At 46.8% G+C, this 144,179-nt stretch overlaps 2 protein-coding genes and 3 pseudogenes across 2 annotated transcripts; 3 read left to right on the top strand and 2 right to left on the bottom strand.

Annotated features, from left to right (window-relative positions):
• Positions 1 to 56,516: 56,516 nt before the first annotated feature.
• On the top strand, positions 56,517 to 58,582 carry LOC117839863 (tyrosine decarboxylase 1). Its single transcript, XM_034720293.2, has one exon. The coding sequence runs from the start codon at positions 56,969 to 56,971 to the stop codon at positions 58,460 to 58,462; it is 1,494 nt and encodes a 497-aa protein (XP_034576184.1). The 5' UTR covers positions 56,517 to 56,968; the 3' UTR covers positions 58,463 to 58,582.
• A 2,997-nt stretch (positions 58,583 to 61,579) lies between these two features.
• LOC140221137 (uncharacterized) lies at positions 61,580 to 77,640 on the top strand (annotated as a pseudogene).
• A 21,431-nt stretch (positions 77,641 to 99,071) lies between these two features.
• Positions 99,072 to 101,284, bottom strand: LOC117835433 (phenolic glucoside malonyltransferase 1-like; annotated as a pseudogene).
• Positions 101,285 to 103,035: 1,751 nt separating this feature from the next.
• On the top strand, positions 103,036 to 107,553 carry LOC117837189 (aldehyde dehydrogenase family 2 member C4-like; annotated as a pseudogene).
• Positions 107,554 to 120,656: 13,103 nt separating this feature from the next.
• Positions 120,657 to 123,097, bottom strand: LOC117836268 (cytochrome P450 78A11). Its single transcript, XM_034715656.2, has 2 exons — positions 121,803 to 123,097; positions 120,657 to 121,671 (listed from the first exon to the last, which is right to left on the bottom strand). Exons 1-2 carry the CDS (start codon positions 122,823 to 122,825, stop codon positions 121,048 to 121,050), a joined length of 1,647 nt encoding a protein of 548 aa, XP_034571547.1. The 5' UTR covers positions 122,826 to 123,097; the 3' UTR covers positions 120,657 to 121,047.
• Positions 123,098 to 144,179: the final 21,082 nt, after the last annotated feature.

Genomic DNA, 144,179 nt, shown 5'->3' with positions numbered 1-144,179 from the left:
GCAGTTTCATAGTACACTCTATGTATAAGCAAATGCTTCTTCAACCCGTTTCAGTCCATGCAAAATGATCATGGAAACTAAAGCTACATCTCAAGATGTAGGGTTTTTTTTTTATGGTACTTAGGCAAAGGTTTTATTTTGACCAAGGACAACTTGGCCAAAAGGAATTGGTAGGACAACCTAAAGTGTGTTTTTTTAACCATAAAGAGACTATCAAATACCTCTTTTTTTAGTGCATTTTTGCTAATACTATATGGCATATAATTACCATTGCTTTGGGAGTTAAAACATGATTTTTTATCTTAACCCTTTTGGAAGGCGCTCTGCCCTATTGGAAGGCACTCCCACATCCACAACTGAAGAAGGTAGGCACAACCCCAAGATTAGCATTATTTCCGATCCTCCTGCAGGAATCACACATCCTACGATACAACCATGCAAGAGTTGCAATCCCTCCATCCACCCAGCTTTATGCTCCCGGTTACCGCTCGCCCATCTATACGTCTTCAAGCATCCTCCCATGGTGGTGCTCATCATAGAACATATCAAGGAGGGGGTACCATGGATTGTGCGCCATTTTACTAAATTAAATATTAAAAAACCATTTCAGCAATGTAATGCAAATCTTTAACCATATGGCATGTGCTATAACATAATCAAGGATCAATATTGCACATTTAATATTACACTACTTCCACTACCAAATGTAATAAGCATAACTTTAATATGAAAACATATGTAATAACCAATTCTAATATTCTATATCTTTATCGACAAATAAACACTTCCATTCATAACTTCTACATTTCTGTGAACAGCAATAAACCATTTCTTCTATTTAATACATTCCCAATGCTACATTTCATTTTTTCATGCTATAATTTAACAACAACATCTACACCATGAAATGCCGTGGAAATCCAAGCATGCAATACAAACTACATGATAGACATGCATTACAATCAATCAATTCATCGATACAAGGCACCTAACGGTGCCGTACTCAATCACACATTCTAACCCAAAACCTATCCAAACCCTAACCACCTCAAATCCCAACAAAACCACAAATCAATAAAAACTAGTTGGTTCAAGTGGAGGAGGTACCTTCAAGGATCGATTTCCACTCATTTCCCCCTCGAATCCGGTAGGGGATGGAGTAGATCTAGAGGGGGAGTGGGATGGGCAGCGCTATGGGAGAGTGGAGGAAGCTCGGTAGGTGGAACGGGAGGAAGGATATGAGGAGGAAGAAAGGGAGGGCCCGACGACACCTGGTTGTAATGGGTTGAGTCGTGCCATGCGCCCTGGCGCAACTGAGTCACGCCAAAGGATGTGGCGCGATTCAGCCTGGCTAGCTCAGCATCCACGTTGCCCTCCCATCACGTGCCGCACCAGCGTGGAGGGCTAGTCGCGCCACGTGATGTAGCGCGACCGCCCTATTAGTCGAGCCGCAGCCTTTGGCGTGATCAAATGGGCTACTTCTTGGAAATTTAGTTTGGCACGGACTTTTTTGAATATTTTAGATTAAAATGGGTTAAAATAATTCTTTAAAAAACCTAGTAATATGCACCATGTAATTGGTGGTTGGATGCAGCAGTGCAATAATACTACCAAGGCTCAACACTTAGGAGGGGTAGGGGCAGTTTTTTGGTCCATATGGTTGTCTCGTAATGATATTGTCTTCATTAAACGTTCTAATGTCACTCTAATCCTCGCAATTTTCAGGTGGATTTATTGGCTACGCTTTTGGAGATTGGTGCAAAGAGAGGACCAACAGGAGGATGTACTAAAGACATGCCAAGAAATATTCTATTATTTCTTATTAAGGCATATTAAGTATTTGAAAAAGTCTGACTTCATAAGTTTTGATCAACGATTAGTTAAATAGTATCTATGCTTAGTGGAAATGAGTTATACAGCTATTTCACATATTTTCAATATGATATTAATTTTATAATAATTGATAATGTATTCCAAGATAAATCAATGGTCAATTTTTTTTCCAAATACGTGGAATCTATTTTTTTGAAACACACAAACGATCACAAATACACGCACACTCACCCCTATAAAATACGCACGCAACCCTACCTCTATGAGCACATCCGTGATACTGAGCCTGCAGATCTCGAGATTGACGTAGTGGTGCCTCGCTATTTATAGGCACATTGTTTATCACTAAAAGAACAATGCTGGTTAAATCTTGAAATAAATTCAGAAAAATACGAGTAACCATACCGAGTCGAGAACTTATGCTCGGGTGGACAGGTTCAGAAAAATACGAGTAACCATGCCGAGTCCAGAACGTAAACTCGGATGGACAGGTAAAAATAAAAGACACTAAGACACTTATCGGTTGATGAGCTATGCTCAGTTCGCAAATACTTGACAAATGACAAATGATGTTGACCTCTCTGGTGTCGTCTCGACGAAGCATGCAGCATCGATATACACAAAAAAGTCGACATCCGACATTGAATGCCATCGGTATCGTTGCTCGTAGGTACAGTCGAGAACTTAAACTCCGAATGGACAGGTAAAAAAAAAAGACTAAAGGGGTGTTTAGATAGGTGCTAAACTTTAGCAGTGTCACATCGGATGTTCAAATGCTAATTAGGAGGACTAAACATGAGCTAATTATAAAACTAATTGCAGAACCTCTGAGCTAATTCACGAGATGAATCTATTAAGCCTAATTAATCCATCATTAGCAAATAGTTAATGTAGCATCAAATTGTCAAATCATGGACTAATTAGGCTTAATAGATTCATCTCGCGAATTAGACTCCATCTGTGCAATTAGTTTTGTAATTAGCCTATATTTAATACTCCTAATTAGTATCCAAACATCCGATGTGACAGGTGCTAAATTTTAGCGGGTGGTATCCAAACACCTTATCGGTTGATGAGCTATGCTCAGTTCTCTGGTGTCGTTTGGACGAAGCTTGCAGCATCGATATACACAAAAAAGTCGACATCCGACATTGAATGCCATCGGTATCGTTGCTCGTAGGTACATACTATATACTATTATGAGAGATCGAGTACGTAGCGACCCAAATCGCCAGACAGCTATACATTGTTGGCCTGTAGAACTGGAAGCTCCTCACCGTGATGGGCTGCGGAAACGTGAAGACAGAGCCGGTTCTGCGTACCAACACAAACCGCCGGAAACTGTTACTGTTTCTGCTCTTAGACACACGCACGATGCAATGCAGCGGAAACTTCTCTAGATCTCAGGCCTCAAATAAGCCCATGGGATGCATGTGCCCTCGTCCCCTCCATCTGCGTTGTCCGCCCACGGCTGCATGCGATTGGCAGCATGTCCTCTTCGGTAGCCAGTGGCTGCTCTTCCTCCACCGGGATCATCTCCTTGTGGTTGAAGCTACAATGTCCTTGAGGCCAAGCGTCGTCGTCGTTGATGAGGGAGATTTGAGGGCCACATCATCTAGCTATGGCGCCTACGTATGGCAACGCCGGCTGTAATTACTAGCCCCTCCTACCAAGTCCCGTCCACGCGCATGAGGTTGTACCGTGAGGGCATGAGAAAGATATGCTCGATCGGACACGTGATGTACTGATGGTAAAAGTTTGGGGAGAAAGTGTTCAAGTTTATTTTGTAGACATACGGACAAGAAAGCTAACGGAAGGTTTTTTACGTACAACTACGAAAATGATCATAGTAATTTTGATGATTAATGATAACATAGTTATTGGACTAATGTGTTCTACTTTGTAGGTCTTTTATAGGTCACAGAATGAATTCCAAAGCCATCAAAATGAGAAGAAAAAGAAAGACTTAGAAAATTCTATTGCATCCAGATGATAGTGAAAATCCAGAGATTCTTTTTCTAAGGTATGCAAATGATGGTAATAAAGCTAAAACAAAGACACGTGAAGACACGAAGCGAATCCTGCTGCAAATGTGCACCGACATATTTCACCGATTCATACGGTGACAATTGGAGAGGTCGCTGAATCACTCGGTGACAAGAGGAATAGCAGCAGAGCTAGTTAAGAAGGAGCGTGCACTGTATGCACTGATTCATTCAGTGCTAACAGTGATCATCACGGAATCAATCGGTGATCATCGGCTCGGCTCAACATCAGCTCAGTTTCGGCTCGGATGTTTTCACTACATCCACTAATTCATACGGTGGTAATAGTAGCAAGTAGCGAATCAGTCGGTGATGGAAGGCAGTGCAAGACTACGGCTCAGGGCTCACCGATTGATTCGGTTAGGGATGGATACGGATGTCTAGAAACCCGAATTATTTGAATTCGTATCCGCTAATAATGCTAATATTCATATTCATTTTTAATGTGGATGTCAAATGGATGTATCCGGATTCGATTTTAAGTCTTTTTCTCTATCCAGTTTCAGATTCGTATTCGACAAAATGTGAAATATCCGACATTATCCGTTTCCGCAAAGAATAAAGTACCAAATGAAGCTATCTAAAACTTTTTTATATTACTAAATACTAATTACAAATGATGTTAATTTTAATATTGCTAATAAATTAATTATTTACACTATTTAAACTTGTTGGGGATCGCCAGAACCTAAACACCCTTAAGCGTCGTACGGAAAAAATCCTTTAACCTCGCAAGTTTTGAGTTAAGAGATAGAACTTAGCTAACCTCGCACGTTCCATGGGAACTCCTCTAGCAATAAAACTCGTACCCTCGCACCTTCTTTGTTACTGGAGGGACTCGAAGCTGGCAACTGATAACTGATGACTAAACTCTGACTGAGCTAACCCTTGGGTGTTCGGAGTTGGTCCCGAACACCAAGCGTTTACCTTTTCGCTCTTTACTCTGGAACAATACTCGGAGGAAGACTTCATGAAGTTATGAGTTCTCGAAGAAGCTTAACGAACTAGGTGTCACGAGGCTAGACAACCATCTCGGATCGAGGATGGAGACACGAGGCTAGAGGATCGACCTGACGCAAGGGCGAAGTCTCGAGGTTAGAAGGATGGAGACGTGAGAAACGTGGCCACGTGGAGGATTTCAATTGTACACGATACCGCCAATGACCTTTATGTATGGCATATCCTAGGAATGTAGTGGTTGAGGAAGGATATTTTTGGAATGTAAAATGGCTCATGGGTCACTATAAAAGGAGAGCCCTACCCCGTTGGAAAGGAAGACCCATTGCTTTTCTATTTTTCAAGGGTTATTCTCTTTTATTCATCAGTCTGTTCGGTGTCGAATTCCTTTGAGACCAACAGGGCGCCCACCGTGTTCTTAGCTACAAAACAACCCACGATGCCACAGCCAAAGAAGAAGAATATTGCACCGGAGGAAGCCATTGAGGGCGAGAGAGAGCAAGAGAGACGACTTGTTCCTATTGATCAAAACGACATAGACTCCTTAGAGAGGTTAAAGAGAGTTGAGGCCAACTTATGAACGAGAAGTGAGAAAAAAAGGGCCGAGGCGGAGACAACAAACCAAACACAATCAGACAAGCACAAGAAACGATTTACTCGGAGCAACAGAAAAAGAATTGGCCTTAGTGCTAAATCAGCTCAAAACCCTGAAACAAGAAAACGAAAGATTTGCTCAAGAGCTGGAAGCACAACAACTAGTGGCCAGGATAATAGCAAAACTAAATCAAGAAAAAAACAATTACTAGAATTGCAAGAAGAATTGGATGAACTTCATTACTTACAAAACACGCCACCGCAACCACCACCTTTGAGATAGAAGCATGTCATGAACGACACATGCATCCCGCAGGGAAATCCTAACCTCGGTGGGCACAATGTCCCAATGATGACAAGCGCTTATGTAACAGCTGACTAAAATTCTCCATTGTCCTTGGGCTTAAAAACGGCTCCATGGCCTCCAACCTACAAAGCGGTCTCACTGCCAAAGTTCAATGGACAAAATGACCCTCGTCAGTTCCTCATGAGCTATGAAGCTGCAGTAGCATTAGCTGGAGGAGATGATGTTGTCTTAGCCAAGTCCCTAATTATATCCTGCGAGGGAGCATCACTGAACTGGTACTCATTACTCCCACCACAGTCAATATACAATTGGATGGATCTCAAGACAAAGCTAATATAAAACTTCCAAGGCTTCCATCGTGCAACAACAGACCCAAGTGACTTGTTCCATTGCATCTAAAAAGACAAAGAACCCCTGGCCAATTATGTCAGAAGATTTGTGCAATTGAAGTCACAAACTCCGGATGTGGATGAAAGCGTAGCCATAGCAGCCTGCATCAGAGGGCTAACACTAGGCCCAACAGCTTTGCACCTAACAAGAGAAAAGCCGAAAGCTATGGAAGCTTTGTTCGTCGAGTTGGAAAAGTACTATAGGTCAGATGAGGACCACAGAAAGAGAGTAATGGAGAGAAACCGCCGAAGGCAAGCTCAAAAATACGAAAATTGGCATGCCTCGAAAAATAATTTCGAACAACACCAACAGCCATACCCAGTTCAACATATGTTACCAATCGAGGGTACTCAATCATCACAGCAGCAAAGTCAAGATCATAATAGACAACCCCAACAACAACAATAAACAAGCTATGGCAACGGGCGAAGAGGCGGTCATTCTGGAAGAGGGAGAGGTCGAGGCAGAGAACCTCTGAGGCCGCACAATCAAAACAATCAACCTCGAATGTTCTATTGCACATTTCATGGTAAGGAACTAGATCACGTGACCGACTTCTGCCCAAAAACAAAAAAGACCCTCAAAAGAATAACTGAAGAAAAAAGAGCTGCCGCAGCACCAAAAACCGTCCACCATACCTCTTTTTGACCGCAACAGCCATACTTCTAAGCTTATTCACAAACAAACCCAAAAACTACCTATACACCTAACCTCGCAAACTCATTTGCCAATCCTTCCTTCAACTACCAACCTACCATGATGTGGCAACCTTCACCACAGTTTCAACCTTAAAGCCAGCAAGCCTCGCAAACTGCAAGCTTCGCACCTTTCCAGCCTCTACACGAGATACCACAACCTCCACCAAATCTACCCAATCAAATACCTAAAGCCGAGCCTAACAATACCCAAAACAACAACCCCAAAGCCCTAACCACCTACGGCATGATAATGCCAATATCAGGAGGATCCTCACAAGAACTCAAAAATCCAAAAACCAATTCAAACGCCTTGCCCACCTACGACATGATCATACCAATAGCAGGTGGATCCTCTCTAGAGTTTGAGAACAAAATACAAAAGCAAAATTACTTCAGACAAGTCCATTCCATCATCCTTGACGGGCCACCAGCCAAGCCAGAATGGGCACACATGCCCATCTCCTTCACAGAAGAAGAGTTTCAAAACAGCCTCGCATAATGATGCGATGGTGATCGAGGCTATCATTGTAGGATGGAAAATCAGAAAAGTGCTAGTCGATAACGGAAGCTCAGCAGATATCATTTTCGCAAGCACATTTAGAGAAATGAAAATCAATCCTCACCTAGTACAGCTGACAGAAGTGCCACTGCTTTGCTTTGGTGGAAAACCAGTATGAGCCTTAGGAATAATAACACTACCAGTATCATTTGGAAACTTAGACATTGCCAGAACAGAACATATAATGTTCGACGTTGTGGAGATGTACTATCCATACTTCGCTATCTTTGGCTAGGGATTCATTAACAAGTTTGACGCAGTTATAAGGCAGCTTTTCTTGTGTATGAAAATCCCAGCCATGAAAAGAGTCATCAAAGTCTACGGCGATGAGCAAACATCTAGGAACATTGAAAAAGGTGCAACCCCGGGCCAAAAAAATGTACACCACCTAGCAAGCCCGGACGAGACTGAGCCATCAGAAAAGAAAAAACCATACATCAAACCTAAAAGAGACAAAGAAAAGGTGAAAATGAGTGCCGATGGCGAAACCAAAAGAGTGCTGCTAGATGACTGCATTCTAGACAGAGCTGTAACAATAGGGGCCAACCTCGAGCCCGACGAAGAAAAGTGGCTAATTGAGTTCTTGAACAAAAATAAGGTTGTGTTCGCATGGTCCGCAAGTGACCTGCAAGGGATCCATAGGGATATAATAGAACACAAGCTAGAAATAAACAAAGGCGTGAGACCCAAAAAGCAAAAGCTTCAAAAAATATCAGAAGATAAGATACAAGCTATGAAAGTAGAGGTTCAAAGGCTAGCTGATGCCAATGTAATACGCGTGGTTATGTACCCTGAATGGTTAGCAAACACAGTCCCAGTCAAGAAGAAGAATGGCAAATGGAGAATGTGTATAGATTTCACTGATCTAAACAAGGCTTGCCCAAAAGATGACCTCCCACCAGAAAGGGTTGGCAAAGTGGTAGATGACGCTACAAATAGTGAAATGTTGTCACTACTAGACATGTTCTCAGGTTGTCACCAAGTGCGAATGAAAAAAGAAGATGAGGAAAAGACAAGTTTCATAACTCTATTCGGGACATACTGCTTTGTAAGAATGCCTGAGAGGCTCAAGAATGCGGGGTCGACTTTCTCAAGAATGATAGCAATAGTCCTGAGTAAACAACTTTGAAGAAATATACTAGCCTACGTGGATGATATTGTTGTAAAAAGTGACAAATGAAAAGATCATATTCATGACCTCGCGGAAACCTTTGCCAATCTGAGGGTTGCAAACTTAAAGCTGAATTAGGAAAAATGTGTATTTGGAATTCAGGGAGGCAAGGTCCTGGGATGCTTGGTCCTAACCAAGGGCATCGAGGCTAATCCAGATAAAATCCAAGCCCTCATCAACACGATGGAACTAGTTTTCGTAAAAAATGTGCAAAAGTTGATAGGAAGAATAGCAGCTCTCAACAGATTCATCCCAAGAGCTGCTGAAAGAAGCCTACCTTTTTTGTAAGTGTTGCGAAGCTCCAAGAAATTTGAATGGGGGAACAGCAGAGCAAAGCTTTCGTAGAACTAAAGAACTATCTAACAAACGTGTCAAAGCTGTGCCTGCCCAAGCCAAAGTCCCCCTTGCTGCTGTACTTGTCAGCCTCGAACTCCGCAGTCAGTGCCGCCTTCGTACAAGAAAAGGAGATCGAGGGCAAGCCAAGACAAACACCAGTATATTTCGCATCAGAAGCACTATTAGGGTCAAAGCTGTTCTAATCAGAGTTAGAGAAAATAGCTTATGCCGTAATCATGGCAGCACGCAAGCTAAGGTATTACTTCAAGGATCACAAAATAGAAGTGGTCACCAACCAGCCACTTCACAACCTATTCACAAACAGGGAAGCCTCGGGAAGAATAACAAAATGGGTATCAGAGTTGTCTGAGTACGTGGTGGACTTAAAAAAAAAGCAAAATCAAATCTCAGGTTCTAGCTGATTTCATAGTAGATTGGACATCTCCATGCATTAGCCAAATTGAGATCGAGGTCCCGTGGATCATACACTGCGATGGGGCTTGGTGTGTCATGGGGGCTGGAGTGTTCACCATCATCACTTCACTATCGGGTGTGAAAATCAGATACGCCGCAAGGCTTGATTTCAAAAATGAAGCAAGGTCGACCAACAACACTACTGAATATGAAGCATTACTTTTGGGGCTAAGGAAAATGAGGGCCCTGGGCCAACAAGTATTCATTGTGAAATCAGATTCAAAAGTGATACAAGAGCACATCGAGAAAGATAGGGAGGCTAGAGAGCCAGAGCTCGTAAAGTAATTAGCCACAGTGAGATCAGTGGAGAAATATTTCAAGGGATTCACCGTATTGCACATCCCATGTGTAGAAAATGATGAAGCAGATGGGTAGACGAGCTCCCAAGAGTCATATGGTCTCACAACACCACAACCTCAAGAGCAACAGGCTTCACACCTTTCAGGATTTTGTATGGGTTTGAGGCAATGACACGTAAAGAACTCAAGAACGAAAGCTTAAGAGTGCTAAAGATCGAGGCTTCCTCAAACAATGAAAAGATCGATAAAGACATGATAGAGCTTGACATACTCCAAGTAGCAAAAAACCTTGACAAGTATCAACAAGAAACAAGAAAGTGGAGGGATAAGAAGGTAGTGAAAAAATAAATCAAGGTGGGAGATCTAGTTATCAAAAAGAGAAAAAACTTGGAGAACCTCGGGAACTTACAAGAAACTTGAGAAGGGCCATATGTTGTCACTTGAAGCAGCAGGCTAGGATCCTTTTACCTTGCAGATCAGCTTGGAGTAGAGTTGCCACACTCTTGGAATGTGGACAACTTACGCAAATATTACCCATAGTCGCTACACTTACAAAAGCTTTCGACTTGTGAATCTATAAACAATGTTGAAGGCACAAAATTTACTTTATCGTATTTACTTTTTCACAAATGGATTGCACTCTTTTCCTTGCTAGGGGGGCTCCACACTGGAGGCAAGGCTTTTAACGAGGAGGATCCTTGTAAATTTTTCACATTCTAATGAAGTACAATTCCCCCTTATCTTATGTTTGTCAAGCCTCGAAGAGGCTATCAACTTGCATTTCTGCGCAAGCTAAAGCCGAAAGCAACAATAAGTTGTGGCGAAACCTCGCATTTCTATGCAATGAAAAACTTGCGTTTCTGCGCAAGCATTGGGCAAAAGCAACAAAAAGTTGCAGCACCAATTTTAATTTTCAAACACCTCGAAAACTAGCATTTCTGCGCAAATGAGTCACGCATTCTTGCGTGAGAAAATTTATTCAAGCTTCAGGATTACAAGCTATACATAATCGACATTTATACAAAATTTTATCCAACCTCGCAGATTTACAAGCCTTATGATTGAAGCAACCAAGTGTTGCAATTTCGACCCAACTTTATGCTAAATTTTTAAGTCCACAAAACTTGAAAACAAGTTTTTATCAACTTATCATTAGAATACTCGAATATGAAAACCTCTAGCAGAAATTATTTCAAAATTTAAAGGTCCCAAGGATGGCACAATCTCCAATACAAAAAGGGCACCAACACATTTCACACAAAGGAATGAAGGGGGGGGGGGGGTGGCGGTGTTTTAGACCGGCAACCCGCCTAGGGAGTACCCAAGGTGGTCTTTTGTGTGGTGGGTGTCGTCGAGAATCAAGGAGTCGATGGTGACACAAGGAAGACGATTTAGATAGGTTCGGGCCGCTAGATCGCGTAATACCCTATATCCTGTGTGTTGGTTGTATTGATCTTGTGTTGAGTTGCACTTGTTTTTTGGAGGGGGTCCCTGCTCGCCCTTATATAGTCGGGGGAGTAGGGTTATAGGGCAGGAGTCCTAGTCGAGTTCATTACAGAGTCATACTCTAACTCGGTAGAGTAGTTTCCTTTGGACCCGACTAGTCTTCGGGGGGACCATAAAGCCTACGCGCCCTGCAGATAGTCTTCATGTTTGAGCAAGTCTTTGGGGGAGTCCATGAAGCCTACGCGCCCAACAAATAGTCTTCATGTCCGAGCAGGTTTTGGGTACGTTCCCTTGATCGGGTCCGTACCAGTCTACTAGTGGGCTCGAGGGTGCCTAGCCGACAAGCCCCCGAGTACTTTGTAGTCGAGAGGAACAGTTCCGAGTACTTGAAGAATGTCGCCCGAGTCTCCTAGTGCTCCTCGAGTACTTCTTGCTGCGTCCAATCTTTCGAGATGTCCGTGACTGGAAGGTACTCTTAGCAATTCCTGATGTTTGCTTCGAGTAACTTTTGTCTTGAAACTTTTTTATATGGTAGTGCGATGACAATCGCACTCCATATGGAGTAGCCCCCGAGCCTTAGGTTGAATCGAAGAATCAGGCTAAGGGTCAAACTTGTAATTTTGCTTCGACTTATCTTAGTCTTCAGAAAAAGAAAACTTTACCCAACGGGTATGGTATATGCAGCCCCCGAGCACTTGGGCTACTACTTGTAGTTGGGGAAGGGATCAATATCTTGGTCAGAGTAGCCATTGGACACTATCTGGTGGTAAATCTGCATCGTATCTGACCATTGCTTGATTAACGGGTGGATCCCAGAAATGTTGCTGATATAATAGGGGGGCCCAGCGCTAATTCTTGGCATGCCTGTTTCAGCAGATCTGCAATTGGCGCCCTTTTGCAACCCTAGCGCTGCTAATTCTGTTTGCGCCGCCATTGCCATTGTTGCCTCACCCAAGCTTTGAAGAGAAATCACTGCAGCCTTCTTCACCCCCTTTTTTCCTCGAGATTAGTTGATGCGTACCAAGAAGATGGGCAAGAAGCCTGAGAAGATCTAAGGGGAGGCCACAACCACCAACAAGGGGAGATCCAGATCCAATAAGGGAAAGGAGCCTGAGTTGCCGGCGCCCAAGTGTGGCCCGACGAACCAGGCTGCGCCACCACCTCTTCGGGCCACCTAGCAGCATTCTGTGATGAAGGAGCCAACGGTTCAAGCCTTGGTTGATGCGAAGCTGCTCCAACCGAAGGTGGAGCTTGAGTGAAGGTTCGCATATGGACATGCGTGGCAATTCGAAGAACACACCAAGGAGACAGTGATGCTGGCTCACTTTGTCGAGAGAGGCCTAGCGGTGCCTACCTCTGACTTCTTCAGAGGTATTCTCGAGTATTATAATCTTCAGCTAGTCCATTTGAATCCGAATAGTGTGCTGCATATGGCTATCTTTGTACACTTGTGGGAAATTTACTTGAGTACTCTGCCTAGTCTGGACTTGTTTAGGAAGTTGTTTCGGTGTAAGCCACAACCTAGTGGGACTAGGACAGAAGTCTTTGGAGGAGCTAGGTTTCAGTTGAGAAACTTGGGTGCGTATCTCGAGTACGACCTGCCTGATTCCCACGACGATTGGAAAACGAGATGGTTTTATAATGGGAACCATGATCCTGTCTTGCTAGTAGTCACCGGCCATGCTCCGAAACATGCAGACAACTGGGTAACGGAGCCTGAGGATACCCGTGAGGTCACCGATTTGTTGGCGAAGATTACCAAGTTGAAAACTTTAGGGTGGACTGGGATCTATGTAGCTGCCAGTTTCCTCAAGCACAGAGTACAGCCCCTGCAGCAGCATGCTCATTGGGAATTCGAGTACACGTGTTTTAATGACCCGTCGCGTATGTCCCCTGAAGACGTATCCGACGACGACATGGAGGCATTGTTGGGTAAGTTCTTTAAGAACTATCGAGGAGTGCTAGTACTCCTAGGAGTCCTCCAACACTTGGACGGTTGGTATGAACCAGCAGAGGTATGTTTGCTTGTCTTTGTTCATTTGTGTAGTCGAAGATGTAGTCGGTTGATTTTGTTGACAAGTAGTACTTTCTGAGTAACAATGTTGTATTGTGGTTTGTAGTCCCGGGTGCAGGCTGGTTTCTGAACCACGCCTTCCACGGATGAGGAGGTAGCAAAGGATGAAACTGAAGATGCTCCTTCCGCTCCTCCGGCTAAGAAACGTCGAGTACTGCGGAAAAAACCCGCTACTCAGCATGCTGCGGCTGCTTCGGACTTGACCCCCGAGGAGTCGCAAGGTACCAAGGTGCGTAGTCGTGCATTGTAATTGTTTGAGTACTTTGTGTTTCTTGTTGACTTAGTCGTATTACTTGTAGAATACTGATGATATTAGTTTGTATGTTGAAAAGGCCGTTGACTTGACTTTTGGTGATGACGAGGCTACTTCTGCTGAAGTAGTCACGATTGCCAGAGATGCGGCTGCAAGTGTCGCGGCCGTTGAAGAGCTGCTCGTGCAGGAGGCGCCGTCAAACTTAGGGTCAGCAGCCCCCAAGCAGGTAACCCCCAAGCCGGTAGCCCCTGAGCTGGGAGCCCTCGGGCAGGCTACTAACCTAGTAGGTGATGAGGCCACCGCTTTGGTGAACGAGGTCTTAGAGCCATCAGCCAGAAGTAGGTGCTGACGCCTCATTGCTCGAGGATGTTACTAGTGGTGAGTACGCGATCTACTCTGGTAGTAGTCGTGCGTACGTAGTCTCAACCTTGGTTCTTTCAAGACTTAGCAAGAATGTGGAGGAGTTTCCTCTCGTGGCCCTTGTGGAGCCAGTACCGAGTGACCAGCCGGTGGTAGTCAAAAAGAGGCATGTTCGTCTGCCACCGCGATCAGCCCAGTAAGGACTTGTGAAGTCTTTTGTTTTTTTTTGATGATTTTTGTACTCTGTAGTCGGATGATAATCTTGTGACTTGATCGATCCAGGGATACTGAAGATATTTTTCCCATCGAGGTAGAGACGGAGGTTGAGGCTGGTCTGTCGACTACCATTTCTGGGCTCGTAGTCGACTTGACTATGGATAATGCACCTGAGATCGAAGACGTGAGTCTCGTGGGTGCTTCCATGACTATACTGCAGGAGGTCATCCGCTCAGTGGAGGATCTTACAGTCCCTGAGAGTTCTGGAGGTGTGCCGCCTACAACGGCTGAACTTGCATCAACTGTGAGCGTGACTGGTGCTGATGCCCTGGCACTGATTTTTGCGATAGGAGTAGGCGAAGCCAACACAACAGGTATGTTACTGGAGTAGAGATGCTGTTGAGGGGGGCTCCCTTATACCCAGTAGCTAACCTTGATTTTTCTTGTCATGGTTTGTAATGGGTAAAGTGCCAGATCCTGAAGTCGTCAAGAGCATTGGGGGTCCGGTACTCGAGCTACCACTGGAATCAGAGATCAAGAGAGCTATCCAGAGCTTTCAGGTGCGTACATAACCCATTTTCTTTGAGTAATTATATTTTGGCAAGTCTTTGATGCTTGTGTTGTGTTGTTGTAGGATCTGTATGACAAGGCCCAGAAAAATACTCAGGCTCTTCAAGAGCGCAGTAAAGCCGTACAGCGGGTGGCACAATTGGAGAAAGAGTGTCGCAGCCTTACAGATTCCTTGAGAGTTCGTGAGGAGGCTGCAATGTCTTTTGCGATTGAAAGGAGCGATCATGAAGTCCCTCAGGAGCGACTGGAGAATCGCTATAGATCTTTGAATCAGAGATATCAGGGTGAGTACTCGTAGTTGTTGAGTATGTTTAATCATAGTCGTAGATTCTTCTCTTATCTGTGTGTTGCAGAGCTCAAAGGCAAGGAGGCCACTGCGAGTAGCCAACTGCTTGACTAGAGAAATGCTCACGACCGGGTAGCCGATGAGGCTGTCCGCCTTACGGCGTCACTGGCTAAAACTCAGGTGGCTTATGAGCGTGAGAAGGAGAGAAAGCATCGGATGGGAGTGATGCTGGCGTTGGCTATGATGTCCTGTAGAGGTAATGCTAAAACTGTGGAGAAGCTGAAGGGTGATCTCCAAGAGTTGACTAGTGCTGCTGAGGACGCAGTCAATGCTATTGCTCCACTCGAAGATGATGCTGAGCCTCGCTCATTGGTCGAGAGACTAAGAGCTAACCCGGGTAGAGTCGCTGAACTGTGCAAGACTGTCTGCAAGCAAGTCCTCGCAGTTGTCAAGTCTTATTACCCAAGGGCAAACTTGTCGACGGCTGGAGATGGTATTGCCTGAAACTGCACAGAGGACACCTATGCACAGTATGTTGAAGAGGCTAAGCCCATTGCGGCGAGGATGACCGAGTTCATATCCTTGGAGGAACCCTAATCATTTGAACTCGTGTTGTATTTTTTTTGCCGAATATTTGCGGATGTAATCGAACAATGGTCTTGCAAATCTTGCTCTGTCAAGAAATTTGAGTTCTGATGTGATTGATGATCTTTCCTAGAGAATTGTTGGTTGACCTCATAGTCGGGAAAACAAATGCGAGTAATTGAGTAGTTGTAGTATCCGGTGTGGTCTTGAATTATTTGAGTTGATGATGAGGGTAGTGTAGCTATTATTGCTTTGTACTTGAGAGGGTGCACGGGTACACTGTTCACTTTTGTCCGTTGTGCTCAATGTGGTCACATGCCTGGAGTTAAGTCGTCTGTCTGGCCCTTGTCAGTGTCTGAGGCTATTTGTCACAAGTGAGCAGTAACTGCAAGCAGTTGGCAGTTGCAACCCTTCGGCTATAAATGAGCCTCTAGGTACTCGATCAAGATCATGCCCTTCAGTATAGCGATGGCTTGCTTTAGGTTGCTGTTGTTTGATAGTAAAGAGCATCCAATGAGTGTCCCGGTGCTAGAAGATTCCTCGTAGATTAGTGCCACCTTTCCTCCACATACTATCACGCTCGTAGGGATAGCCGCGATGCTAGAAGAATCCTCGTAGGAGGGTTTTCCGCATGCCTTGTCTTGCAACTCGTGATCTAGCTCAGTTCGTTCTAGAACTCGTAAGTGAAGGATGATGAGCTCCGCGGTCTTTATCCGGTTCCCTGATTAGAGGTGGAGGTGTGGCATACGGTAAGGACTTGTGCGCTGAAGCTATCCAAGGAGCAGCTTTGGGGAGTGCACTTCATCTTCCTGGTGCTCTTGATCCTGATCCTGCGTCGGGTACTCTTCCTGTCGCTGTCGATTATTGTGCGATTGTGTTGTACTTTGTATATTCTGACTTTATTGGGTAGTCGATTGTAATCCTACGGGGTTTTGTTAATGCGAAAAGTGCAAGTGAGTTTGAGTACTCCTTGACTGATAGTTGTGGCAGTCTTGTGCCTTTGAAGAACAAGTGACTAGCACTGTAGTCGTGGCTTGTTATCATAAGTTGTGGGTAGGGCGTTGTAGCACAGTAAGTGGAATGACTTGAGTTGTGGCTTTGTGAAGCCGCTTAGACTTGTAGAGATGAGTCGGCGAGAGAGCGTTGAAGCTCGTAGAGCTGAAGAGCTTGAGTGGCTGTGAGTAGCCAACGAGTTGTGATAACTCAAAGAGACTTGATGAAAACAAGTCGAGGGCGGAGCGCTGGGGCTCGCGGAGCTGAAGAACTTGAGTGGCTGTGAATAGCCGATGAGTTGTGATAACTCGAAGAGTCTTGATGGAATCAAGTCGAGGGAGGAGCGCTGGGGCTCGCGGAGCTAAAGAGCTTGAGTGGCTGTGAATAGCCGATGATTTGTGATAACTCGAAAAGACTTGATGTAATCAAGTCGAGGGTGGAACGCTAGGGCTCGCGGAGCTGGAGAGCTTGAGTGGCTGTGAGTAGCCAACGAGTTGTGATAACTCGAAGAGACTTGATGGAGTGGAGCTGAAGAGCTCGAGTGGCTGTGAATAGCCGAGCGGAGGCAAATGTAGGTAGTGTTTGCCAAAGAGTTTAATAAACTATGGGTGAGGACCCGGGTACATGTCTTGTAGTCTGCTATAGGTAGTAGCAACAGAGATGGTCTATATTCCAAGAGTTTGGTACTTCTGCGCCTAAGAGTTCCTGTAAACGGTATGATCCAGGCCCTGTGACTTTGGATATGACGTAGGGACCTTCCCATGGCGAGTTGAGTTTGTGCAGCCCTAATGTGTCTTGAATGCGTCTGAGGACCATGTCACCCACGTTAAAGGAACGTTCCTTGACATTACGGTCGTGATAGCGTCGTAGCCCATCGAGATATCTGGCTGACTAAACCAGTGCTGCACATCTTGTTTCTTCCAGACTGTTTAGATCTAGGCGCCTTGTTTCCTCTGATATTCCTTCATCACACTGCTCAACTGCGGGAGATTGCCACATGATGTCTGTAGGGAGGAGGGCCTCTAACCCATATACAAGGAAGTAGGGAGAGTGCCCAATAGTCTTGCATGGATGAGTGCGTAGTCCGCAAAGAACATTGGGTAGTTCTTTAAGCCATTTGCCTCCTTTCGTGTTGCCGATGTCATGCAGTATTTTCTTGAGAGCTTCGAGTAATATGCCGTTGGCACTCTCGACTTGGTTGTTGGCCCCTGGGTAAGCGACGGAGATGTATCGTACATCAATTCCGCTGTTCTTCTAGTATTCCCAGAAGTCATGATTGTTAAAGTTGGATCCTAAATCAGTGATGATCCTGTTGGGGAAGCCGTAGCGATGTACAATCTCATATAGAAAGTCGAGGACTCAATCGGCATTGGGGCAAGTGACTGGTTTGACTTCAATCCACTTGGTGAACTTGTCAATGGCTACGAGTACTCGATTGAACCCTCCTGGCGCAGTTGGGAGTGGACCAATCATGTCAAGCCCCAGCATGCAAAGGGCCATGTTGAAGGTATTGTGATGAGCTTGTAGGCGGGGACATGATGTTGCTTGGCGAAGAATTGGCAGCCTTGGCATCTGCGGACTAGTTGTTTTGCGTCGGCCAGTGCCATGGGCTAGTAGAAGCCTGCTCTGAAAGCTTTGCCTACAATCATTCGTGAAGAGGCATGATTCCCACATATTCCTTTGTGTATTTCTTCCAAGATTTCTTGACCTTCTTCTCGGGTGACACATTTCATGAGTATTCCTGAAGATGCGCTCCTTCTGTAGAGCTTGTCTCCGACTAGAACATAGCTCTTGCCTCGTCGTGAGACTTGTTCCGCCCTGTCCTTGTCGGAGGGTAGCTTTTGCAAAATGCCTCTTCATCCCTTTGTGTGAAATACACTAAGGCAACAGATCAACAACCCCCTCAAGGCTAACAAATGTTGAACAGGAACCATCAATTTTTAGTAACCAAAACAAAATCCTCACAAAAAGGAATAGAGGGGGTGACGTTTTTCCAAAGGAAAAAAACACCATTTATTCCTATTTTTCTACGAGTTTTGTTTAGCATTTCTATCGCATAACCTAGGACTCGAACCTCGAAAACTCGCAGCTCTAAGAGCCAAGGGGCTTGAACCCTCACCCTCGAAGCCTCAAGTAGCGCACCTAACATAGCAACCAAACATAAAAAACCCTTGAAGCAAAAAGGAATCGTGAGAACTAGTGGACGAACAAAAACACGAGAGATGCCAAACACGATTATTAACAACTACGTTTTAACAGATAAGGTCAAAAAGACACCCTGTACAGCAAATGTTTACAACCAGCAAATGTTCACAACCAGCAAATGTTACAACCAGCAAATGTTTCACTTCCTGACCCTAAGCTTTTCAACAAACTAAAACCAGCCTCGAGCGTACGCCTCGTGCTGCCCAGAACCACCAGCTTCATCTTCTTCCCTTGATCTCTCTCCCTTGGCTTGATCAAAACAATATCAGTAAGAAAACAACTAGAAAAAGTACAAACATAAAACAAGAGATAAGAGCACAAACCTTCACAAGTTGATCATGAGCAACTAGCCTCACATGATTGTGCCCTGAAGCTGCCTAGAATTGTTTCAAGAAATTCTTCTTCACAATTGTAATATTCTTTGACATCTCTTGTCCTTCAAGCTCCGAGGCTAAGGGAAACTGAGAGCTATGTGCTCCAAATTTCTGAAAATCAAGACAGCCTTCACCCTCCAACAGCTTCAGCATACCCTCGCAACAGAAAGAGGCCGCGTAGTCGCTAGCTCCAGCAATGACTAAGGGCAAGGATTCAAACTCTTGATCCATCCAATCAAACATCTCCTTGGCACCCTTGTCAGCAAGGAAAGGAAGGGGCTCTGCACCAAATTCTGCCAATGCAAGCTTATATCCATCATGAATCTGTGCAAATCTAGTCTTCAGCACCTGCCCACTTCATCAATAAAAACTTTTTAGTCCTCGAGGCTCTTGCCAAGCGTATGGATCATCGTATCCTTCTCAGTGCAGGCTTTTTATGAAATGGTTGTTGAATCTTTCTCGATAGTACTCCACAATTTCTCCAAAACTCCAATATTGTCTTGCGAATTCTTCTCCAAATTTTTTACCCTCTGAATGAGGTCACTGCATGTTTTCACAAGCAATTCTTTGTTCCTCTTTAAATCTGTGTTTTCCTCAGAAAGCAAGGTCTTGAGATTATTTAAAGCAGTGTTCTCTTTCTTCAACCTTGAGCTCGAGAATCTTAGTGCTGCAGCTAAGTGCAGCCTTCTCCTTCTCCTGGAGCCTATCAATGGCAACCTTGCCACCAATCACAGCCTAAAAAGAGAAACGACAAAAAGCAAGTAAAAAAACTAAGGAAAAGACCGCATTGCTAAACCACCAAAACCTCGATAGGGTAGCTGTTATTCTCGCCACATGATCAGGGTCATAGCACCGCAAAGACTTCTTGTACTCTGTCAAAATAGTAAACATCATATAAGCAAGCAAGTAAACAAGAATCAAACAAAACAAGAGACATCAACAAAATACTAACCCTCGGGATCAAAGGAGATGCCTCAAGTATCGTCTTGAACAGAAGACTTAACCCTTGTAGGAACCTGAGGATTTTTCTCTTTTTCCTTGGCAATTTCACCCTCCTCAGGAACCTTAGGAGAAATGTCAATTTTAGCCTTCCCCAAAGCTGCCTTTGCTATCTCACCTACAACTCGAAGCGAGTCCCTCGATCCCCATAGAAGCTGGTCCGGGCACATGAATAGACAATAATTCTTCCTTAAGATCCATGCCAAAAGCTTTGTTGTAGTCGAGCACAGACTGGGCCGGAGCAAAATCATTGGGCACAGGATCCACTTTTAGAAGCATCGAGGGTTCACTGTATGGCTCGCCAGCTGTGCCAATAGTATTTTGCAATTCCATCAAAAATTTAATAGAGGCACCGCTGGAATCTACGGAGCTTAATTTAGGAAAAAATTTGATGACACTTTTACCTAGCTCAGCAGGCACCAGGTCAGTTTTATCACTCTTGATAGCAACAATAGCCTCGGGGTGCAGCTCTTTTTGATGAGACTTTTTCTCAACTTTGAGGCACAGAGACGAAGCCAAAGCCAAATCCTTGTCCAAAAATCCTTCATCATCATCATCATCGTCTAGGACATTCACAATTCTAACCCCGGTTTTCTTGCCAGACTTCTTCAATTTCAGACCAGCAAGAGCTCCAGCGGCTTCGAGCTCTGACCTCGTGGTATCCAGCTTAACCTCGGGCTTATGTGTTGTAGGCATAGAGCTTTTGACAACCTCGAGCTTTTTGCCAGAAAAACTCAACTGATTGTCAGCAAAAGAGGCTTGACCAAGTAAGCTCTTCTTCTTAAGAGCCTCGAGGCCAGAGGTCTTGGATTTCTTGCTAACCTCGACCACAGGCAAAGAAGTTGAGTCCTTAGGTTTCTTCTTCTTCTTCCCCTTGCCTCTGTTCCCACCAATCTCAATAGAACCAGTCACACCAGCCTCATGCATCCGCTTAGAGGGTTTGCGAGGTTAAACCTCTATGCCCATCTCGGACAGCACACGGTTCACTCGGAGACCGTGAGTAACAATCTTACTCTCGTGGCAAGGCCCCAAGATATCCACAGGTTGCCTCGCAATCTCATCAACAAAAACACCGACATTAGCTCCCTCTGGCAACCTCAATCCAAAAATAGGAAAAGGAACTGGTCTAGGGTACCACGACACAGTCTTCATCATAACTTCTTTTGGTGTCCACCCACATGAAAGAGGCCAAATATCTGCAGCCAAAAATTCTTCAACCAAGTCCCGTCCAACAATAGACAAACAAGCAAGAACAAAGGCATCCTCAGAAACCCGAACACCTTTTGTTCTCAAGAAAGGTGGAGCAGTTGTAATATTCAAAGGAGACATTGAACTGACGAACGAGTAGAACGGTTGAGCATAGCCAGAGGCCTCGGACATGTCCACCTTGATATAAAACCAATAGCTAAGCCACTCGTCATTCCATCTGTTCTGTGCCACAAAGAGCTCAACCCTGGAAATTTTCTTACTTTCATTGTTTCACCGGGTCATAAATGTGCAACGGCCAAACTGCGTCTCAAAAGCCTCTTCCTCATCATCAAATTGAACCCTCTTCTTCTAAATATGAAGCTCAAAGAGCCTCGCAAAACCATCAACATCAACCACGCCTCCGAACATGCGCTTGATCCAGTAAAACATAGAAAGAGCCACGAAGGCATTAGGCGTAAGCTGATGACTCTTAGCACCATATCTATCCAAAATCAGAAGCAACATCTTATCACAAGGAAACTGCAGGCTGGCGGTAAAGAAATCCCTGAAAACCACAGCCTCGCCAATATTGGGTTTTGGCACAAGCTCCTCATCGGGAGGCCTCACAACATCCTTGGAAAAATAGCCTTTGCTGACATAAAATTCAATAGTATTCTCTAAAACCAAAGAGCAACCAAAGCGAAGAGTTGAACGGAAAGTCTCCTTGCCAGCCATAAGCTCCGAAGGATCAGCCTCGACGTTTGTAAGATCCTCCCCACTGTTAGTATTAGAAGAAATCTCCAAATGATCAGAACCCTCGTGAGCCTCTTGTCCCTCGGGAGCATCACCATGCAGCCTCGCTTACTCTGCTAACTCTTCAGGAGTCATCAACCTTACGGTTTGCATAATACGAGCCAGCTGAACAAGTAAATCAAAACAGCAATCAATAGAGCAAAAGGCGAAAAAGAATGAAAACAAGAATAAGAAAAATACCTTCGAAGCTATGAAGATCGACGCAAAAAACCGATGAAGCGTGAATCTCAAAGCACTAAGCAAAATAGCACGCAATCTCTCAGCAAAATGCGAGGGTAGCTTCGAGCGGCCCAATCCCCCGCCTTTTATAGGGAAGCTAATGGGTGCGAATGGATGCCTCGAACCTCAAACCAAAGTCGAAGCTGATGAGGACATCACCATGCTGGACACGCACGAGTCATGGTTGTCCCCAAGTTACAATTCATCACCAGCTCGGTCGTCGCGTTCGTTTCGGATTCAGCCGACACCCCTGCACGGTTTTGGCCATATCTCCCTCATACGACATTGAAAAGAGGTGTTCTTTCATGCGTTGGAACGGGGACGACGACGCCGTTCTTTTGGTTCTGGTCCTAGCTCCAGAAGGTTCTGTTGGAGGTATGCCCTAGAGGCAATCATAGAGATGATGATATTCCATTTGTATCCATGATTTGTATATTGTGTTCATTGAATATCCATTAAAGGCTACTTGAATTGATTTGCAATTATGTGAATTGTATGTGAAACTCTTTACTTGTATGGTTATTCTAAAGTTGTCCCTAGTCGGAGTTCATGTGAGTACACACATGAATATTAGACTAGCACATGTATTAGTTGATGACTATGTTTCACAAGTCATGGACATGGAGATGTTGAACTAATAATGTGGACACATGTGGAGACATGTGCTGGGACTGACCCAACACGAGAAGTAGTTCTCTCTTTAAACAACATATACGCTTTGTCCTTAGACCTGAGATTGTCGCATGTATTCTAGATGTGGATCGACCTACTTAGGGGCTATCAAACGCTACGCCGTAACAGGGTAGTTATAAAGGTAGCTTTCGGGTTTGTCAAGAAGCACGCTATGAGACATGGTCAATCAAGATGGGATTTGCCCCTCTCTGATTGAGAGTGATATCTCTGGGCCCCTCGAGTGATCGGATCCGAAAATGCATGGCCATGCTACGTACGGTTAAGAGTTAACCTACAAAGGGATTCCGAATCACAGGATCGAGAAAGAGCGGTCGGCTTGAAGCTAGACCAAAGATCGTGAGGCAAAGGGAATAGCATGTATATTATATTGTGATGGTTCGTCTGATATGATCTTCGTGTGCGTATAGGAGTTGGCACGTCTTGCTAGAGGCCGCTACCGACTATTGGGCCGAGTAGGAGTACTCGGGCCATGTCTATACGTATCCGAACCCATAGGGTCACACACTTAAGGGGCTGGAAGCCCAATTCGGAATTGATCCGAGTTGGATTAGGTTTAGAAGTACTAATGGGCCTCAGACCCAGAGGCCCGTCAGGAACCTCTATAAATAGAGGCGTGGGGGCGCCCTAGGGTTTACACCTTTTGGCGAAACACACCTGCCGCGCCTCCCACGCCCTCGCCTGTTGCAACTCGCGGATCTAGCAGTCCGGCTTGCGATGCTTCCTCCCTGCACGTGTGGATACCTTGGAGGTGTTGCGCCTGCAGCACTTGGACGAGCCATCGACGAGCCGTCGACGAGCCACGACGAGCCGACGACGAGCCGCGGCACCGGAGGCGATCTTGCTGCACGTGGACGAGCTGCTAAGGAGCTGCTGGACGTGACGTGATCAACTACATATGACTACGTGATCGTCTTCACTGCATCGACGCATATCTACATCTTCCGCACCAGTAGTGCGTCGAGTGGTAATCCCGTGATCCTTATATGGCAGTTCTTCCTGGTTATACGCGGTAGAAATTTTGATTTGCGCTAGTGTAGCCTACCTCGTATCCCAACAGTGGTATCAGAGCCGTAGCTGTTTAGTTTTGGATTCGGGATGTGTGCATATGGAGATATGCGAGTTTTGAGTTTGATCTATGTCCTGGTTTCGTGTTCTTGATGCAATGGTAGTGTAACGACATACTCCTATCGGTCGGTTTCCGCCATCGGAGTTAAGTGATACACGTAATTCCAGTTGCAATTAGCGAAGATCAATATGATTGGTCGAATCGAAATCCAGGGTCATACGCCAGGCGCATGAGATGTGCAATAGTAGATGGGATCTACTACCGGGGTCGGGATTTTTACCGTATGCGTATGCTTCGGTAAATCAGCCGTAACTTTTCGGTACGATCTTGGATCGGGGCGAATTTTATATGAAAATTGATCTACAGAAAAAGTTACACATGAAATTCAACTGCTTTGCTGTTTTCGGTGAAATTAGATTTCCCAAATTCGGCTTGGAAGATGGAGTTTCGTGCATCCGAAGTTTGGAACGTTAGGACGCCTAACTCTGTTTTGCAGGATGTATGTATGTATCTATCTTGTGATCAGTATGGCCCCCTTGTGTATGTGATGCATGTGTGTAACTCATTCGTGACCTGCGTGTCGCGCGTACGGCAACACGGCAGGAGCCATATGTGTTGTCACTTTATTGTATTTAATGGTTTGCGTACCAATCTGTGATGATCCAAGCAACTATGTAATCTTCATTACTAGCTTCTTTACTAGCTATTAGGTGTAATAGCATGTTCTAGTTCTTGGAGGACTCATCACCAGGAGGATGGCGCACATGGAACATGGAGATGGAGATCACCATGGTGAACAGATTCTATGGAGATGGAGATCACCATATTGAAAACGAGCCATACTGTGTCACAACTGTGTGAATGCTATTCTGTTTATGTTTTACTTTCTGCATGCTGTGATGTTAGAAGTAGAACGATCCCTCACAAAGTTTAAGTTAGTATGCCCTCCCAACTAAAACTTGCACCGTCCCATGTCTTGTACAATTAGTGGTGGGTCTATGAAATTAGGGTACCACTAGTTTTCCTTGACTAGACGGGTTTGTGTCGGACACTTACACGCATAAGGGTTGGTTTGCTTAACAAGGTCATCTTAACGGTTAAGGACCTTGGGGCATAAAGGTTGGGCACCGAGATATAGAGATGTCACCCAACAACAGGAGTCATATGTGATATGATTAGCAAAAGTTGCTTACCGATCTACCTTGTTTGCTAGCGGTGATGCTAAAGCTCACTAGTAGACTTGTTAGTTGTGGATCCTGAATCACTAAGTTTCAATAGAGGGATATTGATTTTAGTGGGAGTAGATTCTGTTAAAATAGTTTAATGTGATTTGCTCTATCATGGATACGTTTGTCTTAGTGTATTTTGCATTATTTTGTTGTAGATTAAATGGCACCTAGCAGCACTACACCGTTTGCTTTGCGTTCGGTCCTTGAGAAGGACAAGTTGAATGGAACAAATTACTCGGATTGGATCCGTAACCTAAGAATTGTTCTCAGGGCTGAGAAAAAGGAAGGTGTTCTAGACAACCCACTACCAGAAGAACCTGCTGATGATGCACCCGCTGCTGCTAAGAATGCTTACAAGAAAGCATGTGATGCTAACCTCGAAGTAAGCTGCCTTATGCTTGCTTGCATGGAACCCGAGCTGCAGATGCAGTTCGAAACAAACCATGAGGCACACGATATGATCATGGCGCTTAGAGACATGTTCCAAACACAGGCCAGGACTGAAAGGTTCAATGTGTCTAAGGCCTTTGTTGAGAGCAAGCTAGCAGAAGGCGCAGCAGTAGGACCACACGTAATCAAGATGGTTGGTTACACTCAACGGTTGGAGAAGCTGGGCTTCCCACTGGGCCAAGAGTTGGCCACTGATTTCATTCTTTCGTCTCTTCCGCCTAGCTATGGGAACTTCATCTCGAACTACCATATGCATGGGACGGAGAAGGGTTTGAATGAGCTGTGTGGCATGCTTAAAACAGCAGAGGCTGACATCAAGAAAAGCGCTAGTACCAGCCATGTGATGGCTATACAAAACAAGCCTAGCTTTAAGAAGAAGGGGAATTCTTGGAAGAAGAAGGGCAAGGCTGGAACGTCCAAGCCAAACCCACCGCCCAAGGTTAAAGCTGGACCTGGACCTGCTCCAGACAAAGAGTGCTTTTACTGTCATGAACTTGGTCACTGGAAGAGAAACTGCAAGCAGTACCTAGCTTCCTTGAAGAATGGCGGAAGTAAGAGTACTTCTACCTCAGGTACGCTTGTTGTTAATGTTATAGACAACATATTTCTCGCTGATACAATTATTAATTCTTGGGTATTTGATACCGGATCGGTTGCTCATATTTGCAATTCGATGCAGGGAATGATAAGAAGTAGAAGCGTGGAAAGAGGAGAAGTTGATTTCCGCGTGGGCAATAATGCAAGAGTTGCTGCGTTGACCGTCGGGACGATGCAACTCCACCTCCCGTCAGGATTTATTATGGAGTTGAATAATTGTTATTTCATTCCTAGTTTAAGTTGAAACATTTTGTCTCCTTCATGCTTGATGAAGGATGGTTATTCATTTGCGAGTGAAAACAATGGTTGTGTGATCTCTAAGAATAATATGTTTATGGCTTTTGCACCCATTGTGAATGGATTATTTGTTTTAAATCTTGATGGTTCACCTGTCTGTAATGTAAGTGCTAAAAGGCCTCGGCCTAATGATTTGAGTCCTACCTACTTGTGGCATTGTCGTTTGGGTCATATAAGTGAAAAGCGCATGAAGAAGCTCCATTCTGATGGACTTCTAACTTCGTTTGATTTTGAATCATACGAGACATGTCAGGCTTGCTTGCTAGGCAAGATGACCAAGACGCCTTTCACAGGATTTCCTGAGAGAGCAGTAGACTTGTTGGAACTCGTACATAGTGATGTATGCGGACCAATGAGCACGACGGCTAGAGAGGATTCCAATACTTCATAACTTTCGCTGATGATTTTAGTAGATATGGCTATGTCTACTTGATGAGGCACAAGTCTGAAACCTTTGAAAAGTTCAAGGAATTTCAGAATGAAGTTGAAAATCAGCGTGGCAAGAAAATTAAGGCCTTACGATCTGATCGTGGAGGCGAGTATTTGAGCCACGAGTTTAGCAATCATCTAAAGAGTTGCGGAATTGTTCCACAACTTACGCCGCCTGAAACACCTCAGAGAAACGGTGTATCCGAGCGACGTAATCGAACTTTGTTAGACATGGTTTGATCAATGATGAGCCAGTCGGACCTACCGTTGTCATTTTGGGGATACGCTCTAGAAACAGCAGCTTTCACACTTAATAGGGTACCATCTAAATCCGTAGTTAAGACACCATATGAGATATGGACTGGAAAGGTTCCTAGTTTGTCTTTTCTAAAGATTTGGGGATGTGAAGTCTTCGTCAAGCGACTTCAGTCAGACAAGATCACACCCAAGTCGGATAAGTGCATTTTCGTGGGATATCCAAAGGAAACTTTGGGATATTATTTCTACAACCGATCAGAAGGCAAAGTGTTTGTCGCTCGGAACGGGGTTTTCCTAGAGAAAGAGTTTCTCAAAGGAGAAAAGAGTGGAAAGACAGTGCATCTTGAAGAAGTTCAAGATGAGCCAATCGGGCAAGAACCAATGAGTGATGCTAATGTAGCAGAACAAGTTGAGATACCCATGGCAAGAGAAGCACCGCCACAACCACGAAGGTCAGCAAGGCTCCGCGAAATGCGGGAAATATTATTGTTGGACAATGATAAGCCTGCGACATATGCAGAAGCAATGATGGACCCAGACTCCGAAAAATGGCAGAGTGCCATGCAATCCGAAATAGAGTCCATGGGAGACAATCAAGTTTGGAACTTGGTTGACCCGCCTGATGGTGTTAAAGCTATAGAGTGCAAGTGGATCTATAAGAAGAAAAAGGACATGGATGGAAATGTTCACATCTATAAAGCACGACTTGTCGCAAAAGGTTTTCGACAAGTTCAAGGAGTTGACTACGACGAGACCTTCTCGCCCGTAGTGATGCTTAAGTCCATTCGGATTATTCTAGCTATAGCTGCATATTTCGATTATGAGATATGGCAGATGGATGTCAAGACAGCTTTCCTGAATGGAAACCTAGCTGAGGACGTGTATATGATACAGCCCGAGGGTTTTGTCGATCCGAAAAATGCTGGAAAGGTATGCAAGCATCAGAGATCCATTTATGGATTGAAGCAAGCATCTAGGAGTTGGAACATTCGTTTTGATGAAGTGGTCAAAGGGTTTGATTTCACCAAGAACGAAGAAGAGTCTTGTGTTTACAAGGAGGTTAGTGGGAGCTCTGTAGTATTTCTAATCTTATATGTGGATGACATATTACTGACTGGAAATAACATTCCTATGCTTGAGTCCGTAAAGACTTCACTGAAAAATAGTTTTTCGATGAAGGACTTAGGGGAAGCGGCATATATTCTGGGCATTAAGATCTATAGAGATAGATCGAGAAGGCTTATAGGTTTAAGCCAAGATACTTACATTGACAAAGTGTTGAAGCGGTTCAGCATGGAAGAGGCAAAGAAAGGGTTCTTGCCTATGTCACATGGCATACATCTCAGCAAGACTCAGTGTCCTTCGACTGCTGATGAGCGGGATCGCATGAGTAGAGTGCCATATGCCTCGGCTATTTGATCTATCATGTATGCAATGATAAGTACTCGCCCAGATGTTTCATATGCGCTAAGTATGACAAGCAGATACCAATCTGATCCAGGTGAGAATCACTGGACAGCGGTGAAAAACATTCTTAAGTACTTGAGAAGGACTAAAGATATGTTCCTCGTCTATGGAGATGAGGAGGAGCTCGTTGTAACAGGTTACACCGATGCTAGTTTCCAAACTGACAGAGATGATTCAAAGTCACAATCAGGATTTGTGTTCACATTGAATGGTGGTGCTGTTAGTTGGAAGAGTTCAAAGCAGGAGACGGTGGCCGATTCTACGACAGAAGCCGAGTACATCGCGGCTTCGGAAGCCGCGAAGGAAGGTGTTTGGATAAGGAATTTCCTCATTGAGCTTGGTGTGTTCCCGAATGCGTCCAGCCCATTGAATCTCTACTGTGATAATAATGGGGCAATTGCGCAAGCAAAGGAGCCAAGGAACCACCAGAAGAACAAACACGTAATGCGGCGATTTCATCTCATTCGAGACTTCGTTAACTGGGGTGAGATCAAGATATGCAAAATACACACGGATCTGAACATTTCTGATCCATTGACAAAACCACTCCCGCAGGCTAAGCATGATGCGCATGTAAGAGCTATGGGTATTAGGTACCTTCTAGATTGACTCTAGTGCAAGTGGGAGGTTCTGTTGGAGGTATGCCCTAGAGGCAATCATAGAGATGATGATATTCCATTTGTATCCATGATTTGTATATTGTGTTCATTGAATATCCATTAAAGGCTACTTGAATTGATTTGCAATTATGTGAATTGTATGTGAAACTCTTTACTTGTATGGTTATTCTAAAGTTGTCCCTAGTCGGAGTTCATGTGAGTACACACATGAATATTAGACTAGCACATGTATTAGTTGATGACTATGTTTCACAAGTCATGGACATGGAGATGTTGAACTAATAATGTGGACACATGTGGAGACATGTGCTGGGACTGACCCAACACGAGAAGTAGTTCTCTCTTTAAACAACATATACGCTTTGTCCTTAGACCTGAGATTGTCGCATGTATTCTAGATGTGGATCGACCTACTTAGGGGCTATCAAACGCTACGCCGTAACAGGGTAGTTATAAAGGTAGCTTTCGGGTTTGTCAAGAAGCACGCTATGAGACATGGTCAATCAAGATGGGATTTGCCCCTCTCTGATTGAGAGTGATATCTCTGGGCCCCTCGAGTGATCGGATCCGAAAATGCATGGCCATGCTACGTACGGTTAAGAGTTAACCTACAAAGGGATTCCGAATCACAGGATCGAGAAAGAGCGGTCGGCTTGAAGCTAGACCAAAGATCGTGAGGCAAAGGGAATAGCATGTATATTATGTTGTGATGGTTCGTCTGATATGATCTTCGTGTGCGTATAGGAGTTGGCACGTCTTGCTAGAGGCCGCTACCGACTATTGGGCCGAGTAGGAGTACTCGGGCCATGTCTATACGTATCCGAACCCATAGGGTCACACACTTAAGGGGCTGGAAGCCCAATTCGGAATTGATCCGAGTTGGATTAGGTTTAGAAGTACTAATGGGCCTCAGACCGAGAGGCCCGTCAGGAACCTCTATAAATAGAGGCGTGGGGGCGCCCTAGGGTTTACACCTTTTGGCGAAACACACCTGCCGCGCCTCCCACGCCCTCGCCTGTTGCAACTCGCGGATCTAGCAGTCCGGCTTGCGATGCTTCCTCCCTGCACGTGTGGATACCTTGGAGGTGTTGCGCCTGCAGCACTTGGACGAGCCATCGACGAGCCGCCGACGAGCCGACGACGAGCCGCGGCACCGGAGGCGATCTTGCTGCACGTGGACGAGCTGCTGAGGAGCTGCTGGACGTGACGTGATCGACTACATACGACTACGTGATCGTCTTCACTGCATCGACGCATATCTACATCTTCCGCACCAGTAGTGCGTCAAGTGGTAATCCCGTGATCCTTATACGGCAGTTCTTCCTGGTTATACGCGGTAGAAATTTTGATTTGTGCTAGTCTAGCCTACCTTGTATCCCAATAGGTTCATAGATAATTCTGTGTGACCATGACAAGGTGCTGCATTACTAGTTTTGGGCCAACTTGACCTTGTATCGTGTCGGGCCTTAAGCTCAAGTTGTGGGCACCCCCTTCCTGGTCGCCCCCAACCCTAGTTCACCCCTTTTGATATAAACTTAGTAGCCGCCACCTTAGAAACTCGGGTTTTGTTTAGTTCTAGTTTTCCTTTGAGAACCTAAGATTGATTCGTTGTAACTGTGACGACAAGTCCTTTTATAGTGATCCAGGGCCCTGTTCTTATTCTCCTCGACTGTGTCGATTAGTCCTTTCGAATTGAGAGCTTGAACCCTTCTTACTTCATTCATATCTGCAATATCAGATTGCATGTTTATACTTTCTTACTTGTTTCCTTCGATTCGCTTGCAGGGAAAGCCTTCTCGACGAGGTCAATCAAGTTGTGCTTGGTTGATAACCAACGGAGCAGCGGTGTAGCAGTTGCAGGGATTCGAATCATGTCTTATTAGAAGCACGGATCGTCAATGTCGAGTCTCCACCAATCGAATTTATCATTACCTTTTGGAAGATCGGTCCAGTGCTACATCAAGTGGTTGTTGGGATACGAGGTAGGCTACACTAGCGTAAATCAAAAAATCTACCGCGTAAAACCAGGAAGAACTGCCGTATAAGGATCACAGGATTACCACCGACGCACTACTGGTGCGGAAGATGTAGATTTGCATCGATGCAGTGAAGACGATCAACATAGTCGTACGTAGTCGATCAACGTAGTCGTACGTAGTTGATCACGTCAACGTCCAGCAGCTCCTCAGCAGCTCGTCCACGTGCAGCAAGATCGCCCTCGTGCCGTGGCTCGTCGGCGGCTTATCGTGGCTCGTCGGCGGCTCGTCCAAGTGCTGCAGGCGCAACACCTCCAAGGTATCCACACGTGCAGGGAGGAAGCATCGCAAGCCAGACTGCTAGATCCGCGAGTTGCAATAGGCGAGGGCGTGGGAGGCGCGGCAGGTGTGTTTTGCCAAAAAGGTGTAAACCCTAGGGCGCCCCCACCCCTCTATTTATAGAGGTTCCTAACGGGCCTCTAGGTCCGAGGCCCATTAGTACTTCTAAACCTAATCAAACTCGGATCAGATCCGAATTGGGCTTCCAGCCCCTTAAGTGTGTGACCCTATGGGTTCGGATACGTATAGACATGGCCCGAGTACTCCTACTCGGCCCAATAGTCGGTAGCGGCCTCTAGCAAGACGTGCCAACTCCTATACGCACACGAAGATCATATTAGACGAACCATCACAACATAATATACATGCTATTCCCTTTGCCTCATGATATTTGGTCTAGCTTCAAGCCGACCGCTCTTTCTCAATCCTGTGATTCGGAATCCCTTTGTAGGTTAACTCTTAACCGTACGTAGCATGGCCATGCATTTTCGGATCCGATCACTCGAGGGGCCCAGAGATATCACTCTCATTCAGAGAGGGGCAAATCCCATCTTGATTGACCATATCTCATAGCATGCTTCTTGACAAACCCGAAAGCTACCTTTATAACTACCCTGTTACGGCGTAGCGTTTGATAGCCCCTAAGTAGGTCGATCCACATCTAGAATACATGCGGCAATCTCAGGTCTAAGGACAAAGCGTATATGTTGTTTAAAGAGAGAACTACTTCTCGTGTTGGGTCAGTCCTAGCACATGTCTCCACATGTGTCCACATTATTAGTTCAACATCTCCATGTCCATGACTTGTGAAACATAGTCATCAACTAATACATGTGCTAGTCTAATATTCATGTGTGTCCTCACATGATCTCCGACTAGGGACAACTTTCGAATAACCATACAAGTAAAGAGTTTCACATACAATTCACATAATTGCAAATCAATTCAAGTAGCCTTTAATGGATATTCAATGAACACAATATACAAATCATGGATACAAATGGAATATCATCATCTCGATGATTGCCTCTAGGGCATACCTCCAACAGTCTCCCACTTGCACTAGAGTCAATCTAGAAGGTACCTAATACCCATAGCTCTTACATGCGCATCATGCTTAGCCTGCGGGAGTGGTTTTTTCAACGGATCAGAAATGTTCAGATCCGTGTGTATTTTGCATATCTTGATCTCACCCCGGTTAACGAAGTCTCGAATGAGATGAAATCGCGCATTACGTGTTTGTTCTTCTGGTGGTTCCTTGGCTCCTTTGCTTGCGCAATTGCCCCATTATTATCACAGTAGAGATTCAATGGGCTGGACGCATTCGGGAACACACCAAGCTCAATGAGGAAATTCCTTATCCAAACACCTTCCTTCGCGGCTTCCGAAGCCGCGATGTACTCGGCTTCTGTCATAGAATCAGCCACCGTCTCCTGCTTGGAACTCTTCCAACTAACAGCACCACCATTTAGCGTGAACACAAATCCTGATTGTGACTTTGAATCATCTCTGTTGGTTTGGAAACTAGCATCGGTGTAACCTGTTACAACGAGCTCCTCCTCACCTCCATAGACGAGGAACATATCTTTAGTCCTTCTCAAGTACTTAAGAATGTTTTTCACCGCTGTCCAGTGACTCTCATTTGGATCAGATTGGTGTCTGCTTGTCATACTTAGCGCATATGAAACATCTGGGTGAGTACTTATCATTGCATACATGATAGATCCAATAGCCGAGGCATATGGCACTCTACTCATGCGATCCCGCTCATCAGCAGTCGAAGGACACTAAGTCTTGCTGAGATGTATGCCATGTGACATAGGCAAGAACCGTTTCTTTGCCTCTTCCATGTTGAACCGCTTCAACACTTTGTCAATGTAAGTATCTTGGCTTAAACCTATAAGCCTTCTCGATCTATCTCTATAGATCTTAATGCCCAGAATATATGCCGCTTCCCTGTAACATCCGCAGAAATCACCAACTAAAAATCACCCGTTAAAAATCGTCTTTAAAACCTTTTTACCGCTGAGCTCCCGGAAATCGGAAATTTTCCCGGCAATTTCGCCGTCCCGGTACCCATACCGACTCCCACCTTTCTATCTGTGCCCGTAAATCTCGCCGCGTGCCGTGGTCAGACGCTGCGCGCGTGCTCCGACCGCGTACCGAAATCACCGCCGGTTCCTCTCTTTTTCTTTCTCCTTTTCCCCCTTTTCTTTTCCTTTCTTTTTTCCTTCTTCCTTTCTTCCTCCTTCTTCTTTCTTCTTCCTTCCTTCTTCTCTTTCCTCTCTCCTTCTCCTTCCTAGTTACTGGCGCCACTCCCTCCGGCCGGTTCCACCTCCATCAACCGGACCCCCCCCCCCGGCCTTAACTCCCCCGGTCGCTGGGCCGCTCCGGCGCCCGGGCCCTGCCGCGCCCGCGCCCGACGCGTGTCGCCGGACCGCCCGCCCCAGCAGGCGCCGCACGACACCGGCGCCGGCGTGGCTGCCGGCCCCGGCCCACCCGCTGGCGCACGCCACCGCCGGCCCCTACCGCTCCCCGGCGCCGCCCGCCACCCGCCGCACGCCACCGCCGGCCCCTACCGCTTTCCGACGCCGCCCGCCACCGCCGCACGCCACCACCGGCCCCACTACACGCCGGCCACCTCCCCCTCGCCGGCCTATAAAAGGCCCGGCGCCCGGCTTCACTCGCACCCCACCACTGCGCCCTACTCCAAGCGGCCGCCGCTGCAAGCCGCCGCCGCCGCAAGCTGCCGCCGTCCCTCCCCCGCCCGAAGACCGGCGCCCAGCCGCCCCTCCACATTCCTCCCCAAGGTGAGGGGCAAAACGGAGCCCCCTCCTCTCTTCCCACCACCCACGGCCCTCGGCTCGCCGCCGGCGAGGCCCGGCCGGCCGGCCACCGCCGGCCACTCTCCATCCCTCCCTCTCTCTCCAAGTTCCTGGAGAAGAAGATAAGATTACCTCCGATTTTAGATCCGACCCCCAAGTTTCCCAAAATTACACATAGACCCTCCCACCACTCTCATAGCATTCTCGCAGATAAGCCCCTCCACCTCCAAAAGTAATTGCAAATAGGTCCCTGGTTATTACAAATCAGCCCTAAGCCCCCGTTTAAGCCCCTAATTCATGTTTAACCCATCATTTCATGCGCCAAACTTCCTCCAATTAAACCCAAATTTCACCACATCATCCTCTGGAATACTTTCGCCGATCTATATCCAAATTTCCCAAAAATAATCCTTCTACCTATTTTCCGTTCACGTTTCCTGTTCGGAGCTCACGTTTAAAAACCGTTTCCTCTTTTATTTATTTGTGTGTCTGTTTGTGTGTGCCGTAGATCGCGGATTGCCCGAGGGGGAGCCCGAGGAGGAGTTTGACCGCGAGCCCGAGCCCGAGGACCAGTACCGCGAGCCGGAACTCCCGGAAGGCTTTGAAGATGGCAAGTCCAATCTCACCCTTTGATGCATACTTAACACCTAGTTTTTTTGAACACAACCTATTGGCCTGTTTTACAAAGTGCATATTATTTCATCGCAAGACATGGTTGGATAGCCACCCCTTGATTGTTACGAACATTCCTTGCCACCCTATGTTTATCTCTAAATACGACTTGCTCTGTTTAGATGATAACCACTGCTAGAATGCTTAGGAATTTGTTACTCAACTGCAATCATTATTGTCATAGTGTTCTCGGAAAAATAAACGTGTGTGTGTGCAAGAAATGGTTTTTCGTGTTCAAGGGAAAAGGATGTGTAGACAGGATGGATGAGTATTCCTTGTGTGGAATGCCATGTGGTTGTGCTCGTACCTTGGTGGTTGAGCAATGTCGGGAGATATCCATCTTGTCATATTTAAGGACCGAGTTGATGTGTCATCTTGCCTAATTCCACCATCGTGCAACCACTCGACCGTTGTATGGGCAACGGCTTAGCATAAATCCCACTAGCTGAACTATTAGTCCTCAGGGGTGCTGGTGAGCAACAGGAACCCATGGAAAAGGAGTAAGATCTTGGTGACTTAGGTCCCGGTTACGGTCTCATGGATGAGCCGTGAACCCCTTGGGTGTTTCCGCGAGGGCTAGCCAGTCTTAGCTAAGGTGGGTAATGGCTTTGTTAGGATCCGTACCATCACTAAGGTGATCGTGATGCGGTACCCTACTTGTGGGAAAAGTGTACACCCTCTGCAGAGTTAAAACCTATCCGGGTAGCCGTGTCCACGGCATTGGACGAGTTACGGCTTGGTCACATAACTAGCAATTGGGCAAGGATGTCATGTGTGTGTGTGGGGGGGGGGGATTTTGGAAGAGTCCGGCAGATGTGCCGTGCGCTATGGCGGACGGGGAGTCCGATAGCGATAAAACTTGGATCCTTTGTGTAGGATCAACCCCACTCAATGTTTCGGGTATTAAAGGAAAACTTTACAAAAACCCTTTTGGAAACGATCCCCTGCATGTGTTAAAATTTAGCTTTACCGCAAATAAACTATAGCCTATCCTTGTTGTACATGTACATAAACTTGCTTGTATTTCCCCCTCCGTGGATGGGGTTGGACTTGTTGAGTACGTTTGTACTCACCCTTGCTTCGTTGCTACAGAAGAAGACCCGGACTTCGTCGCCGAGGACCTTGATTAGAGGTTGTGTCCGCACCCGACGCTGCCTGTGGTGTTGGCCTACCCAAGATGCTGCTGTTGCTGCCGTGTAGTCCCGAGTGCTGTCTTTTGGTAGTCACTTGGTTAGCCGCCGTTATTTATTTACTGTTTATCACTGCGTGGCTTTCACGCCCACTCCCTCGGGAGTTGTACGGTAACTGAATTATCTGTCGAATAAATGTGTTATCAGCCTCTTGGGACTGATATTTGTATCACATTTAGTCTCTACTTATGTGGGGACGCTTCATTCCCCTAAGTCCTTCATCGAAAAACTATTTTTCAGTGAAGTCTTTACTGACTCAAGCATAGGAATGTTATTTCCAATCAGTAATATGTCATCCACATATAAGATTAGAAATACTACAGAGCTCCCACTAACCTTCTTGTAAACGCAAGACTCTTCTTCGTTCTTGGTGAAGTCAAACCGTTTGACCACTTCATCAAAACGAATGTTCCAACTCCTAGATGCTTGCTTCACTCCATAAATGGATCTCTGAAGCTTGCATACCTTTCCAGCATTTTTCGGATCGATAAAACCCTCGGGCTGTATCATATACACGTCCTCAGCTAGGTTTCCATTCAGGAAAGCTGTCTTGACATCCATCTGCCATATCTCATAATCGAAATATGCAGCTATAGCTAGAATAATCTGAATGGACTAAAGCATCACTACGGGCGAGAAGGTCTCGTCGTAGTCAACTCCTTGAACTTGTCGAAAACCTTTTGCGACAAGTCGTGCTTTATAGATGTGAACATTTCCATCCATGTCCTTTTTCTTCTTATAGATCCACTTGCACTCTATGGCTTTAACACCATCAGGCGGGTCAACCAAGTTCCAAACTTGATTATCTCCCATGGACTCTATTTCAGATTGCATGGCACTCTGCCATTTTTCGGAGTCTGGGTCCATCATTGCTTCTGCATAGGTCGCAGGCTCATCATTGTCCAACAATAATATTTTTCGCATTTCGCGGAGCCTTGCTGACCTTCGTGGTTGTGGCGGTGCTTCTCTTGCCATGGGTATCTCAACTTGATCTGCTACGTTAGCATCACTCATTGATTCTTGCCCGATCGGCTCATCTTGAACTTCTTCAAGATGCACTGTCTTTCCACTCTTTTCCCCTTTGAGAAATTCTTTCTCTAGGAAAACCCCGTTCCGAGCGATAAACACTTTGCCTTCTGATCGGTTGTAGAAATAATATCCCAAAGTTTCCTTTGGATATCCCATGAAAATGCACTTATCCGACTTGGGTGTGATCTTGTCTGACTGAAGTCGCTTGACGAAGACTTCACATCCCCAAATCTTTAGAAAAGACAAACTAGGAACCTTTCCAGTCCATATCTCATATGGTGTCTTAACTACGGATTTAGATGGTACCCTATTAAGTGTGAAAGCTGCTGTTTCTAGAGCGTATCCCCAAAATGACAACGGTACGTCCGACTGGCTCATCATTGATCGAACCATGTCTAACAAAGTTCGATTACGTCGCTCGGATACACCGTTTCTCTGAGGTGTTCCAGGCGGCGTAAGTTGTGGAACAATTCCGCAACTCTTTAGATGATTGCTAAACTCGTGGCTCAAATACTCGCCTCCACGATCAGATCGTAAGGCCTTAATTTTCTTGCCACGCTGATTTTCAACTTCATTCTGAAATTCCTTGAACTTTTCAAAGGTTTCAGACTTGTGCCTCATCAAGTAGACATAGCCATATCTACTAAAATCATCAGCGAAAGTTATGAAGTATTGGAATCCTCTCTAGCCGTCGTGCTCATTGGTCCGCATACATCACTATGTACGAGTTCCAACAAGTCTACTGCTCTCTCAGGAAATCCTGTGAAAGGCGTCTTGGTCATCTTGCCTAGCAAGCAAGCCTGACATGTCTCGTATGATTCAAAATCAAACGAAGTTAGAAGTCCATCAGAATGGAGCTTCTTCATGCGCTTTTCACTTATATGACCCAAACGACAATGCCACAAGTAGGTAGGACTCAAATCATTAGGCCGAGGCCTTTTAGCACTTACGTTACAGACAGGTGAACCATCAAGATTTAAAACAAATAATCCATTCACAATGGGTGCAAAAGCCATAAACATATCATTCTTAGAGATCACACAACCATTGTTTTCACTCGCAAATGAATAACCATCCTTCATCAAGCATGAAGGAGATAAAATGTTTCGACTTAAACTAGTAACGAAATAACAATTATTCAACTCCATAATAAATCCTGACGAGAAGTGGAGTTGCATCGTCCCGACGGTCAACGCAGCAACTCTTGCATTATTGCCCACACGGAAATCAACTTCTCCTCTTTCCACGCTTCTACTTCTTATCATTCCCTGCATCGAATTGCAAATATGAGCAACCGATCCGGTATCAAATACCCAAGAATTAATAATTGTATCAGCGAGAAAAATGTTGTCTATAACATTAACAACAAGCGTACCTGAGGTAGAAGTACTCTTACTTCCGCCATTCTTCAAGGAAGCTAGGTACTGCTTGCAGTTTCTCTTCAAGTGACCAAGTTCATGACAGTAAAAGCACTCTTTGTCTGGAGCAGGTCCAGGTCCAGCTTTAACCTTGGGTGCTGGGTTTGGCTTGGACGTTCCAACCTTGCCCTTCTTCTTCCAAGAATTGCCCTTCTTCTTAAAGCTAGGCTTGTTCTGTATAACCATCACATGGCTGGTACTAGCGCTTTTCTTGATGTCAGCCTCTGCTGTTTTAAGCATGCCACACAGCTCATTCAAACCCTTCTCCGTCCCATGCATATGGTAGTTCGAGATGAAGTTCCCATAGCTAGGCGGAAGAGACGAAAGAATGAAATCAGTGGCCAACTCTTGGCCCAGTGGGAAGCCCAGCTTCTTCAACCGTTGAGTGTAACCAACCATCTTGATTACGTGTGGTCCTACTGCTGCGCCTTCTGCTAGCTTGCTCTCAACAAAGGCCTTAGACACATTGAACCTTTTAGTCCTGGCCTGTGTTTGGAACATGTCTCTAAGCGTCACGATCATATCGTGCGCCTCATAGTTTGTTTCGAACTGCATCTGCAGCTCGGGTTCCATGCAAGCAAGCATAAGGCAGCTTACTTCGAGGTTAGCATCACATGCTTTCTTGTAAGCATTCTTAGCAGCAGCGGGTGCATCATCAGCAGGTTCTTCTGGTAGTGGGTTGTCTAGAACATCTTCCTTTTTCTCAGCCCTGAGAACAATTCTCAGGTTACGGATCCAATCCGAGTAATTTGTTCCATTCAACTTGTCCTTCTCAAGGACCGAACGCAAAGCAAACGGTGTAGTGCTGCTAGGTGCCATTTAATCTACAACATAAGTAATGCAAAATAAACTAAGACAAACGTATCCATGATAGAGCAAATCACATTAAACTATTTTAACAGAATCTACTACCACTAAAATCAATATCCCTCTATTGAAACTTAGTGATTCAGGATCCACAACTAACAAGTCTACTAGTGAGCTTTAGCATCACCGCTAGCAAACAAGGTAGATCGGTAAGCAACTTTTGCTAATCATATCACATATGACTCCTGTTGTTGGGTGACATCTCCATGCCTCGGCACCCAACCTTTATGCCCCAAGGTCCTTAACCGTTAAGATGACCTTGTTAAGCAAACCAACCCTTATGTGTGTAAGTGTCCGACACAAACCCGTCTAGTCAAGGAATACCAGTGGTACCCTAATTTCATAGACCCACCACTAATTGTACAAGACATGGGACGGTGCAAGTTTTAGTTGGGAGGGCATACTAACTTAAACTTTGTGAGGGATTGTTCTACTTCTAACATCACAGCATGCAGAAAGTAAAACATAAACAGAATAGCATTCACACAGTTGTGACACAGTATGGCCCGTTTTCATATGGTGATCTCCATCTCCATAGAACCTGTTCACCATGGTGATCTCCATCTCCATGTTCCATGTGCGCCATCCTCCTGGTGGTGAGTCCTTCAAGAACTAGAACATGCTATTACGCCTAATAGCTAGTAAAGAAACTAGTAATGAAGATTACATAGTTGCTTGGATCATCACAGATTGGTACGCAGACCATTAAATACAATAAAGTGACAACACATATGGCTCCTACCATGTTGCCGTACACGCGACACGCGGGTCACGAATGAGTTACACACATGCATCACATACACAAAGGGGCCATACTGATCACAAGTTACATACATCCTGCAAAACAGAGTTAAGCGTCCTAACGTTCCAAACTTCGGATGCCCAAAACTCCATCTTCCAAGCCGAATTTGGGAAATCTAAGTTCACCGAAAATGGCAAAGCGGTTGAATTTCATGTGTAACTTTTTCTGTAGATCAATTTTCATATAAAATTCGCCCTGATCCGAGATCGTACCGAAAAGTTACGGCTGATTTACCGAAGCATACGCATACGGCAAAAATCCCGACCCCGGCAATAGATCTCATCTACTATTGCACATCTAATGTGCCTGGCGTATGACCCTGGATTTCGATTCGACCAATCATATTGATCTTCGCTCACTGCAACTGGATTTACGTGTATCACTTAACTCCGATGGCGGAAACCGATCGGTAGGAGTATGTCGTTACACTACCATTGCAGCAAGAGCACGAAACCAGGACATAGATCAAACTGAAAACTCGCATATCTCCATATGCACACATCCCGAATCCAAAACTAAACAACTACGGCTCTGATACCACTGTTGGGATATGAGGTAGGCTACACTAGCGTAAATCAAAAAATCTACCACGTAAAACCAGGAATAACTGCCGTATAAGGATCATGGGATTACCACTCGACGCACTACTAGTGCGGAAGATGTAGATTTGCATCGATGCAGTGAAGACGATCAACGTAGTCATACGTAGTCGATCAACGTAGTCGTACGTAATTGATCACGTCAACGTCCAGCAGCTCCTCAGCAACTCGTCCACGTGCAGCAAGATCGCCCTCGTGCCGCGGCTCGTCGTCGGCTCGTCGTGGCTCGTCGGCGGCTCGTCCAAGTGCTGCAGGCACAACACCTCCAAGGTATCCACACGTGCAGGGAGGAAGCGTCGCAAGCCAGACTGCTAGATCCGCGAGTTGCAACAGGCGAGGGCGTGGGAGGCGCGGCAGGTGTGTTTCGCCAAAAAGGTGTAAACCCTAGGGCGCCCCCACCCCTCTATTTATAGAGGTTCCTAACGGGCCTCTGGGTCCGAGGCCCATTAGTACTTCTAAACCTAATCCAACTCGGATCAGATCCGAATTGGGCTTCCAGCCCCTTAAGTGTGTGACCCTATGGGTTCGGATACGTATAGACATGGCCCGAGTACTCCTACTCGGCCCAATAGTCGGTAGCGGCCTCTAGCAAGACGTGCCAACTCCTATACGCACACGAAGATCATATCAGACGAACCATCACAACATAATATACATGCTATTCCCTTTGCCTCATGATATTTGGTCTAGCTTAAAGCCGACCGCTCTTTCTCGATCCTGTGATTCGGAATCCCTTTGTAGGTTAACTCTTAACCGTACGTAGCATGGCCATTCATTTTCGGATCTGATCACTCGAGGGGCCCAGAGATATCACTCTCAATCAGAGAGGGGCAAATCCCATCTTTATTGACCATGTCTCATAGCATGCTTCTTGACAAACCCGAAAGCTACCTTTATAACTACCATGTTACGGCGTAGCGTTTGATAGCCCCTAAGTAGGTCGATCCACATCTAGAATACATGCGACAATCTCAGGTCTAAGGACAAAGCGTATATGTTGTTTAAAGAGAGAACTACTTCTCGTGTTGGGTCAGTCCTAGCACATGTCTCCACATGTGTCCACATTATTAGTTCAACATCTCCATGTCCATGACTTGTGAAACATAGTCATCAACTAATACATGTGCTAGTCTAATATTCATGTGTGTCCTCACATGAACTCCGACTAGGGACAACTTTAGAATAACCATACAAGTAAAGAGTTTCACATACAATTTACATAATTGCAAATCAATTCAAGTAGCCTTTAATGGATATTCAATGAACACAATATACAAACCATGGATACAAATGGAATATCATCATCTCTATGATTGCCTCTAGGGCATACCTCCAACAGTGGTATCAGGATTCCAGGTTACCCATGAGGTATACTATCGTGTTTCCCCTTTAGATTCAGTTCGTGTCCAATACCTATAGTCCAGAAAAAAGTCTAAAAATATTTACACTTTCCGCTATCCTATCGCCTTTTTAGCCTTTGCAATTTCCGTTTCAGATTCGCTTTGTTGAGTTTGTGTCCGTAGTTGAGTCTTGTTGCTGGTTTTGTGTGTTCGTGGTCGTAGTTTCAACCGCCCATCGCTATTTGATTGTTTCCACCGCTATCCCATCCACCTTTACCCAAACAACAAGTTGAGCCCCCACATTACTTGACTTGCCCCACTAGCCGCCTTGTGTGAACTCTCGCTACACAATCCCTAGATAGGTTGCAAGCCGCATTGTGTTGCCTTTGCATTGCAGCCCTTCTTGATTCATCTGGCGAATACCTAATTGCTGCATATCAGGGACGTTGGTGCCCCTATATTGCTTGCTGAGAAGCTTTTCTCACCCGTGATCAGCGTTGGACGGATAGGGACGCTTTGCCCTAGCCGTCGCTGCCTTACCAGCCGCATTGTGCCTTTCCGAAACCCTGATTCGGGCAACCTTCCTTAAAACAAGCATAACTTTTCGCTCGGAACTCCGATTGAGGTGAATTTTTTTATAAAAAATCAGAATGAAAAGTTACACATACAATTCAACACCTTTTGCATTTTTGCGATTCTTAGCTTTCCCAAAAAATATCCAGAAGTGGGACTTTCCAAGCCTCTAAGTTGTTGCATGGTTTTCAGCAAATGTGCTTGTTTTTCTGTAGACCACATCACACCTCTGTTTAAGGTGAAAATTTTATGGTTCTATATTGTGTGATCCCTATTCAGAGAAAAATATAAAAAAAATAGTTGAGAAAAATAAAAAAGTGGCTTCTTAATAGTCCTGGATAAAAATACGGGAAAAGAATTAAAACAATTGCATGAGTTGTTGGTTGCTTGTTTTTTGAGTTCTATCCACCGTCGCTCATTCCATCTTGTTGTGCTACATCTAGGGACACATCTTAGCCAGCAACTATGACTTGTACTTTGGATACTTATTGAACTTTGCTAATCTGCTTCGGCTATTGTTTTTCCTTGCTACCATATTGTGCCTGCCCAAAGCTCCAAATATACTTCTGTCAGCACAGGTTCACCATTACACCCAAGCTTAACAACAGATTGTACCGCCCTATTAGCTTTGGTAAGAACACTTGCCAGATGGTAGTAAGCCGTTTGAGATATTGCTTTCCACTTTCACCACCACCCATTAGTTGCTAGTTGATAGGGATAATACTTTTGTGTTGTCTTTTGTTGTCTTCTAACCATGTCAGGGAAAGGGAAAGGAGTGGAGTCCCCTTCGGACTTCAATGAGTGTGTGTCCAAGGACGAGCTTACGAAGCTTCTTGCTGACCAGCGCACCTACATCGATGGGAAGTTTGATGACTTGATGCGCAACATTAACATTCTGGTTACCCAGATTGAACATGTTGAGCAACGACCTACCCCAGTGCCGCCACGCCGACCCACCCCTCATGATGATGGTCTGGAGGACGATGATGACACTGATCTTAATAATGATGCACGTGACGTCTTCGGTGTAATTGTCCTGGTATGGGAGGTAATAATCATCACCATGGTAATAATGATCCTTTTTCTAAAACTAAATTTACCATGATTCCTTTTGCTGGTAATGCTGATCATGAGGCTTATTTAGATTGGGAACTTGTTGTTGAACAAAAATTTAATTCTCATTTAGTTCCTGCTGAGCATAGAGTTAGGCTTGCTACTAGTGAGTTTACTGGTTTTGCTCTCTTTTGGTGGAATGATCTTTGCAATAATAATAATGCCAATGTTGTACCTCAGACTTCGAATGTTTTAAAACAACATATGAAATCTCGTTTTGTTCCTCCTTATTACCAATGTGATTTGCGTATGAAACTGCAAACTTTAAAACAAGGTGAAAAAGGCGTAGAAGAATATTATCAGGAATTGCTCATTGGTCTAGCACGTTGTGATATACATGAGGATGATGAAGATACTTGTGCTAGATTCTTTGGTGGTTTGAATCGTGATATATAGGATATTCTTGATTATAAAGATTGGAACAGGTTCAACCAATTGTATCATCTTGCTCTTAAAGCTGAAAGAGACGTACAGGGACGTCGTCAACAACACACTTTCAGGTCGAACCCTAGAAGATCTTTTCCGTAGCAGCGTTCCAACGTCGACAAGCCCAAGGCTTCTGTTGCCCAGCCACTAGTGACACCGTCTGCTACTACACATGCTTCCGAGGTGAGCAATTTGTCTCCTGTGTAGTCCCAACTGCAGAAGAAAGCTATGGTCCCTGGTGCGTCATCGAACAGCTCCAACAAAATTGTGTGCCACCACTGCAAGGGCATTGGACATGTCATGAAGGATTTCCCAAATCATCGTGCTTACATAGCCACCGCTGATGGAACAGGATATGTAAGTGCTAGTGATGTTGAAGATAAATTGGTTCTTGCTACTAACATTGTTGCAGATGAAATGAATAACGAGGAGGAGGTAGCCATTGATTCTCTAGCTACCTCGGTGGGTTATGAGAGCCTTCTTGTGCAGCGGGTGTTGACTTCCCCACTGGGACATGAGGAAGAGAAGCTCCAACGCCGCAATTTGTTCCACATGTTTCTCATCGTCAAGGATCGCCGTGTTCTCACCATTATTGATAGTGGGAGTTGCAACAACTTGGTGAGTTCAGATCTAGTCGAGAAACTTGGTTTGACCATATGTGCGCACCCACATCCGTACCACCTACATTGGTTCAACAATAGTGGTAAGACAAAGGTAACTAGATCAGCGCGCGTGCATTTTTCTATTGGGTCATATAATGACTATGCTGATTTTGATGTTGTACCTATGCAAGCATGTTCTCTTTTGTTAGGCCGTCCATGGAAATTTGATGTTGATGCTTTACACTATGGCCGAACTCATAAATATATACTTTTATGCATCAAAATAGGAATATTACTTTCCTTCCTTTATCTCCTGCGGATATTAAGAAACATCGTAACGAGCTTGCTGAAATTATTAAGACTGATCATGCATTAGTTCCATCTCATGCTACACATAATGGGATTAAGTTAAAAGAAGGTGTTTATCTTGCCACCACTGCTGCTATTGCTGCCTTATGTGATAATCATGATGCACCTTGTTATACTATGCTTTGTCGAGATGTTTGTGTTACCGATAATCCTATGTCTCGTACTTTGCATCCTGCTGTGCCTAACCTTTTGCAGGAGATTGATGATGGGATGGAGTCTAGGACGACTCCAATTCAAGAAAGGGAGGATGATGAGGACATCGCCATGCTGGACACGCACGAGTCATGGTCTTCCCCAAGTTACAATTTGTTACCAACTCGGTCGTCGCGTTCGTTTCGGATTCAACCGACACCCCTGCACAGTTTCAGCCATATCTCCCTCATACGATATTGAAACGAGGCGTTCTTTGATGCGTTGGAACGGGGACAATGACGCCGTTCCTTTGGTTCTGGTCCTAGCTCCAGAAGGTTCATGGATCATTCTGTGTGACCACGACAAGTGCTGCATCACCAGTTTTGGGCCAACTTGGCCTTGTATCGTGTCGGGCCTTAAGCCCAAGTTGTGGGCGCCCCCTTCCTGGTCGTTCCCAACCCTAGTTCGCCCCTTTTGATATAAACTCAGTAGCCACCACCTTAGAAACTCAAGTTTTATTTAGTTCTAGTTTTCCTTTAAGAAACTGAGATTGATTCGTTGTAACTGTGACGACAAGTCCTTTTACAGTGATCCAGGTCCCTGTTCTTGTTCTCCTCGACTGTATCGATTAGTCCTTTCGAATTGAGAGCTTGAACCCTTCTTACTTCATTCATATCTGTAATATCAGATTGCGTGTTTACAGTTTCTTGCTTGTGTCCTTCGATTCGCTTGCAGGGAAAGTCTTCTCGGCGAGGTCAATCAAGTTGTGCTTCGTTGATAACCAACGGAGCAGCGGTGTAGCGGTTGCATGGATTCGAATCGTGTCTGATTAGAAGCCCGGATCGTCAACGTCGAGTCTCCACCAATCGAATTTATCATTACCTTTTGGAAGATTGGGCCAGTGTTACATCAGAAGCGACAACCAATCGAAAATTGACACGTCAGGCATTAAAAGTGACCGTTGGCTCATCTCTCCTCCGATGCTCGAGGGTGACATTTTTTATAGAAGCGATCCTCTATTGCGGGTTCGGCCCATCGGAGTCAACCCTCACCCACGAGGGGCTACTATTGGGGATAGCCAAAACCTAAACACCCTCGAGTGTTGTATGGGAAAAACCCCATTTAACCTCGCAAGTTTCAAGTCAAGAGACAGAACTTAGCTAACCTCGCACGTTCCATGGGAACTCCTCTAGCAATAAAACTCGTACCCTCGCATCTTCTTTGTTACTGGAGGGGCTCGAAGCTTGCAACTGATAACTAGTGACTAAACTCCGACTGAGCTAACCCTCGAGTGTTCGGAGTTGGTCCCGAACACCGAGCTTTTACCTTTTTGCTCTTTACTCAAGAACAGTCATCAGAGGAATACTTGATGAAGTTATGAGTTCTCGACGAAGCTTAACAAACCAGGTGTCACGAGGCTAGATGACCATCTCGGATCGAGGATGGAGACACGAGGCTAGAGGATCGACCTGACGCAAGGGCGAAGTCTCGAGGTTAGAAGGATGAAGGTGTGAGAAACGTGACCATGTGGAGGATCCTAGGAATGTAGTGGTTGAGGAAGGACATTTTCAGGATGTAAAGTGGCTCATGGGTCACTATAAAAGGGGAGCCCTACCCCGTTGTAAAGAGAGACCCATTGCTTTTCTAATTTTCAAGTGTTATTCTCTTTTATTCATCAGTCTGTTCGGTGTCAAATTCCTTTGAGACCAACAAAACTATTAAAAAAATTATATAATGACAAATGACAAATTATGTTAACCTAACATTACTAGTGATATATAATGATAATTTAATTAATTTGAATATGACTAATTATATTAATTTTAAATACATTATATTATTTTGTTAAATGAATAAATCATATTTAAATGTGTTAATGAACTTATTTTTATTATTACATGATATATATTTATGAGAATACTTATTTTTATATTTGTTTTGATATATTTAATTATTTATTAATAAATATGTTATCTTCAATAAGATATCTATTATGTACTATGCTCATAATTTACTCCCTACTTGTAACATGATTTTTGATCAATTATAGAACCATCGATAAAGCAAAATTGATACTTGTTATGATGCTATGTTATATGTCGAGCAGTATCGGAATGCGAATCCGAATTCAAACTATTCGTTTTGTATTCGTATTCGATAATATTCGTATTCGTATTCGAATTCCAATTAAAATGTGGTAAATAATGCTATCCAAATTCAATTCCATGCGTATCCGATCTAAATCCACCCCTAGATTCGGTGATGTCCATACATGTCATCGATCAGTCGGTGATACATGTGGGGTCCGGGTATCATCGGCTTAATGGCTACCCACTACTACACAGATAATTATCACTGCCAAAGCATCACCACCGGTTTTAGATGTACCAGCTGTGATGCCTTTTCACTACCAGGTCCGAACGTGATCCAAGAGTGGAAAATCTGCGCATCCACTTGACTACTGCGCCACTCATCATCTCTCCCTATTCTCCCTCTTCGTCTCCTCTGTCCCGTCCTCCCTCTCTTCAATTTACCCTATCCCAGCAACGGCGGTCGACGCTGTGCTACCCCTCCCCTCCTGCTCTGCCCGACCCTCTACTCGCGGGGGTAGTGAGGAGCGGTGGTGGTGCAAGGGACAGAGGCGGCGCTTGGGGCGAGGGGCGGAGTTGACGGCGCGGGGAGCTGCAACAGTGATGGCACAGGGGGATGCGGTGACACAAGGGGATGTGGCATCACGCAGGGCCATGGTGGGCTCAAGGGGCGAGGCTTGACGAGCGGCGGCACCCCATAGGGGCCGAGTAGCGACGGCAGCCACGGCGGGGGGTAGCATCAGCACAGCACAGCTCCTGCACTGTACATGGTCTCTCTCTCTCACTATATATCTTTCTCTCTTAGTGGATGTCGAACGGTGAGGCTTTGGTGGGCGGCACGAAGTGAGGTAGGGGTGGGCGGCAGGGGCTGCTTTTTTGTTTATTTTTGCAACCTGCATCACCGTTGGTTCTTGGTCCGGCAGCCAACCTATATCCGCTGGCTCCCCAAACTGGCGGTGCTACAGGTTTTGGGGTCGGCGGTGATAGGGCTCTGTATAGTAGTGACCTAGAATAAGACCGCCGATTCATTCGGTGATGGAGTGAACACCAAATTAGTCGATGATCATGATCATAGTGACCATTGGAGCAACAGCTAGCTCTTGGAGTTGTGGCTATAAATACTTCATTGCCCCACCATTTGAAGAGTGTTATAGCCTAGAGAAGCTATAGGCTTGTAGTCCACATATACACAAGTGCTCTATCCACCAAATTACTCAAGAGAATATTAAGGAAATTAGCATAAGGGTTAAGTCTTGATTAGTACTAGTTTAGTACTATTAGAGGATTGCTTTAGGTTTAGCCTAGAGTTAGGCAAGGTTTGGACACCGCTTTGTTATTGGTGCTTGCGCGCACCAAGAATTGTACATTTGGGGCTATAAGTCTTGCGAGACCCTCCATCCACGTTTGTAGGGTGGCCGCTGGTGCATGTGAAAGTGAGGAGAGACCCTTAGCGCTTTGCCAAAGCTCTATCAAGTGAAGAGCGGTAAGAGACATAGGTACGTAAGAGTCCCCACCGACCAGACTACAAGCCAACCTGACCTGTGGGCTCTCTCCATCCTAGGCATATGGGGCAAGACATGGAGCTACATGGAGCTCAAGACAAGATACCGGATGAATATATTTCGGTCGGATATCACGGGACATATCTTGTCAATGGACTCAAATAGATTTCCTTGTAACAACCGACTAGGATTAGATCCGATCCGACTTGTAACCCTAGGTCGTCAGCCTATATAAGGCGGCCAAGGGCACCCTTGAGGGACACATCATCCCATACATCGCCATTGCTACCCTAGCTTTGTCGAGCACTTCAATATGATCCACCAGAACATAGGACGTAGGGTATTACACCACCTTGGTGACCCAAACCTATCTAAATCTTGCGTCGTTGTGTTACCATCTGAGTTCTTATCTCCCGATCCCCTCCGCCTGCAGATCTACCACCTGGGTACCCCCTAGCTGGACTGCTGGACCGTTAATCTAACAAGCAGAGAGGAGCATCCGAGAGAGGTAAGGTGAAGACCCACTTGCGCGTGGAGAAGCCCCATCGGCTATCCTATGGAGTTACTTGATCGGGGTGCGTATGCCCTTGCGTGGGCTATTAGCAAGCAATCGTCAGGGTGTGAACCTTTGCACGTCTTCAGTTGGAGGGTCAATCCTTGCACCAAGAAGCCTTGATGGCGTCTTGATGGCGTTTTCATGCGCCCTTTCAATCAATACAGATTACGCGCTCTGTCCCGTGAAGAATGCAATTCTAGTTTTGTCCTAAGTCAAATAATATTAAATTTGACCAACTTTATATAAAAATGTATAAGAATTTATGGTACCAAACTTTATATAAATTTTGTCAAACTTAAAATAGTTTGACTTAGGATAAAACTAGAATTGCATTCTAGTACGTCCCAAGGATGGTTTCGCTATTTCGAATACCTAAACTCAAGCAGTGCTAATTTGCTAATCCCGCATTCCATTGATGACCGATTCCCTTGTATACCATGGAATATATAAATGGTGAACAGTCCACGTGTGACATAGTGGCCGACTAGTACATCAGATAGGAATAATAAACGTTTGAGAGGGCTCCAACAACAAGGATTAGTGGAAATTTTTACTTTCCGATACCTCGGTAAAAAATTATCGTGTCGCCATGTCGGGAGCATGCATTCTCTACCCCTTTACCTTCCACATTTCTTATTGCACTTATATTCTGCGTTTACCTTTTCTAGAATTGCCGTGTGTAGTTTATAGGACTGAAACTTAGGGTGCAAAACTCTTTTGTGGTAGAGATAACAAAATATAGAAAAACCTAGTGCACATCTAAATAGAAATTATAATAAGTTTTTATATATATGTGCTTGGAGCCTTAGTTTTTAAAATATCCAACGTGTCAGGCGGTCCCTTCAAGTATAATGCACGTGATAGCGCTACGATGGTATTCGATAATGCAAGCCAAACAACCAATGGATGATAGATGGCGCAAAGCGTATTAGTATAAATGCACCGGATATTGAAATGGTTCAAATATGCCATTTGACCGATCTAGAAGTCCTCAACATTGTAAGCTTTACACAAGAAAATTCACACTAAAAGAGACAAAATTTGATGAAATCTATTGTGCGCAAAGTTGCATAGGCCTAACCGATCAATGTATGGGGAAAAAAAGGACCTGAATGCATCAAACCTATATGACAACGTGGTTATCTGGCTGCCATGTGATTTTGAAATGACAATCAACCCTATATGACTACCAAGTTCAGGCATTCGGGTACACAGGCGCGTCCTGGTCTCATACTTGAAACCCGGTGGCTTCTTCATTGGGAACAGAGAGCACATTTCGAGAACAAATTGGTGCCTGCAAATACGTCACAACATTTGATTGACAGTTTAAAGTCAAGTTGATCAAATTAAAATCATGTCTGCTCAATAGTTTATCTTCACAATTTTTTTTGAGGAACCAACGTGGGGCAAGGAGCCCACCTGAACTTTGTATTCCAACATTAAGCAGCCATTTTCGGGTGTGGCGCGGTGCTCATTAGAAGAAGGGGGGAGGGGGGAGGAGAGGAAAAGCCGTAGATTAATTTACATTCGGAAGGGCTCGACGTCCAGACGACGGGGGCGCGACATGCCTAGAGAGCAATATGGGCGAGCAGATGGCGCACCATTTCTTCGGTCGACTAGCAGACGTTGTCGAAGATCTTCTTGTTCCTTGCTTTCCACAGCACCCAGGTCACCGCAATCGCCCCAGTGTGCGGGACCATCGGCGGTAGCCCGGAGAGGAGCCCACAGACTGACTTAGTGGCCTCTCTAGCCGATGGTGGTGGGTCTCGCCCAGGGAGGAGCCGCGCCCAGAAGGGGACCAGGAGCTGAGCGGCGAAGAGATGATCCTCCGCTTCGACCGTGCCTTCCATGATCATGGATGTGTAGGGGTTCTCAAAGATCAAATTGTGTTTATCTTCACAATGATCATGAGATAGTTGTTCTCAAAGACCTTTGTGTAAGGGTGAAGCTCTTCCATGATCATGGATGTGTAGGTTAGTGTTGCGCCTCTTTAACTTAGCCAAATTGCTTTCAACTTACTCGGTATACAATTTTTCCTAATTTTATTTTTTAAAATATCTGATCACCACCACAACTCAGTGAATTGCTCTTCTGGAAACCTTCACGACCTCAGGTTCTGTGAGCATTCCCATCGCTATCCTCGTGGCACCCATGTCAGAAAGCAGAGAGGAATACGTTCCGTCAGCACGTGTCCCAAAGAAAATTTAGTTGAAATTATTAGCTACTCCATAACTCGCAATGTCGCAATAGAGGAAAAACATGACACAGATGTGTAACGACATGCTTGGCAGTCAATATCCTCTTTATTAATTCGTTTTTGGTTCTCATCAATCATGAGCAAACAGTATTTACCAGCGAGAAGCATCGACGCACATGGTAAGTGGAACCAGTGGTGCTGTGCTGCCTCGGCGGCTCGGCGCACGCAATGGGAGGATGCTCATTCAGTGCAATTTCCCTGGTCCTGGCTGGCACAGAGACAATACAGACGGCATCACTAGCTTCATTCACCGCCAGTGGCGGAGCTAGCCACGAGCTGAAGAGGGGGCCAAAATACTCAAAACTTTTCTTACACAGTAGATGATCATCTAAAGTAGTTACTTCTTTATAATCGCAAGTTTGCAATCATGAGCATGTACCAAGTAAAATGATGTGCTGCTAGTTCCTCTTAGTGCTAACATGCTTCAGGTGATAGTATTGCTTGCTTGTGCTAATGGATTGCAACCATCTACTAATGAAAAACTTCACAGGCAATGCAAGGGGGGCCGTGGCCCACTTTGGACCCCACGTAGCTCCGCCTATGTTCACCGCATCAGGATCCCACACATATCGTGGTTCGAAGGTGCGTGCAAGAGAAGATATCGAAGAAAGCTCAATCTCTATTCATTTTTCCAACTAGTAAAGTGCACGTGCGGCACGCACGTATTTTTAAAAAAATTTAGTAAAAATGCTTAACTCGTAACACAATTTTATTTCATCCACTTTAGGAAGCTTAATTTGAAAAAGTTCATCCAAATATAAAGTATAAGGTTCATTTAATGGCTTTTCAAAGGCTTGTGTATTAGTTTTTTAAAACGAATTATAACTTCCATTAAGCAACAATCGATCCAGGCATATCACCAGTTACTAATTCGTATATAAACTCCAGGGCTTTGTTCAGTACCATCTCAAAATCAGAGTATCTATTGCCACAAAACCCCAACCCTATCCATCTCCTTGGGAGAAAAAAAGCTGCATCAATATTGATCTGTTATGTTCCCTCATCCAGTGGACTCCATTTAGCTTGGGTCTAAGTCTGTTTTCTCTCGCAATCAGACTTCGTTCCAAATTCTAGTAGGTGATATGTTACTGAGGAACTCCACAAATTCTCTCCCCAGTATTGCTTTATTTCTTGCCGATCACCATCTCCAAAGAAAGATACTCACTTTCAGTTGCAGATCCCACCAGGTCACAGAGCACATGTTAATATTCAGTTAATGTCAAGATAGTGTCTGAAATATAACTACATTTCTCAGATCTTGAAATCTTCAAATTTCTCTATGTATTAGCTCTGCATTATTTGCTTATCAGCTACAACGATGACTTCCAAACTTGAAACGAAAAGTTGTAGTATCTGAAACACCAAGCCGATCCACATCACCATATGGAAAAATTTGCACGTACAAGCCTCATGCAAGTCTCTACATGGCTATATGCTCATACATCGCTAAGCTAGTTGTTCAAATACCACACAAAGTAGCAATCAGTTGGCAAGTATTTTTTTAATGCAATTTCACGGTAGTATAAATCTGGAAGTGCTTCGCAGCAAATAATCACTATATTTATTTATTTTCTTTGCCTCAACTACGTAGCAGAATAATCATCTAGAATGATGCATGTCCTAACTTTACTGGAGAAACAAAAAAATAGACTGACATGATCTTACCAGATTGACAATTCAGTCTCAAAGAAGTATTACAGTACATCATGCATGTAAAACCAATTGTAAGGTCATACTTACTCTGGTGTGGGCATGCACCAAGCGCATAGAAAGGAGCTGCAATAAACCCTATAATAAATCAAACAAGGAGGGCCCTGGCTATGATTGTGAGAAAAGGTTCACCAACGAGGAGGCTGATGTGCCTGCAACCTTTAGGAAGTATAATCAAGAACATAGGAACGACAACCAAACGCACCAATACAATTAAATTGCACAAGCTCATAAATGAATTATCGAGTTATTGATCAATTAAAGCAGGCATAGAAATATATAAGAAAAAATATTCTGATGTAAAGTATTGTCACGATATGCCAAACCACAGTCATATATATTTCTGCAGGAGTATATAGCCTAATTCTTCCATATCCCTCTCAGGTAAAATCGTGGATTTATTGTTGGAAAATGCAAACAAGGGTGTGGACGCATGCATTGTGTCTTGTTATCAGCAGAGCTGTGATACTCAAAGTTCAGCTCACCGCATTTTGGAAAAAAAAATTCAGAGAAGGAAAATACAGACAGAAAAAAATAGGAACGGTGGCTCAACTTTCCTCTCCTTGCCAGACAAGAGGGATGAGATCATAAGACTTAATCGATCTAATGGTGGTTTATTACACTAATCATCTGTGGTAGTGAGGAGACACAAAACATTATTTGGGTGTAAAACTAAGCATGTGCTCATAAGAGGAACTGGTACTGATCTTTTCGTGATTTCATCCATGCCACCTCATACACACGACACGAGCTCATCTTAGCAACCATGAACGCCGCAGCCAGAAGCCAGCCGTGATCGTAGAAAGTTAGCAGGGCGATGGCCAATGGCATCGAAAAGGTGCTGAAAATAGAAAACATTCGAATTGTAAACTCTAGACAAAAGGACATCAAGAATAGCGTGGAGGGCCTGACCTTGCCTTCAATTTACTGCGATGTCGGCCTGCTCTTTGCCGATGTGCCAGCAAGGTGAACTTGGAGGCATCTATGTGCGTTGGGTAGGATCAGCAAACCGGACGTGGAGGTCTATGTCTTGGAGGCGTCAACCGGCAATGGCTGCCAATTATCACCGAATACGGTTTGGAGGTGCACAGCAATGGCTGCCCAAAAGGAGATGTCGTTCTCAATGTGATTCAAGTAGAAGAAAACAATATTATGACATGATTCACCAACCAGAAGGAAAAGGAAACAAGTGACAGGATTTCAAGCAAAAGGAAACAACGTGAATAAGCTTCCTTTCATCGTAATTAACATGCATAGGTGTGGACGTAGGATGATCTCGCGGAGAAAAAATCATGAACAAAAAAATCTGGATGCAAAATTAGGGGGCAGGACAACCATGTAAGCACCAAACATGGCAAGCGAAGGGGGTACGGTGATCTGGATGCAAAATTAACGGGGTGGGATGAGGTGGGTACGCATGTGGGTAGAATTCGTAAAAACGGTGAAAAAAGAAACGGCAAAAAGGCAGAACCATTTTAGAAAGTGCTGTTTTTACCCTTCTCAAAACTTTAGTACCCCTCCAGACCTATCAAGTGGGTCCTTTTGTGAGGGGTACGGGTGTAACTTTGAGTGAGGTTTTGGATCTTTATAGATTATTGTACATGAGAGTTGCACACGTACGTGGTCGTTGCACGCCATTTTTTGGGATTCTTTTCCAATTGCAATGACCTTGGGATTCGTCGTCCAAGCGTCCGAAACCAACGGACTCCATGAGGAAGGGCTATCAAGAGATCTGGTCTTCTACGGTGTGGCTGTAAAAACGAAACGCTGATAAATTATATAGGGGGTACAAATATAGATGACCGTACCATGGGGAAATGCATACATAACTTACAGAATCCGTCAAGGAAAACAAATATAATCTGGGAATGTTTTTTTAGTAGGAAGAGAGGACTTGTATGCATCTGTTTCATGTGCATGTATAGTGTGGTACGTCGACATCTTTAGCTTTATGCTTGCATGCAATTTTATTGCTTGGATCCTTATTAGACCCGGCCCCATAATATAATGTGGACATATTATTGAGGACAATAATGCGTTGATGTAGTGTGTAAGGCCTTAGCCTTATTCTCTTCGAGCTCAAAGCCAGACACACGCTCTTTCTTGCTTGCTTTTACTCTTATATATCTTTAAAGTTTTGACAAAAGAAGAACATTTTAACTACACCAAGGTTTAGAGTTAAGGGTTCATGCATGTAGATTAATTCTAACTTCATAAGTTTGAACGAACCACTACGATTTAGGCTCTGTGATATAAAAGTGGTATTGTTATATATGTTTCGTTGTTGCACTATTTTTTGAAGTGGCGACGTGACGCTTGTTCGCCATTTCCTATTACTGTTAAAACTACAATTTGTACCATGTCTTGGTTACCAACTTCGATGGTAAAAGAAAACAGAGGTTTGCAGATAAGCTATATTGTACCAAATAAATGCAGCTGAACTAGAAATGGGGTTATTCTGTCCCTCTTGTGCATACCACATTTCTTTGCGGAGAATATCAGAAATTAAACTCTTTCTCTCAATAGATCGGGGTTGCTCATTCACCATGTTTCTTGTGATTACGCTCGTAAGCAAAACGGTCAGCTGAAAGAAAGCATAATCGTATCGTTGGAACAGGACTTGCTCTTTTAGCTAACGCTCTATGCCTCTTCGAGGTGAAGCCTAGAAAAGTGATGAATTATCAAACTCCCATGGAGCATCTTCTCTCTAAGAACCCCAACTATTCATCTCTTCATGTCTTTGGTTGTTCTTGTTGGCCATGTTTAATTACGTCATTGTAATCAAGGTTTACATCTCTTCTTAGTACATATTAAAAATATAATTGTATTGATCTTGCTTGTCAAGATTGGTAGAATCGGAATCCCCTGTTCTAGAACATTGTAAAAAGGTTCAAGTGGAGTTTGTATCTTGTAGTCTAGGCAACTACATATCCTAGTTTACTAGTCAAATTCTTGCTGCTGTAGCTGTAAGCCACGCATGAGGATGAGCACTCTTCCCAGCTCATGTAAACACAAGGTGGCCTCTAACGAGACAGAGACGCTTCACCCAACTTAATTATAATGCGCATATGCGCAATTGCACTATATAAACGACCCCAAGCAGCATGCTGCAGCCGTGCCAAAACTGAAGCCTAAACAAACAGGTTTAATAGCTTTTATTTGATCTGTAATTCTGTATACAGCTAGGCCTCCCGTAGACGACGTAGCTACAGCAGTAGGTAATTGTCGGCGATGGGCAGCTTGCCACTCGACGCGTCACTGCGTCCACTGGACCCCGAGGCCTTCTCCGGCGAGTCACGCGCCGTCGTGGACTTCCTCGCCGAGTACTACCGCGGCGTCGACAAGTACCCGGTCCGGGCGGCCGACCTCGAGCCGGGCCTGCTACGCAAGCTGCTCCCCGGGGCGGCGCCGGAGCACGGCGAGCCGTTGGAGGACGTACTGGAGGACGTGCGGCGGGACATCCTGCCGGGGCTCACCCACTGGCAGAGCCCCAACTTCTTCGCCTACTTCCCCATGAACGCCAGTGCCGCCGGGTTCGCCGGCGAGATGCTGTCCGTCGGCCTCAACGTCGTCCCATTCGTGTGGGCCGCGTCGCCGGCCGCAGCCGAGCTTGAGGCCGTCGTGGTGGACTGGATGGGTAAGCTGCTCGGGCTGCCGCAGCGGTTACTCTTCTCGGGCGGTGGCGGCGGCGTCCTGCAGGGGAGCACGTGCGAGGCCGTGGTGTGCACGCTCGCCGCCGCGCGGGACCGCGCGATGGCCAAGCTGGGGCACGAGGCCATCACGAAGCTTGTTGTCTACGCCTCCGACCAGACGCACGCCACGTTCCAGAAGGGCGCGCGGCTTGTCGGCATCCCGCCGTCCAACTTCCGCGTCATCCCGACGTCGGCGTCCTCCGGGTACGGACTGACCGCCGACGCCGTTCGCGCCGCCGTCGATCGTGACGTCGCCAGCGGCCTTGTGCCCCTGTACCTCTGTGCCACGGTGGGCACGACGGGGCTCGGCGCGGCCGACCCCGTGCGCGAGCTTGGCGAGGAGGCGCGGCGCCACGGCATGTGGCTGCACGTCGACGCCGCGTACGCCGGCAGCGCGGCCATCTGCCCTGAGTTCCAGGGCTACCTCGACGGCGCCGAGCTCGCGGACTCGGTAAGCATGAACCCGCACAAGTGGTTCCTCACCAACACGGACTGCTGCTGCCTGTGGGTGGCGAGCCCCCGTGCCCTAACCTCCGCGCTGTCCACCGATCCGGAGTACCTCAAGAACGTGGGCACGAACGGCACGGGGAAGCCGGCCGCCATAGACTACAAGGACTGGCAGATCTCCATGTCGCGCCGGTTCCGCGCCATCAAGCTCTGGGTCGTGCTGCGGCGCTACGGAGCCGACGGCCTACGCGCGCACGTTCGCCGACACGTCGCAGCCGCCAAGTGGTTCGAGCAGACGGTGGCTGCGGACGAGCGCTTCGAGGTGGTGGTTCCGAGGAGGTTCTCTCTCGTATGCTTCCGACTCCGGCCAAGGTCCGTGGGAGACGAGGCGGCGGTGAACAACGTGAACCGGAAGCTCCTCGCGGCGTTGAACGAGAGCGGGCGGGCGTTCATGACGCACTTCGTGGTGGACGGCAAGTTCATGATCCGCCTCGCCGTCGGCGGATCCATGACCGACATGCAGCACGTTATGGACGTGTGGGAACTGCTGCAGGACCAGGCCGACCACGTTTTGCGTCGATTCTAGGGGCCTAGATCTCCACGCACACAGTTGCCCGCAACAACCAGATTGCACGTCCACGCACATGTTATTATTGTTTTAGCTCTCCTTGTTTTGGGCATTCGACGTTTGTGCACGTCTTTTTTATTTTTTAGCCCTTCTTTTAAAGATGGAGGTAACATTTCAAAATCTGGACCCTTAGCTCGGTGCCATCATTGGTGGCGCCAAGCTTACATATCTCGGCGCCAGAGGGTTTGGTGCGTAGATCGTAGCGCCGTTGGCAACGTGGACGCTGACATGGCAGCCAGCTTGGCGCCATCCATCCTGTTGGCAAGCTTGGCGCCGTAGATCTTGGCGCCAAGCTCGGCGCCATAGATCGACGCCAAGCTATTACCCTATAACTCCTGGCGTTTGAAATGAAACAACTATAATTGTTCAGAGGAGCATGCAACAACCACATTGTGATTCAACTGGTTAGAACGCATGCACCTTATCCCAAAAACTTGGGTTCGAACCCCAGCACTGAATCTAAGCCAAGGCGAAAAAAAGATTCAACACTAGGGTTTGAACCCAAGCCTTTGGGATAAGGTGCATGTGTCCTAACTAGCTGAACCGCAGTGTGGTTGTTGCATGCTCCTCGGAACAATTATACTTGTTTCATTTCGAACGCCAGGAGCTATAGGATAACAGCTTGGTGCCAAGATCTACGGCGGCAAGCTTGGCGCTAGGGTGGATGGCGCCAAGCTAGCTGCCATGTCAGCGTCCATGTCGCCAACGGCACTACGACCTAGGCGCCAAACCGTCTGACGCCGAGACATGTAAGCTTGGCGCCACCAATGATGGTGCCGAGCTAAGGGTTTAGATTTTTAAATGTTACCTCCAAGAACCTATTTGTAAGAATCTTTCAAAAAAGGGTTAAAAACAAAAAAGACGGGTGCACGTGTAAGTGTATGTTGGGAATGCTCAACACATAATATCAATAATTTCTGAAGGTTCTTTAATTTTATTTAAGTGGCCGAGGTATTGCTTCTCTTTACAATATCTTATTATCTGGCTAGAGTTTTCTAGTCTACTTTGAACATTCTTTGAGCAAGAAACAAAAAGAAGCAACCAAGAATCCTGAACCAACATTTCCAAGAAAAATCACTGTCGGCAACATTTTCTTTTATTTTTCAATTCTTTTTTCATGAACCAATCAATGCCAATCTCTTCGTGATGCATGCATTTCTCATTAGTTACTAGTAAGTTGCTTTGGCCCATGGTTCATTTCAATTTTAGTTAGTAAATAAACAATGAAAAACCAGCCTTGTAAAACCTATATTTTTCCCTTCTGCTTAAGTAAACTGATTTATATTAATTTTATTGGAGGTCCCTACCTCTGAGAATGATGCACTATCAAGAGACTGACTATATACAACTAGCAATTGGGCTGTGCAGATCTGGCAAGGCATGACCCGTTCTTCTTACCAAGCGCTGCTTCTAGGCGAGACTACCTACGCAAGGAACAGGCGAGAATGCTAGGCATGCTAGGCACATCGAGCAAAGCCTACACGACCCGACAAGCCTTTGCCTTGGCCCAACCATGGCCCATAGCACAAGCCGCTGCGAGCCATGCCAGCCCATGCACAACCCTCGGGTACAAACTGCATCATATTCTTAGCCTGCTTGCCAATTCATGTAATCGACCACCACCGCTGGTATTGAAAACTACTCGTTAGCATCGAGAAGAGCATCAGCAACGTCAGCGCCCTGCTCTTCATGCAACACCATTTGTTGTGACTTGATGGTATTTACGCTTAAAAAATATGAAATTGAACAGGCAAATATAGAGTAGAAACAGCCATGGTTCAATCGAATTTTCACGAATTTCATGCTTTTCATCGGGGAGCGGAAAAAATAATTATCGGTATGTTTGGTTTGAATTAATTTTTGCTATATACAACGCATAAGTGTAGCTGCACTAAAAGCAAGGGTTAATTGGATATGTACCATTACAATTTGCAAGTTTTTGACACACACCACTACTGTTTGATTCATAGGATGCAGGCCATTACAATTTCGCAGTAGTTTGAAACATGCCATTTTGTATGCCCGGGGCGTTGTTGGACACACCTGCAGGCGTACGGTTACTGTGAGGAATCTCGTATGATCGGAATTGCCCCTGTCCGAAGCGTCTACTACCCGGCAGCTGCTCCATTCCCTCGATGCACTCTCACCGTCCCCGTCCCCTAACCCTAGCGCCGTGACTGGAGGCGAATTGAACTGGAGCGAGCAGTCAATCAATGGTGCTGGATTGAATCGAAGGCCCGCGCATTGGTGATTGTGGAAGGCCACCGCGCAGATGGAAGGCGACACGGTCAGGTACGCCCACTTAGATGCAGCATGAGTAGTGTAGTCGATTTCATAGGGTTGTAGTCGATTTGTGCGATAGGAGGGCATGGGTTGCGGCGGGGTAGGGTGAATTTTAGTTTGGCCCATTGGATTGACTTGGATTGATGTGCGTTTTCTGGTTATGGGGTTCTTGAGATGTTAGTTTAGAGATAAAACTTGAAGCACATCAATCCAAACTAACAGGATGGAGTGTCTGTAGATGCTTCAGAGCCTAGTATATTTTACAATGAGGAGGAGTATATTGGTGTCAATGATGAACACTTGCTTACCACTATTCCTCCATCTCAACCACCCCCACTAGCTGACTATGATGAACCTGATGATGTGGCTGCTGAACGAGCTAATCCTCCTGAGGCAGAGGTTGATGATGCAAATCCAGATGACATAAGGGTTCTGCATGACCATGAGAATTCAAGAATAAAGGTTGGTGCCTTGTTTCCTAACATAGTGACATTCAGGAAGGCAGTGAGGCACTTTGCCATCAAGACTGGTTTTGAGTTTGCAAAAGGTATAAAGACAGATAAAACAAGATTCATTGCAAGTGTGCTGCTAAGGGATGTCCATGGCGCATTCATGCATCAAGGATTTATGATGACAGAACAATTGAGGTAGGGTACTATGCCTAAAGTTTCAGTTGTCATATATCCATACATTTATTGATTCTAATGCTATGTTTGATTCATATTTGTTTTGTAGATTAAAAAACTTCCTGGTGAACACAATTGTCCTGCTACAAGGCTAAGGGAAGGAAAAATGGCAACTCAGAATTGGGTGGCAGATAGGCTGACTGATTGGCTCAAGTGGCTCAAGAAGAATCTAGACAAGCAACCTAAGGAGGCAAAGGAGAAAGTGGAGGGAGATTATGGGATTAAATTGAAATATTCCAAGGCATACTTAGGTATGAAGCTAGCCCTGCAGCAGATACATGGTAAATATGAATAGTGTTTTCAAATGTTGTTCAATTGGAAAGCCCAAATGGAGATTAGCTCTCGAGGAAGTATTGTAGAGATAGAGTTGAAGAAGGTAGTGAAGCGTCCCCACATAAGTAGAGACTAAATGTGATACAAATATCAGTCCCAGGAGGCTGATAACACATTTATTCGACAGATAATTCAGTTACCGTACAACTCCCGAGGGAGTGGGCGTGAAAGCCACGCAGCGATAAACAGTAAATAAATAACGGCGGCTAACCAAGCGACTGCCAAAAGACAGCACTCGGGACTACACGGCAGCAGCAGCAGCATCTTGGGTAGGCCAACACCACAGGCAGCGTCGGGTGCGGACACAACCTCTAATCAAGGTCCTCGGCGACGAAGTCCGGGTCTTCCTCTGTAGCAACGAAGCAAGGGTGAGTACAAACGTACTCAACAAGTCCAACCCCATCCACGGAGGGGGAAATACAAGCAAGTTTATGTACAGGTACAACAAGGATAGGCTATAGTTTATTTGCGGTAAAGCTAAATTTTAACACATGCAGGGGATCGTTTCCAAAAGGGTTTTTGTAAAGTTTTCCTTTAATACCCGAAACATTGAGTGGGGTTGATCCTACACAAAGGATCCAAGTTTTATCACTATCGGACTCCCCGTCCGCCATAGCGCACGGCACATCTGCCGGACTCTTCCAAAATCCCACACACACACACACATGACATCCTTGCCCAATTGCTAGTTATGTGACAAGGGCGTAACTCGTCCAATGCCGTGGACACGGCTACCCGGATAGGTTTTAACTCTGCAGAGGGTGTACACTTTTCCCACAAGTAGGGTACCACATCACGATCACCTTAGTGACGGTACAGATCCTAACAAAGCCATTACCCACCTTAGCTAAGACTGGCTAGCCCTCGCGGAAACACCCAAGGGGTTCACGGCTCATCCATGAGACCGCAACCGGGACCTAAGTCACCAAGATCTTACTCCTTTTCCATGGGTTCCCGTTGCTCACCAGTACCCCTGAGGACTAACAGTTCAGCTAGTGGGATTTATGCTAAGCTGTTGCCCATACAACGGTCGAGTGGTTGCACGATGGTGGAATTAGGCAAGATGACACATCAACTCGGTCCTTAAATATGACAAGATGGATATCTCCCGACATTGCTCAACCACCAAGGTACGAGCACAACCACATGGCATTCCACACAAGGAATACTCATCCATCCTGTCTACACATCCTTTTCCCTTGAACACGAAAAACCATTTCTTGCACACACACACGTTTATTTTTCCGAGAACACTATGACAATAATGATTGCAGTTGAGTAACAAATTCCTAAGCATTCTAGCAGTGGTTATCATCTAAACAGAGCAAGTCGTATTTAGAGATAAACATAGGGTGGCAAGGAATGTTCGTAACAATCAAGGGGTGGCTATCCAACCATGTCTTGCGATGAAATAATATGCACTTTGTAAAACAGGCCAATAGGTTGTGTTCGAAAAAACTAGGTGTTAAGTATGCATCAAAGGGTGAGATTGGACTTGCCGTCTTCAAAGCCTTCCGGGAGTTCCGGCTCGCGGTACTGGTCCTCGGGCTTGGGCTCGCGGTCAAACTCCTCCTCGGGCTCCTCCTCAGGCAATCCGCGATCTACGGCACACACAAACAGACACACAAATAAATAAAAGAGGAAACGGTTTTTAAACGTGAGCTCCGAACAGGAAACGTGAACGGAAAATAGGTAGAAGGATTATTTTTGGGAAATTTGGATATAGATCGGCGAAAGTATTCCAGAGGATGATGTGGTGAAATTTGGGTTTAATTGGAGGAAGTTTGGCGCATGAAATGACGGGTTAAACATGAATTAGGGGCTTAAACGGGGGCTTAGGGCTGATTTGTAATAACCAGGGACCTATTTGCAATTACTTTTGAAGGTGGAGGGGCTTATCTGCGAGAATGCTATGAGAGTGGTGGGAGGGTCTATGTGTAATTTTGGGAAACTTGGGGGTCGGATCTAAAATCGGAGGTAATCTTATCTTCTTCTCCAGGAACTTGGAGAGAGAGGGAGGGATGGAGAGTGGCCGGCGGTGGCCGGCCGGTCGAGCCTCGCCGGCGGCGAGCCGAGGGCCGTGGGTGGTGGGGAGAGAGGAGGGGGCTCCGTTTTGCCCCTCACCTTGGGGAGGAATGTGGAGGGGCGGCCGGGCGCCGGTCTTCGGGCGGGGGAGGGACGGCGGCAGCTTGCGGCGGCGGCGGTGGCTTGCAGCGGCGGCAGCGGCTTGCGGCGGCGGCGGCTTGGAGTAGGGCGCGGTGGTGGGGTGCGAGTGAAGCCGGGCGCCGGGCCTTTTATAGGCCGGCGAGGGGGAGGTGGCCGGCGTGTAGTGGGGCCGGTGGTGGCGTGCGGCGGTGGCGGGCGGCGCCGGGGAGCGGTAGGGGCCGACGGGGGCGTGCGGCGGGTGGCGGGCGGCGCCGGGGAGCGGTAGGGTCCGGCGGTGGTGTGCGCCAGCGGGCGGGCCGGGGCCGGCAGCCACGCCGGCGCCGGTGTCGTGCGGTGCCGGCTGGGGCCGGGCGGTCCGGCACCACGCGCCGGGCGCGGGCGCGGCAGGGCTCGGGCGCCGGAGCGGCCCAGCGGCCGGGGGAGTTAAGGCCGGGGGGGTCCGGTTGATGGAGGTGGAACCGGCTGGAGGGTGTGGCGCCAGTAACCAGGAAGGAGAAGGAGAGAGGAAAGAGAAGAAGGAAGGAAGAAGAAAGAAGAAGGAGGAAGAAAGGAAGAAGGAAAAAAGAAAGGAAAAGAAAAGGGGGAAAAGGAGAAAGAAAAAGAGAGGGACCGGCGGTGATTTCGGTACGCGGTCGGAGCACGCGCGCGGCGTCTGACCACGGCATGCGGCGAGATTTACGGGCACAGATAGAAAGGTGGGAGTCGGTATGGGTACCGGGACGGCGAAATTGCCGGGAAGATTTCCGATTTCCGGGAGCTCAGCGGTAAAAAGGTTTTAAAGACGATTTTTAACGGGTGATTTTTAGTTGGTGATTTCTGCGGATGTTACAAACCTACCCCACTTAAATTGAATCTCGTCCTCGAGATTCGACTGAGTCCTGAAGAGATGGGGAAATTCCTTCTTTAACGCGTCCTCGCGTTCCCACGTGGCCTCTTCTTCGCCATGCCTACTCCATTGCACTCTGCAGATCCGAACAGCTGTATTCCTTGTCCTTCTGGTGACAGTGTCCAAAATCTTGACAGGCACTTCTTGATACCGAAGGTCCTTTTGCAGGTCTATTGTTTCCACCGGTACTTGCTCCTCCGGTACTCTCAAGCATTTTCTTAGCTAGGAGACATGAAATACCGGGTGTATATCAGACATCTCCTCGGGCAGTTGGATACGGTATGCTACGGCTCCAACTCTCTTTAACACCTGGTATGGTCCGATATACCGAGGGGCTAATTTTCCTTGCACTTGAAACCTTCGAGTACCCCGAATCGGGGATACTTTGAGGTAGACAAAATCTCCCTCATTGAAGCACAATTCCCGTCTTCTTTTGTCCGAGTAGCTCTTTTGCCTGGACTGTGCAGCCTTCAGCTTCTCTCGGATTTCTGCCACACGGTCTTCTGCTTCCTTGATGAAAGCTGGTCCGACCAGGGAACGCTCTACGACTTCTGACCACATCAAAGGGGTTCGACACTTTCTACCATAAAGGGCCTCAAATGGTGACATGCCTAGACTGGCTTGGTAACTATTGTTGTATGAGAACTCTGCATAGGGTAAACTTTGTTCCCAATCCTTTCCATAGGTGAGGACACACGCCCTCAACATATCTTCCATGATTTGATTTACCCGCTCTGTTTGACCATCGGTCTGGGGGTGATAGGCTGAACTAAAATCCAGTTTGGTGCCCATGGCTTTATGTAAGCTCCTCCAAAACCTAGAGGTGAACTGAGTTCCTCTATCCGAGACGATCCGGCTGGGCACACCATGCAGCTTCACTATGTTGTCGACGTAGAGTCGAGCTAGTTTTTCTCCACCGTATGTGGTCCGTACGGGTAGATAATGAGCAACTTTAGTGAGTCGGTCCACTATTACCCATATGGAGTCATTTCCCTTCTGAGTTCTGGGCAAGCCTACTACAAAATCCATGCCGATCTCATCCCACTTCCAAACCGGGATAGGCAAGGGTTGTAGCAAGCCGGCTGGCTTCTGGTGCTCGGCCTTGACTCTTTGGCAGGTATCACAACGGGCGACAAACTGAGCTATGTCTGCCTTCATCCCATTCCACCAGTATTTCTGCTTTAGGTCCATATACATCTTGGTGGATCCGGGATGAATGGAGTATGCTGAGTTATGGGCTTCATTCATGATGATCTGCCGGAACTCTCCGTCCTTGGGGATACAAATTCTGTTCTTATACCACAAGGCTCCCTTGTCATCTACTCTGAAATCCGGGGCTTTATTTTCTCCGATCTGCTTGCGGATTTTTACTAGGTCCTGGTCTGAACCCTGGGCTTCTCGGATTTTATCCTCTAAAGTGGGCTGGACACTTAGCCTGCGGCTAGCATTCTGGGAATGATATGCACATTTAGCCGGGCCATTTCCTTCTGTAGACGGACATTCTCGGGTCCGAGCTGTCCATAGGACTTCCTACTTAAGGCATCAGCTACAACATTAGCTTTGCCGGGGTGGTAATGGATTTCTAGGTTGTAGTCCTTTACCAGCTCTAACCACCTCCTTTGCCTTAAATTCAGATCAGGTTGGGTAAAGATGTATTTTAGGCTTTTATGGTCGGTGTAGATTTCACATTTGTTCCCAATCAGATAATGTCTCCAGATCTTAAGGGCATGCACTACGGCTGCGAACTCTAAGTCATGGGTTGGGTAGTTATGCTCATGGGGCTTAAGTTGTCGGGAAGCATATGCCACAACCTTCCCGTCCTGCATGAGGACACATCCTAATCCTTGTCGGGATGCATCACAGTAGATGACGAAGTCTCGCTGGCTGTCTGGCAGGGTTAGCACTGGGGTTGTCGTCAATTTCCTTTTCAGCTCTTGGAAACTCCGTTCACATGACTCGGTCCAGGTGAACTTCTTGTCCTTTCTGAGCAACTCCGTCATGGGCCGGGCTATCTTGGAGAATCCCTCAATAAACCTCCGGTAATACCCAGCTAAACCCAGGAAACTCCTGATTTCACTGACATTAGTGGGTTGCTGCCAGTTGGAAACGGCTTCAACCTTCTCAGGATCAACTGCTACTCCTTCCACGGTCAAGATATGACCCAGGAATGCCACTTTCTCAAGCCAAAATTCGCACTTGCTGAATTTAGCATAGAGTCGGTGGGCTCTCAATTTTTCCAATACCACCCGTAGGTGTTGTTCATGCTCCTGAACGCTCTTGGAGTAAATAAGTATGTCGTCAATAAAGACCACGACAAACTTATCTAACTCGTCCATAAACACCTTGTTCATGAGGTTCATGAAATAAGCCGGTGCGTTGGTCAATCCAAAGGACATCACTGTAAACTCAAATTGACCATAACGAGTGACAAAGGCTATCTTCGGGATGTCGCTCTCCTTGATCTTGAGCTGATGGTACCCTAATCTCAGGTCTATCTTGGAGAAATACTTGGCTCCTTTCAGCTGGTCGAATAGGTCATCTATTCTGGGGAGGGGGTATTTGTTCTTAATGGTGACTTCATTCAGTGCGCGATAATCCACACACATCCTCATACTCCCGTCTTTCTTCTTGACAAAAAGTACGGGGGCTCCCCACAGGGATGAGCTAGGCCTGATAAAGCCACTCTGTTGCAACTCTCCCAACTGTTTCTTCAGCTCGGCTAACTCTGAGGCTGCCATTCTATAGGGTCTCTTGGCTATAGGGGAGGTTCCGGGGACGAGGTCAATTACGAACTCTATGTCCCTGTCAGGGGGCATTCCAGGTAGTTCCTCAGGAAAGACGTCCGGGTATTCACTCACTACTGGGACTCCTTCTAAGGTCTTGGTCTCCATGCTGAACACCATGGGATCTGGACCACTCCCTCGGGTGTGGCAGGTCACTTGCACACCATCCCGATTGGTCAGGTGCACTACCTTATCAGCACAACCTATATGACCGTCATGCAGGCTCAACCAGTCCATTCCAAGAATCACATTTATCCCCTTAGACTTAAGTACTACTAGATCCGCTAGAAACTCTACCCCACTTAAATTGATCCTCACCCGAGAACAATCTAGTCGACACGGAATGTCGGCTCCAGGAGTCCGGGTTAATAGGGGTAACTTTAGTAGTACTGTAGGTATATGATGTTCTTCCACAAAACTTGAGGATATGAAGGAATGTGATGCCCCAGAATCAAAAAGTATTGTTGCCAAGACTGAGCTGACTAGGAACTCACCGAGTACTATGCCCTGAGCTTCGCGAGCCTCCTGCGCGCCGATGTGGTTGACGCGGGCTCGTCCAAATGACTGCTGGGGCGGCCTCATCTGCTGGCTGTTGTTGTTGCTGGGGTTGCCGCTGCTGCGGACTGGCACACGGTTAGCTCCTGACAATGCGGCCCTGGGCCCAGCTACTGAGTTGGACAAGGCTGATGCTGCTGGCTTGTTGGCATAGGGGCAGTTGGCGATGAAATGTCCTGGCTCTCTGCAGTTGAAGCATGCTCTACCATTGCTAGTGACCTGGCTGGCGCTGCTCTGTGGGGCCTTGATAGAGTTCTGGCTCCTGAATGGGGCAGCAGCCTGATGCGAGCCAGATGCTTGGGACTGGGTCCGATAATGCATGGGAGCTTGGGATCTGGGCAAGGGGTGACCGAAGCTCCTTGGCTTCTGGAATCGGTCCTGCTGGTGTGCCTTGTTTTCCAGGAACCGATGCTTGTTGTCCCTCCGCTCTTCTGCCTTGGCCCTCTCAGTCAAGATGGCCATGTTCATCAAGGTGTTGAAGTCGGGGTAGATCTGGGGAGTGAGCAGGGTCCTCAGCTCCGCGTTCAAGCCTTTCTTGAACATGTCCTGCTTCTTCTCATCCTTGTCCACCTCCTCTGGAGCATAACGGGCCAGCTCCATGAACTGGAAGGTGTACTCCTCCACAGATCGGTTGCCCTGGCGGAGTTCACGGAACTCATCTGCCTTGCGCTTCACGGTGGCGGCGGGGATATGGTAGCGACGGAATTCCGTCACGAACTCATCCCAGGTGATAGTGGAGGCATCCTAGGCGGCAGAGCAGTAGTTCTCCCACCAAGCTAGGGCAGTCCCAGTGAGCTGGTGGGCAGCCAAGAGAACTTTGTCCTTGCCCTCACAACTAAATGGCTCCAGCTTCCTCTGGATGACGCGCAGCCAGTCATCTGCGTCCAGAGGGTTGACAGACCCGCCAAAAGTGGGTGGCTTGGTCCGGAGGAAGTCCGTCAACCTCTCATTCATGTTCTGCTCGCGGGGCCTCTGGCGAGTAATGGCGTTGGCCAGAGCTTCCAGCAGGAGGGTCTGGTTGTTCATCACTTGAACCAGATCAATAACCGGTGGGGGCGGTGGCTGCTGTGTTCCCACTTGGCTTTCTCCCCTTCCTTCTGGCTGGCTCACTTCCTGCTCCTCAGGAAGCGCTGCCGGAGGCGGTTCTTGCCTTTCTGGCTGCCTCTCTGCACTGGGGGTGGCATGGGCCTGACTTGGGGAAGTCCTGGTGGCACGCTTGGGCGGCATCTGCAGATTGAGTGAGACTTTATGAGAGTGTGATTTGGATTTTTGTGATCTTTAAAGTGGTTAATTCTTATTTTCGAAGAGACAGAATCCACCTCCTGTCGACAAACACACAGACTAACAAGCAACAAACACAAGCAATTTTATTTATTTTGCCATGGGGGGGGGGGTACAACACTGCTGGGGGTAAAGCCAAAACACATACTACACGATCGGTTACAGCAACACAACTGAAGGGGTACAACTCTAAACTGCGGACCATGACGGCTTCATTCCTTGGCAATCCTGGCTGGGCATACTACTCGCGGGGCGAGTCTTCTCCCTGGACTGAGTGATCTTCTATCGGAAGGAGAAGGGCCAGCACCTCATCCTTCAGAGTCCCGCCCGTGGGAGGGGTCTCGGGAACCACTCCATCCGACACCTCGGAGTTCCTTTCCGAAGGTGGTGGTGCCGGGGTGGCATCCGGGCTTTTCCGCTTACTGGGCCCTAGGGCAATGGGAATCCCTTCAAGGATCGGGGCCTCGTCGTCCTCGACGGCCACCATCCTCCTTCTGGCACGAATGGTGAGGTGGGCATCCTTCAGTTCCTTGGAGTGCCAATCCTCAGCCTCCTTGAGAGCCTCAACGGCAATGGCCTCATTGCTCTGAGCGGCTGGGGCTCGGGCTTCGGCGGCGGCTAACTTCACCTGAAGCCTCCTCACCATAACTTCTGCATCCTCGGCTCTACGGGTCTGCTGCTTCAACTTAGCAGCCTGCTCGTCGTAGAGCTCGTCCAAGGTGAGAAGGTAGGCAGCCATGTCTAGCACAGTGGGGTCATCCTCGTGCTATCCACGTCCTTCCAAGGTCCGTACCCGGGCCAGCCAAACCGGGTGGTTTTTCTTGACAGGCGGGTAGAACCTCATCGAAGTGCGGCCAATGTGCCTCTCATAGATCTGGCACAGGAAACGGAGGGCCTTCCGGGCTGCCACTTGATAAGTATCCTTGTGCCGGAAGCCGGTGGCAGTCACATTCCATGGCTGGATGTCCGGGTAGCGGCTGCTCCGCCCGATGTAGATAATCATCTCACACCGAGAGGTCCCACGGTCCTCGTACTCCCTGCTGGTGTACTCCGGACGTTCATAGATCCCGAGGCGGTCCATGCAGGCGAACAGCAATCTGGGAAAACCAGGCTCCTCCAGGCAGTGGCTGTTGACCCATCCTTCCTCGGCCATCTGGAAAAGATCCGGGGCACAAATTAATTTTACAATAGAGCAAAGGTAGGCAGAAATTTTGTAATTCTTTTGTTTTGGTCAACAAGGGCTAATCCAGTCCTAAGGTCACGTCCTACAGCCAACGACGGCTCTGATACCACCTGAAGCGTCCCCACATAAGTAGAGACTAAATGTGATACAAATATCAGTCCCAGGAGGCTGATAACACATTTATTCGACAGATAATTTAGTTACCGTACAACTCCCGAGGGAGTGGGCGTGAAAGCCACGCAGCGATAAACAGTAAATAAATAACGGCGGCTAACCAAGCGACTGCCAAAAGACAGCACTCGGGACTACACGGCAGCAGCAGCAGCATCTTGGGTAGGCCAACACCACAGGCAGCGTCGGGTGCGGACACAACCTCTAATCAAGGTCCTCGGCGACGAAGTCCGGGTCTTCCTCTGTAGCAACGAAGCAAGGGTGAGTACAAACGTACTCAACAAGTCCAACCCCATCCACGGAGGGGGAAATACAAGCAAGTTTATGTACAGGTACAACAAGGATAGGCTATAGTTTATTTGCGGTAAAGCTAAATTTTAACACATGCAGGGGATCGTTTCCAAAAGGGTTTTTGTAAAGTTTTCCTTTAATACCCGAAACATTGAGTGGGGTTGATCCTACACAAAGGATCCAAGTTTTATCGCTATCGGACTCCCCGTCCGCCATAGCGCACGGCACATCTGCCGGACTCTTCCAAAATCCCACACACACACACACATGACATCCTTGCCCAATTGCTAGTTATGTGACCAAGGCGTAACTCGTCCAATGCCGTGGACACGGCTACCCGGATAGGTTTTAACTCTGCAGAGGGTGTACACTTTTCCCACAAGTAGGGTACCGCATCACGATCACCTTAGTGACGGTACGGATCCTAACAAAGCCATTACCCACCTTAGCTAAGACTGGCTAGCCCTCGCGGAAACACCCAAGGGGTTCACGGCTCATCCATGAGACCGTAACCGGGACCTAAGTCACCAAGATCTTACTCCTTTTCCATGGGTTCCCGTTGCTCACCAGCACCCCTGAGGACTAACAGTTCAGCTAGTGGGATTTATGCTAAGCCGTTGCCCATACAACGGTCGAGTGGTTGCACGATGGTGGAATTAGGCAAGATGACACATCAACTCGGTCCTTAAATATGACAAGATGGATATCTCCTGACATTGCTCAACCACCAAGGTACGAGCACAACCACATGGCATTCCACACAAGGAATACTCATCCATCCTGTCTACACATCCTTTTCCCTTGAACACGAAAAACCATTTCTTGCACACACACACACGTTTATTTTTCCGTGAACACTATGACAATAATGATTGCAGTTGAGTAACAAATTCCTAAGCATTCTAGCAGTGGTTATCATCTAAACAGAGCAAGTCGTATTTAGAGATAAACATAGGGTGGCAAGGAATGTTCGTAACAATCAAGGGGTGGCTATCCAACCATGTCTTGCGATGAAATAATATGCACTTTGTAAAACAGGCCAATAGGTTGTGTTCGAAAAAACTAGGTGTTAAGTATGCATCAAAGGGTGAGATTGGACTTGCCGTCTTCAAAGCCTTCCGGGAGTTCCGGCTCGCGGTACTGGTCCTCGGGCTCGGGCTCGCGGTCAAACTCCTCCTCGGGCTCCTCCTCAGGCAATCCGCGATCTACGGTACACACAAATAGACACACAAATAAATAAAAGAGGAAACGGTTTTTAAACGTGAGCTCCGAATAGGAAACGTGAACGGAAAATAGGTAGAAGGATTATTTTTGGGAAATTGATCGGCGAAAGTATTCCAGAGGATGATGTGGTGAAATTTGGGTTTAATTGGAGGAAGTTTGGCGCATGAAATGACGGGTTAAACATGAATTAGGGGCTTAAACGGGGCTTAGGGCTGATTTGTAATAACCAGGGACCTATTTGCAATTACTTTCAAAGGTGGAGGGGCTTATCTGCGAGAATGCTATGAGAGTGGTGGGAGGGTCTATGTGTAATTTTGGGAAACTTGGGGGTCGGATCTAAAATCGGAGGTAATCTTATCTTCTTCTCTAGGAACTTGGAGAGAGAGGGAGGGAGGGATGGAGAGTGGCCGGCAGTGGCCGGCCGGTCGGGCCTCGCCGGCGGCGAGCCGAGGGCCGTGGGTGGTGGGGAGAGAGGAGGGGGCTCCGTTTTGCCCCTCACCTTGGGGAGGAATGCGGAGGGGCGGCCGGGCGCCGGTCTTCGGGCGGGGGAGGGACGGCGGCAGCTTGCGGCGGCGGCGGTGGCTTGCGGCGGCGGCAGCGGCTTGCGGTGGCGGCGGCTTGGAGTAGGGCGCGGTGGTGGGGTGCGAGTGAAGCCGAGCGCCGAGCCTTTTATAGGCCGGCGAGGGGGAGGTGGCCGGCGTGTAGTGGGGCCGGTGGTGGCGTGCGGCGGTGGCGGGCGGCGCCGGGGAGCGGTAGGGGCCGGCGGTGGCGTGCGGCGGGTGGCGGGCGGCGCCGGGGAGCAGTAGGGGCCGGCGGTGGCGTGCGCCAGCGGGCGGGCCGGGGCCGGCAGCCACGCCGGCGCCGGTGTCGTGTGGCGCCTGCTGGGGCCGGGCGCGGGCGCGGCAGGGCCCGGGCGCCGGAGCGGCCCAGCGGCCGGGGGAGTTAAGGCCGGGGGGGGTCCGGTTGATGGAGGTGGAACCGGCCGGAGGGAGTGGCGCCAGTAACCAGGAAGGAGAAGGAGAGAGGAAAGAGAAGAAGGAAGGAAGAAGAAAGAAGAAGGAGGAAGAAAGGAACAAGGAAAAAAGAAAGGAATAGAAAAGGGGGAAAAGGAGAAAGAAAAAGAGAGGGACCGGCGGTGATTTCGGTACGCGGTCGGAGCACGCGCGCAGCGTCTAACCACGGCACGCGGCGAGATTTACGGGCACAGATAGAAAGGTGGGAGTTGGTATGGGTACCGGGACGGCGAAATTGCCGGGAAGATTTCCGATTTCCGGGAGCTCAGCGGTAAAAAGGTTTTAAAGACGATTTTTAACGGGTGATTTTTAGTTGGTGATTTCTGTGGATGTTACAGGTAGGCAAGAATATGTGCTTTAGCAGGATGTTTTTAGCTCTAAAGCTCAGTATAGATGGATTTCTTGTTGGTTGTAGACCTTTTATTGGAGTTGATGCACCTTGTCTGAATAGGAAGTACACTGGACAGTTAGCATCAGCCATATCAATAGACAGCCACAACTAGTTGTATCCTGTAGCATTTGCAATTTTTTACTCAGAAATAGAGAATAATTGGAAATGGTTTATGGAGCAGTTGCATAGGGCTGTGGGTTCTCCAAAAGGACTAGTCATATGCACTAATGCCTATAAAGGTTTAGAAACTGTTGTGGGGGCTGTTTTCCCTGAAGCTAAATATAGGGAGTGTATGAGGCATCTGTATGGGAATTTCATGGAGCACTATCAGGGGGATGTGTTCAAGGAACACCTTTATCCAGCTGCTAGAAGCTACACTGAAGGGTTATTCAAGTGGCACATGCACCAAATTGCAGAGTTTGCTCCAGAAGCTATAAAATACCTTGATGAGCACCATAGTAGGATCTGGTATAGGGCTGGTTTCTCTGAAGAAAGTAAATGTGATTATCTAACCAACAATGTATCAGAGAGCTTCAACAGCTAGGTGAAGTCACTTAAAGGGCTACTACTGCATGAGCTAGTGGATGGTCTTAGAGAGATGATCATGGAGAAGATGTACCTCAAAAGAAAGATTAGGAGAGAAATGTATAGCGGAATATTGCCAGGTGTTGGATTTATAGCCCGGCAGTCCACCTAGGGGGTACCCCAGATGGTTGATTTGTAGGCATGGAGGATCGCAAGACCATGAACTTCATGGTAACGCAAGGCACAAGATATAGAGATTTATACAGGTTTAGGCCTCCGGAGAGTAATACCATACGTCCTGTTTTGGGGATTGTATTGCACCCTGCGCTCGGGTGTTGGTTGTTGTGTTGAGGGATTGGCTTTCCTCCTAGGGGTACCCCTACCTCCCCTTATATACTCCGAGGGGTAGGGTTACATGGCAGGACCCCTAGCCGGTTACTATAGATGAGATCTAGTCGGATTACAACTTCTTGTGGGGAGCCCTAGATTCTGCCTTCTTCATCAAGTTGGGCTGGCCCATTAGTGGTCGGCTGGACCCTCCATGAGGGTACCTAGGTATCCATAACTGTCAAGCCCCCGAGCGGTGTGGAGTTGACCGGTAGCCCGATGCGAATGCTGAGTTGCATAAGCTTCGCCCGAGTGCTTTTGTCGTCGGGTTGCCGAGAAGATGTGCAGTGCTCAAAGAAAAATCCTTGATCTTGTAGTCTTCATCTTGAGAAAACACCATGGACACACGTCTAGTGAGATCCCGCGTCCAACTCCCAAGCCTGGGAGCCGGCTGAGCTGCGGAAGCGCATCGTGTCGCCTCCCGCACCCAGCCCTCAAGCCTGGGAGGTCGGCCTGGTGGTAGGAGGCACGTCGAGTCATCTGTGGCACCCAGCCCCTGAGCCTAGGAGCCGGTCGAGCGGCAGTAGGCACACCGATTCACCTCCCACACCCAGCCCCCAAGCCTGGGAGGTCATCCGGGTGGCAGGAGGCATGCCGATTCGTCTGTAGTGCCCGTCCCTCGAGCTTGGGAGCCAGCCAAGTCGCCTCCCGCACCTAGCCCCTAGGTGTCGTTCGAGCCGCGGAAGCATGCCAAGTCACCTCCTACCCTGAGCCTGAGAGGTCAGCCGAGCGGCAGTAGGCACGCCGAATCACCTCCTGCACCCAGCCCCCGAGCCTGGGAGGTCAGCCGAGTGGCAGGAGGCTCGCCTAGTAGTTTCTGAGCTGTAAAAGGGCAATGCAAACATTATGTAGCACAACATAGAATATTTAATAATTGAATAACTCGGAAGTTTAATTAGCGTAAAAGTAAATTCTTACGCATCTTGCTCTTGTAGGCCATATAATTTCCCCGAGTAGTTAGCCCGTTATGTTTAAGCACCTGACCCTGTTGGGGTGTTGCTGAGAGCGGGCTAGAGCGTGCTTAGCAGGAAGCAACACATGAGGGCTAGGCTTCATGGATTAAGGCGTGTACTATCCGAGTACTTTAGCAACCATTAGAGAGACAGACAAGCCGCAAAGTAGTCGGAATTGTGCGGAAAAGTGAGAGCGTGCACTAGGCACTCGTAGGGCACAGCCCTGACTGCCCGTGTAGTGGATGGACCAAGCTGTATAAGCAATCGGGGTGTGACTGAGGTGGTCGGCAGAAGTCACGGAGATATAGAGAAGCCGAGGCATATGAAGGTATATGAAAGCCGTAAATATTTAATTGAATATATGACTTAGCTTGATTTATGGTCGAATCGGAGAACCCGCGTGTCATCTTCGTGTTTAGGATTAAGGAGCCCCCGGGCGTTGTCTTAGTTTGTCGTGGTTGGCGGAGAGTTGATGAAGCGTGGTTGTGGTTAAGGACATTGCCGTCGAGTCGCCAAGCTTGATTGATGCCAAGTTACTTGCCATGTTGTCGTTCCATGCATGCATCCATGCACGCGTATTATGTAACGTGCGTTAGAGGAAAAAGAAGATTAAGATAATCTTAGTTGACCACAAAAATAAAAGAGCTCCTAGATTGAATATAGAACAATAATATAAAAGAAAGAGAATCTTCCCTGACATACGCACGTATCCTAATCCATCCAATACGCATACTATGCGCCAAAGTCAATATTGCCAAATCACCTGTGTACCGAGGCCGGGGTAGATACTTGCCGACGACTCCAGGTTGCATCCAGGGCACCGCGCCTGGAGGTCGGCATGTAGTGGAGAAGCGACAGTAAAGGGACCCGCGCCGCCATGCTAGATCGATGGGACCAGCAACTGAGCGGAACAAATCTCACCGAGTTGCCAAATCAGCCTGATGACGCGACAACATAGATGTAAGTGGTGATAAATCTGCCATCAAGCTCGCTAAGAGGATCCAACGATCACCCCTATCTGGCACGCCAACTGTTAGATTTATAGCCCGGCAGTCCGCCTAGGGGGTACCCAGATGGTTGATTTGTACACCGGGAGGATCGCAAGGCCATGAACTTGATGGTAACGCAAGGCACAAGATACAGAGATTTATACAGATTCGGGCCTCCGGAGAGTAATACCCTACATCCTGTTTTGGAGGATTATATTGCACCTTGCGCTCGGATGTTGGTTGTTGTGTTGAGGGATTGGCTATCCTCCTAGGGGTACCCCTACCTCCCCTTATATACTCCGAGGGGTAGGGTTACATGGCAGGACTCCTAGTCGGTTACTATAGATGAGATCTAGTCGAATTACAACTGCTTGTAGGGAGCCCTAGATTGTGCCTTCTTCATCAAGTTGGGCCGGCCCATTAGTGGTTGGCTGGACCCTCCATGAGAGTACCCATGTATCCATAACTATCACCAGGTGTTATAAAAGAGCTGAATCTGATTAGCAAAAACTTGAAAGTGGTCGAGGTTTCAAGAAGTGATGACACATTTGCTGAAGTAACTTTACTTGATGATTGGAACAACACCATGCGCCACACAGTTGACCTTGAGAACAAAAAGTGCTCATGTAGGCCCTAGCAATTGACTGGCAAACCCTGCAAACATGCATTGGCATGGCTCCTATCAAATAGAGGCATTACAATTGACAGTTTTGTGCATGATTACTATTATGTAGACAAGTTTAGAACAGCTTATCCTGGAAGAGTTGAAGCCCTGACAGATAGGGCAGACTGGCCTAAGGTAGACCTTGGGTACAAAGTATACCCCCTTAAACAGAAGAGGGCTTCAGGAAAGCCTAGAAAACAAAGGATCAGAGGCTGCCTGGAGGTCAATGCTTCCAAGAGGAAATTTAGATGCAGTGGGTGCAAGGGCTTTGGTCACTTTTCCAAGACTTGCAAGTTGCTAGAACCAGAAGAAAGTGATGAGGAAGAGCCTAAACCTCCTAAGAAAAGGTACTATTCCTTTTCACTTTCATAAAAAGAACCAGAACTAACTTAAGGAACTTATATTTGTACTCCTTTGTGACTTGCAAGAAGAAACACAAAGAAGAAATAGAAGAAGTAGAGGAACTAGAAGAAGAGGAACAAGGAGGCACTACACCTCCAGTAAAGAAGCAGAAGAAGGGTACCCCCAAGAAAAAGACAGGAGCAAAGAAGAAGGGAAGAAACAAAAAAAGGCTGCCAGTGCTCCACCACCAAGAGTTGTTAGAAGCCTCAAGGATTGGCTAGAAATTTTGTTCCTCAAGTACTGTCAAGTAGTTGTGAACCTTTATTTTGTTAAATCATGTATTGGAACCATGTGCTTGTGATCATGTGAACATGTTATGTCAGTAGACCTTGTCAACATGTTATTTCTGTCAACATGAAATGTCTGTCAACCTTGTGAACATGTTCTTTATGTCCACCTTGTGCAAGAGCTAAATCACAAACATATGAACTACAAAGATGACATTCTTAAAAAGCAATCCACATTAATGACTTATGTCCATACATCACAAGGACATAACATGGCAAATGTCTCACAACATAAAGACATAAGATGCCAAATTTCTCACAACATAAAGGAAGACATAACAATCCAAATTTCTTTGAAACAATAAAAGGACATAACAAGCCAAATTCCTCACTAACAACACAAAGACACTACCAATTGCCTCACTGACAACACAAAGACACTACCAATGCCCTCATTGACAATACAAAGACACTACCAATTTCTTCACTTAGCGCCTAGCTACTCCTGATGCAAAAATAGCAAGCATCAAACCTACTATCAATGTAACAACAACTATAATGGTGGCCATGTTGTATCCTTCCTTGGTTTTCTTTGGAGCCTTCTTCTTCCTAACAGCATGCTTCAACTCTCCCACCTCCAGCTTCAAATTGTTAATCTGCCCTCTCATCTCTCCACTTTTGATCACTACAAGAAATGTGTTGATCTATGATGAAAATTCTATGACATATTTATCCTCGTCATAGATTTATGATGTTTCTAGCTGAAAACATCATAAAATTTTACATCCGAGCAAATTTAGTGACAAAGTTACGGAATGTCATAAAATATGCCACTATATCTAAAAAGAAATCATCACTCGCTATTAAATGGTAGTTTTGTGACGATATAAGGTCCGCGAAAATGTCATAAACCAACCAGGATCCCACATATAAGTTTAAGCTTATAAATAGGGTGGTAAAACAAAAAGAAAAATATGCTCCTCCCGTGGGTCGAACCTGTTACCGATTGAGTGGGAAGTCTTTACTGCAACTGGATCCCACATGTAAGTTTCAGATGAGTTGGTGGCAAAAGTTTTGGTAAGTTATGTTAGTTTGAGATGAAAAAACAAAAGGAAAATCAAAAATAAATAGTGTCGATAGCAAGGCTCTAACCTTTGACCTCTTGACCACTGAGACATGAACTATGTATGTTTTTTGAAAGGACGTATTTTATATATTTTGGTTCTAATATGTGTGCTCCACATGCTAGTTACAGACCCAAGCATGGGGTATATTTCTCATTTCTAGACACGGCGTACACTACTGCAAGAGACTCACCGGCACCACGCTCCTATTGGCTGTGGCAAAGACTAGAGCTAGCACTGATGCACAGATCTGCAACCGCCCGTGGCGGGAATGGCGAATCCTAGCGGGCCTAGCAGTGAAGGGAGGACAAGGAGGAGCTCCGGTCAGGTTAGTCCCCTATTTTGTGCCGCTACTTTCCCCTATCATCCTAGGGAAGGGGATATCTAGATTGGGATTCTAGGTTAAAGATACTAGATTCCGATTTCGTTGTACCCTTAGATTTGCATTCCGATTGGTGTTAGAAGTTGATAGGCTATAGTTTATAAAGTGATTCTCCATCCTGATTTTAAATCACTTTCGGCCACAAAATCACTTCTCTTAGATAATTAGATCCCATAGGTGCATAGTAAAATCATGTATCTAGAAAAGCCAAAATGACCAACAATTTGAAACGGGGAGAGTAGTTTATAATTTGATAGGTTCATATATTTTATTAGCTTCCACAGGTTCTTGGAGTCACTGATAGTTACAGCTCGCCATCGCTTGATCGTGATGTTATCGTTGTGGATCCTGAAAACAAGTGCAAGCACGGGTTGCCTTTCTATGTGAGGTATGATTGGACATTTGACAATCCTGGGTACCGATATGCATGCTGCTGCGAGATAAACGATAACTTATTTCAATTCTAATAAACCTTGCTTCTACTTTTGATGTTAGTGTTGTAAGTGGTGAATTGTATGAATGTAATCGGTGTCTGTAGAATGAAGGAATGAAATGCATGTCATTTAGGTGGGTTGATCCTAAATGGGATGCTAGGACTAAAGGTGTTCAGGTGAAGCTAATGAAGAGGGAGAAAAAGCTAAAGAGGAAGCAAGGTCGTGGGAAGAAGCATGAAGAATTGCTAAGAACAAGGCCAATGACACAACCAATGAGCTGCACTTGATGAAATGATACTTTGGGGAGGCAACCAATTCCCTGATGAACATGAGGAAGAAAATGAGAAACGATGCATTGCTAAAGGAGCTAAAAATGGAAAACTCTTACAGCGATTATGATGCAAGGAAGTGGAAGAAAGAATACGCAAAGGCTAGCATGGAGCTTGAAGAGATTGCCGCTAAGCTGTAGAAGGTGAAGAGACACCTAGAACAGGCCACCAATGTGGTGAAGAGGGTCAAGCAATCGATGCTAGAGGCCAAATATAGAAGGAAACTCATCAGGGACGATTAAAGGCATAATATCACTCATCAAGCCAATTATGATGAATGGCTATAACATGTCATCTTATGAAACTTGTTGCTACTGTGATGTTTGTTGCTTGTTGCTGATGTAAACTTTGTAGTGATGAATGGCTATAACATGCCATCTTATGAAACTTGTTGCTGCTGTGATGTTTTCTGCTTGTTGCTACTATGAACTTTGTAGTGATGAATGGCTATGACATGCCATCTGATTATGCCGCTTTAGTTTAATCTACTTTTAGTTTGATTCCAGCATATTTACCATTCAGAATTCAAATATGCTGCATAATTGAGGAACACTAATAATTCAGATATTGGTAGTATATATACAAATGTGTTACAGGTGTTACAAAATGAAAGATCTAATCTACTCATAGCCAGGCAACAACCATGTTCCTCGCGACCAAATCCAGTTCCTAGAAACCTGTGTAATGCGGATCGCAGGACCATTGTAGACGCCTGCCACATTTCTAATTCCCTGCTGGTAGAGCCAGTATTGCTCCTCTTCATCATGCCGATCCATTCTTAGCAAGTAAATGTGATTTCCCTTCAAGTTTGGCAAGCCACAAATGGCATGCTCTTGTACAACAATGCACTTGCCAGGTCCAAACAGGAAGATCTCGAGCTGTCTCCCAGGGAATAGGTTGCCAAATGTCACCGACGAATGAATGCAAAGTAAATTCCACCACCTCAACATCTCTCTCGTTGATGTCCCAGGTCTAGGTGCTGTGCATCCTCTCCTCCCGAACAACAAAGAACAATCAGTCTTGACCTTGGAGTAGAGAAGAGTTGTTCATGTCAAGAACCCATGTAACCGAAGTCCAACGGCTTGAGGAGGTGCTGGAAGATGAAGCCCCACGCAGATCCGCATGTGTTCAGAAGAACTGCACTAGAAATCTTCTGAAGGTATGGTAGTCCAGTCGGATTGGCTTCCCAAATGCCAGATGCAGACAGGCAATGACCCTAGTGATGGAGAAGATTTCACAAGCTAAAAGTTAGTTATCACAAGAAATAACTCTGCACTAGTAGGTGTTTTCAAGCCCAAGATACAAGCATAGAGAGCAGCCATATGGCACCATGTTGGAAGTCGAGGAAGGATAATGTGCTCCCGAGGAGACAAAGGATTCAGCAGGAGCGCGAAGCTCCCATCTCTGTCATCTATGGTGACTAGGCGTCTAGATCCGCCGCAACCAATCAAACTAGTCCTTTTCCCAAGTAATGCTAGAAAGGAGACCTCAAAAAGCCAGTGATCCTCGACGGATGCGAATGCCACTACTCCAGATTCACCGATATCTTAGGATTTCATAATCCAAGGGTCAAACGGGCGTTCCTCACCTGAACGAGCGCAATTCCAACTCTTATTGGCGATGCTCACAGTAAGATCTGGCATAAGATTTGCCCAGGAAGGACCCATGATTGACTGGACAGCCAGAGAAGAAGGTAGAGGGAGAACAATGGAGGACTCGTAATAGATAGAGAAGGGGGGAAGTTATGGACGAGGCAGAGGTTGTAGTTCCAAGTAAGAGAAATGATGATGGAGTGGAAGCAGTTGTCAAACTTCCGGTGTATTGATGTTTTGCAGAAAGGACCTTCCTGACTAACAATTGCATCTGTCTGCTCGTGTACACCGGATCGTCTTGTTTAACTACTATTTACCAAACCGGACTTTCATATATAACGATGATATATTCATGGGCACATTTGATCTCAGTACAATGTATCGCTTGTTTAAATGCTATGGCTTGTATGTATTTCAAATGAAATTATGTATTTGAATCCGTGGAATGAAATTACATATTTCTATCACTAATGAACCTAAACCTCTAATGATGTGGCACTCATGGAGAGATTGTGTGAAGCAGTTTCAACTATAAATTAAATGTTATCACGCAATGAATTAATGTATTGGAAATAGTAAATGATGGCCTACAAAATGATTTTACATTACCTTGCAGGGGCTAGTTGTCAATATGGGCAGCGTCACTTTATATTATTGCAACCACCAAAAACCCCAGTTTGGCCCTTGTCGAGTAAGCTACTTCTTCATTCTTGCAACCACCAAAAAACACTAGTCTGGTAGCGCGCCTCTTCCTCTCCTCATGGTGCCATCATCTCCTAAAGTGACGGTGTATGTCACATCCTCTGTTGAAGAGGAGAAATCTCCAAGGTACATCCCCACAGATTCGAAGCTGAGCGATTGAGCCTCTCCAACATCGCACCATCCGCAAGTCAGTCAGAGGTGACTGTGGTCAGGGGCGCGGAAGCACCACCACTCACCGGGGCACCACTGTCCCCAAGCGCAGGGCTCGAGGAAGTAGGAACAGACCGCCACAATCCTCGTCGGTCGGCGGCAGTCGATCTCTACCATCCTCGTCAAGCGGTGGTCATGGACCTCCGTGATGGTCCTCAACCGGTGGTGCCATCGTCCGCGGGCAGCGGCAATGGAGGGACGGCCTCATTTGCGGGCGGCGACAACGGAGGAACGGCCTCATTGGTGGGCAGCTACATCAAGGCCCCGGATGCACCATCGACCAAGAAGCGACGCCTCGATTAGTGGTACCTAGTACTAATAGAAGAAGAAGTAGTAGAAGTAGTAGTAGTAGCAGCAGCAGCAGTAGAAGAAGAAGAAGAAGCGGTAGTAGTAGTAGTAGTAACAATCTGTTATCATCTTGGATCCAGATCCCATTGTGATGCAGTTTTATCTTCAATCTTGATCCCAATGTGATACCGTTTTCTCTTTTCGATCTAGATCCAGTTGCTATTGTTTTCTTTTGCTAGTAAGATGGGTTTAATTAAGTAGCATTATTATTGGTAACACTTTCATCCAGTCTGTTCAAATACTAAACAATGGACTTTTCCCTTTATTGACCCTTTACACAACTGTTGTGAGACTAAGAAGGCCTATTGCTTGCACTTTCATTCGATCAGTTCAAAAACATAGCAACGGACTTTCCCCCTTCATTCGGTCAGTTCAAAAACAGAGCAACAAAGCAAGAAGGCCTGTTGCTTGCACTATCATCCGGTCTATTAGAAATCAGGGAAACAGACTTTCCCCCCTTAGAACAAATGTGTCTCAAAACATAGATAAGCATGACCATTTTTGTTACAAACAACACACTCCAAGTACAAACGATACAAATGCATACATAGGCATAGATCCACTCTCGGTACAAGTACAACGACACACTCAACAAAGCAATGAAGGATACTTAGGCATATATCCACTATTGGTACAGTGACACACTCTAACGAACGAAGCACGACAACACATAGGCATAGAAGTGGTGCACCGATGACATACTACTACCATCACGGGCTCATGGCAACCCCGTGGCAGTACGAAATTAAGCAAAATGGTCATCCTAGCGGAGATACTCTTCTAAAGCACGATGCCTCACCCTAGTTGTCGTACATACATCTATCGGCCCACTGAAAGGTTTGGATAGTCTTAAATACAGGGCTGGACACCGAGACGTATCTGATATGAAGGCTATGGCGCAGGACAACGTAGTCTACGTGGTAAGATAGGAACTAGTCGAGGATTAGGAAAAGTACGTGTAGCAATCGAACTAGGACTCGCCTAGTCGAATCCAACTAGTATTCTTGTAAACAACCGACCTATAACCCTGCCCCCGGCATATAAGGTGAGGCAGGGACCCCCTCCAAAACAATTCAATCCAACCAACACACAGGACGTAGGGTATTACGCAATCTACCGGCCCGAACTTGTCTAAATTGTGTGTCTATGTTCACCTTCGAGTTCCTAATCTCGACAAGCCCCATTAACTAAAACACTACCTCGGGCACCACCCTTGGTAGGTTGCCGGGTCTAAACATTGACAGCTGGAGCGCCAAGTAGGGGCTCTCACCGAGAATCCACTAGCGATCTAGATGGCCCAAGTCATCATCAAGCCAAATGTCGCATTCGAAGCAGGCGCAATGTTCATCTTCGGCTCCTTGGTTTGTGTCGCAGACGGCGCTGGAAGTCTGCCACATTGCGACGACCCGGGAGAAGAAGCAGTAAACCATGAAGCTCCAGCGTCAAGCTCTGGAGGATCTCATCGAGAATTTTGATGAATTTTCAATTTCTGACTTAGTCAGAGGTTGGGGGGATGAACCCAAGTACAACTCGGCTCCTCCCGTCAGTCGGATTGACCTGCATGAGCTAGCGCATAAGCCATCGTGCGAATCAGACTACCACCTGAGTCGATTCCCATTCGGACTCCGCAACGCGGCTACTATTTATCAAGCTACCCTATCCAGATCACAATCCGATACGGATACGATTGAGGACCTCGACTACTACTCAGATCTGGACGAGGAGACTCCTTTATCAGGTCCGCAGCAGGGCTCGGTAATCAAATCGACTCCTCAAGGTAGATTCGTCTACTGGCCCAACATGAAGCCACCTGCTCTTGCCAAGGATGACAATTCACGCCTCAACGCCTACGTCGACACCATCCCATACCGGGAGGGAGCTCCTCTATCGCCCATCTATGAAGAAGGTGGCATCACGGAGGTCATCACTTCAAGCTCGGGAAGCTACTATCCGGAATGAGAACTCTTCGCTCTTGTCGCTAGACAAGAGGACGACGAAGAAGAGCAACGAGATAGAAACCCGCGGCATGAATATCACCCGGATGATGTCTCACAAGATGAACTCACAGCCAATGCTGAAAGAACTCGACAACGAGCAAGAAAAGATGCAAGAGCAAAGCACAGACGCCGCCTTGCAGTGGACCTACCAATCATGAACCTGGATAATGCTTTTGAAGTAGTTCAAATGCGTCACCATCATACTCCTCTCGCCACCATCGCATCCATTGATCTCATCACCCGCGCAATATCGCAGAACAAGTACACTAGACAGTTGGCTGAACTGGCTGAACGCACGTATGAACAACTCGATCAGCAAAACCCAATACAATCAGTTCAACGCTTTCCATCCCAGCGTAGTCAACATGGCAGCACCCATAGAGGCCCTCCATCCAAACCAAGCTAACTCGGAGGTGCCAGACCAAGTCAAGCTGGAGCAGAGGGTAGTCAGGCGGGACCCTCAGGAGGCCATCACCGTGGGGCTAATCCAGACCATGAATGCCTAGTAGATGATCTTCGTAACAAGATCAACGTCGGCCGCGACACCCGTACCATCATTGATAGACGGCACTGCGAGCGCGAGTAGGAAGTCGAACACCCACGGGATGACTCTGACAGGTTTCCAGCCTTCTCGAGACATGTGAGGAGGACAATTCTACCCAAAAATATTCAAACCCCTGGGCATCACCAAGTACGATGGCAAATAGGACCCAGTCCAATAGCTCCGGTGCTACTCGCTATTAGTACAAGCAGCTGGAGGAAATGACGACACTAAAGTCATCTACTTCCCCATCAGCATGGAGGCGGTGCCACTCACATGGCTTGAATCATTGGATAAGAATTCCATTGACACGTGGAAGGACCTCAAGGTGGCGTTCACCAACTACACAGGGGCAATGCAGCGTCCTGGGAGTAGGATCGACTTGTCTCAAGTTAAACAACAAGAAGGTGAAACCCTGCGGAGTTACTTACATCACTTCTTCGACAAGAAGGCCACAATCATGGACATCACGGAGCACGACGTCATAGATTGCTTCCAAAACGGCCTCCACGGCCACCGGATGTTCCAGGACTTCGACAGAGGATGCCCCGCTGATGTCAAATCCCTTAAGATCATGGTACAGGCATGGGCAGATAAAGAAAATAGGGAGATCAAAAGGTTTGAGTTCAATCACAACAAGGGCCAGAACAACAATAATCAGAACAATGACCAATGCAATGACAAGAACCGCAATGATCACCCTAACAATGACAACCAAAATAACTACTTGGGAGGTCACAACCGCAAGCGAAAGCAAGACAATACTACCGCAGCAATATCACAGTCATCCAAGAAAGGTGGTGGCAGGAATCAAGATAGGCCCTCATTCAGTGAGCTCCTGAAGAAACAGTGCCCATGGTACCCGTACCACAAGCACTCTACGCTAGATTGCTTTAGTCTACGCAGAGTCATGAAGGACATGCTAGAACCATCTGGCACCTAAGACAAGGGCAAGGCTAAGAAAGACGAAGACGATGGTGACTCGGAAAGTTCCAGAACCCATCCAACACCATCAACGTCATCTTCGCTGGAACACTAGGTACTACTACTAAGCGGTCCCAGAAACTCACCCTTCGAGAGAGATAGTGTCCATTGAACCAATGGTCCAAGTGCCAATTACCTTCTCTAGGAAGGACCAATGGACTAGTTTCTCAGACCCAAGACGGTATCCCCTCGTCCTGGACCCTGTTATCGCTGGCTCCAGACTTACTAAAGTACTCATCGATGGTGGTAGCGGTCTCAACATACTATTCACCAAGACACTAAAGAAGATGGGCCTCGACATCACAGATATGCTCACCCCAACGAACTCTCCATTCTAAGGGATTGTCCCAGGTAACGTGGTTGTACCCCTCGAACAGGTGGTTTTCCCAGCTACCTTTGGGACCAAAGAACACTACCGGACGGAATACATCCGGTTCGAGGTAGCAGACTTCAAAACTTCGTACCACGCCATCCTTGGAAGACCAGCATTGGCCAAATTCATGGTCATCCCACACTACGTGTATTTAGTACTCAAGATGCCGGGACCTAAGGGAGTACTCTCCCTGCGCGGAGACTTGAAGAGGTCATATGACTGTGACACAGAAGCCGTGGAGCTAGCAACAACTACACAAGTACCAAATTCGATGATGCAAGTCTTCGCCGCATCTAAGAAACTATCCCTATCAGAACTCGAGATCCTAGAAAAGAAGTCGGGGACAACCAAGGTCAAGCCGTCAAGTGAAGTAGGCGTCAAAGCCATTGACCTTGAGACTAGTGATAGCTCCAAGACACCCCTGATTGCCACAAGGTTGGATCATAAATAGGAAAGCGCGCTCGTCAACTTCCTCCAGACCAACCGAGACATCTTCACGTGGAAACCAGTGGACATGTCGGGGTGCCCAGGGAGTTGATTGAGCACTTACTAAACATGAATCCAAAAGCTACACCAAAAAGGCAACGCCTACAACGATTTGCCCAAGACAGAAGGGAAGACATCAAAAAAGAGCTAGCCAAACTACTCACAGCGAGCTTCATAAAAGAAGTCTATCATCTAGAGTGGCTTGCCAATCCCATCCTAGTGCAAAAGAAAAACAACAACGAGTGAAGGATGTGTATCAACTACACAGACCTCAACAAGCATTGTCCAAAGGATCCCTTCGGGCTTCCTAGGATTGATCAAGTCATCGACTCCACAACTGGATGCACCCTACTGTGTTTCCTCGATTGCTACTTGAGGTATCACCAGATAGCTCTCAAGGAAGAGGACTAGATCAAGACCGTGTTCATCACCCCATACGGAGCTTTCTGCTACACAACAATGTCCTTCCGGTTGAAGAACGTAGGGAATACTTATCAAGGGGCAATCTAGGAGTGCTTCAACATAGAGGCGTACGTGGACGACGTGGTTGTAAAGACCAGAAATCCCGACGATCTGATTGCGGATTTGGAAGAAACTTTTGCAAGTTTGCAAGCATTTCGGTGGAAGCTCAACTCAACAAAGCGCATCTTCGGCGTACCATTCGAGAAACTACTCGATTTCATCATCAGTCACCGAGGAATTGAAGCTAACCCTAATAAGATCTCCGCCATCACCAACATGCATGCCCCATCATACATCAAGGACGCCTAGAAGCTGACTAGATGCATGGCGGCTCTCAACATATTCATATCAAGGCATGGAGAATGGGGCATACCCTTCTTCAAACTACTCAAGCGGCAAGACAAATTTTAGTGGACCGAGGAGGCAGATCAAGCCCTGCAATTAAAGGAATTCCTATCAAAGCCACCGGTCCTCATGGCGCCAAACCCCAACGAAGACTTGCTGCTTTACATCACCGCGACTACTAACGCCGTCAGTACGGTGATCGTGGTTGAAAGACCAAAACCAGGCCATGTATACAAAGTACAGAGGCCCGTTTACTTTGTCAATGAGGTGCTGTCAGATTCCAAGGCTAGACACTCACCAGTGCAAAAATTGCTATACGCAATACTACTCACCTTGGGGAAGCTACGACACTACTTCTAGGAACACAACATCTCCGTTGTCACGGACTTCCCCCCGGGAGAAATTCTCCACAATTGGGATGCAACGGGAAAGAATATCTAAGTGGGCGGTAGAACTCAAAGCATTGTCCCTGGAATTCAAGTCGAGGACTGCGATCAAGTCCTAGGCACTAGTTGATTTCATGGCAGAATGGCAGGAAAATCAACTACCAACACCAGCAGAGCATCCAGAGCATTGGATTATGTATTTTGATGGATCTCTCAAGCTCAAGGGTACCGGCGCAGGAGTACTCTTAATATCTCCCAAAGGTGAACAACTCAAATACGTCTTGCAAATCTTCTGGGAAGTATCCAACAACGAAGCTAAATACGAAGCGCTGTTGCACAGGCTCTGCCTAGCAGTCTTGCTGGGAATCAAGTGATTATTGGTTTACGGCGACTCACTGGTAGTAATCAATCAAGTCAACGATGAGTGGGATCGCCACAAGAACATGGATGCGTACTATCTGGAAGTGCGCAAGCTAGAGAACAAATTCTCTAGTATGGAGTTTCACCATGTAGTTCGCGATAACAATGTTGCTGTGGACGTCCTATCCAAGCTCGGATCTACTTGAGCTCAAGTTCCAACAGGAGTTTTCATCCATGAGCTACACAAGCCATCCATAGCGGAGCTGGCACCATCAACAATCATTGATCGAGGTCCTGCCGCACCAAATCAGGAGGTCATGATGATCGACGTAGACTGGAGAGCTTCCTTCATCGACTACATCAAAGAACACAAGGTGAAATGGCGATGGTATGCGCATGGAACACGAGGTCACGAATGGTCCATTGCCTATGAACAATCTAGCAAAAAAGGGCAAACCCACATACCATGGAGACGAACACGGTTGATCCCGAACTGCTAAAGCCAAGCCAACACAGACCATTTCAGATCATGTGATTTGTCTGGTTCGATGAGGGCTGGCCGCGGAGGTGGCATTTCAACGGGCAGCAGCAGAGGTGGTGGCCTGGGCCGTGGTTGAAAAGATGGTGCCATGAGGTTCAGGTGATCCTGAGGTGCCATTGCTAGAGGCTAAGTTGGAGGTGCCATGCGGATAGAGTGCTGCTGAGGTGCCGTTGCCAGTGGCTGAAGCGCAGGTGCCATCAGAGCTGGCTGTTGCTGAGATGCCGTGGGGGTAGGCTGCCCCCTCTTCTTCGACTCCTCCAAGTTTCATGCTCCATCTCTTCCATGTCCGGCCATTCTCCACTACATACACAAACGAAGAACAAAGGCACCATACGCTTACAATGCTGACCATATCAATATCATGCATATATAGTAAACGAGATAGACAAAAAAATGAGCTCGCGTACCTCCAATCGAACAATGCAAGACGGTAAACCGATGAGTGTAGGCGTTGCCTTGCAAGAATGTTGTGCACCACCTATTTATTGAGCACTACGGCGGGCACGAGCGTAGGTAGGAATCTTCAGTTTTGCACATCGATTACATGTGTGCACAACGGGTGTCATGGGATAAGCCCGACATGTGCAAGTGTACATTTCGCTGGACTACCCAGCATACAATACAAGACATTCCTGCGAGACAAGTCATGCGAGATTATGAGTGATAGGTTCCCTTTTGACGGTGCCTTGCAAGAATGTTGTGCACCCGCCTATTTATTGAGCACTACGGCGGGCACGAGCGTAGGTAGGAATCTTCAGTTTTGCACATCGATTACATGTGTGCACGACGGGTGTCATGGGATAAGCCCGACGTGTGCAAGTGTACATTTCGCTGGACTACCCGGCATACAATACAAGACATTCCTGCGAGACAAGTCATGCGAGATTATGAGTGATAGGTTCCCTTTTGACGGTGCCTTGCAAGAATGTTGTGCACCCGCCTATTTATTGAGCACTACGGCGGGCACGAACGTAGGTAGGAATCTTCAGTTTTGCACATCGATTAAATGTGTGCACGACGGGTGTCATGGGATAAGCCCGACGTGTGCAAGTGTACATTTCGCTGGACTACCCGGCATACAGTACAAGACATTCCTGCGAGACAAGTCATGCGAGATTATGAGTGATAGGTTCCCTTTTGACGTTGGGTTTAATGTAACAAAGATGTTGCCACCGTTCATTTGTGACAGTTATAGGCATCAACTGCATCAGGAGAAAGAGATTAATTGCTGGCAGGTTGCACAAAGCGATAAGGTCAGATAGTCCTTGCGTTGTCAGATGCACGGTGCAGGATGTCATGACTAGTCAATGTCATATGTGGTGCGTGACTAAAAAGGTCTGCCAAGGGTATGGATTCGCACTAAATGATTCTCGCAGGACAGAAGCTTGAGAAACGTGAACTAGCCGATGTGACAAAGCCAAGACGGATTATGCTAGACCAAATGCCGCGATTCAAGACTGAAAAGGCATTTTAGGACAGGCCGTTAAAGACTAGCAATGGGCATTCACAATCGAATGTGCATATTCGCACTGAAGGGACGCGTCGATTCAAGATGTTCACGAATGACCATTTCAGAATGACACACTCCCATATATAAAGAGGTAGTTTATCCACGAGTCGATCATTGTCATTTGCAGTTATGGCATTACACACTAACATGTTCCCTTCGTTGCTGGACTATCCGGCATACAACACAAGACATTCATGCAAGATTATAAGTCATAGGTTCCCTTTTGAATGTGAGTTAAATGTAAGAAAGATGTTGCCACCGTTCATCTGGAGAAAGAAAATAATTGTTGTCTTGTTGCACAAATTGATAAGCTCGTATAGTCCTTACGTTGTCAGACGCACGGTGCAGGATGCCATGACTAGTCCAACTCATCTGTGGTGCATGGCTGAAAAGGTCTGGCAAGGGCATGGATTCGCACTAGATGATTCTCATATGCCAGCGGAGCCTGAAAAACATGAACCGTTCGATGCGACTAGGCCTAGGCGGAATATGGTGGACCAAATACCACCAAAGGGCGGGAATCAAGACTAGTAACGGGCGTTCATGACCGCCACTGTAGGGACGTGTCGACCCAAAACTGGTAACGGACGTCCACGAATGGTCGTTTCGGAATGACACACTCCCACCTATAAAGAGGCAGTATATCCACGAGTCGATCATTGTCATTTACAGTTATGGTATTACACACTACCATGTTCCCTGCGTCGCAAATCGACTTCTCAGTCTCAAGCGCGGAAGCAAAAGCAGAAGAAACTATTGGGAAGTATAGGGAATCCTTTACATTCATGATCAGAGGCCGTCAATGGAGGATATGTTGCTACCCTACGGGTATTCATGATCCATGGTACCCACCAGCAGGACCAGAAGGAATTTTCGTCATCCTCGTTATGATGAACAGCGCACAAAAGGTAGGTGTCTCATTGCTATGAATACACATGCTCACATATACGCTTGCATGGTCAACCCTATGAATGCTTGCACGTAGGTATCAGTCTTGTTTCGTGCGGTGGTTGGAGATGCAACCGATTATGATGATACGTTTCGAGTTCAAGATTTAAAGGAACTTGAATTCAGGTTGAGCATGTGTGGGACCATTCCGGTTGCGTAAACATATCCTGCACTATTACAGTACTAGAGGACAACTGCATTGAAGTTCCACCTCCATCAGTAGGCAGAAGCATATGCACAACAATTGCAACCCAATCCCCTGTGGACGTCGTCTTCGACATAGGCGATTGGGTGATTCGAGCAAGACAGGCCGATGTGGTGGCACTATCTCATGTGATGGAGGCATTGCTCTATGGCAGTGGAGTGGAGTCAAAGTCATAAACTGTTTCAATTAAAGACACTAACACTGCTGGCTTCTCGCTGGTGATCAAATATGCGTGCGAAGGATCACTCTGAGAGGAGGCTGATTTATGGACACCCCTATCAATGCCTGGCCCGTGTTACTCTCACTTGCCGACATGTACTGCGTCGAATGGTTGAAGCTGCACTGTGCGTCAAAGATGTGGGACATGGCGTGCATGGAAACTGTGACCACATTTCTACGATGCGCATTTGAGACTAATTGCACCCAATTGCAGGAGAAGTGCATGTCTCTCATAGCGCTAATCTTGCCGGACGGAATACTCACAGAGGATTTTGTGTTCATATGGTACCACCATCCCAAAGTTATCAAGAAGATCCGTGTGCTTCCGGCTATGAACGTCGAGTAGAGATTAGGAGGCCGCTACCCGGATACACTATAATTTAATGTTTTATTTAAGTGTATTTTATTAATTTGTTGCACTGAAGCATATTTGGAATGTAATAGTCGGATCATCCTGCACACATGAATCTACAAAGCAAGATAATCCGTGGAGTGCTCATCAATGCCATGATGCCATGGACTGTCCCAGACTCCCTTCTGGAACCACTCATTTACATAAGGTCACTGACGCTTGGGTTCGAGTCCCAAGCGGTCCAACATGCTAGTGACCCAGGTCTCATGGTGGTTTCCAAAAAGTTTTGTCTCCCACTACCAAGCACAAAGGCGGGATCTAAAATTTTGAATTCCCCACTCCTCCTCCGGGTCCTCCCCCATTATATATAGTAATATAAATAAAAGAGGGGATCCAAGCCTCCCATATCCCGCCTGGTAATTCAAAAATCAGCCCCCTCTCCTCTTCCCGCTGAATAGCCCTAGTAGGTCTGCAACGGCGGCGGCGGCGGCAAGCGCAGTTTCGGCAGCCCTGTCAAGCTCGACGGGCGATGGGCTGCCTAAGCAACTTTCGGTGGGCTACGAGATGGTTCAAGGCCATCGCTCCGTCGGCCTCCCGAGGCTACCACCATCGGCTGTCGTGCTCGATTTCATGCAAAGAAGACCAAGGAAATGGCGCATGCCCAGGGTGCTCCATCGAGGAGGCATTCGGCACCTCCTTCTCTCCATGTTCATCAGGTCAGTGGTCTCCTCCCTGTATTGCTAAATTCAATTATTAGATTGCTTCCCCATGCTCTTTGGCATTCAATATTGCAGTTGGTGGGGAATGTGGATTTGTTGTACCCTATTGCGAGAGTTGGTGAAAAATTACTTCTCCACCAGATCCCCTTTATCTTTGTAGAACTTAATAGATTAAATTATTAGATTGCTTCCCCATGCTCTTTGGCTTTCACTATTGTAGTTGGTTTGGGGAATGTGGATCCGCTGTACCCTATTGCGAGAGTTGGTGAAAAATTATTTCTCCACCAAATACCCTTTATCTTTGTAGAACTTAATAGATGAAATTATTAGATTGCTTCACTGTACTCTTTGGCTTTCACTATTGTAGTTAGATTTGGGAATTTGGATCTGTTGTACCTTATTAGTAGAGTTGGTGAAAAATTACAGCTCCAGCGGATCCCCTTTATCTATCACCTTTTTCAATAATTATTTTTGTGCCAAGTCAAATTGTTTACGTGGTTTGTAGAATTTAATAGATGAAATTGCTTCAGTTTGTGAATAATCTCAACCTTTTCCACATGTTCTTGTACTTGTTTATTTGTCCGCTCTTAATTTATACTTAAACAAATGCATCAACTAAAGTTATTTCAGCCAGCTAGAGGGTCAACATCTATAATCGCTCCTTTTCAGTCCAGCTCCAAGGTAACAAACTAAACATACGATGATTATTGATGTTCCTTCTTTCCTTAGTTTAAATCAATTACAAGAGCACAATCTGACTTCGGATCCACTATTGCTAGCTGGAAGTTCTCAAATCAATGGTGCTTCTTGCAAACAAGAATGTGATGTGGCAGCGGAGTACTCAAGAAGCTCTACCAAATCCTTATGGGCAGTGTTGATGCAAGTTGACGCTGACAAATAGGATGGGATACAACTTCGACAACAGTTTGTTGCTCACCAGCAAGAGTTAGCTACCTTGAAGAAGAAGATAGAAGAATTAGAATCAACTCTCAAATTGTAGTCAGCCGATATTGAGAAATTAAAGAAGGTAACATAAGATAGTGAAGCACTCCTTCGTCAACTGCTAACTTATACAAGAGGTTAAGATCAATACTCTACTTTGTTTCTTGAGATTATGACCTGGACGTAGCTTTGTTAATCTTTATTCTTTGCGAGACAGTTATCTTGTAATAGTTTGTGATATGTGATGAACAGTAGTGGTTGTCTCGATGGGAAACAATAATTTATTTTCTTGTATACATAAATATATGTTATGTTTATTATTTTGCCAACTTGATCGGAATTGAAATGAAATCAATTATTTATCAGGCTCAATTGGTTAAATTTATGTTTGCCTTAAGTGGGCTTAGCCCATATATAATTGGGCCAAAGGTCAATTTCATTCATAAATCATGACTAATAGGGCTGCAAACAATTTGCACAACTTTTAGGGTTGACCCAATAACAAATGGGCCTACTGGAATCAATTTTGGGCTATCTGAATAATATTATCATGTGTCACACAAATTTTGAGCTCAACCCAGTAACAAATGGGCCTATCGGAATAAATTTTAGGTTAGCTGAATAACATTGACCTGTGGGAACAATTTTGGGCTCGATCCAACAACAAATGAGCCAAATTCATTTTATGACAAAACAATTTGTCACAATTGTCATGCCGCATCGGATGCCACATCAGATTCTATCTATCGTGGAAAAACAGTACGATCCAATTTATGATGTTTTTGGTTGACGATTCGTAGGCGTCATAATTTTAGTGACGCAACAAAATAAAGGACGTCACTAGTCGCGGTTTATGATGCTCGACTAATGATGAAGGGTTTTCGTCAGTCCCGCATCATAAATCACAATTTATGACAAAAAAGTGTTTATGATATTTTTTTGGTTCGTCATAGGTAGTAGATTTCTTGTAGTGAATCTTAGTGGGTGGCGTCGCAAGCTTAGTGGGTGGCGGCACAAGCAGCTTATGCAAGAAGGGAGGCGGGTATGCGACGCTAGCTACCAACCTAGCCTCCTTATCCGTTCGGACTGGAGCAATTCCGACCATACGAGATTCCGTATAGTAACCGTATGTCTGCAGGTGGGTCGAACAACGTTCCAGGCTTACAAAATGGTATGTTTCAAACTACTACGAAATTGTAATGGCATGCATCCTATAAGTCCAACAATAATGGTGATGAGTCAAAAACTTGCAAATTGTAATGATATAGATCCAATTAACCCTAAAAGCGACGTGGAGTGCAATGGTTTGGATGTTCTTTGGGCACAATGTTTCGATTCCTGCCTCTGACGTCTTCTTTTGCTTTTTTCCCTACCACTGACAAGTGGGCTCCCCACTACATCGTTGTGACAAAAAACAAACCTAAAACAGGCGAACATAATTCGAATCAGGGACCTGTTGCCAATGGGAAGCAAACCATTGAGGTAAGGAGAAAATTATAAATGGGACAAGTTACACATCATTGTTTATTAGAAGTTTAGAAATTTAAATTGATGTTTTTTTTTTGAAAAATTTTGTCCGAAATTTTGACCGAATTTTGCCTTTATAACGAAATCAGCACCATACGCTAAGGCATATCATCAGGCCACGTTATCCTGATTTTACTACCGTCGGATCCCGGGCAAAGTTTCCATCCGTCCATCATTCTGGCGCCTCCGGCGATAGCGTTCGCGAGTCTTCGCGAGGGCTCTTCGTTTCCCGTTGCTCGTCCTGCGGCCTACGCGCTCTTCGCCAACCCTCGCCTCCCACGCCGCCAGCGCTGATCAAGTGACCGCCCTGCCACCGCTGGCGATCTCTCTCTGGCGTCAATGCTGCGACCCTGCGGTGGCCGCCAGTTCTTCACCAAAGCAGCAAGCCAGCAGTTGACCTCTCTTCCTCCTTCCCCTCTACCAATTGCCGCGTCAGCAGTTGACCCGCAATTCCTGCACCTCAACATCCAATTCGAGCTACCACCAGACATGCCCGATCCTCAGTATCTGTCTTTGTTGCAGCACCTTTCCTCCTTCCATGGATCTCTTCTTCGGGTCGCATCTTCCATCCCCTCTGCTCTTCCTTTTTTCAATCTAACAAAATAGTAGCAACAAATCCATCACCTGCCTGATCCCTGTTCATCATCATTCATCGTAAACTCCACTGCGACCAGTCCATGCCAGCCACTCCCTTCCTCTCTGTGCCACCAAATCCAAGCCAATAGCTGCAGCGGTGTCATAGGGGCCATGAGCTCACCGGTGATGTTGGAGTCTCTACGTCTCTTTGCGATGCCTTTGATGCTTAGTGCATGGAATATGTTTGTGCACTTCAGAGTTATGGCAACTTCACCAGCGTGCAGTCATCCAACAAGGCATTCAGTATTATGCCAATTTCAGTGTAGTACTTCTAACAAAAGTCATGTGACCAATGAACTGTTATAAAATTTACATACATTATCTATGTGATGTGTTATGTGTACATGCACCTAAGAACTCAAGATCGATGCTTTCCCATTATTTTGTACTGTACCTACGCAAATCAAGTATAACGTAGGATGGCCAGGTGCATTTATCATTTTTCCATAGGAAAAAGGATTGAGACATCAGTACTTTGTTTGAAAAGAGAGTGAGGTATTGGAATATGAAGTATACTTTACCTCATCAGACAATGAACCACCTTTTTACCAGGCTGACAAAAGTCCCAGACATGTAATATTTTACACCTCAGTTTTATTTTTTCCAACCATTCTTAAATTTCTTTATTCATATAACTTATTTCTTTATTCATATAACTTAGTTTACCTTTTGAAATCGTCTGGTTATAATAACAACTAAGGTCCACAATGGACAACAATGATGTAGTGGTCTTAAGTAATAAATTAGGGCTTTGCTAAGGTACACCTCTTAACCTCCAAAGAGGTACGATGGGCCTTTTCATTTTGTAAATAGAAAAACATCAATTAGAAAATAAATCGGTGACGTGCAAGAGATCCTCCTCAAATCATGGGTTTTCCAAACAAACTGCATGCGAGCATGCACGCCGTCATTTTTATTCTTTTGAAGTTTATGCATGCCGGCGTTATCATGGAGAGATACGGTTTGAGGGATTTTTTTGTCCGTCATTTTTTTTTCTTTTGAAGAAGTCCATGCATGCAATTGTTAAAATGCGATCTTTGGCCCTTCACTGAGTCATGAATATTTTTTACGCATGCAACTATCACTTTGATGAAAGATCATGTTACAGAATTGCATGCGGTGTGCACCATGTCACGTTTTAACCCATCACCATGTCACCATAATTTCAGGTGAAAAACACGTTACAAAATCTCAGGGATTTGCACCATGTCACGTTAACAAAAGCGGCATATATATGAAATTTGTCAGATCTGCTTTAACGTGAAACTACCGTGATAGGTTGGATCCTTTGCATCTATAACAGCATCAGATCTAATTGAAGAAAGATATTTTGCATTTTTTATCATATTTTCTAAATTAAAAATTATACAAATATATATTTCTTCTATTACCTCGTAGGAAGTAATAGTTACCAAATCTAACCAAATGGACGGTCCACGTTCATTTGGGAGTACCTTAGCAAAACCAAATAAATTATACTGTTCTTTCTAAATGTAGTATTTAAACTGTACTCTTAAGCACATAAGACTTAGAATCTGGATTAACTTTGCTTTTAAGAACATAATTTTAAAACCTATCAATATGTTCTGCTTGAGCTTTCGGAGAACAAAGGTGGGATCTCAAAAGCTGACCGCTATCATTTTTACCGCGAGCTGCTGGTACTTAACTACCAACTGACACTATAAAAGTATGAAAATTGAATATGAGCTAGTGATACTTGCAGGTACTTTCCCTTCTTATCCTTCTTACCAAAAAATAATTAAATAGATTTATACATAATTAAAAAGGTTATTATAGTAATTTCTCACTATTTTTTGACTTGGTCCTACCAAATTGGTACTTCTTGATACTTCTCTTTTGGTACTTCATGGTACTTCCTTTGTTTCCACTGTCCGATTTCGCCGGATGGACGGCTCTCATTTTTTTCAAGCACTCATTTTTTAGTTATCAATATATATGAGAAAGAGCTTTTGCAAATGTAATGATATGGGAATGTAAAATTTGCCATGTCAAATGGGACTATGATGCCAAAGTTTAAATATTGTGTCAGAACTTCCCTTTAAACCTTAGAAGATTTCAGTAACCCTATTATTCGTATGTTCCAAATAAGACTTAGTTGAGCAATTTCTTTAGAAAAATTCTATTGCATGTTCGGCTTCTAAATCAAACTTTCCCTTCCTTCAGTGTTCAGACATGCATGCACCCCTGAATCTCCTTCTCCTATGTTATGATAGTACAATATAACTTTAAGACTATAGCGAAAAAATAAGCTACATAGATAACTGTTCAGAAATCTCCAAACTCACAGTACATCAGAGTTGTGAATCTAGGAAAAAATCAGCCTTATTTCATTAAAGCTCCTCTTAGAGCTATTTAAATTGCAAGTGCCAACATGGACACTGAGCGTCGCAGTAGCTGGAGGAAGATCAGTTCAAGCTTATCATCATACTAAAAAGAGAGATAAATATTTGTATGATGTTACATATACATACCACATAACTGAATATATCCTGTGCCAGTCTACTCTACAGGTGGCGCGGCAAACGCCTGTGTTTCTAGCTTTGTCCGAAATTTTGACCGAATTTTGCCAAGGACAAAAAAGTGGAAAACGAAATCGAGAACCCTGGAACCAGCTCACGCATGGGTATTGCATCGAGTGGGCAAGAATCATACGTCAACCCCAAACATCTCACGGAACGCCGGCATCTTGTCCGAGGAGAGGACCACCGACGCTTGCACCGAGCCGGCCTCCCTGCCGGCGAGAAGGGAAATCTCGCCGTCGTGGTTCAGGGATGTCTTCTCCACCCTCACCGGCCTCCCGAACCCGAAATCCACGGCGTACGCGGGGAACCGCGACGACCCCGCAAGAACGACCGTGCGGCCGGCCCGCCTGACATCTCGTCGAACTTGGTGATCCACCGGCTGCAGTCAGCGAGCGGGTCCCGCCTGACATCCTCCACGGCTTTCCTGATGGCCAAGAACGCCCGGGCAGGCCCGTCTGCCCCGGCGAGCTCCTCCCCGTTCAGCGAGATCATGCACGGGACGACGCAGTTGCCAGCGTAGTCGTCCGGCGCCGGCGGCGAGATGAGGGCGCGACAGTCGGCGAGGAAGGCGGCGAACACCGGGGCGCCGTCGGTGAACCCGCTGGCGCGCGCGAGGGAAACCCACCCGTGCGCTGCCAGCGCGGCGAAAGTTGATGGCAGCGTCCTAACGCCTGTGGCGGCGGCGAGACGCTGCTTTAGGCGACGCACCGTGGATGCCGGTAAAATGAACGTGCGCCATTAGAAAATGTTTACTGTAGCAACACATTATCAAATCACGGACTAATTAGGCTTAATAGATTTATCTCGCCGTTTAGCCTCCACTTATGTAATGGGTTTTATAAATAGTCTACGTTTAGTACTCTTAATTAATTAGTATCTAAATATTTCATGTAACGGGTGCTAAAAATAAGCAAATATAATCAAATGGGACCTCAATCTGTCCGAAGCCCCCCCTGCCTTTGATACAGAGAGTCGTCGGAGCCAAGAGGGAATATACTGAATGATGCAGCTACAGACAACTCATTGATTGGAAGCAGCTACAGATCACAACTCACCGACGAATATACTTTATCTTTTTACTTATTTCATTGATGCATAATAGTGCTAATGTATGTTTAATTTATAGAACTGCAGAAAATCGAAGCAGTTTCAGCAACTCACCTTGGGCAAATGGCTAACTCTGGGCAAGTCCGGCGTAACCTGCCGCAAGAACACGCCGGCCACCTCCTCGTCGCCGTCGAAGCTCACCAGGCTGCGGTCCTGAAGCGGCGGTGCCGGATTCCCGGTAACACGGCCCTGGTGAACCCCCGCTGCTGCTGCCACCGCCGCCGCAGCCCACATCTCTATGAACCGCCACAACCCACGCCCGTCCACCGCAGCGTGATGCACCGCCAGCCCCACCGCCACGCACCCGTCGCCGCCGACGAACTCCGTCACCTGCACGCGCACACGTTTTCACCGTTACGTGACATCCCGGCCGGGGCCTACGTACTACGTATAGTATGTAGCGCGTACCTGCACTGCCATCACCGGCGCTGGTAGCTCGTCCCGGCGGATGTCCGGCACTAGCTGCCGGAGTGCGTCAACGTCCTGCTCGTACTCGGCACCCTCCACGACGAGCCTCGCGAACGCGAGATCCGTCTCGGCCTCGACGAACGCGACGCGGGCATCGTCGCCGAGGACGATGGACACGGTGCGCGAGTCCGGCGAGTAGGCGACCTCGCCGGCAAGGGGGTGGAACGCCTGGAGGACCGCCGCCAGCGAGGACCTGAGCTCGCGCGCTATGTCCTGGGAAGGACGAGGTGGCGACGGTGCGGGGAAGAGGAAGACGTGGCAGACGGGCGGGAGCGCCGCCCAGTGCGCGTCGAAGGAGGAGAGCGGTACGCGGCGGCCCGGAGCCGGCAGCGGCACGCAGTCGGAGGGGAGGGAGATGGTGGTGGCGAGCCTCGTTCGCACGGCCGGCGGCATGCTGAGCACGTTAGGCTCCAACGCCGGGATGGCACGACAAGAATGGAAAGCAGAGAGGTCGCAGTGTCCGATATGCGTGGAGCATTGTATGAATCGCGAATCGGCAGGGTGTGGACCATGACACTACGTGGTTATTTTTTCGAGAGGAAAAAACCAAGGAAAATATATTTGCTCTCGGGATCCTGGCACTCAACTTCTAGGGTTTGGCAAGGATATGGGCATGGGCGGCCTTGAAGAAGTATCCGCTGACAAGATAGTGATCACCGACTCATCGTGACCCATCTACCACTCTTCCCTGGCTCGGATTTCTGATTCTATGAACAACGCGCAGCGCAAAACACACATCAGGAACATGTTTCCTTCTCAGAGTAATTCGTCCGTGCTTGGATTTGATGTAGAAATGCCGCAGTGACTTGCCCAAGCGTACAGTGACTTCTTATTTTTGTTGGCTCAATAATGACTTTTTTTTTTTGGTTTACTTCGGTTGATGTCCGACCTATTTCATGAACATGTTCATCGTCCGTTTATCTCCTTCCTAAATAAATGTGTGTGCAATATGTTTCTAGCTTTCTCAATACTCGTGGGTAGTGAAACCTCAATGTCTGGCGAAACATTTAGTAAAGATACAGAAGAGACTCATGGGCATCATCCATTATAAACAAACACCAAATATATTTTTCACCAGCACCAAAATATACCAGGAGATGTGGCAAATCGGAAACCATTACTTAGTTAATTTGGGATGAGGCTTCGAAAAGATAGTTTGTGCTTGATAGACGACGGATCTTGAATAGTTTAATTACAACTACTATAACCAGTGTCAGTAGTCAGCATCGTTCACTGGACAATAAAACTTAGATATATGATAGGAGAATAACGTGGAGAATAAATTAAACATAAGTTTCTGAGTAAGAAAAATTGCTCGAAGAGTTGTAGTCTCGTAGAGATGTGATCTCCGTATGTGAATGTTTGTCGTTTCGGACAGGAGTTTTGTACTGGAAATAGGCTAAACTTTTTGGTCTGAACGTCATTTAAAAAGGAACAGAGGTACGTAGTAACTAAATATGAGCTTAATTAGAGTCTGTATTAAGCCTACACACCAAGCATGTGCTATTTAGGTTATTGATTTATATCACAGAGTCTTGATTCAAGGACCCATATTTAATTGAATTTCATTGAAGCTTTTCGGAACATATTCCCCATTGTACTTGAGTAAAGAACGAATCCTCTAGCAGGTTAGTACTGTCTATGGTTGAGACGGTTTCCCAAATCTTATCCCAAATTATAAACTCGAAATATCTTGGACATGCAAACCGTTTGTGCACTTAAACAATCTCTTGATAGCCGAAAAATGGCATCTTACAGTGTGGATATGATTGTACGTCTACACAATCAAAGGAAACGAATCAGCTGTTCGACAAGTCGATCGCTGACTAGACAATATGGAACCCTTAAGACGTATTGGAGATGGTATGTATATTAAAATTTCCATCTTTAACAACCTATGACAACAATTGCATGTTATATTAACTAATTTAATGAGCGGGTTGCAATTTTATAAACTCAATTAAATTATGAATGTAGTAACTAATAAGTAAGTCAATTCTATACTACCCTAAATGAAACTCAATTAAACCATGGATGTACCCTAAATGAAACTCAATTAAACCATGGATGTAATAATTAACAAGAAGAAGGAAAAAAAATCAAACTCAATTATATATTAATTCAATCAACTTCATTAATTAAAATTATGAATGTAATAATAAATAAGTAGTCAAACTCAATTCTATATTATATTAAAATGATAAATATAGCATTGTAATGGTTATAATATGACCATATTTTATTAAAAAATAATCCACATCTAGTTATTTTCTCTCTCTTCCCTCCTCTCTGTTCTAGGTCCAGATCTAGATCTAGATGACAACCTAATGAAGCTAGAAATGATGGATAAAAGTTGAAAAGGAAGGTTGGAATGGCACAAACCACCTTATATAGCCACCTCCTCCAAAGAAATAAGAGCAAAACCTTCCCTCTTAGATTTGGTGTTTTTGAAGCTTTTCCCGAACTCCTCTCGAGCAAGCTTCAAATGGAAGGTTGGTTGTGAAATAAGCTGCCCACAACCTTATCTGGGCGAGGTTTATGCTGGCGGGCGACATAAGCCACCCACCAGCACAATGGCATTTGTGCTGGCGGGTGCTCCCCACCGGCCCAAAGAAGCTTTGTGCTAGCGGGTGCCAATCACACCTGCCAGCACGCTAAATTTTCTGTACCAGTATAAATCAATCCTGACGTAGTACGTGGCAACAATGACTTGTCCTCACAGCTAGAGTAGTCTTTATATAAGAAGCCCAGCGTCTTCAAGACTACCTCAGAGACAGAAGAGAAGAATCAGAAGGTTCCTGTGAGTTGTTTGGCATACGCAGGCCGGCATCAATGGCGACCAACGACTGCAACAGCAGTGGCAATGCAGCAGACCTTGTGGTGCCGGAAATCAAGTTCACCAAGCTCTTCATCAACGGCGAGTTTGTTGACCCTGTCTCGGGTACATACACCTCATCTTTCTTTCCCCATATCTATAAACATTTTTTCAGTTACATATTTTTTTAGTAATTAACTACACATTAGCCGCAAGTCCAAGTCAATTAATTAATTGCTAAATATTCCCTGAGTTTTTAAATATACAGTTTTTAGCTTGTCATAAACATCACATATTTAGAAATGGAGGGAGTACGTTGAATTTATAGCTTAGTGAAAAATACTTTTAACTTAAACAGGTAGACGTAGCGGGCTGTTTATGAATTTGATTTGAATTTACAGGCGATACATTTGAGACACGGGACCCGCGGACGGGTAATGTGCTGGCCCACATCGCAGAGGCGGACAAAGCTGATGCGGACCTGGCCGTGAAGGCCGCCAGAGAGGCCTTTGACCATGGCACGTACGTGGCCCCGCATGTCAGGCTATGCAAGTAAAACGCCCCGTGAAATCATATCATCAATTCAAACAGAAAAAATGGCAGCCGTTCACGAATCCCCACTAGTTACTGCACCACCTGCGTTTTGTTAGAACTCACTGTAGCTTTCCCGGCAAATTAAACTTGGTAATGGCGTTGTCGTCCTCAGGAGAGGGGCCGGACCATGAACAGGTTGGCGGACCTGGTGGAGCAGCACACGGAGGAGCTGGCGGCGCTGGACGGGGCCGACGCCGGGAAGCTGCTGCTGCTGGGCAAGCTCATGGATATCCCGTTCGCGGAGCAGACGCTGCGCTACTACGCGGGCGCGGCCGACAAGGTCACGGCGAGGTGCTGCGCCTCTCCGGCAAGTACCAGGGGTACACGCTCAAGGAGCCCATCGGCGTCGTCGGCATCATCATCCCCTGGAACTTCCCTTCCCTCATGTTCTTCCTCAAGGTCAGCCCCGCGCTCGCCGCCGGATGCACCGTCGTCGTCAAGCCCGCCGAGCAGACGCCCCTCTCCGCACTCTACTATGCCCACCTCGCCAAGCTGGTATTGTATTAATTTAAGTTTTCTTCCACACGAACATTTGGCAAATGATTTGAATCACAATTGCTAATTGAGTCCATATACGTTTCTTTTCTTTGAATTTCATCGCGCAGGCCGGCATTCCGGACGGAGTGATCAACGCCGTCCCGGGGTTTGGGCCGACCGCCGGCGCGGCCATCACCTCCCACATGAACGTCGACAGCGTGAGAACACGCTGACCATTACCTGGTTTCCATCCCAAATGTGCTCTGGTTGGGTTCTTCACCAAAATGTTGTCATATTGCAGGTGTCTTTCACCGGCTCAGGTGAAGTTGGCCGCCTCGTCATGGAGTCGGCCGCGAGGAGCAACCTCAAGACGGTCTCTCTGGAGCTCGGCGGCAAGTCGCCACTGATAATCTTCGACGACGCCGACGTGGACATGGCCGTGAACCTGTCACGACTCGCCATCTTCTACAACAAGGTACTACATCATTGTGCTGGACTGGTAATCTTCAACAGGTGATGTTCAGAATAATTCCGAACATATGCCCATGAGCTGACCCTCTGAACTTTACAGGGCGAGGTTTGTGTAGCCGGATCGCGCGTTTACGTCCAGGAAGGGATCTACGACGAGTTCGTGAAGAAGGCCGTGGAGGCCGCCCAGAACTGGAAGGTTGGAGACCCTTTCGACGCAACCACCAACATGAGTCCCCAGGAACCATCAAACTGTTTATCTTAATTTGTTCATCCATCATTCCTGAACATGAGATTAGTATCAGAAGAATACCAACCTGGAAATGTTTCTTCGATGTGGCAGGTTGATAAGGAGCAATTTGAGGTGGTCCTCAGCAACATTCAGCATGGCAAGAGCGAGGGTGCGACTCTGCTCACCGGCGGCAAGCCGGCTGGCGACAAAGGCTACTACATCGAGCCTACAATCTTTGCAGATGTCACGGTAACTTCTAGAGCAAGCGCAACAGATCAAACTGCTCGGAATACACTTCTACACTGTTCGACGGTCGCGTACTCACCCGGATTAATTGATTGAATAACCAGGAGGACATGAAGATTTCCCAGGAAGAGATATTCGGCCCGGTGATGTCCCTCATGAATTTCAAGTACGCGCTTCTGGAATCTCACGCACATCGATCAGAATTATTCAGCCTTCCACTCTGACTGACAAGGCATTGCGCTTGATTTCTTCTTCCAGGACGGTGGATGAGGCGATCGAGAAGGCAAACTGCACCAAGTACGGCCTCGCCGCCGGGATCGTGACCAGGAGCCTCGACGTCGCCAACCGGGTGTCGCGGTCGGTGCGGGCTGGCACCGTGTAGGTCAACTGCTCCTACATCGGTGCTGGTAGTCTGAGGGTACTTGTGGCTTCCACTACTTTGCATCAAAATATAAACTAGATCATGCTATCTAAATGTACCACCTATAGTTGATCTAGTGTGAATCCTCATCCCAAAATAAAGTTTTGCAACCTATAACCAATCCTATCAAGATACTACTCTAGGAAAGTAAAGGCACACAAGTTGCAAGTATGAAATGCGGAAACGTAAGGAGGGGATGAGAGAAAGCAAACTCTTGACACAAGAATTTTTTCCGTGGTATCGGTAGGTACTAAGCCACCAATAGTCCACGTTGTTGAAGCACTCACATAAGAGTATTGCTTCCCGGTCACCAAGTCTCTCCCAAGGCACCCCTTGACTTGCCACAAAGACTCGGCCACTAAGGCACACGCCAAAGTTTCTCGGTCACCTTGATACCATTTCCACTAAGGAGCTTCTTCACAAAGTAAGGAGTCTCCACGTCCTCTGCACAAGGTCGTCGACGCCACTCCACACCAAGCCAGAGGGTCGAAGACTTACCGGTGAGCCACCAAGGCTTCAAGACGCCGGCACTCTCTTGTACAGCGGTAGTTCACTCTAGAACCTAATCACAAGGTTGGCACACCTTGCACTCACTCCTCTCTAGGCCTATCCTAGCACTAAACACTATTCTAAGTTGTGCTAAATCTTTGATTGATCACTTAAACACTTTTAGTGGTTTGGATGTGTTCTTAATGAGTCTTGGTCTTCAATGCATCCCTAGACACTCCAGCAACTTCAAATGGGCGAGTGGTGGAGGTATAAATAGCACCAAGGGCTCAAAGAGCTTTTGCTCTAACGGCTAGTTAAAAAGTATACCATCAGATGTTCTGATGGTCTATTTCTAGCATGCATTGGAACATCCGGTGCAACTAGCCGTTGGCTCCCCACGCCCAACTTTTTCACTGACACATCCAAAATTAATCCAATGCTTCATTCGATGCACCCATCGGATCATCCGGTGTTGAAGAGCTTTTTGCCGAAACCTTATGCTTTATCTGACGCTCCTTTTGTGCCCTCCATCGCATCATCTGGTACTACTTGATTTTCTTCGTCTTTCAAGCATGTCCCTCAGAATTTGTCCGACGCTACTAGAAAAGGGGCCATGGGATCATCCGTTGGTTGACTTTGGCTTGACTTCATCACAGCGTACTAATTGCTCCGACGCTTCTTCCGACGCTCATCTGGGGGGCCATCGGAACATCCGATAGTGTGCTTTCCAGAATTTCTTCGTTTCTTCACTTGACTTTAGTTGTGGTTACTTCCTTGGGACCTAGAATACCTTCAAGACATGTTCTAACCAATTTGTTAGTCCCAATAATCATGTTATCATTGAATCACTAAAATGATGAACAAATGGTTTATCAAGGTCACGTTCGCTACAGCGTTCGACCCGCTGTTCGGCGGGTACAAGATGAGCGGCTTCGGCCGGGACATGGGTGTCGCCGTACCTGCAGGTCAAGAGCGTCATCACCGCGCTTCCGGACTCGCTACGGTACTGACTACTGAGGTCTGCGTGGCCGAGGTCGATCTCTCCTCGCTTGTGATAAAGTTGTTGGCTTAATGCTTGTGTGCGGCCGTCTCTGATGTGTTGGACAGTTGGATGTGTGGTATGGTATCAGCAACTTCATCATTAAAACTATTTGTGAATTTAATAATGAATTTCTCACGATTGCCACATCAGTACTCCATTTAGGTAAAGCTTTTGCATGACAACCGCCGGGAAAGTTGGTCCTAGATAATTTTGTTGCCCAGTTGCCGATAGTTCTCTACCAAGTACCGAAGTAAAAACTATAGTGACGATGTTTTGTACGACTGGTAAATCTGAAATGGCCAGCCACTGTTGTGCAATTGTCGGTAAAGACGGTGGATGAGAGGCTTTACACCTATTGCGGTGCATCCGGAGGAGGGAAACTGCCACGGTAAAAGCACAAAATGTACGACGGAAAATCCCTCTTGGGGCAGAGTAAAGACCATTCCGGTCACAAATACACTAGCTTTTGACATAAAAAAGCAAATTTTTAAAGTTGTAAACTGTAAACATCTTTTTACACTGCGTAAACCATTATTGACGACTTGACGTCAGATAAGTGATGTTCACTTGCAAGTTGCAGCACATTAATGACTGAATAGTGACGGCGCGTAATAAGACCAGTCACTTGTGTGGGCTTCAGGTTGTGGACCAGATCACCTGATGTGTTGAGTGTTGACAGCCCTTTTGGACCATGAAGTGGGCTTGGCGTGTAGGGTGGCCCATGAAAGTGGAGCCAATGGGCCTATCGGCCAGCCCAGAGCCGGTTATCAAAAAGCCTATATAGAATACTTAAAATCGCAAGATTTCAAATTGGGTTCGCAATCTATTCTTACATTTTTTTTCTGAAAAAAATATCGGAATTTCTGCAAATAATAATGTCCGCAAAAGTAAAATTCATAATCTAACAGGCCCTGAGCACACGACAACATGGGGCACCCTCCCTCACTCATGCAGACTCGGTGCACACAACTCAGAGGCCCTGTTTGAAATTGAAACACCACTCATGAAAAAGAAAAAAAACTGGCGACCTCCCTTCAGGGAAATCCGTTTTTCTCGTTTGAAGACATAGTAGATGGTCCAACAATCTAAAAAGGCCCATACTTATCACAAGTCCAGCCTTAAAAGTAGTGGGCCTATTTCAACATAACAATGTAGCACTAGCACCTGGTGAAAGCCCGATTAAGCTTTTCACTGGGGTTGATTTGGCCCATTTATGATAAATCAACAATGGCGGACCCATAACATCTCTGCGCATGCTTGCGGCATTGTTGTTGTCCATCGGGTTATACAAAATAAAAAAAATTCATCCACGCGACATCCAAAGTAACTTTGGCTAATCCTAGGAAATCGAGTGATGTCATATTTTTTTTAAAAAACACACACAATATAGACGCAATGCCACAAACGTTCATGTATACTACGTATACTCGACTTTATAAACAACACACTAAACCCCTATGAGAGAATGACCTAATGATTTTGATATTGATGATGTCGCCAAAGGAGCCTAGGGCTCACAACGGGCGTATTGCCTACCATTAAAACAGTATTGTCATAAATTTTTTTGGATAGAATTAAAAATGCAAGCACATGTGTCAAGTGCAAGATTTGAAATTTACTAGGCAAACCTACTTAATTGACATGCATCCTGTTCAGTAGTGATAGCTGTAGCTGAGCTATAGCCAGCCAACAACAGCTGCTGAATGGATATAGGAATTGAGAAGGTCAAAATTAGGCATGTTCTCTATTTGGAAGTGCTAGCAGGGAGCTGTTTGCTTGAACTGAAGGAGAGAGAGAGTCGACGAGATCGGAATTTCCAGCTCCTCTAGCTCCTGTATGCTACGTGTTTTCGGAGGTGGTTATAGAGATAGGATTACGTGCCTGCGCGAACGTCTGCGTGTAACGAATAATAATAATAATAATAACCGTGCAATTGTCGACAACATGTGTCCGACAAAGATCTGGTGGATAAAGACGTAAAGGCTTTGCCACTAGCAAGTACCAGTACAAGCACCGACGAGACGGCAACCTGACAGGCCATGCCGGTGACTCCTCGACGTCGACGTGACCGGTCGTAGTCGACGCCTGTGCTGTGCGTGCATGCAATGCAAAGCCAGGCGCAAAACGCTCTCGTGCGAGTACACGCCGCACAGTGGCCGCGCCGGGCGAAAGTACTGGTCTACTGTGCCCGACACTGGCAGCCTGCGTGCATGCATGGCGCATTGCATGTATGGACGCTAGCTAGCTATATGGCTGGCCGCCGGTCAATCGCCGCTATCCCGTCGGCCCGTCGATTCGTGCCGTGGATTCGTTCTCCAGTGGCCTCGCGTGCGCGCTGCAACCTGCAAGCGTACGGCACGAACGCCCTCAGTGGATAGTGGTCGTGCCGACTGGGCAGGGAGAGGGAGAGGGAGGAGCCAGGGTCGTGGTACGCCGCCCGTGCCCCGCCCTGCCGCCTGCGCAGTACGAGTACCCGAGTTACTGGCACAAATGCGTGCTAGTGTACGTACGTGCGAGGACGACAGTACAAGGTTATTCAACGGGGCCGGGGCTGCGACGTACGAACCATGCATCTCCTGTTCACCCGTGCACCTGCGTGCACCTACGTACTGTACAAGTACCCATTTTGGTTGCGTTGATGGCCTAAAACCGTGCACCTCGAGTGTGATCGACGCGACGCACAAGCAGGGCTAGCTCCTGAGGCCCAGTCACATCCTAGTGTTGCCACGTACTAACACGTAGGCAGTACCAGTAGTACGGTAGTACCTCTCCAGTTTTTAACTGAGAGTGTGAGTTATGCTGAGCTCCTCAAATTTTTGTTACTCCTAGTGCACGTGCATGTACTACACAGCTAGTCCAACGGCTCGTTCCGTTTCTCTTGTTTTTATTTGTGTGATTGTGCGCACGAATTGTGTCATTATGGATTAGTTCGAGCAAGGAGCACGGTATCGGTTATTCCTTTGTTTAGTTTAAGATAATTGCTAATAATTTAAGCAGTTTATTTTTTCCAGGTTATTAGCGAATAGGTACCAGTGCAAGTGCACAATATTTTAGCAATAAAGAATTGTTACTCAAAATTTATAACTATAATCTTTTGGTTGATCACTATAATTCTTTTCGTTATCTAATGATACAGTTTTGATTTCCATTATACAGTGGGAAGGCGCAGTCACGTAGAAATAAGACCAAAGCGCCTACGTTACATCTCTCTCACTCAGTAGGACAGCGGTGATCCATATGCCAATTTGAGCCGATGACAGCAAAGCTTTGACCGGGCAGGCAGCAGGAAAACATCTGCCATTGTTCACCCACATGCTATGGGCCTATGGGGTATTGGGTAACATCCCAAGACTAAAAAGACAGCACCAAATGTGAGCTCCACCCCATTACCCCAAGTGCAAACCGCTGAAAGCAGCTCACGTACTTGCCCTTTTAAATTGGATGGAAGAGAGACGATGATGGACACGGATGGATGGAAGTGACCTGACCATCCGTGCCCCCCACGGGCAGTGACCCGCGCCAGTACGTCCACATGCCCGTGTCCTGGGCTCGCCTGTGCCTAACGGTGCAACCCAAGGGCACGCTGTGCGCCCTCTTTTTGTGCTTACGCGAGCTGTCCTCCACCTCCGCTCGCTCGGTCGCGGTTTCGTCTTGTCAAAGGGTCGCGCGCGGCCGCTGCAACAGAGCTGCTGCTGGTGGTGGGGCTTCTGTTATATGTGGACGAGCGCGCCGCGAAACTGTGGCGCGGGCACGGACGTACGCACGCGCGCGATCTTTTGCCTGCTGCCGCCTGCCGGGCGTCTCGTCGATCCTGCCCTGCGTTTGGACTTTGCGCACGGTCGCCAGGAATTCATGTCGTCAGGTCATGTCCGACCTTGGCACCTTGCCTGTTGGAGAAACACTAGAGTTGCCCGGCCGGCTGTAAATCCGTGTGCAGGGGCGCGGCTTCAGGGTGTACGGATGCAGTAGCTGTCTTCTTTGCACCGTTGCAATGTTTCTGGTTTGCGTTGAACCTCAAATTTGGCCCGAGGCAAAGCTAGACCATGAAGACATAAAGATTAGCTCGAAATAGAGAAAATATAGAGTTAAAATGATCAAGATGGACGTATGGATCACCTAAATCTGACCTCGGACCTGAGAGATATGGCGATCGGATTATAGCATGCCACATGACCGCTTGATTAGTGTCTACGGCCTCGTTTGGATATCAGGGGTTAAACTTTAGTCCTGTCACATCGAATGTTCGGATGCTAATTAGGAGGATTAAATATGAGCTAATTATAAAACTAATAGCAGAACCCCTAGGCTAAATCGCGAGATGAATCTATTAAGTCTAATTAATCCATCATTAGCGAATGGTTACTGTAGCACCACATTATCAAATCATGAACTCATTAGGCTTAATAGTTCGTCTCGCGAATTAGACTCCATCTGTGCAATTAGTTTTGTAATTAGCCTATATTTAATACTCCTAATTAGTATCCAAATATCTGATGCGACATGTGCTAAACTTTAGCAGGTGGTAGCAAGCACCCCTAATAGATTCGTCTCGCGATTTAGCCTAGGGGTTGTGCAATTAGTTTTGTAATTAGCCTATATTTAACACTTCTAATTAGTATCCAAACATCCGATGTGATAGGATCTAAAGTTTAGCCCCTGTCTCCCAAACACCCCCTATATCTTTTTGCTACGCATGTAGATATTATGTATATCTAAATGTATAGGAATCTAAAAAAGTTAAAAAAAAGTTAAAACGAGAGGAAGGAGCAAGGGCTTTCTCGACCTGCTGGGCTATCTTAGGGGGTGTTTGGATACGAGGTGCTAAATTTTAACAGTGTCACATCGGATGTTCGGATGCTAATTAGGAGAACTAAACATGAGCCAATTCTAAAACTAATTGCAGGACCCTGTGCTAATTCGCGAGATGAATCTATTAAACCTAATTAATTCACCATTAGTAAATGGTTACTGTAGCACCACATTATCAAATCATAGACTAATTAGGTTGAATAGATTCGTCTCGCAAATTTCACTCCATCTACAATTAATTTTATAATTAGTCTATGTTTAATACTTCTAATTAGCATCAACCATTCGATCTAACGGAGCGACACATGCCCTTGGCCGCACGTCGAGTTTTTTTTTTCAAGGTGGCGCGAACCTCGATGACCGGGCCGGCTGATGCTGCGCGGGGCCCGAGGCAATCTAACCGAAGAGCAAGGCTGGCAGCGCCCAACTGTGCAAGTGGAGGCCCACGGGCCACGGGCACCAGGAAGGATCAGACAGATGTCCGGATGATCAAGCCTGCTAGTTTTTGCTATAGGGCGTACTCGGACCGTGAGATTGATAGCCACACGGACCGACCGTCCGACCCCGACCTTGTGACAACTGACAAGCATGAGTACACAACACAAGCATTGTATGCGAGCCGTACGTCATGCAACGAGGAGGATCGATACATGTACATAGAGACGTCTACGTGACCTCGTGAGCACGCATGTACACGTACCCTGCATATGTTCGCGTCGTCTCGAGGTTACCCGTATCTATGCATGCGTACGTGCCCACTCATCACGTGCATGCTTCGTGGACATCGTTATGGGCGTACGACGACGCAGGCACGGCCTCTCCCAGGTGCGGCGTCTTTGAACAAATCGAGAAAGAACGGCTGGCATGCATCGCATCGCATGGACGTTGGATCGATCAGATTGCATTGGTACATTGAAACGGCGCAACTAGCTAGCTAAGGACCTATACGCGTGATGTACGTACATGCATCTATAGCTATCCGGCCGCACATTCCAGCTACCTTTATTTTTTTTGTTCTTTTTTGAAAAACACATATACCAGCTTATGCACGCCACAAATTAGGGATTCCATGATGACCATTACATTGTGCGGCAGTGCGGGTTTGCGTGAGAATAATTAGAGGATAATTTTGATTCCTTATTTGCCACTTCAAATTTTATCCCCACTGGTGCCAATGCAGATGTACTAGATTCATATCGGGGAGCTGAGCTGAGAGCACATGCTGACATGCATGTGGATGGCGTATACGGTGATGAAGTGTATGCAAGTGTTTCCAGGAAATAAATCTGCGGGCAACTGAAATAATAGCTGCAACCCGGCCTGGTATTAAGGGCAGTTCTAACCCTCCAACTAAGATGGTTTCTAAATATAGTATGGACTTTTAGCTTACGTGGTACTATATTAAAGAGAGAAAAATGTGAAGAGCGAAACTGGGTCTCACGCCAGTCTCAATGGGAATTTCATGAGCATCAAATTTCATGCCACGTCAGCAATTTTGCTGACTTGGCAAGATCTTTATGAGGAGAGAAAATGAGGAGTTTCATCATATGTGAGAAGAGTTTCATCCCTATGACACTCAACAGGCACCGTTACCTAGTTTCCAGTCTTGATAATAGTGTAAAAAAAAATGTGCACTGAGACTGGCTTCATGCAAGATCCCATATTAATACGAGAACCTATGCACTGGACATTACTAAATTTTGTAATTGGGAGAAAATGTTGTCTTCGAACCAATATGATTGGTTGCACTAGAGCTTAGGCAAGCCAAGGTGGGCCACGGCCCCTGCCCTAGCAAACTTTCCACAGCTCAATTACTTAAGTTGGCCCCGTTGGAATTTTGGTAAGGCTCCGTCACTAATTGGTTAAGAGAAGAGATGATGAATTTATTAACAATTCATGCTAAGAAATTATAGATTATGAAATATAATTTGTAAAGTGATGGCTTACTTGCGTAGCAGTATGGACACTGCCTATGGACATCACCCGTTGGAATTGCCCTTATCTGACCCAAACCCGACGGAGGGACGGGGTTACTGGCTGCATGGAGCACGCAGCGGCGCCTGCAACCCAAACCAATTGAAAAGCTAGGACCAGGGCGGCGTGCAGAGCCACCTGCCACCCACCACTGCATCGATCCTGTTGGCTAGCTACCGATTTTGAGGCCGCGCGCCTACATGTGCTGAAGCACGTAGGCTATTCACATCCCCCCGCTCTCTGTCTCCCCCAAACATAAATGCACTTAATTTTAACTTTGTACTAGACCAAACCATTCTAAATTTGATTTAACTTACATAAAAAATCTACCAATATTTATGATATTAGTTAATTATATTTAGGCTTATCATAACATATAATTTTATAGTACGAGCGTATTTGGTGCTATAAATGCTAAGTCTTCTCTGTAAACCTAATCAAAGTAAGATGGTTTGGTTTAGAACAAAGATAAAAATACACTTATTTTGGCACGGACGGAGTATCCTTCCATTAAATGAGATCAACCAAGAATATTATTTTGTTGACATGTTCTAAGTTAAAGAAGAGATAGAGAAAGTTGTGTCTTCATCTATATACAGTTGGACCTAGATATACAAGACTACTATAACAAGTAATAAGCTCTCTCTGGGTATACATATTGTCATGGACATTACCTCCATCCTGAAGTATATAAGTGATTCGAATTGACTTGTCCCAAGTTCAATTATTCTATCATGTTCTAGAAAAGTTTTCTTTATGGTTATCTAGGTTGACCTAGGTTAAATTTTAGTAAGAAGAGTAGAAGACTGTGATTATGTGCGGGAAGTAATTATAAAAAAAGTTTTTTCAATTACGAAAATAATTTCATAGAATTAGACCAAAATCATTTCGATCAATGCAATACCGTCCGGCGCCAGAACTTTCTAGAACCAGCCTGGGAGGTGGGAGATGTTCTAGGAGTTCTTGGCTAATACTAACTTTAAAGAAAATAGCAATGGTATATTATACAGTATATGGAGAGTAGCCGTATGGACGCGTTGATGATAGAGCTGCGAGCCTCGATGCAGTTGTTTAAGTCCCGTGTCTCACATCACATGCATACTCTACGCGAATCACTCAAACTATCGAAGGTTAGGTTGCACTAGTACGCTAGTACATGTACCATACGCCGTTACGCAAATACGACAGGCATGCGCAACAGCGCAAGTATGTACTGCGGCACGGGCAGCTACTACTTGCACGTACCTAGCTAGGTCCGCACTGTGTATAGCTTCTGCAGTGCCGTCGATCGCGTACTCGCCTAGCTAGGACGGCAAAGCTAAAGCTAGCTGCAGCGAGTGAGGGACGACGTGCGAGCGTGTATTGCAGGCATGCGAGGTGGCCCATGCATGGCTGTGTTGCCGGTCGTGGTCGTGGCTGCTATCTGTACATCAGGCGTCGTAGGGTACTAGAGTTTGTCGCAAGTGGCGCATGATGAAGGGGATCGATCGAACCTGGTGCTGTTTGTTTCAACATAAAGCTAGTAGCTGTGTGGGGGTCGTGCTGGTTCATGTTCCATGCATGCACTACCCGGACCCCGGCGGCGCCTGGTGTGGTTCGTGCAAAGATAGTTATACCTTTTTCGGAACATAAAAGATATATCCGCATAGCGGCAGTACAACTTGCACTCGTCGTTACGCGAGCCTTTGGAGCTAGCTATAGGGTCCCTGCGTACGTGCATGCATGGTACTGCCAGCAAAGGAACAACAACGTGCGTGCCGTATAAACCCGTATTATTATCTCTGCGCGGGCCAGCTGTACAGCAACTAGTACGCACGTAGTACTAGTACACACAGTACGTGTAGGGCTGTTAGGCTAGCTCTGCACATATACGTTGCACTAGATTCCCACGCCAATTTGCTCGATGCAGGCTAGAAAGCTAGAGCCACCTCTAGTGCTTTGTTTAGTTATCCAAAATCCCAACTTTCACACTATGCAAAAATAAGATTCCCCATCACATCAAACTTACGGTACATGCATGGAGTACTAAATGTAGATGAAATTAAAAATTAATTGCACAATGTGGTTGTACTTTGCGAGACGAATCTTTTGAGTCTAATTAGTCAATATTTGGTCAATAATTCACAAATATAAACGAAACGGTATAGTATGCTACAATGCTGGCACAGTGATTTTAATTGTTCAAAATCGAGCAATTAAATAAGACCTAGGTGTGGTCTGCGGTGGCCTCGTAACGTTGTAGTGCGTACGTACGCGTAGCAGCAGTGAGTAGTAGGGCTACTATGCATGCTTCGTGCAGCCGTAGGGGCCTGCCCTGCATTGGTCAGGTCGACATGCATGCATGGCTTTCATGCGTTGCAAAAAGCTGCGGCGCCCAGCATTTTAAGGCTCGGTTTAGTCCTAGGAGCGGTAAAGTTTAATTTTGTTATAAATGTGCAATTGTAGTATTTCATTTGTATTTATAAATTATTATTCAAACATTGACTAATTAGGCTCAAAAGATTCGTCTCGCAAAGTACAATAAAATTGTGCAATTAGTTTTTGATTTCGTCTACATTTAGTACTTCATGCATGTACCGCAAGTTTAATGTGATGAGGAATCTTCTTTTTGCATAGTGCTAAAGTTGGAAAAAGGAAACTAAACAAGACCGTAGGCAGCGCGGCACAGGTTTAGGTCGCGTTTGGAGGGCTCCTCTCAAAATAATTTCACTGGTGAAGTCGGTGAAGCCCTTCAGGCCCGGTCCTCAGGCAGGGCGAGCGGGGCGGCCGTACCGGGCCCCCGAGCCGAGAGGGCCCTCCCCGATAACACACATACAGTATGTATAGGATACCTTTGCTATACATGCGAGCAAACGCGCCGCGAGGCTGTTGCAGTCAGCTGTGAATCGCGAGGACGCCGCGTACAGACCTCCAGTTCATAGGCGAGAGCGCGAGGAGACCCCCGTCTTTGACTGACCACGCCGCGACTGGTGTTACGTGTACGTCAGTACTCAGTACATCTTGCACCTGCCCCTCGTACGGTCGCATGCGATTGAAAATCGATCGATTGACGTTGGTTAATGATCGATAATTTTGCGAAGTTGATACAATCCATTGCAGCTTTGTGCGGTTTTTTTAATTTTTTACCATCACCCTCTGCCGTCTCAAAAGTTTACATCACTGAAACGGGCATAGGATTTTCTATTATCATATATAGGACCTATTGATAATTTTTAAGAGCTCAAGAAATCTAGATGAGTTGGCGATGTTGCTATGGAGGAACAAACTAATATTAATCAAGAAATCAATCATCCATGACTTCACATCTATAAATGCTACAAGAATTTTTAAGATAATATATACAAATTGTTTCATATGAATATTTTTATTTGGAGCGAGCCTTACCTATTTATCAGTCGTGTTGTTATTATTTTGATGTTTTCTAAACGGCCTCTAGCTTTTGGTTCCGCCTGGGCCCAAAAATTTCAGGACTGGCTTCTAGTTCATTTTAGCCCTGATTTCCTGTAACACACCATCTTCCAAAGCCGCACCACCCAACCCTTCCAAGGGGCGGGTACGCGTACACATAGCACCCTGCTTATACTTTCATCCTCGGTTCGTGTAAAAGAATTAACCCGAACGTGCTATGGCTGAAAGACAAAGGCTTATAAGTTGGCTCCACCCTTCCTCAACTAGCAAGGTGGTACTAAACATGCGCATTTGCGCTCATGGGCCACTACTGGGCCATCCAAATTGGGCTAGATGTCATATACACCCTCCCTAAAAGAACTTGACGTCCTCGTTGGTCCAACTCACCCACACTTGGTAAATATCTAGGAACGTTCCATCTTAGCACACGACCATACGTCCAGTGCTGGCGTCATGTGCCATGCCGTGTGTCCCATCCAGAGCTCACACGCGCCATGCGTCATATGCCCGCACACTGACTCGTGCGTGCAACCGCGAGGGTCGGCTCTGGTACCACTTGTAACACCCCGTCCTCCAAAGCCGCACTGCCCAGCCATTCCGAGAGGCGGGCACGTGTACACATAGCACCCTACTTACATTTTCGTCCTCACTTCGTATAAAAAGGTTAACCCTTAGGTACTATGGCTGTAAGACGAAGGCTTATAAGTTAGCTTCACCCTTGCTCAACTAGCAAGGTGGTATTAAACATGCGCACCTGCACTCATGGGCCACTATTGGGCCACCCAAATTGGGTCGGATGTCACAATTACAAAATGGCTTAACGCTACAGTGCCTCGTTTTGCGCAAAATAGGTGAAATCGAAGTCAAGATAAGCCCTACCGAATGGGATCTTAGTTATGTGAAAAGAGACGTGGCCGAGAAAAAACGAAAAGAAAGAAGGAGGGCCCCATCAGCTAACCACCACCTTGCTTGAAGGTTAGTATCTTGCTCATCACTTGATGTATATTTAGTTAGATTGTTGCAAAATTGAGAAAATGTGATGTAGAGGCTCTTTCTTCACTCTAGGCCATTTTTGAACAATTTCTTCATGGATGCTCCAAAAGTTTGAAGTTAGCACAAAACCTCACATGAATTGAGGTCAGTATGTAGCTTATTTTGTAATTATTAGCTTGTATGCTTTGCCTAGTTAGATTGTTGCAAAATTGAGAGGAATGTGATGGAGATGCTCTTTCTTGACCCGATGCCAAATGGTGCTAGAGATGCAAAAGCACCACCAAGACATGAAAGACAACAAGGTATGCACCAACAACAAGATAATTTTGCTACTGCGCCATATTCTTTTGTTGGATCAGTTATGCCTTGGTCTTGGTCTTATCCTTGCTATTGCTCACCTGCTGATTATAGTAGTATGTACATGCAACCATATATGATTCAATATCCTATTTCATATCCAAGCTACGATGCATTACAAAGATCGGTCACTTGCAATAGCAATCTGATCAAAAATAATGTATGTGCTGCTGTTAGGCAATGTGAGGGTAGCAACAAGCAAAATTCTAAGTGTGTACAGTCAAGGTGGTGTCCCTCGGGTTTATCCCACACCTAAAAAACAAGATTACAAAGGATGCGCAAGCAAGGAGCAATGGAGTAACAAACTGAAGAGAAGCCGGCTAAGCCAACACGGATCAGGAAGGAGTGGAGGCCGAAGCAGATAAATGCAGCTCGACTTGAGCAAATCAAGTATTATGGCCGATAGGATGTTATCGCCCTTAGAAAAAATATGTATGGCCGATATTTTGTTCATCATCGTCCTTAGGCAATTTTGGTCCAAGAGAGTATTTTTTTGGCACGTATCCTTAGCGGGGGCATGTGTTTGTGATCAAAATTGGCAGAATCTGGGCAGACCGGTCTCCCTACCGGTCAGACCGGTTTGACCAAATGCCTCAAAATGCAAATTGGACTTCACCATTGTGTAGCTATCATCGAGTGGATCAAAATTCATATGTAGAACGTCCGATTTGAACTTCGGATAATAGAGTTATGACTTCGGGAAGATTTGCACCTAGGAAAACCGGTCAGACCGGTTTGCCAGGGCGGTCAGACCGGTTTGCCAGGGCGGTCAGACCGGTTTGGTCTGTATAGTCCGAGTTAGGAGTTGTATTTTGACAGATGATTTGTTAGGACTTTCGACTTCTAATGGGGCAAGACCTCCCCTTCCTATAAATATAAAGGACCACAACCGATTGAGGGTATCCAATCGATCAAAAACATTATCAATCTACTATTTTACCTTTTTCTCTTTGCTCTAGCTTTTCCAGTCCCCATCCATTGTTCTTTCTTCGTCTATACGACGTTTGAGGATGTTCTAGCTAGCCTGCCGGCCCTAGAACAATCTAAGGTACGCCTGCCCTGACAGGGTCCCTCCCGGACGAGCGTTCGTTGGTTTCTTCGCCGAGCTTGTGGGCAAAATAGGTCTGACTAGCCACTCACACCGGTCTGACCGTCCCACGCAGAGGAGCTGCAAGGTGCCTGTGTTGGCCTGATTTTAGCGCCAACATTCAGGGAACTCATTATTTTGGTGTACCACTGACAGCAGCTGTGGGTTCCTTGAGGTTACAAACTTGGGTGGCATTTTAGTTGATTTCACCTCGGTATACTGCCCCCAAAGTAAAACGAGCTTGTATTGTCATATTAGGAAAACGTTTTCCCAGTAGACAACTAGACTCGATGCAAACCTCTTAGACTCGGAAGAACCTGTAACTTCGTCTGCGGACCCAAGTGCTTGATCAATTTGAGTGAACGGTGCATTTGGTCTTAAAGAATTTCAAATTAAGAGAGTGTCGTCTACACGCATGTGGATGGGGTGGCTCATTATCTTTTCTTGAGCGCTAGCCACGTTTATCATATATTGGACCCACAACCCAATAATGTTCAAAAAGTACAGAGCCAAATATTGAATTCAGAAACAACTTGGAGGTAATTCACACACATACGAACCACTTCATCAGTATATATAACAATTAAACAGCAACATATATATAACAAGATTCTTGATCATTACATTACAATACATGATATATGTAACACGACACACTATGTGAGAAAAACTAAGCAAACCAAAACAATATAGCAGATTTGAGCACGACTTCCATGACTGATCGACGACGCTGATTAGGCCCTGACAGTGATGAGAGAGACGCAAACATATCTAGGGGTTAACTCCTAACACGCACCTTGCCAAAATTGGAGCCCCGGTGATGGTGAGACACACACACTAATTGCAAGCAAACCAAACCCTAACGAAACGAGCTTAGCGAAGACCACACAGAGACAAGAGACCACGATCAATGAACTTTTGACGTGACAAAGCAGCGGCTCTTGTTGCGCGCGCCGGCCGGCGCGATCAGGCAGCGCGGGGGACGGCCGCGGCGGCGAGCGGCGTCTTCATCTCGAGCGAGAGCTTGAGGACCTCGTCGAGGCAGACGGGCGGCGCGCCGTCCGGCAGGGCCCACTCGAAGGCGTGCACGAGGCGGGCGACCCAGAGGCCGACGGTGGCGAGGCCCAGGTTCTTGCCGGGGCAGACGCGGCGCCCGGCGCCGAACGGGGCCAGGCGGAGGTCGCCGCCGCGGACGTCCACGTCGGCGCCGCCCTCCGAGGGGAGGAACCGCTCGGGCGCGAACGCGTACGGGTCGGCCCACACAGCGGCGTCGTGGGTGATGGCCCACATGTTCACCATCGCCGTCGTGCCGGCCGGGACCACCATGCCGTTGGAGAGGGGCACGTCGGCGGTGGCGAGCCGCGCCCAGCTCAGCAGCGGGCCGGGAGGGTGGGCCCGCAGCGTCTCCTTCACGACCGCCTGCAGGTACGGCATGCGCGCCACGTCGGAGTCGGTGGGGCAGCCGCCGGCCGCCACGGTCGCGTCCACCTCGGCGCGCAGCCTCGCCTGCACCGCCGGGTGGCGCACCAGCTCCGCCATGCACCACTCCGTCAGCAGCGCCGTCGTGTCCGTGCCGCGGAAGATCATCTCCTGCAAAACAAATTAGAGATTTGAGCAACTGACATAAATCTTTTTTATTTTTCCCCCGAACAACTGACACAGACTGTTGACCCGAGAAGTCTGCGCGGTGCTGTTGAAGAAGGAAAGCGATTTGAACATACCCAGAGAACGGCGACCATGTCGTCCTCGCCGAGCTTCTCGTCGCCCTCGAGGGAGAGGAGCACGTCGACGAAGTCAGCATTGTCGTCGGGGGCGGCGGCGTTCTGGCGGCGGTGGCGGTGCTCGTCGATGACGCCGCGGACGAAGGCCTGGACGCGGGGCACGAGCGCGGCGCACCGGCGGGCGACGTTGCTGGGGTCGTACAAGTGGGCCAGCCACGGGAGGTGGTCGGACCAGTTGAACGCGCCGAGGAGCTCGAACCCCTCGCGCACCATGCTCTTGAGCTGCTCAGCCTCGGCGGCGCCGGCGCCGGAGGAGACGTCGTAGCGCCTCCCGAAGACGCTGCCCATGATGTTGTTGAGCGCGGCGGCCTGGAGATGCGGGCGGAGGACGACGGCGCCGGAGACGGACTGCTCGGCGGCGATGGCGTGGAGCATGGCGCCGGCGTCGGCCTGGCGCCCGGGCTCGTGCGCGGCGACGCGGCGCGGGGAGAAGAGGTGCGTGGACGCGATGCGGCGGAGGCGGCGCCAGTACTCGCCGCTGGGCGCGAACCCGATGGCGCGCGCGAACATGAGCTCCCGCGCCGACTGCTTCACGGGGCGGTCGGCGAAGCACGGGTGCGCGAGCACCTCTCGCGCCGTGGCCGGGCAGGACGAGACCACGGCGGGCGTGCCCCCGACGGAGAACGCCATGAGCTCCCTCGCGCGGGGCCCCGCGGCGCGGGCCATGGCGGCGAGCGCGCGGTGCGGGGGGCCGCGGGAGAGCGCGAAGATGCTGCCGAACACGGGCAGGCCGCGCGGGCCCACGAGGGGCGTGGCGCCAAGGCGGCCGCGGCCGTGCGCCCACGCCGGCCCGCCCGGCGACGCGGCCCACGCGAGCAGCGCCGCCGAGGCGGTGGCAAGGAGGAGCGCGGCGGCCAGGAGGGCAGGGTGCGCGCACAGGGTGTCCGCGCCGAGCAGCGCCGGGAGCGCGTACGCCCACCACGTGGCGTCCGTGCACGAGGAGGCGGCGGCGGCCATCGCCATGGGTGAGGTGTTCTTGTCAGCTGCTGCTGCTAGTAGCTGCTACACAATGAGATGATGTTGATGACGAGGCTGTGGAGTGGATGGGTGAGGAACTTGGGCAACGGGAGAGGCGGTATTTATAGAGGAGGAGCGGGGGCGAGTGGTCTGCCGTACTGGTTCACTGGTTTTCTTGGGCTTGATTGCTTGAATGTGAGCCTAAAGCTCCATGAGCAACTGATGGAGCTTTTGATGGACTGATTGGGAAATTACACATCCACATGTACACCATGGTGTTAACATGAATGTTCTAGTGTATGATGTTATGGCATCCGGCAATTTATTTTTTGATATTTGTATTAGTGAGTATAGGAGAAATGGAGAAATTAATTTGCTGGTCCCGTTTCTCGTAGAGTAGAGTACAGAAGTGACTTTTTTCTTTAAAAAATTGTAAAAAAAATATTGTGTGAAGATTTTATACTACCGTTCCTATTAGACTTATTATACTTCCTTTTACTTCTTTGACCAAAAAATATTTTATAAATATAAACGGTATATATAGTCGTGTTGATCTGGCCTACAACAGGCCGGCTAACACAGTAAAGGGCCATGAGCCCATGATCGAGGCCAAGACCTGAATGGATGATGTTCGTGACAGAGCCGGGGACATGATGTGAACTGAGCTTTGGCGATAGCAGCTCGACGTGCTTGCTGTCTAGTACGGATTACAATTTAGTGTCACACAACAAAGAAACATTCAGCTATTTTAGTACAGGAAAGCGTGCCCAAAAGTGGAACCTGCCGAATGCCGATGGCGAACATACCGGCAAAAGTATGAAAGCACACTCACACATGCACAATTGACACAAATGAACTACTCCCTCCATCCTAAGTCATTCGAAGAATCTTGGAGAATCAAAACATCTTAAATTTGATCAAAATTATAGAAAAAATATAAAAATTTATGACATCAAATAGATATACTATAAAAATGTAATTGATAAAGAATCTAATGGTACTTAATTGACATCATAAATGTTATTATATTATTATATAAATTTGGTTAAACTTGAGATACTTTGACTCTCCAAGATTCTTGGAATCACTTACAATTTAGAACGGAGGGAACGGAGGGAGTACTTTGCCATGAATTATTAGTAGCTAGCTCTCGACAGTTTGAAGGACCTAACTAGACATGTAAAAATTCGGATTAGTTGTTCGTGCTAGAGCATGCATGCATGATATCCCGGGCGGATCGTCTCAGGTTCCTCAGGAGATTTGCTTTACCGACTTCATAATTCTGTTTGTATTTTAGTCCTTTTTCTCCACCCATGAAAACATCTTAGTAAATAAAGCATATAATAAGGCATCATATCGTATCTTGTGTGGGGCAGGGGCACCGTATCTATTTTGATTTTTGATCTGACAATGTCTCAACGTATATGTCCAAAAGACGTGTGAGGATCTCTAATTTTAACGTGATCATCAAACGAAAATCATGTGATGTATGCATGCATTATTTAGAGGGATCGGAACGACCGGGTTGTGTATTTTAATTGTATCTACACGAGTATGTGGTTTTAGGTATTAGGTAATTAGGTGTGAAGCAAATCGCGTGGTTTTGGGAGCTGGCGAGTGGCGACGGTGCGGCACTGTGCACGCCGTCATGCAAGCGCGTCACCCAACTAAAACTAGGACGACCAAATAACGAGCAGTGGAATTGGAAATCAACCAGACATATTTCTTTTTTGCTTTTTCCAAAAATAACAAACGTACGCACACATATCCTTACCATGTCTATGAGCGACCATTAGATCGACGAACTCACCATAAATATCAACGGACATGTTGCTTCTCAATAAAAGAATTAGTCATATTAATAAAAAATATCAAACCTGATATTTCTTTTAATACGAACCGCACAAGATAGTGCGAGTTTCATTGATATAGCAAAAAAATACAAGTCTACGACCCTGGGAGATTATAGGAAGGAAAGGAAAAGAAAAGAAGAAGGAAAAACAATATATACTTACCCGGTTGGATTGGGACATCAACGCAGGTAGCCACTCAGCTCGAAAACGCCAAACCCACCCGGTTGGATTGGGACATTAACACAGCCGCACCACTCCACTCAACAACGGCAGCCGAACCGAAGGCTAAACGCGACATCCACCAACATTCGTACTCTCATGTAGTCGTCGAAACCTCCAGACGTGACCCGTTACAGACAGGAAACCGAAATAGACCACACCATGCCGAGAAGGCTGCCACCATGCGAGACTCTTCGCTGTAGTGCCACTGCAACATCACACTCCATGACAGAGTGATACCACCAGATCCAGACCTCTCGCTGGCTGCCACGCAGTTGCCACCATGATAACACAAATGCGCGGGGACCTCGCCACATCAGCTGTTGGACTCCACCTCGCTCACATCATCTCGAAGAAACACCGCGTGCGGGGGCCTCACCTCGCCCGCCACAGTACTCCATGTCATGGATCCGTCTCTATTGTTGTCATCAGAATGGTGAGTCATATTGCCCCGCTTCCTAAGGTCTCCACCAACAACCAAGCTGCCGCCACATGTCGACCTCGACTTGTTACTCCACCCGCGCACCTATCCTTCGCCGTTGTGTCAGCAAGCCAAAGTAGTCGCTTGCGCCATCTTCCGACGATGTACCACACTAGAGTAGCCCAGCAAAGCTGAACCACGCGCCACGGTCTGCTGCAAGCCTAGTCGTCCCACGATGTCGTTGCTGCAAACGCCATCCTCAGACGCAATCCCACGCTGCACTAGCAGTTGCCAAGCAACACCAGCCGCCGCGGTCCGCTGCAAGCAGCCAACCCGACAACAATGCGACAACCCCTGGCCGCCACCAGACCTGCGATTGCCTCCACGTGAGCTCAACAACCCGCGTCAAAACTTGCCATTCTGCACCGTGCCGCCTTGCTGCGCCACCACCAGCTGCAGCCTCCCATGATCAACGCATCACTAGCAGTGCCACAAGCCGAGTTGGGTCTCTACAAATGACGCCTCCAAGGATGGGACGACGCTAGTGGCGCTGCCGCCGCTCGTCCAGCATTTGGACAGGGTTTTCACACGAGAACCGTGTGCTCCAAGATGACACCCCCAACGGGGAGAACGATGCCCTAGGGCGCCGCCGCCATCGCCACCAGCAAGATCGTCGGCAAAGGCTTTCGCCTAGAGCATCCCATCCCTAGCCACTGCACATACACAGCCCATCACTCCCTGGATGACAATCATGAAAGCCTACCCGGGTGTGGTGCTATCGCCGTGCCTCCTCTTGCTGCACGTAGACCACCTTCGGCTGCCCCACCATGATGCCTCACCGCATCGTCGGCGCGTGCACGGCAGCTGCCGCGCGCGGTCGTCACCGCCCGTAGTGGCCTAGGACCGCCGAGGCGCCCCTGCGCCACTGCCAACATGCCGCCTCCGCCACCATAGCCCGGCCGCTTGCGCCCCGTGCTCGCCAGCCATCGAGGTCTACCGGGTCCACAGGCCGTGCCTGCCGTGGCTGACGCTGCACACAGTCTCCACGCCCCTCGCTGGGCCAGCACCGCACAGGGCGTCACACCCATGCTGGCCGTCGCCTTCCGCACGCGCCGTCCACGACTGCCCCGCGAAACCGACATCGGCCGACGCCTCCACCACCTCAGGGACGCACAGGGCCGCACTTGCCGTGGCCGACTCTTCACTCGCCCCTGGCTAGGCCGGCGCCACACCCACGCTGGCTGGCGCCTTCCGCACGCACCGTCCACGACCGCCACGCCCAACCGACACCGGCCGACGCCTCCACCGCCTCGGGGACGCACACCGGATCCGGCCGGCGCCGTGCCGGATCCGTGGCCGCCCGGCGCCGGCGAGCCCCATCAGGCGGCATTGGCGGTCGCGCCCGCCCAGTTCCGCCTGAGGAAGGGGAAGGGTCCCGCCGCCACCCTCATCGCGAGCCGCACGGGCTTCTGGTGACCCGCTCAGGCTGCGGTGCGGCGAGGGCAGGCGTCGGTGGAGGGGAAGCAGATGGGGTTTTGGCGCCCGCCTGAGTCAACCACGCGGGGGCGACGCGGGGGGTGAGTCAATTATGTGGTCAAACCTGAGGTTTCATCCCTTCATCCCTAGTAGGTACGGGGTACAACCACCACTGCTAACCACCAAAGCTATTGCTTAGTCCGTTGCCCGGGACATTTTGTCAAACATTTTAGAGCCTTCTTGATAATCCAAATACAACCTCCACTATGTGGGATATAAGTTATCGGCCAACTTTTGTTAATGTTGGAATGTGCTGGATATGTTCATGTACAAAAATGTGCCAACCACTAATCCACAAAGATGTGCTGGATATTTCTCTGAAGAAAATGCTGGATCCAAAAGTCTGTCCACCTTGGATGATCATGTGAAATGGATCAAAGCTAGTGTCCCAAGTAATATTATGAAGATCATATATCGCAACAATCTTGACTAATAAAACCGCATTCAGAAAATAGATGAGGCCGAGTTTCCTTCATTTGCTCAATACAGAGCACACATTCGTAGCTTTTCAAGGACCACACTCTGTCGCCTCAGACGATTTCTTGTATTTAACATGTCTCTGAGTAGCAACGAGAAGAAAAACTTGTATTTTTTTCGAACACGTGACATCCACATCTACTTGAAAAGGGTATACGCATGAGGTACCAGCAAGCTTTGAGTAGGCCTTCTTACAAGTAGCTCAGTGTACGCAGTGTACCATTTTCTTTCACTATTCTGCAGTAAAGTTTGTAGCTCAGTTAATTGTGCAGAGACTTGCATGGATAAAAGCGGCACAAGGTTCCTCCCTGCTGCATTAGCTAAGAAATCGCAACATACTTTCACGGACTTGGATGGAGACTTATAGATTTCAATGGGAGATACAACTTTCTAGTGATTTGAAGTTGTTTAGATGTCCAGATACCTAACCAAAATACTAGACAACAATAATCAAAAGGAATAAAACTCATATTGCATACGAAATGATGTTTATATGTGATGGTAAAGAAGGATCGTGCAAGGGAGGGTGCTCATGAGTTCGAAACCTGAAAACTGCAATGCAAGTATTTCACTAAAGCTTGTCTCCTTTATATAATTCCCATGCTGGCATGTTATTAAGGGGGTGTTTGGTAGGAGGGGGCTAAATTTTAACCCCCGTCACATCGAATGTTTGAGAGTAATTAGGAGTATTAAACCTATACTAATTACAAAACTAATTACACAACCTTTAGGCTAAATCGCGAGACGAATCTATTAAGCCTAATTAGTCCATAATTTGACAATGTGGTGCTACAGTAACCATTCACTAATGATAGATTAATTAGGCTTAATAGATTCGTCTCACGATTTAGCCTAGGGGTTTTGCAATTAGTTTTGTAATTAGCTTATATTTAATCCTCTAATTAGTATCCGAACATCCGATGTGACAGGGCTAAAGTTTAGCCCCTGGTATCCGAACACCCCCAAGTCAACTAGACAGATTGACCTAAAATAATAATGAAAAAAATGTTAGCTCCTACTATGCTCAGAACAAAGTCACATCGATGTACTGAAAGTCTGAGAGCGCGCCAATCCCAGCCACTTTAGTACAGAGGTACTGATAATTTTTCTTAGAAATTCACTAACATTTGGGTCTTAGAAATTCACTAACTTTTGGGTGTTAGTAGACATAGCTGACGGATTAGTTTACATTGATTATTGGTTTTGGTAGGGATAAAAGATAAAATTATCCATGAATGAATATTCATTCATATTTTGCGAGTTTATGAAGTGAAAGCAAATTTCAAAAAATAGTAAGGCTACCACATATGAACGTAGTACACAAAGTGTAGTTATTGTTTTTATACGTGGGAAATAATTAAATATATTTTATAATTTCCATATAATATAACCGCAATTAATGGAAAAAACCATCATTAATATTTTTTTAAAGAGATCATGGGACCCACTTAATAGAACGTGGGTCCCACCAAACAATGTTCGCGGATCCCACCTGAATAGTACGTACCTGAATGTGTGTGGGTCCCACAAGAATAATGTGTGGGTCCCACACGAGTCCCAGAATAATACTGGTTCCACACTAAGTAGAGAATAAAACCTTTCATCCAGAAGCATGTCTCGACGCTTTTTTGATCCGGGACTAAAGGAGCTTTAGTCCCGGGTCAAATGGCCACCACCAATGATGGGAGTTTTAGTCCCAATTGGTAATTCCAATCGGGACTAAATGGATGGCCTTTAGTCCCAGTTGGTGTTAGTAACCGGGACTAAACGCCTCGCCTATAAAAGTCAGCTTCTTCCTCCCCGAGCCCAAGCCACTCAGACCGAGAGCTTCAGGCTCCTTCTCCATCACGACCAAGCAACCTTAGGGAGGTGCTGCCCAATTTTTTTTCAATTTCTTGGGGATTTCACTCATCCAAAGTATTGTAAAGGTTAGCTACTTCATTCTTCCTTCATTTATTGTTATTATGCTTTGTTTTATGCTTTAGAGATAGAGAAAATGAGTTTTTTAGAATGAGGGAGAATGAAGAGGATTTTTTATTTATACATGTTTTTGAGCTAGAATTTGATGGATAGCTAGCTTGTTATATATGATTCGTAGTAGATAAATATCTTGATCAATATTAGGTATGGGAAAAAAAATAAAGTAATTGTGTTTTTAATATTTAGTCATTGCAATAAATAGAGGTAAATAAATTGTAGGTGTAAGAAATAGCATTGCTACAATTTTTTTTGATAGTTTTCATGTTAAATTAGAGTGACATGAAAATTACGCCGGTCAACTTAATGGTAGAATTGTGGAACAAGACAACAAAGATACACTAAAGACTACAGACACTCCATAGTGGACTTCACGGAGTTAAGAATCCCAAAATAATGGTAGAACAGAAGAACTTCAAGTTCACAAACTTTGGCTGAATATCATAGAAGAATATTGAAATAGTTTTCCAAATATCTTTTGGAGCCACGTTTTCATAATAGAAGTATGGGAGCCCAATAACCTGTTCAGGCAGAGATTTGTTCACTTGACCCATCAGTTTTTAGTTGGTTTTGGCTTGCCAAAATAGGCCATGCTCAGTGAACAGGTCTTTTGCCTAGACAGGCTATTGTGCCACAATACTTCTATTATGATAATGTGGCACTTGCTCCAAAAGGCGTTTGTACAGTTATTTCAAGATTCCTTTGTGATATTCAGCCAGAGTATGCGGACTCGAAGATCTTCTGTTGTACCATTATTTTCTGGTACTAGAGGAGTAGAGGTGACTCTCCATATACTTCGAAGAAGATTGAGACATGTGTAGAGATGGCTTGGAGTGCGAACATTATGTTATGTTGTACCAATATTTAGGATTATTGACTACGTGAAGTCCACTATGGAACGTCTGTAATCTTTAGTGTGTGTGTATATCTTTATTGTCTTATTCCAGAATTCTAGCATTTTTCTTTTTGTCAACCTAGTGAAGGATATGAGGGTTGATTGGTGTAATTTTCATGTGAATTGTTTTTATCTTTATGAAAGTTGATTGGTGTAAATTCTCAATATTGATCAAGTTCTTTATCTAATACAAAGACCTATATCCATTTTTCATGTAATACGATGCAGATGGACTGGCAATGGATGAACAACGCAGACAGATGGACCAAGGAGTTAGTTGATGGCTTGCATTATTTTCTCGAAGTGGCCAAAACTAACAAACCAGAGAAGGGATTCGTATGTTGTCTATGCTTCCAATGCAGTAACAAGAAGGACTACTCTTCCTGGGGGACTCTTCACAGCCACTTTTGGTTTAGATACGGTTTCATGTCTAACTATTTGGTTTGGACCAAGCACGGCGAAAGATGGGTTATAATAGAAGATGACAAAGAAGAGGAGGATGATAACAACATTCCGGACTGGGCTGCGGGCCAAGCTTTTGCAGATACTACAATGGGCGAGGCTGATAAAGAAGAGTTTGCAGAAAATGGTCCTATGGATGATCTTGGTCAGGTGCTACGGGATGCACAGAAAGACTGCGAAACTGAGAAGGAATCAGAAAAGTTGCAGTGTATGATAGATGATGATAAAATATTGTTGTACCCAGATTGCAAGTAGGAGCATAAAAAACTAGGTACCATACTGGAAATGCTGCAATGGAAGGTAAATAATTATGTCTTCGATAAGGCATTTCAGGGGATATTGAAAATTGTAAAGAACATGCTTCCCGAGAATTATGAATTGCCATCCACAATATATGAACCTAAACAGGTTGTTTGCCCTATGGGATGTAAGGGTAGTGACGGGTCCATAGACCTGGGGTCCCCAACGGGACTACATACCTGCGATACTTAGCCCAATAAAGGGCATAACAACAAACGTATACCTGGGCCGGCCCAGCTACGCACAGCCAGGCCGAGACCACGATCTGGCTTCCGACCAGCCCCTTCGACCAGGAGGCCTAGTCGACGCCCCGAATAGAGTGGGATGCCCGCCCAGAGTGGGCCCAGGGAGGTGGTGGGGTGGATAACAAGGCGGCGCTCGAGTCAGCCAGCCCTACGCAGAGCCGTACCACGCCACGCCCTGCGCACATCTGCACAGTGGCGATGTAAACCTACCCGCTATGGTGTAGTGGCCTGACAAGGAGAACAGGGACCGAGGACGGAAGCCATACCGTATCCACCAACGTGGGATTCGACAAGACTAGGCAACGCCCGTACACTCACTCTATTATCCTCCCCCAACCTGTAAGGACCGTCCCCTTGTACTATAAAAGGGGACGGACCCCCACTGCTTCTAGACGGACACAAGAGACGTGCTCTCAGACGTTCACACACACACACACACACACACACACTTAGTGCTTGTCTAAGCTCCTGCCACTCTCTTTGGTATGGCCCACCTCACCACCACCTTCGGTATGACGGGCTCGAGCGACACGATTTGTTTCGGCTCACTACAGTTTCCTGCTCCCACCCTCGGTGGGACGTGGGTTCCCTCTGTCTTCGCGCCGTTCCAGGCCTTCCACTTTGAAAGTCTGGACTTCGTCGCCGATCAGCTCGGTGTACTCTGCCTTCGTGAGGAGACAACTCCTCCGGCATCCCCGGGAAAGGTGGCTCGCATCATCGTCCACGAGCCGCTCGACGATCTCGATGTGGAGGCGCTTGCGCTTCGCATCGAGTCCATGTTGGGCACGAGCCCCACAGTTAATGACATGGATACTGTCATGTATTAACTAGCTAACACTTTCCATCAGCTTTCTAGAGGAGCTCCGATGTCCCCGCCGCATTTGCCGCGTGCTTGGCTGCCCTTCGGCCTTGCATCGGTGGATGCATACACGCGGGGTCTTTGGAGGGTCGTGACGTCATCTCTCCACCTATGCGAGTTTGTGGGAATGGCGGACTACACTCCCGCCTCCTTCCACGACCTCTACAACGAGGAGCTCGAGAGCGACGGCTCCACCATTGGTGACATGATGGCACTTGACCATCCTCTGTCCTGGGAGTGCGCCATGGCAGACGCCCCGAAATAGCTCCTGGAGGTGGTAGAGTCCGTTGAGACTCACACCCTGCCGAACCACCACGCGGAGGCCCTAGCACAAGCACAGGCGCACGGTGACGAGCTACGACAGCGGCAGCAGGACCAGCAGCCGCCTCCACCAGCGCGCCCAGCGTATCACTCCACGCCGCACGCGCGCAACCCGGCAAGTGACGCTCGAGGCCGCTCCCGCCAGGTTCAGCGCAACATCCTGGCAGGAGGGGATGACCTCCCGCAGTTCACGCGGGCCGGACAGAACATCACCACCGCAGCGATGCTTCTGCGCAGCCTTCCTGAGCCAGCTGACCTCCAGGAACAGGCAATCCACCGGAACCTTTGGGTGCTGGTAGAAACCGCCGCCGTACAGCAGGCGGAGAGCTTGGCGTCGCGACAGCAGCACACAGCCTCTAGTCCAACTAGAGCGCTGGGGCCGCATTAGCCGAACCGCTCCGTCTGCTTACCCCCGCAGGCACATTGTGCAGGGCCAAGCGTTGCGGCGGCTCCTCAGCCCGACTTGGCACTAGTGCTGCGGCGTCAGCCCGTGCGCAAGCGGATCGGGCCGAACCATGACACGCGTAGTGTCATCCACATGCGACGCCTGGCACGACACGAGGCCGATGTCGAACAGATGGCGGCGAGGGTGGCCGACGCGGCCCGCGACCAGTCCGACAAGGAGCGCAAAGAAGTGCACCCTAGGCAAGGCGGCCAGCCAAGCGGCCGTAACGGCAACCGGAGCCCTAACTCGGACGGATCGGGACCATGGGCCTTCAGTCGCCATATCCAAAAAGCATCTTTCCCATAGCGCTTCCGACCGCCTACCAACATCGTCAAGGACACTGGGGAGACAAATCCCAGTGTATGGCTCAAAGACTTCCAGCTTACCTGCCGAGCCGGTGGAGCGGATCATGACTACTTGATCATCCAGTACTGCCCATCTGCGTAGGGGAGTTTTTTTGGGCATGGCTCGAATTTCTACCATCCAACATCATCCATGACTGGGCGGGCCTCAAGAAGGTCTTCGTCAGAAACTTCCATGGGACCTAAGTCCGCCGTGGGAACTCCTGGGACCTCAAGAGTTGCAAATAGGAGCTTAACGAGTCCCTACAGGATTAGATCCGCAGGTTCTCGAGGCAATGGAACTCCCTCCTAGACGTCGTCAACGCAGAGGTCGTCAGCACATTCCTCTCCGGGATGACTTGCAAGTCCCTGGTCCACAAGCTCGGCTGCGTGAAGACCCGGACCACCCGCGACCTGCTCGACATCGCCACAAACTACGCCTCCGGCGAGGAGGTGGTCAGGATAAGGGCATGGCCAAGTGTGAGGACCAGGATGACGGCCTCTGCACGGCAGGACAAGAAGAACAAGAAGGACCGTATATGGTAGCCGGTGTGATCCGACCAGGCACCTACCGACTGAAGGATGACGACGACAACATCCTCACCAACACGCGGGACATTGAGTAGTTACGTCATTTCTTTTCTTAGCTCGGTTCATTACCAGTTTATTTCCATTCAACACTCGCTCCTACAATACCCCGGCCCGAGCACTCTCGGCCCGGGTCGCTCGGGGGCTCCACGGGGGTGTGGCACCACCCCCTCTTTACTTTTTGTGTAATCACACACCACGCTCGAGCGAAAGGGCACACCCAAATGAAAGGGCATCCCATCCTCTAACTCAGCCTAAAGGCAACTCATGCTCTAGCTTGCGGACCGATTGGACCCTGCCACGACTATGGTTACGAGCAGCTAAGCCTTGCGAGCCACGCCCGGGTTCTTAAGGTTGCAGCCTACGGTCAATAAGCAGGTTTGAAAGGAAAAGGACGAAAAGCAGAAGTTGCTTAAGGATGAAAACGAGGATGGGTGGGACCAGCTCCCCATCACAGTCATAAACGAACTTAAAATTGTTCACTCGGGGGCTCACAGTCCCCCACAAATTAATTTCACACACAAAGAAACTAACTACCCCTTTTCTACTGCTCCCCTCGACCGGGTTGGTTCGCGGCGCAGATGACAAGGACGAGGGCTCCCCTATCGCAGTCAGGTCGACGCTCGAGTCGATTAGACAGAGCGAAGGGACCCACCATCAGAGCCTCCATCGAACCGTGGCCAGCAGGCCACTTGGGTCGGTCGGTCGGTCGGTTCGGGCTTTCGACGAGAGACAGGTAAAAATAGTGGAAAACTAACATGCAGGGCATGACCGACCCCGTCGCAAACGATGGATACAGATTCCACTCGGGCGTACCTACTAAGGGTGCCTCGAGCCTGTCACTCGAACAAACTAACATGCAGGGCATGACCGACCCCGTCGCGAACGACAGATACGGATTCCACTCGGGCGTACCCGCTAAGGGTGCCCTGAGCCTGTCCCTCGAACCATCAAGATAAGCGACGCTAGCTTAGCCCCTCCTGTTGCGGAAGCCGCAGATGGGGTGACACTTGAAAGTCCGACCAAGATAACATCACCGACCCCCCGTTTACTTGCTCTACAAACAAACACTCATTCATTCATCCATCTCATGCATGCATTCATTCATTCCTGCATCATACATTCATCTTATACATGCAATCATTGCATTCCAATGGCTTTGTGTTGCGTCACAAAGCAATAGCTGTTCTTTCGATATGAGTTGTGACCGACCAGGGTTTGAAGGTCGGCCCGCGAAGGGCTTGAGGCCGCCTCGTGTCAAACAGGACCAGGGGAAAATGCAGATGAAGCCCTAGCGGCCTTCGCCCGACCCGCTCAGAAGTGGACGGGATCATCTTGACCTTTTCATTCGATCCTGACCTCCAGCCATGCCCACATAATCTCCATCATGGGGAGGCCACCGGACCACCTGAGTCGGTCTCCGGAACGGCTCGGGCATCTGCTGGGAGGCGGGTTAAGGAGCAGTGGAATGCCACATGAGGGCTATGCCGACCCCATTACGAACGACGGACCCGGATTCCACTCGGACCTGCCCGTTAGCGAGCTCACCGAGCGCATCGCTCGAGCCATTGAGGCAAGTGGCATTGGCTCAGCCCCTTTAGGCCTGGATTGGTTCTTTTGCTTATTTTTAAGCACCCGTCACATCGAATGTTTAGATACTAATTAGGAGTATTAAACATAGACTATTTACAAAACCGATTACATAAGTGGAGGCTAAACGGCGAGACGAATCGATTAAGCCTAATTAGTCCATAATTTGACAATGTGTTGCTACAGTAAACATTTGCTAATGATGGATTAATTAGGCTTAATAGGTTCGTCTCGCTGTTTAGCCTCCACTTATGTAATGGGTTTTGTAAATAGCCTACGTTTAATACTTCTAATTAGTATCTAAACATTGATGTGACACTTGCTTAAAAATAAGCAAAGGGAACCAAACGCCCCCTTAGTCGCGGAGATCGCGGATGGGGTGATGCATGAAATTCGACCAATGCTGACCGAGCCCAATGGGACTCGGGGGCTCGGGCCGCCATATCCCAACTCGGAAATATGACCGACGACACAAGTCGCGGTCGAAACGAACACGAGCAAGCACCCTGACTCGCAAGGAGGACCACCTCATCCCGACCGACGGGGACGCCAAAGTCTGCTGCCCCAAAAAGGAGTACCCAAGTGCTTAGCCTCCGACTGACTCTCCAGTCGGCCACAGGCTCGGGGGCTCCACCCGCCGGGTGCGCTCGCGTGCACCCAGCGGAACCCATACTAACAACGGATCCCCTCCTCAGAAGAAGGGCACTAGTGTCCGCTTGACTTGCTTCTAGTCAAAGGGGTACCCAAGTGCTCAGCCTCCGACCAACTCCTCAGTCGGCCGCAAGCTCGGGGGCTAGACCCACCGAGTCCGCTCGCGCGAACCCGGCGAAAGGCGGACAACAAACAAGTCCCCTCCTCGGGAGCTGGGCACCCTCTGCAACTCAGCGTGCCCCTGCGGCCTATGCCAGTCATCTCTTTGGGAGCTGGACGTCAGTATCTATCTGACGCGCTCCTGCGACCTCTGCCAGCCATCCCCTCGAGAGCTGGGTGCCTGTACCTAGTCTGGGGCCAGAACACCTGAACCTACTCGGCTTGCCCATTTCGCAAACAAGACAAAAACAAACAACACCCCCGTGTGTTCCCCCTGATGGAACATTCCGACCGAAAGCCCCTTCAGGGCTTCAACAAATCTCCAAAGGGGCTCAGGGGCTCCTGACGGGTCCATAGACCCGGGGTCCCCAACGGGACCACATTCCCGCGACACTTAGCCCGATAAATGGCATAACAACAAACATATATCTGGGCTGACCCGGCCACGCACAGCCAGGCCAAGACTACGATCCGGCTGCCGACCGACCCCTCCGACTAGGAGGCTTGGTCGACGCCTCGACTAGAGGGAGCCAGCCGGGGGTGGGACCATAGTCCGACCCCGATTGAGTACTCCCGACCGAGTACTCCCGACTGAGTACTCCTGATGGAGTACTCCCAACTGAGTGCTCCCGACTGAGTACTCCCGACCGAGTACTCCCGATTAAGGCTCCCAACCGAGCGCTTCCGACTGAGTGCTCCTGATCTAATCCCTCGACTGGGGACTCGCCGTACCACTTGCACTGATCTCCCCGACGGGGGACGCCTGCCCGGAGTGGGCCCAGGGAGTAGTTGGGGTGGATAACGAGGTGGCACCCAGGTCAGCTAGCCGTACGCAGAGCCGTACCACGCCACGCCCTGCGCACGTCTGCACGGTGGCACCATAAACCTACCCACTATGGCGTAGTGGCCTGACGAGGAGAACAGGGACCGAGGACGGAAGCCATACCGTATCCACCGATGTGGGATTTGACAAGACTAGGCAGCGCCCGTGCAGTCACTCTATTATCCTCCCCCGACCTGTATGGACCGTTCCCTTGTACTATAAAAGGGGATGGACCCCCACTGCTTCTAGACGGACACAAGAGACGTGCTCTCAGACGTTCACACACACACACACACACACACACACTTAGTGCTTGTCTAAGCTCCTGCCACTCTCTTCCGTAGAGATGAGAACAAGGCCAGGACTCAGGCACCCACCTCTCATACTCCTCTTGTTTGTACCCCCACTGCAAACTTTGAGCACTTGGGCTAAGGAATAAAGTCGATCGACTGGATGTAGGGCGCATTGCCCGAACCAGTATACATCATGTGTCATTGTGTGCTAGGCCATATCCGATCTAATGCATGGGAAAACTACAAATAATTACTTGTCGGCCAGATTTCGCACCGACAGGTAGTCTTTGGAAAGGGTCTTGGTAGCAAACCTGTTCCGAATGACGATAACGGACATGTACCCATGTGGAAGAAGAAGTCTATATTTTGGGAGCTACCTTATTGGAAAATCCTAGAGGTCCGCAATGCAATAGATGTGATGCACCTGACATAGAATCTTTGCGTGAACGTGCTAGCCTTCCTGGGTTATTATGGGAATTCAAAAGATACATTGGAAGCACGACAGGACCTGAAATGTATGAAGCAACGAGATGATCTACATCCAAAAAAGAGAGATAAAGGACAACACTACTTACGTCCTGCCAGTTACACTCTCAGCAAGGAAGAGAATGCTATTATGTTTGACTGCATGAATAGTATCAAGGTTCCATCTGGGCACTCCTCAAATATAAAGGGAATAATATATATGAAAGAAAAGAAGTTCACAAATCTAAAGGCCCATGACTGCCACATGTTGATGACACAGTTGCTTCCGGTTGTACTAAGGGGTATTCTACCAGAGAATGTACGATTGACACTTATAAAGCTATGCACGTTTCTCAATGCGATTTCGCAGAAAGCAATCGGTCCAACCAAGGTACTAAAGATACAGAATGATGTGGTACAATATCTTGTCAGCTTTGAGTTGGTATTTCCACCATCCTTCTTCAATATTATGACGCACCTCCTGGTTCACCTAGTCAAAGAGATAACTATTCTCGGTCCAGTATTCCTGCAAAATATGTGGCCTTTTGAGAGGTTCATGTTAGTCGAAAAAACTATGTTCTTAATCGTGCCCATCCTGAAAGAAGCATCCCCAAGGGATATGGAACAGAGAAGGTCATTGAGTTTTGTGTTAATTTTATTGACTCAATTAATTCGATTGGGGTTCCAGTACCACGCCACGAGGGGAGGCTACAGGAAAAGGGCACCCTTGGAAGGAAATCAAGTTTGAGTAATGATAGTGATTTGTTTCATAAAGCACACTTCATGATTATGCAAGAATCATCCTTTGTGGCTTCGTATATCGAGGAACACAAGCAGATTCTATTTTCCCAATACCCAACGAAATTTGATGCCTGGATTATACGTCATCACATGGATACTTTTCCCTCTTGGTTGCGTCAACACCTTATGGGTAACTCCGCGATTCACGAACAACTCGCTTGGTTAGCTAGGGGACCTTCTAGCACAATTGTGAAATTCCAAGGTTACGAGATAAATGGTTATACATTTTACACGAGAGCCCAAGGCTAAAAAAGCACCAACTAAAATAGTGGTATCTGTATAGATGCCATAGACAGCAACGGGAGCAAGCACTCGTATTATGGTTTTGTAGAGGAGATCTGGGAACTTGAATATGAACCACTGAACATCACTTTGTTTCATTGCCAATGGGTGAAGTTGACTAGAGGTGGCGTAATGAAAGATCAGTATGGAATGACAATAGTGGACCTGACCAAGACTAGATACAATGGTGAACCATTCGTCCTTGCCAATGATGTGCATCAGGTTTTCTATATGAAGGACATGTCTAGCAAACCCAAGAAAAATTCAGAAGATAAAGAAAAACAATGGGAGCCAAAGTGTCACATAGTTCGAGGACAAAACAGACCAGTTAGATGATTATGATCAGTTTGATGGCATGCCTCCATTCACTATCGAAGTTGACCTAAGCATCATGCTTGCCAAAGAAGAGGCTCCGTACTTACGCCGCGATCATGACCAAGAAACTTTCGTCAAGAAGAAGTTTGTTAATGTTACATTATAATGCACTATATATGGTCAACCTTTATGTAATGCTCTATGGTCATATATATAAGAACCTTTCTATTATATTTTAGTGATGTGAAAAACTCATTTATGTAATGCACTAGATATGATCATCCTTTATGTGAGTTTTTGGCTCATCAAATTATTATTCGATCAAATTATTATGAGGTTGTGTGGGAAATGCAAAGGGGACTTTCATCAAGAACAAGTTCAAAATTATTATGAGGTTTAAAACAATTGGATACATTTTTTCATGATCAAATTATTTATTACAAGAGTTTTTTATCAATAAAGTGTAAAAATAATTATTTGATAATTTAATATATTTTTGTATGTTCAAAATATTGAATATTACAATTTTTCTTGGATAATAGAAGTACAAAATCAATTTAGAACATATGAAAAAAAACCAAATCATTTAATCGAATGTTGCTATAGAGCGGGAAGTGAAAAGGGAGAATACCCCTTTAGTCCTGGTTTATAATACGTCCCGGGACTAAAGGGGTCTAGTTCCATCTCCCGCGTGTGAAACTCCTTTAGTCTCGGCTAGTAAAACGACTCGGGACTAAAGACCCACCCTTTAGTCCCGGGTGGTAATACCAACTGGGATAAAAAGTCCTTTAGTCCCGGTTGTAAATATCAACCGAGACTAAAGGCCCATGGTATAAATATCGTGTCGCCCCCTTCTTCTTCCTCCGCCAGACAGACCCCGATCTGCTAGCTCGTCTCCTCCGCGCCATCGTCGTCGCGCAGCCCATTCTCCTCCTCGACCGCCGCTGCTGCGCCTCCCTATCGACGTTCAGTGCCGACCTGGCATTCCACCACTGGCACTCCCGCGCCTCTCCGTCCTCCTCATCGGCCGCCACCTCATCACGCGTCGTCGTCGTTCCCCCTGCCATCGCGCCGCCGGCCGGCAGCTCCTCCACGGTGTCCCCATCAACGCCCCAACACCACCCCCGCGGCACCCCGATGCCCCTCGCTAGCACACCGCACCGCCGCCACATCGGCCCCCAGCGCGTCGTCACCGACCGCCTCGTCCCCAGTCCCCTCCAAGATCTGTTGCATTGTCATCCCCGGCGCCATCTCCTTCCCCACTACCATGTCGTCGCCCGGTGCCCCAGCCCACCGCCGCCTCTCGCACCCCGTCTGCCGCCATCCCTCCGCACCACGGCCCTCTCGTTGAAGAGGTACGGCGCTGACGCACAACAAGTCGGGTTTTTTTATTAGGAAATTAGTATAAATTAGTATAATCTAGTATAATTTATTAGAGATGCTTAGGAAATTAGTATAATCTATTAGAAATGCTTAGAAAATTAGCATAATTTAGTATACATTAATATAAATTAGTAGAAATTAGTATATTTTAGTATAAATTAGTAAATAAGTATAATACTTAGAAAATTAGTAGAATTTAGTGTACATTAGTATAATTTAGTATAATTGCTTAGTATAATTTAGTATACATTAGTATAATATAGTATAAATGTTTAGAAAATTGGTATAAATTAGTAGAAATGCTTAGAAAATTAGTATAATTTAGTAGAAATTTAGTAGAGGTGTTGTATATATAATTTAATGACATTTTTGGTGACAATATACAAGTAGAGGTGTTGTATATATAATTGCATGAATTTTTTAATGTTTAATTTCATGTAAGTTTGTAATAAATTGTAGAAGTTTTATTGTTTATATGATTCCATGTATATATATTTATAATTTAACGTATGGTTTTATGTGTATATTTCAATTAGTTTCTTTTATTTCATGGTTGTTCTATGATTCCATGTTTATACATTAATTGTACTACTTGATACAATCTTTAATTTAATGTATCTATGATTACATGTGTGTATATATAACTAATGTCAGTATTAGTTGAGATGGGAGATGAAGAGGATGAAAGGTATATAATGGAGCAGATTATTGCTGGCGGTAGTGGCTCAAATGTTCCAAGAACCTACACCAAGGATGAGGATAGCCAGGCGGACATGTTCCTCAACATGTCCGGTGATGGTAATAATGAGCCTGAGCACGACGTTGATGACAATGCAGAATAAGACATTACCGTGATGGAAGGTTCCGGCGAGGTATATATCATTTTCATTGTGTTACCCCATCTATAACTTCATATTCATTATTACTATGTCCTAATTAACGAATCTTGAACTTTTAGCCCTTTGGATCGATTAAGCGAAAGAAGCTACGAGGTCGTATAAAGATAATGGAGGGAAGGCTTCACATCACTGGCCAATTGCTTCCGAAAAAGTTGCTAGAAAGTTTGTGAGTCAATGCGTGGCTATTGTAAGGGATAACGTGCCCATCAGCATTCGAGAATGGAAGGGTAAAAAAGATGATCCATACGTGGTCCCGCAGACACAGGAAGATATGTTGTGGACAGATATCAAGAAACACTTCCCACTTGACGGTGTCGATGTAAAAGTTGTGAGAGACTGGACACTCAAGAAGATGGCAACCCAATTTCAGACCTTCAAGAAGAATCTGGATGCCAACTATATCAAGAAGGGATGAACTCCAGATTTTAATGACTGTCCAAAGTTAAGAGATCACCTGAACTCATTTCTAGAATACAAGAGGAGTGAAGATAGTGCGAACAAGGTTCGTGTCAACTCAGGCAATGCCCAGAAGAAGGAGTACCATCATCGTCTAGGGCGAGGTGGTTACATGAGTGCAATTCCCAAATGGAGAAAGATGGAACAAGACCTAATTGATTGAGGTATCGTACCAGCGACTATTGACTAGCCCGATCGATCGAAGAATTGGAATTACGCTCACGGAGGTAGCCTTAGCCCTAAGGATCGGACACTTATTTTCAATGAAACAATACGTGAGAAGACCCTCAGGCTTATCAAAAACATTGAAAATTGTAATGCGGGAAAGTTCAAGCCTGATAGAGAGAACAATGAGCTGACTTTGGTGCTTGGGAATCTCGAACACCAAGAACGTTGCCAAGGCTTCGGGGTGGTTCCGTGGAAGTTTGCTTTCTGTAGGGACATTTACACATACAGAAGCCAGAAGAGAAGAAAGGAACAGTAAGAGGAGAGGTGGCGACGCATGTTAGAAGCTAAAGGGCATGAACAAGACGTAAGAATGCAGAAAGAAATTAATCGGTGAGTGGCCCTTGCAATTACTGAGATGGCCCAATCTGGAGCACTGCTGGATCCCAACGTCGTTGTCAGCCCTTCTCAACGCCGAAGCAGCTATGCTTCCACAGGGATCCCCGATGAGAATATGCCAAGCTTACCCGTGGTTGCGTAGGACAACCAACGGTACCCTGTGGATGACATCACTCAGTGCACCTCATGTGAGCTGTAAAACTCACTATTAAGGTATAAATATTTATACAATTATCTCAATTGATCCACGCCTCGGGAGTTTAATAACTTCTTTATTTCTCCTACAGGTGGCGTATGGAAGTGCTTTACCAATCGGCAGACAAGCCATGGCATGTCGATTCCACCTGGCTACTCTAGCATTGGGGGGAGCAGATTTTTGATAGTAAATATGAAGGCCTAGAGCTCAACCTCCCGGGAGGTGACGGGGAAAGGACACTAGGAGATGCACTTCACGGTATCATTCTATGGCGCAAATGTTACATCATCATCCCCGGCTAGGAGCATCATTTCTTCCCATAGATCCCCCGCAGCCATCATCTCCTCAAAACTCAAGACTGTCATATCCAGCACATCCACCTCCAGGACCGTCGTCATCATCACCGGGACTATCGCATCCTGCTTGATCACCGTCTCCAGCACCATCGAAGGTTTTCTTTGATGCAACATCATTACGTGGCAAACTATAGAAGCTATAACTGATATCCTCGCCTAATTGTTTCACAAATTATTCTCTTCATTCAGATACTATATGCTAGTAGCAACTAGCACTACACTTGCCTGACATACACAATCACCTTCGTCATGCAGCAATTAAACAAACCATGAGCTGACTTTGCATCGGGCTGCAGTAACTGCTTCATGTATTCTATAAGATTCAGGGAGGGTTATTTAATCCTCTATGTGAGTCCGGTGATCAATTGTTTAGATGCATCATGAGGGGGCATAATTGATTTCGCTGACGTGTCGTGCGCGTCGAGCGCCAGGTGTCCGTCTTATGGATAAGAACCCGCGATTATGAAATGTCCTCTCAGATCTATCTTGGTATCAGCACGGAATGTTCGAGCGCGCGGTGTGAGATGTTAACAATCTACTCGGTCTACTAGACTCTTGTGTCATAGTAGTGCATGTTTAATTAAGAGTGCTTGGTGATAGCAAGGTGCACGTATGCTGCATTTGCTGCTGGCAATGCTGTGTATATTCAGCAAGAGCTTGCTGACAAAATGCGGTGATGTCCCCATGTTTTCTGGAGGAACTCGTCGTCGGAGCTGACCTTAGATCACAAGGCAGGAGTTGTTGTGTTTTACCTCCTCCTTGTTGATACAAAATCCAATCGAATTCGTTCGCATAACATCACATATACAATTTTTATTAATATGAAACATGTCACTTTTGAATAGCAAGTACCCTGACTTATTTTTCAGAACCAAGGGCAAAATTATTTTATACGAGTATAATAGCTATGGGTACACAGTATACGGGACGAATATATGCTTTGGCTGTCCACATGGTCCAGGAGCTAAAAACCAACCCGTAGCTGGATCAACTTAGGTCGGCAGTAGGGCGGCTCCAATCTTCAAGTTGCAGCCGCTCATCGATCGAATCCCCTTGCGATCTGGGTTTGCGCGCGCGCAGCAGACTTTGTGAGCTATAGAGCTCGCGGGCACACAGATTAAGCTTCTTGAGACACTTGTTGGACGGCTCATGGAGCCGAGCTGAAACTGAGATTTACACCCCCCATCC

The sequence above is a fragment of the Setaria viridis genome, chromosome 9 (genome assembly GCF_005286985.2).
Source record: "Setaria viridis chromosome 9, Setaria_viridis_v4.0, whole genome shotgun sequence".
Taxonomy (NCBI): domain Eukaryota; kingdom Viridiplantae; phylum Streptophyta; class Magnoliopsida; order Poales; family Poaceae; genus Setaria; species Setaria viridis.
The sequence above is the reverse complement of the archived record's forward strand: the minus strand, read 5'-3'. Positions and strand labels throughout refer to the sequence as shown.

Excerpts from the sequence above, each read along its gene's own strand:
- LOC117839863 (XM_034720293.2), top strand. The coding sequence starts at position 56,969 with ATGGGCAGCTTGCCACTCGACGCGTCACTGCGTCCACTGGACCCCGAG.
- LOC117836268 (XM_034715656.2), bottom strand. The coding sequence starts at position 122,825 with ATGGCGATGGCCGCCGCCGCCTCCTCGTGCACGGACGCCACGTGGTGG. Across the intron at positions 121,672-121,802 it reads ACATGGTCGCCGTTCTCTGG|GAGATGATCTTCCGCGGCAC; the intron begins GTATGTTCAAAT and ends TTTGTTTTGCAG.